Here is a 110,000-nt window from a genome sequence, read left to right as displayed (position 1 = left end):
TCGCATATTATCTATTTGGGAAAAGAGTATATGTTATACTGGACTGGTTTGGTACTATCTGTAGTTTCAGGAATGCACTGGGATTTTAGGACACATCTATTGTAAACAGGACAGCCGTTGTATTCCCGAACTCAGTTTAAAGGTCAGGAAAACCCACAATAAACTGTGTGTCACGCAAAGGCCAAGACAGCCTCGGCTTCAGTCTGGACGGCTGATAGGAGCGGTCGTCTGAGGTTGCCTTCTTGTGCAGCATTTCCCCCTCCATTGTGTTTGCTCAATGGCGCATCCAGCCAAGTGCGCACATAGTAACACGGAGCTGGATGTGGGGCGGCACAGCAATGACTGAGAAGCAGGCTTCTCACCAGAAGAGCTTGGTAGGGAGCCAATGGCTGATTCCAGCTTGGGCTTTAGCATTACCTCCTCTAGGAAGTCTTCCTGGTACCGCACGCCATCTCAGCCTGGCCTAGATACCGTCTATGCACGCAGCCACCTCGTCACGCATTCTGTAGCAGTGTCCGAGAACACCCATGGTCGCAGACATCCAAGAAGGTGGGGACTACATCCTCGTCTTCATCCCGTCACATAGTGGCCCCTTAAACAAATTTTCATGTTAAAAATAGATGATTTTATCAGACAAATTTCTGCCTAATGTTCACGAACGCCACAGCAGTGTATGCGATAGACAGACAAAGATGGGAGTAAACAACACTGGGGAACCAATAAACACAGCTTCCGGGGGGGAAGAGATGAGGCAGAGGAGTTTCCACAGAAAGAGTGTCGTAAGTACATAGGCAGGCACGTCCTACAATGAGCAGAATTTGCTTGAGTGGCAGGAAACAGCTCGTTGTGGTTAGGACAGGGTTTGAGTTAGGGAAGTAGGATGTGTGTGTGTGTGTGTGTGTGTGTGTGTGTGTGTGTGTGTGTGTGTGTGTGTGTGTGAAAGCGGTGGATGGAGCCATATGAGAAACATCTGGCTCGTGTGCTATGTGCAGAAGAGAGAGTCTCTAGCCAAGCATAATGGCGTGTGCCCGTGAGTCCCAGTACTAGAAAGGTAGGGGCAGGATTAAAACTTCAAAGTCATCTTTGGCTGTGCACTGAACTTGGGACCAGCTTGGGTTAAGTGCTGTCTTAAAAGGCTAAAGGGGAGGTTGGGGATTTAGCTCAGTGGTAGAGCACTTGCCTAGCAAGCGGAAGGCCCTGGGTTCGGTCCCCAGCTCCGGAAAAAAAAAAGAAAAGAAAAGAAAAAAAAAAGGCTAAAGGGGAGGAGTGAGGGGAGGGAGAAGAATAGTGTGAAGTCTCTCTCTCTTTTTTTAATTATTTATTCTTTTACGTTATGAGTGCACTGTTGCTGTCTTCAGACACACCAGAAGAGGGCATCAGATCCCATTACAGATGGTTGTGAGCCACCATGTGGTTGCTGGGAATTGAACTCAGGACCTCTGGAAGAGCAGTCAGTGCTCTTAATCAGTGAGCTATTTCTCCAGCCCAAGTGTGAAGTCTCTTCAAAGTTCTTGACTCACCGTGCTCAACCAGACACAAGAAGATCCTCGTGAGGGATATGGGTTTATAGAATCAAGGTCTTGCTATGTAGCCCAGGCTGGCCAGGCAGTTTTTAATTTTTATTTTCTGTGTATGGATATTCTGCTTGTATATGTGTCTCTACACAATGTGCATAGCTGGTGCCTCGTGGAAGCCAGAAGAGGGCATCAGATGCCCTGGAACTAGGTTACAAATCACTGGGAGCCACCACGCGGGTGCTGGGAATCAAACCTGTGCCCTCTGGAAGAGCAGTGGGTGGTTTTAACATCTTGGCCCTCTCTTCAGTTCTACTGGGCAGGTAGTTTTACTGATACACGAGGGGCTGAGCGAACATCCACACTGTCAACGGAAGCATTCATAGTGTTCATAGCTTATTAAGTAGAGTTTTTTAAAAAAAAAAAAAAAAAAGCTCTAACCTTGTATCATAGTTTAGGTTTTGTTGCTCTGAAAAGGCACTGTGACCATGACAGCTCTTTTTTTAATATTTTATTTATTTATTATACCTGAGTACACTGTAGCTGTCTTCAGACACAACAGAAGAGGGCATCAGATCTCATTACAGATGGTTGTGAGCCACCATGTGGTTGCTGGGATTTGAACTCAGGACCTCAGGAAGAGCAGAGCCATCTCTCCAGCCCCATGCCAGCTCTTATGCATAAAACACTTAACTGGGGCTGGCTTATAGTTCCAAAGCCTCAGTCCATTATCATCATGATAGAGAACAAGGCAGTGTGATGCTGGAGGAGCCAAGAGTTCTATATGTTAATCCAGAGGCAGCAGAAGGAGACTATCTTCAGTAGGCAGCCAGGAGGACGGTCTGTTCCACACTGGGCAGAGCTTGAACACTAGGAGACCTCGAAGCCCTCCCCCACAGTGACACACCTATTCCTCCCAATAGTACCACTTCCCATGGGCCAAGCATGCTGATGTGTACATCTATGAGGGCCAAACCTAGTCACCCACAACTTGTTTTTATTTTTGTTGTTGTGAGACAAGGTTTCTCTCTGCAGCCCTGGCTGTCTTGGAACCTGCTCTCTAGACCAAGCTGGCTTTGAACTCAGAGATTTGCCTGCCTCTGCCTCTCAAGTGCTTGGGATCAAAGGCATGTGCCACCACCACCGGCAGGCTCAATTCCTAATTTCTACCCATATCAGGGTGCACAGCCGGTGAGAATTCTCACATAGCAAGAACAGCATCTTATGCTTCCCATTCTGGAGCCCACCAGGTTCTCAGGGAGCAGCGGTGACTGGTGGAGGCTACTGCACTGTGGTCAGACTTTTTTTTTTTTTTTTTTCCGGAGCTGGGGACCGAACCCAGGGCCTTGCGCTTCCTAGGCAAGTGCTCCACCACTGAGCTAAATCCCCAACCCCGTGGTCAGACTTTTAAAAAGTCCTGTACCCTTAAAAAAAAAAAAAAACTACCTTCTAAATTTTTAGTATTAGCTCTGTAGAAAAGGTATAAGATTTTATATCTGCTGGATGCTTGGGCTGACCTGGAATTCTCTATCCTCCTGCTTCTACCTCCCAAGAACTAAGATTTTGGGCATGTGCCTTGTGCCTGGCTCGTGGAGCCTCTAACCCATTCAGGATTTTACCCTCATGACTCTTCATGGCTGAGTCACCTAAAGGCCCATCTCCAGTGTACTGGCCTAGGTTTCAACAGATCTTCCCGAGCCATTCACACTAGTCAGATGTCACTGCAATCAAATACCAAGAAATCTGTAGCTTGTAGTTTATGGGCTTACCCTTTCCAGAGTCCAGCTGCCTCCATGAACAGGAAGTTGACACTGACCAGCCCAGAGGTCACACAGGGTTCAGCCCATAGGAAGTGAGAACTGACTTAATTAAAGACTGAAATATGTGGGGGTTGTAAATTTGCTAAAGTCTATAGAGATGAAGTTGAGCTGAGCAACACTCCGTACACACACACACACACACACACACACACACACACGGGCACACAGACACACACACACACACACACACAGACACAGAGAGAGAGACAGACAGACAGACAGACACACACACAGAGAGACACACAGACACACACACACACAGAGACACACAGACACACAGACACACACAGAGACACACACACACACACACACATGGGCACACAGACACAGAGAAAGAGAGAGAGAGAGAGACAGACAGACAGACAGACAGACAGACACACACACACACACACACACACACACACACCACACACACACACACACACACACACACACAGAGGCATCTGCACAAGGCCAAGTTCCAGCAAGAGCAGAACTGAGGTCAACCAGTATTGTTCCAGGTCATATCAAGCTCCCTCTAAATACACAGAGCGATCTGGTAACAGTATTGGGTATCTGAAAGTCACAGCTCCACACAGCCTTCTGTCAACAGAGACCAGACTGCCAGGTTACTGTAATCAACCCTCACCCTGAAAAACAAGGGCTTTCCCCACAGTGGTTGAAGGCGGGGGTGGGGGGGTGAGGGGTTGGGGGGGGGGTAACCGGAGGCTCTGCAGAGAGGGCAAAGGGCCAAAAGGCCTGGAGTATATGGAAAACGAGACATCATGCACCCAGCAGTACCCAAGCCCTTTCTCCACTTCCCCAGGTAACTCTGTCCCATTTGAAACTCAGGTGAGCCCAGACCCCACAGTCAAAAGAAGCTATATCAGTTTGAAATTTCCTCCTCCACAAGAATCACTCTGTCCTCTAAACTCCCTCACCGACTGTCTGGCACTTCTCTGCAGTGGAGGAAGGTCAGCCTTTCCCTCCCCATCCCCATGAAATGCACCCATGGGGCCCAGGCCTACAAGTCACAGCGAAGGCCAGCTAGCTCATGTGTAAGACCGCATCCTACCTTCTCTCCACAGTCCCCCTTCTTCCTAGCTCCTGCGTCAGTGCCCTTCCTCCTTCTCAGTGATTGGAAGTAAGTGTATGTTACATGAGGAATGTAGCTCAGATCTACAGAAGACCTCAGTCACCAACGGGAGAGGGTAACGTGTCCCCGTTATTCAGAGCTTGTGTTGAAAATCTACTCTGTGACTGAGTCTCCTAAGGGTTCATTCTTCGTAAACCCCGCTAGGAAGGGAGGTCTCCAGAGAGATGATAATTTTTGGCTGTAGGGGTCAGGTTCTGAGCTGATGGCCAAGCACAGCAATAACTGAATGACCAATGGTTCTTTTTTCTCTCACACACTACCCTTAACACACTTGCACTCAAAGCCTCTAGACCAGGTTTCAGTTCTGTGTCAGTGTGGGAAAAATGAGGTTGATAGAATACATGTGTAAGTGAAAGTTATCAGGCTGGAGAGATGGCTCAGCGGTTAAGAGCACTGACTGCTCTCCCAGAGGTCCTGAGTTCAAATCCCAGCAACCACATGGTGGCTCACAACCATCTGTAATGGGATCCGATGCCCTCTTCTGGTGTGGCAGAAGACAGTGACAGTGTGCTCATATATAATAAAATAAATCTTTAAAAAAAAAAGAAAAGAAAGTTATCATCTGAACGTGTATCAGAAGTTATGCTACATTTATGTTTAATGAAAGGTTCTTAAGGGGTACAGATATACCTCCAGGATATACTTCCCTAGCATATGAAAGACACTGGGTTTAATCCCCAATGCTACAAAAAACTTTAAAAAAAAAAATGGGGCTTGAGAGAGAAAGAGCTCAACAGTTAGGAGTACTGGCTGCTCTTCCAGAGGACCCGAGTTTGATTCCCAGCACCCTCAGAACAGATCACAATTAGCTGAAACTCCACTTCCAAGAGCTCTGACACCATCTCCTGGCCTCTGCTGACACAGCAGGCGGATAGTGAACGGACATCCATGCATATGAGTCTTTTGTTTGTTTGTTTGTCTTGAGGCAGGGTTTCTCTGTGCAGCCCTCGCTGTCCTGAAACTCACTCTGTAGTCCAGGCTGGCCTTGAACACAGTGATTTGCTTGTCTCTGCCTTCCGAGTGCCGGGGTCAAAGGCGTGTGCCAGCATACCTGCCTGACAAATAGTTCTTAAAAATAAAATTAAATATATATATTTTAGCCAATCATGGTGGCTCCCACTTATAGTCACAGAATTTTGGAGGTGGAGGCAAGAGGGTCAAAAGTTCAAGGGCAGGGCTCAATAAAATATATTGAGTCTCATATCTTATATATTTCCTTCTATATATCCAAATATTCTAAAATATAAAAAAAGGAAAAAGAAGAGAAATCAGAAATACTTTTGGTCCCAAGCATACCAGATAAAGGACACACAAACAACAATAATTTAAAGCTAATTTAATAATTTAAATAGTGTAAAGATGTCTGATTATTAACATCCAACCAGAGAGACAGCCAGGCTGTAGCGCAGACACTACATGTTTCCCTTATGGGGTTGCAGGAATCAATCCGGCCTTCTCACAAAAACGAACCACATCTCTCTAGTCTGACGCAAACACCAGTTTTCAGATAGCACAAGGACAATAAGAACACATAAGGACTAGAGACGAGGCTGCGTCGTTAGTGCGTTTGCCTAGTCCGCACAAAGCTCCAGTACTGGGTGAGCAGCTCTGCGGCAAACATCTGCAATCCTAGCACTCAAAAGGTGGAAGCAAAAGGATCAAGGGGATCAGCAGTTCATGGCCAGGCTGGCGAAATGGCTTAGTCAGTGAGAGTGTCTGCTGCAAAGTCTGAAGACCTGAGTTCAACTCCTAGGACCCATATGATAGAAGTACTGAGGCAATCCCCCCGACTCTCCTAGAATATAACCTCCCCCATTTACACAAAATTAATAAATGTAAAAAATAATTCCAAGTCTGAGACTGTCTCAAAAATAAATGAAAATGTGAATCGCTATGGGAACACAAGACATCTCTAGCATAACCCTCCCAGTTTATTAACAGATTTCAAAGAAAAACAAAACAGAACAGAACAGCCACTAACTACAGATTATGAGACTTAGGAGACAGAACCCAGTGCAAAAGATGAGATTCACTTATGCCCTAACATGAAAGAAAAATATAAAAAATTTTCCCCAGGGCTAAGGAGATGGCTCAGTAGCTAAGAGCCCTTGTTCTGCAAGCATGAGGTTCTGAGTTCAAATCCCTGGCACCCACATAAAATGTCAGGCGTGGCTGTGTGTTTGTGTCTGGGAGTCCAGCACTGAGAAGTGAAGACAGGCAGATACTAGGAGGAAACAGCCAGCCCAATATGGAGTGTAGGCAACACTGCAGGAAAAGCCCATGGCTCTTAAATGGCAGGCTAAAAAGAGTAAAAAGGGGGTTGGGGGCACCCGGGAATGTAGAAAACAATGTGGCAAAGCAACTAAAGGTAATGTTTATAAACTAGCACCTGCTTTAAACCAACTGTCATGGTCAGTTGTGAAGAGACACCATGACCACACTTTTATAAAGGACAACATTTAATTGGGGCTTCCTTACAGGTTCAGAGGTTCAGTCCGTTATCATCATGAAGGAAGCATGGCGGCGTGCAGGGAGATGTGGTGCTGAAGGAGGAGCTGAGAGTTTTACATATGGGTCTGCAGGCGGCAGGAAGGAAACAACACTGGACCTGACTTGAGCTTTGGAAACCTCAAAGTCCTCCTCACCCCCACCCCCAGTGACACACTTGCTCCAACAAGGCTGAAAGAATCTCCTACTCCCTCTCAAGTAGTGCCATGGTGACGACTAGGCATTCAAATATATGAGCCTAGAGGGGCCACTCTTATTCGAACCACTGCACCAGCCAACAGTAAGACCCACTCTCCTTTGGCATCTGTACCCGACCTGAATAATTAGTAACTATTCTATGCTTCGTTAGATAACACGGCTTATGGTCAAGTAATTTAAAGTCTGTTTTTTTTTTTTTTTAAGATTTATTTTTTATTTTATTATATATAAGTACACTGTAGCTATCCTCAGATACACCAGAAGAGGGCATCAGATCTCTTTACAGATGGTTGTGAGCCACCATGTGGTTGCTGGGAATTGAACTCATGACCTCTGGAAGAGCAGTCGGGTGCTCTTAACTGCTGAGCCATCTCTCCAGCCCTAAACAGTCTGTTTTTAAGTCGTGTGTGTGCATGTGTGCATGTGGGTGCCGGCAGAGGCAGAAAGAGGGTGATCAACTCCCCAAGCGCTGGAGTTACTGGAGCTTGTGGATGCTAGGCACAGAACTCTGATTCTCTAGAAGAGCAGTAAATGCTCCTAGCCACTGAGCAAAGTCCTTTTCTTGGAGCCACATACCAAACTTTTACAAGTGAAGTAAAATGGCCTGGTATATAACTTTAAAAATAGACCCTGTAAAGGAACTGAAACCACAGGGTTTGAGCTGTGAAGCTGGGGTCTGGTTATACCACCCGTGTTACTCTTTGACAATTTTCACAATAAAGTTAGATAACACAGAGAACTTCCTTGTAATATTTTATTGGCATTTGCATGTACTGGCTGGTGTTGTGTGACACAAGCTAGACTTACCATAGAGAAAGGAGCTTCCCCTGAGGAAACGCCTCCATGAGGTCCAGCTGTAAGGCATTTTCTCAATAGCGATCAAGGGTGGGAGGGCCTATTGTGGGTGGTACCGTCCCTGGGTTGGTGGTCTTGGGTTCTATAAGAAAGCAAGCTGAGCAAGCCAGGGGAAGCAAGCCAGTAAGTAACATCCCTCCATGGCCTCTGCATCAGCTCCTGCCTCCAATTCCTGCCCTGTGTGAGTTCCAGTCCTGACTTCCTTTGGTGATGGACAGCAGTGTGGAGGTGTAAGCTGAATAAACCCTTTCCTCCCCAACTTGCTTCTTGGTCATGATGTTTTGTGCAGGAATAGAAACCCTGGCAAAGACAATGTATGTGTCTGTATGAGGAAGTCTGACGGGCATCAGATCACCTGGACTGGAGTTAGTTTTGAGCTGCCTGATACAGGCCCTGGGAACCAGGCTTGGGTCCTCTGCGAGAAGAGTATGTGCTCCTAACCACTGAGCCATCTTCTCCAGCCCCACAGAAAACAGTTTAAAAAGTAAATGAGTCCTTTTGTGGGTATTAACTGTGCTGACCACTCTAGAATGTCAAGGGAAGGAGAGCCAGTCAGGGCGGACAGCCCAGAGAGATGGCAAGGCAGGAAGGACTGGGCTTGACTAGAGGCTGCAGTGAAGAGTATGATGTGTAAGAACATTGTCACGAAACCATAATGCTGAAATCCCACCTCCAAATGCCAGGCGCACTCCTAGCGGCCTTGCTGTGAATGCTCCATCTTCTGTGACCCCCATTTGAAAAAGAAAACTGCGTGGCACTGCCCTTGACTCTTCCTGTCCGCTACCCTCAATCCCCTAGGCCTGCATGGTCCATGGCTCCATCTGCTGGCCACGCATGGGAACTGATGCTGCCAAAGCTAAGAGTCCCCTAGGAATGGCGTGAGGCTGGTTTTAGAATGGCTTCCTCCACTCACAGAAAAGGCAGACACATATCAAGTAAACATATACGAAGCTTTTAATTTCATTACCATAAACATTATACTCTGATTTATCACATACGGTATAAAATATTTACTCTGCTAAATAAATAAGACATAGATAACATTATTGCAATCAGCACTGAACTCCCCCCCAGACACGATGAGCTCACTGGCTCTGGCGGGGAGTACTCCTGAGTTTGTGTGAGATTTCCCCAGGCTGTGACAGATTTGCCCCAGAGGCTGAGATGGGCAGAGGCCTAAGGAAACACATTTGTGCTTAGGGTTCAACAAGCCCCACAGAGAGGTCCTGAAGCCAGTGGCTAGACTTGGAAGGGCAATCTCTTCATGGTCCATTCCCATAGGGAGCAGCGAGCAATCAGGGAACCAATTAGGTCAAGAGAAAATTGGGTTTTAGAAGGCTGAGGAGACCTTGGGTCCCATTCCACTTTCCCTCAATGGCCAGTCTTGAGTCGGGGCATCTTATGGCTCTCAATCGGGAAGAATAGATTGCCCAAGGTACTGGGCGGTTTGGGGGACCACATCTATCACCCCGGAAGAGGAGTCTGGCAATATCTAGCACAGTGACCAACTATTTCGGGGGAACCAGTTTTGGGGGATCCCACCCTACTCAACTCCTAGGCACAACGTTAAAAAGGCTGGGTATGAATTTCCTTCTTATTCGTTAATAAATAAGTTAAATATTTAAAGGCCCGTGTCAATGCAAGGGCCGACAAGCCGAGCCATTTCCTGAAATGAGTGGGGGTGGGGGGCTCAGCAGAAAGGCAGCGCTGTGGATCGCGAGGCTTCATCTTGCCCACTAGGGTCCTTCCAACTTCCGCCCCGTGAAGCCCCGTGGAGGCCCGTGGAGGGCGTAGAGCCCCATGGAGGAAACGCTCATGCAAGAGCCACAGCGGCAGGAACTGGACAAGGGACTTGAAGGGGAAGTTCATTCGGGCCCCCCATGCCCTTCCTCTGGTGACTCAAGCAGGAGGTTAGCCGTTCACTTGGAGCCTTGATAAAGCACCTATACAGACTGCATTTGCATCCCTGCAGAACTTCAGACCCAAGTGGGAAGCCGCCAGGAGGCCAGGCAGACTCTGAAGCCAGAGCCAAAAGCTCCAACCTGTGCAGCCATACACCTCACTGCCTTCGGATGGCAGTGGAGAGCCACTCAGGGCAACAGAGACCGGAAAGAGACCAGCTCTGCAGCCCTCTGGGGCTGAGAACCGGGGAGGCAGATCCTCTTCTTTGATGCCTTACAGAATTCTACAGTGAGTATTTGGCCAAGTCATTCTTGTCAAACACTACCTGTGTAGCAAAGTAAATGGCGACCAGACCCAAGCCTGCAGCTGATACCATATAGGCAGTGACAGAGTGGCTCAGCTGGACAATGGAGCCCATGAACAGGGACGGAGCCACCTGGGACAGCAGAAAGGCACTGTCCAGGATGGCAAGGTCCAGGCAAATGCCCCGTCCAGTAACAACCTTGGCTTCAGGTGGCTCACCCACTACCACTCGCATGGAGACATCACAGGCAGAGGCCCCACAGAGTGCAGGTGGGGGCACCAGGATGCTGCTGCCGCCAGGGCCCACGTGTCCATTGGGGAAGGGAGCTCCTGGCTTAGGGCCTAGCAAGAAGCTGGTTGTTTGGCTGTCTTCACTGCTACCACCTCCAGCGTCCCCTCGGTATTTGGGCAGGAACACCTGAGGGTGGGGACAAAAAAGGAAACAAAGGTGTGTGTATTCAGATGCAGGGGTTCCCGGATCTGACAACAGGCCCTTCACTGCCCCTAACCAAGGGCTATATGAAACCAGGCAACTGGCTTTCAGGGAAAGAGAAAATCCAAAACCTAAGAGGAAAGGCTACTTGATGTGGATCTAAACAGAACCCCTCCTCCCTCAGCCCCCCCCCAGCTCCCCCCTCAACATGGTTGGAGGAAAGGAGCAAATTTGAAGCCTGAAGTCTATTCTAGCTTTTCTTAGAATATATAAGAAGTCAGTCAACATAAATCCACAGGTTGAGAAAAGTGCGGAACCCTCTCTAGAAAAGATAGGAAGAGTGAAACAGACAGAAGCGAGACACAGAAAGGGGGGGGGGTGCCAAAAGGAGGCATTTGCAAGGTCTCCAGTTCCACACAGACTACCTCAACCCCCTGCACACACTTTCTTCACTGGGCCATAGGGAAGAAGACCTCCATAGAATTCTTCACTGTCTGCCCCTATAGGGTCCAGACCTGACTGAAGAAAACCATCTGACATGAGGTCACTGCCTTGGCCTCTGGCCAGGGAGAGCCCAGTAATTGGGCCTGCAAAAGGGAGAGGCAGCAGGAAGATCTTTTTTGGTGACCTCTGCAGCCCAGCTGCCTGACCCTGAAATTTTTCAGTTTCTTCCTGTAGGCTGCCTGAGACTAGAGAACCACCCCAACCCCAACCCCAACCCCAAGCCCCAGCGGCCTGGGGTGTCTAACTGAAGGACAAGACAAGGCCTCAGCCCATACTGGTCCCTGTGCCAGGCAGTGTCTAGCACAGAAGGCTGACGGGGCTGGCTGCACCAGAGAGCTGGAAGCTCCCAGGCAATGCCAGAGAAACACACAACTTGTCAACTCATCCCGTAACTCAGGAAGTGGTAAAGGACAGTTGGACAGTATTCAGGTCCAAGCCTGTTCCCAGCTGATGCTATAGACCCCTTTTTCCTATCTGTCATCCAAGGAAAGACCAGTAAGGCTGCCTACCAACCAGAGATGTCCCTGAGGGCAGACCTGCTCCTCAGTACAGAGAGGAAGGTTAGTCCTGGCCTAACTGCAGGTGCTCAAGCCTCATCTTTGGACGGCAGTTTTTAAAGCCCCAGCCCAGAGCTTCATGAAAGCCAACAGGAGGGACCAGGTTCCCATTACCAGCCCAGTCCCCACCACCCTGCAAATTACTGCCCAACAAACCAGCCTACTAGCTGCAGCCTGGGCCAGGTCGTTCCTAACTCTGAAAACTCTAGTAGGGAAGGGCTGTGGCCTCTCCCCTAATCTTCTGGTGGAGTTCTGAATCCAGGTCCTTAAGCTCAGTGAGGACAGAGCCGGAGACAGGGTGAGCATGCTGTTTAAGTCAGGACGCCTCCCAAGGAAGAGGGCCTTCTGCAGGGACTGGTTAGCATGGAGTGAACAAGATGCCAGCGCCCCAACACCCCCCCCAATACCCCCAAGCACCCCCCGAACACCCCCCAACCCACAGTTTATTGCTCAGGTAAAGAAAGTCAGTATGTCAGGCTCAGACGTGCACTGAGTGGGATTGAGGAAAAGGGTGGATGCAAAAGAGGAAAGCAGGGAGAGAAGAGGGACAGAGAGGGACACGGGATTAGAAGGTAAACTAGAAAGAGGGGCAGGAAGAAGCCTCCTCCATCTTGCAGCAAGGGGGACACAGATTGATCACATTGCCTCTCTGCAAGAATAGCTAAGGCCAGGCTATTCCCACTGCCACCTGCTGCAGCCACACGCCAGGGACCCACACTCCACCTCTGGATATAATAATGCAGCCCTGAATAAAGGACTTCCGTGGTATGCTTACTCTCCAGGATGCCAAGCGAGGGCTGCCCTTCCTGCAATCATCCACTCAAGTGCTTTCTAGTTCTAAAGCCAGGAAGTCATTCCTAGAATCTAATCCACACTTCTTCAGTGGCCATATCCTCTGGCCCCAGCTGTCCTCTCTGGTCGGAGAAAGCCAAGTCTTTTCCAACGTCTCTTATCAGACACCACATTCTCAGCCCCCCACCCTACCCCACCCCCCGAATCTAGCCAATGGGAGTACCTGCTTCTCTCGATGGTAGAGGGAGGCGAGCGTGTAAGGCAGGATCTGCAAGGCTGAGAAGGTGAACCCGGTGAGGGCAGCTGAGGCTGTCACTACAACCACGCTGTGGGACAGGCACGTGGCAGCGGCAGCCACGGGAAAGGTCATCACACTGGCCAGGTAGACTGACCGTGTGCCGAACTTCTGTACCAGCCTGTCCATGACCAGGGAGAAGAACAGGGAGATGGCACACTGCAGGAAGAGCCCCAGGCTGCCCATTCGAATGCCTGGGGGGGGGGGGAGGGAGGGAAGAAGTGGGGTAAGGACCCTACACAATCTAGGGGAGCTAGACACTAGTATCCAGGGGCATCCACTCCCCAGTCCCTCCCCACCTGCCTGCAAGACCGCATCTAGATTGCAATTAGCGAATGTGGCCCGGGGCTGTTGAAGGACGAGGTGCCAGGTGTGTAAGGGAGGAGGGGGTGAGGATCACAAAATGGCCCCCACACTGGCTCTAAGACAGTTCTGTGGAATGCCGAACTAGAAGGCATGGTGAGGAAAGCACGCAGAAGAGCAAAGGCCCCATGGAATTGGAGTCACACAGACCTAGTAGCCCTAATGAGACAACAAAGAGGGCAGCTGTGCTCATGAACCACCGCACATAGATCCTTTTCCCTTTACTGACAGGGGGCTGGGGCCCAGAGAGTAGTCATCAGCCATGGTCCAGGCTGTGAGCATCTCCCAACCCTGGCCTGTCCTCTACAGGACAGTGGCCAACAGCGGTTCCCACTGGTGCCAAAGACTCACCTTCATCATAGTGTCTCCGGGCCTCGGTACCTGGCTCTGCTCTGGGGACACCCTGGTACAGCCCCTCTCCCACGAAGTCCGTGTAGAACAGTGTGAAAGTCATAAGTGCCATCCAGCTGCACAGCTCGGCCACAAAGAGCCGGCGCAGGGTGCGAGGCATTCGGCAGCACAGCTGGTGCAGCCGGGGAAACAGGGTACCCAGATTCCGGAAAGCCAGGCCAGCATGGCATGAGCAGCACCGGCGTGACACGGAGGAGACCAACAACCCTTCTGCTGGCTCGGGTGGGCCAAGGACTGCCTCCTCAGCCACAAGCAGAGTGGCTGCCACACAGATGAGAAAAATGAGGGTGAGGAGGCCGAAGAGGCATTCTTCCTGAGTGCCTAGGTAGGGGGCCAGGGCGCTGGTGTCCCAGTCAATGGCAGGTAAGAGGTAGCCCAGGCAGCCCCCGAGGCTGATCATGAAGGCATAGACAGAGAAGGCTTGGCGGCAGTGGTCTGGGTCCCGGAAGAGGTCGGAGAGTAAGGCCTCCAGTGGAGTAAAGCACACCTGGCCGCAAAAGTCCAGCAGCCCCACTCCCAAGATGAGCAGGGCCAACTCCAGGGGCCTAGTATCTGAACACAGTAGCCCTGCCAGCCAGCCGGCCCTCGGGATGAGGAAGAGGCTTAGCAGGACACCCAGGGACAGAGCCCAGATAAAGGGTCTCCGGCGGCCATAGCGCCCACGCCACTGGTCACTGGCTGAGCCTAGGAGTGGAACAGAAACCAGGCCCAGCACTGGGCCAATGCCTGCAAGGACAAACAGCACAAATCAATAGCCGGACAAAGGAACAAGAGGGACACAGCAGGTCACATGGAGGCAAGCCCCCATCCAGCATTCACAGGGGCTCTGCTCCTCTCAGTGTGGGTATTATAAACAGCTTGTTTTCAGAGGAGGGAATGGCAGCCATGCCGCACCTGAGAGGCGATATTTACGCAAAGACTTGGGTCTGCCGCGGGTTAGAAGCAGGGTTTCTATAAACAGCCAGACCCCAGATCCCGCATCCTCATGAGCCTCCTTTTCCTGAGAGAGGAAAGCCACAGAGTAGCCACTGACCTCCTGTGGCTCTTGACAAGTCTGGTCACAGTATCAGAAGCCTGTCCCATGCCCAGGAAAGAGAACCCTGTTTGGGAGACCGTGGTGAAGTCCCAGTTCTACTGCTCAGCAGATACAGCAGCTGGGTTAAATAAGACAAGCCTAGTCTTTCCGAAGCATCCTTTCCCATGTGTGCAGAGCGGATTGTCCTTAAGGGCTGTGGGGTGTAAATGAGAACTAGTAATGCCTTCCCCCAAGCCCTGCCTTCTGAGCCACTCCCTGGGCAAGAGAAATGCTGCCTACAGCCCAGCCCTGGGCACTAGAGCAAGGAGAAAGGAAGATGGAGTGACTCACCCAACACCATGGTCATGAACTTTTCCTCTACCCCGACTTCCAGCAGAAGGGGTGGCACATAGGTAATGCCAGCAGCCAGGCACACCTCCAGGCCGAAGGTTAGCAGGTTGACCAGCAGGAGCTGGGCTTTCCGATGCCTTAGCAGACGGCTGGCCCACAGCCTCTGGATCATGATGGACAGGGCGGTTAGGGGTCCGGGGGCCATTCACACACTCCACAGCTGTTTTGAGTCAGCCCTGCCGCGGCTTCTCCTCCTTGCTAGCACCAACCTCCGAGGGTGCAGCCAGGCTCCCATTTCGGCCAGCCCTTGAGTACCACTTCGGCATCTCATCCCACACTGAACACGTCACCATCTAGTGCCTTGCTTGATGGGGACACATCTCGTCAGTCGGACCCTAGAAGGGCAGGATAGTCAGTCACATGACTCCAGGATTTGGTTCACATACTCTGAATCCTGCTCGTCTGCAGGCCTGTGATGTAGCCCTGTGCCCCGGTGCCCCTGACCCGGAAGCTCTGTCAAGAGACTCGTGTTAATATTTCGGTCTAGTATGGATGTAATTAATAAGAAAAATTACATTTGAACCTCAGCACAGCCCAAGGCCAAGCAGAGGTCATTCACTCTCTTCCGAAGCATCTCTGCGACTGCCCCTTTTGGAGGAACTCAGGACTGGCTCTCAACGTGGCCGGGGATACCCTCTGCCACGCCCAATTCATTTGCTCTGCTCTCCGACTTTCCAAGCAGAGCCACTCAGACTCTTTGTTAAATGTGACAGTTCTGGGGCTGAGGGGTGGCTCCGTGGGTGTTTACTATGCAAACATGACGCTATGAGTTTGGGTTCCCAGCGGCTTTTTGGCTGGGCATGGTAGTAATTCATTTAATCCCCATAATCCCAGGCCTGGAAGGTGGAAACAAGGATCCCAGGAACGGCCAGCGGAATCGGGGAAGCCCAGGTTCAGCGAAGATGGATTCTCAGAAAATGAGTTGGAGAGATGGCTACTGAAGGGGCCGTCTGATTACTAATCTCCGGCCTCTGCGCACATATATACATAGACGTATGAGTTGAACATATGGAAACATTAGATACACAGAGACATCAGACAGACACACACCCACACACAAATATTTTCAGGCAGGGGCAGGGGCGGCTCAGTTGGCAAAGTGCCTGATACAAAACAAAACAAAACAAACAAACAAACAAGAGGATCTGACCCCAGCACCACGAAAAAGCCACTGTGGCTGCACTTGTCTAACCCAGTGCCGGGGTGGAGGGGTGGAGTCTGGCAGATGGCTGTAACTCATTGGCCAGCCAGTCTAGCCAATGGGTGAGTTCCAAGCTCAGCCATAGGCCTGGTCTCAAAAACCAAAATCCAGTGTCAGAGAAGACATCCGGGAGTTGACTGCTGGCCTCTCCTCACGTAAACAAACGCACAGAGCAGGTACACCAATGTGTGCACAGAACATTCTACAAAGGAAAACAAAGGGGTACTTCCTAGTCTCTCCTTCCTGGGCCCGAGCCATGACACACGGTAACCCCACACTCCAGGACAGAGACGAGAGGGAAGAAGGAAGGATACAGTTCCTTAAATGGGGGTTCAACCTGTCACCGACACAGAGTTCCTCTTGGGGAGCCTACGCCCAAGAATCTCTCCCTTGAGTTTTCCCTCAAGTTCACAGGAGGCAGGAAGATAGTCCAACTCACACACATATCACTTCCCAGTTGTCACAACCAGCTGGGACCATTCCTCAACCCCCGCCTTACACGGGACATGATCCAAGATCTCAACAGTTCTATATTAATTGGTGGCATCTGAGAGGATGCCAAGGAGCCCTGAGCTGGTGGGAGGCCGGCACTTCCTAGTTGACCTCTGGCCCCTACTCACACAAACAAGAACGTACAGCACAGCCTAGCCAGTTACTGGGTCTGCTGGGTAAGCAACCTCCAGGGCTTGCCTCCTGGAGATAGCACCGTTGCTGCCTGCTATGCAAACTGTGAGAGTAGGGACAAGGTGGGGTAGCCCTACAATTCCAGCACTTGTAATGCTGAAGCAGGAAATGATTCAAGGTCAGCCTGAACTACACAGTGAGCCTCTATGTTAAAGACAGGGCTCTGTGTAAAGTAGTGCCTAACATATATAAAGCCTTGGGTTCAATCCTGCACCACTACACACACACACACACACACACACACACACACACACACACACACACACACATTTCAAATCAGCATCAAAGTGTTCTAAGAAACTGGGGGACGGAGGACAGGCCCTGTAAAGAAAAGCTTAGAGACTGCTAACCTCCATTTATCCCAAATGAAAAAGCAGGAGACCAAACTTGCCACTATACCCCCTGGGACACCTTCCCACTCCTCACTAATCAACCCTATGACTGGTGAAGAGGAGGAGGCCTGAGGAGGCTGCAGCTCCCTCTGGACATCTTCTTTCCTAGCTTCACTAGCTCAGGATAAAAGGCCCTTTTACCTTCCCTGCTAACACCAGGCCCCATGGGGTTCCTGTGCCTCTGGAGCTAGAGAGATGGCTCAGCAGTTAAGAGCACTGGCTGCTCTTCCAGAGGTCCTGAGTTCAACTCCCAGCAACCACAGGCTGGCTCACTGAAGCCCTCTGAGGCTCGGCTGATGAAAAGACTAGGAAAAGTAGGACTAGAGATAAATCTAGGTACCAGAGAGCTCCCTCCCCAAAGTTCATAAAAAGGAAGATAAAATACTGACCCACACAGTCCTGGAGTGGAGTCAGACAGACCTCAGTGTTAACTGGGCTACTCTGGGGTTCAGTTTGGCTCCTCTCCCTTTCCCAGTGATCCAGAGAGAAAGCTTCCCAAGCTTTACCAGAGCAGGCTCTGGGGCAAAAGACTTCTAACCATTCTACTTTCCACCCTCAGTCTGGGAGGGACTGGGGCTCTCACCTGTGCTGGGTTTAAGGGATCAGGTCCTCCTTGAGCAAATAGAGACTTTGCCAGACCCAACCTCACCCATAAACCTGCCCTCACTCTCTAAATCCTGCGCTCACCTCACCTGCCTTCCCTCCAGGCAGCTCTCCCTCAGTCTTCCAGCACTTTTGTGAGTAGGAATGGGAGCTCATAGGATACAGGATAATAGGAGCATGCGCGTTTCCCTCACCCTCCTACAACTCAGGCAGATTCTGAGCTACAGTGCTTCTCTCTACCCCATAGAGATACTCTATCTGGTATTGGGGTCTGGACCAGGGGCACACACAACCCATAGATATGAGTGGGATAGAAGGCAGGTAGGTTCCAGATCCCTGTACTTCAAGTCCCGAGCCCGCCTTCCCTCTTTTCATATCTACTCTGCCCTTGGAGATGCAGACACTCCTGAGAACCCAACTTTTCTGAGCCCAGAATTACACAAGGAATTTCAACCCCCCCCAAAAGAACATTGTCTCCCTTCCTTCTTATCTTCAATGTCCCACTCTCAATGTCCTCCCTGCTCCCACTATGCCAACCCTATGGCAGACTCCCTGCACTGACTCCAGCTGACAGAATTACCCACAGGGCCCTTTGCCCTGGATACCAAGACAGAAGCTCGGGGCCACTCTAGCAACAGCAGCAGCAGCAGCAGTACACCGTGCTCTCATCAAAGTTGAAGAGAGACAGATCACAGTCGCCCCTTCCAGTCTGGACTTCCCCCATCTTCTTGGAGTTAATGAACTCAGGCAAGGGGACAGGGGACTAACTCAGCCTCCTCAGAGACTTTCCCGATTCTCTTCCCCCACTACTTCTGGAGCACTTGGTCTGGCAAACAGAAGCTCAACCAGTGAGCCAGCCTCAGACTGCTTACCTGGAGAGAAGGGGGGCAGGAAGAGGAGGGCAGAGGAGGGCTGACCAGGGTCATGGGAGGAAGGACAAGCATGGGTAGCCTTGCGCATACGGAAATCCTTCTCAAGCTTCAAACTTCTCCCCTCCTCTGTCGGCCTCCATGGCTCAGCCAGAAGGCCAGAAAAACTACGTGGATGTTCTGGGGATCGGAACTAAAGCCTAGAAAGACAGGGTGGGGAGTGTCTGTGAACCTGGACTCTATACAGTTCTGTGAACTTTAAGACGTAACACACAAACCTCAAGGCAGGCAACTCTTTGACACCCACCCAGCAAGCCTAGGGACCTGGGAAATGTGAGTGCAAAGAATGGATGGATGCATAGCTGCGGCAGAGGGGGCTGTTTAAGGGACAGAAAACGTGTCTTCCTCCCAAACACACCTAGGAGATGCCTAGCCAGAAGCCCAGTAAGGGGCACCAGATCAACGCGACTGGCCCAGAATGTTTCCATGTCACGTCGGTCGCCCCCAGCAGGCAGCCTAGGGAAGTGAAACAGTCACAGGAACAAACTCGAACTGAACTTTGTCCAAAAACTCAAAAGACAGAGTGGAGGCCAGCACAGGAAAGTGACCCCAGTGAGCAGAGCCCTTCGCAGCTCAGTAAGGGAAGGGAGGATCAGAGGACACATAAAGAGGCCTTTGAGGGCTTTCAAAGGGGCTCCTGCCACCCCACAAGGCTGAGGTGGAGCAGGGGGAGCAGATACCCTCTGCTGACAAGAGGCCACAGGCAGCAGAGTCTGGGGACAGGCCCCGCCCAGCCACTGTCAGACAGCAATTCTATGGCCTCTTTATGCATGCCAGAGTCCCCCACACCCCGCCCAGGCACATCAAACGGCCTCAGCCCCCACCCTGACCCCGCAGGCTCTGCGACCCTGTGTCCTCCCTTCGCACTCACAAAGAGGGCTGCTTTCTCACAGGCTGGGTTCCTCTGGAAGCTAAAAAACATACTTGCCTATCCTTCAGGACACTTCTTTCCTTCACTGTCCTTCCCAGAGAGAGAAACCTGGTAAGGGGTGTCTCGAATCAAGGCACGGCCCGAGAAAGGGGTCCCTGGCCCACTCGAGACAAAGCTAGAAAGAAAAGGCATGGGAACCCCTACTCCTCCAGAGATGACTGGATCGAGTGCTTCGTTGCGAGCTGAGCAGACCCTCTAGGCTGGCGGCAGTAAGGATGACCCTCTGGGGGCACCCCTACTACCTATACCTTTCTTCAGACCCAGGAGACCAACGCCATGAGCCTTGCCTTATAAAACCTGGCACACTGCACTACCAAAGTACAGCTAGATCCTCACGGTAGCATCTTAAGGAAACGTGGGGATACCTGAGAAAACAAATGGGAAACAAAACAGTCCTTCACAACCGTTTCCTGCAGACCTTGCATAGGTATCATGGAAATTCCTATCTGGGCTGCTGGGAGAGGGGGACACGGCTGGAGTATGGGGGCCACTGAGCTTCGATACCTTTCAATCTACGACTCAGCCCTTGGGTTTCTGAGGCCAATTATTTCCAAACACGGAGGGTCTCCGTTTATCCCGTCCCCGCCCAAGAAAAACTCAACAGTAACTACACAAACAGCACTACCTCACAGGCATCTTGGGCGCCCCCCTCCCACCTCACAACGCAACCTCTCCACTTTGAGGGAATCCTAACAAAGAACAGGGTTGGGTGGGCAGAGGGAAGGGGGACCCAGCCCCACCTCAGGCAGGTTCCCTAGCTCCTGCCTCCCCCGTGGCTGGGAGGCCAGGGATTTAGAGTTCACCCTGCTGAGCTGCCTTTTCTTCCCTCAGACTGGAAGCCTTCTGCTTAGCAGCTTGTCAGAGAGAGTGAGGGGCTGCAGGCCGGGACACAAAGGGGGATTAGGGAGAAACCTCTGGGCCTGCAGAGTAATCCATCAAACTCTCCCCTGCTGCCAGCTCTGGCCCCTTCCCACTCAGTTCCCCTTCCAGCTGCTGCCGGGCCCCCCACCTCCTCCTGCTCTGGAGCCCTGTCACAACCGGGCAGCAAAGAGAATCCCAGGCCCTGGGGGGGGGGGGGTTGCAGGGAGGGGGAACACCAGAGACACTGGGAAAAGGGCAACGGCTCCCTCCCCCAACTCACTCGAAATGTGTGAAAACCCAACAGGTGGCAGTGGCTTGGAGGAAAGTTGCTTTTGTTGCGGTGTCTAAGAGCCCAGTGCAGCTTCGGGACAGAAACAAATGCTGGAGGTTGGGGGAAGGGGAGGGAAAGGGACAACAGGCAGTCCCTGGAGCCAGCAGTGATCTTCCCTCCCCTCTTCTCTCCAGTCTAATGACAGGGATTCTGGGGCTGGCCTGAACCTCACCTTGGCCGGCCTAAGCTGAGGCTGATGTGCCCTGGAGGTCTCCTGGTCTCCCGCCAGTGACACAGGCAACACACATGTGCATTTTGTTTCCAGGCACCTGGGCCTCCCAACCAGACCTCATTGCTGACAACAGCTGCCACCCAAGGTCATGGTGTGTGTGCTCTCCATACCAGGACAGGCTTCTACCAGGAACCCTCTTCTACCCCTGGGGCTAGAAAACTGAATATGACCACTTTGAACCCTGGCAGGTTCCACAGTGATCCAGCTCTTAGGGGTCAGCTGGACGGACCTGGGTCTGATGCCAGTTTGAGTCTGTTTGTAACTTGACCTACTGACCCTTAGTTTCCACACAGTTCCACTTAGTTTATAACTGCAGCTTGCCTGGGTGACTGCTCCATGCAGACCAGGCCCCCTTCCAAACAGTTTACTCTGACAGCCACTGGGTGATAGGGGTACAAGTTATCTGCCCGTTTGTTTCACAGACGGACCTTAGTACAACCAACTTTAAGCTGCAGGTATGGCTCAGTGGTAAAGTGCTTGTCTCCCATGCAGAATGTTCTGGAATCCCATCTTTAACGCCATAAAAATCCAAAAACCCGACAAACCACAACTTAGAAACTACCCAGTATGTGAGGAAAAGGATATGAAGAGCCTTTGGCAGGGGTGGGTGTGGCTTTCTCCTGTCCCAACACAGTGATTGGAAAGATCAGCCCTGCCTTTCTTAACTCAGCTTCATCAGCAGGAAGGCCTCTTACCAGATCCCAGCAGCCCCCAGTGGCAAGAGGAATGCCAAGAATGTAAACTCGTTCCCAGGTGCTGGCCCCAACAGGTGAGCGGGTCAGTGCCACAGATCTGCTGCAAGGGAAGGCTATCCCACTCTTAGCAGATTCTTCCATCCACAGGGACAACTAGGCCAATAGCTGACCCTACCAACCGCCCAGGGGGTATTTAGCACATGCCAGGAGTTCTATTTTGTTTGTTTGTTTGCTTTTTCCTCACAAGAAGCTGCCCTGGAACTCAATGCTGTAGATCAGGCTGGCCTCAAGAGATAGAAATGCCTCTGCCTGGGAGTCCTGGGATTAAAGGCATGAACCGCCACCACCCAGTGCTTGGTAGACCTCTTAATAAAGGTCTATCATACAGAGTTGGTATTTCACATTCCTAGTTTACAAGAGGGAAATGTTAGTTCTGGAGACCCTAACACTTCCAAGGTTGAAAATCTAAAACCAGGAAATTTGCAACCTTTCAAAAATTCTGGAAAACACTTTGAACTGGAAATCAGAAAGATGTAGTCCAATTTCGGCCATGTTGACAGCTGTGTAGCGTAGGAAAGTTACCACCCTGGGACTCAGTGTCCACACCTGTAAACTGAGAGCTAATCTCACTGATGTCTAAGGTGCACGGTTAGGTGATCTGGCACCTGTCCTGAGCCTCGGGTAGGGTGATCTCATGAACAAGTGCCCACTCCCAAGGCCACAGGGCGTTAGGGAGGTGCTTGCCACAGCCTGTCTTCACCAGTGAGTCAGGGAGATCCAGTGGGGAAGAGTTCCCCAGCCGCACTTACCCCATCAGACCTGTCCACACACTGTTCAGACACCAGCTCTGTGCCAAGGTCAGAGGTCACCTGAAACTTGGCCGAGTAAGCAGGGCACTGGGGACAGAACTGCCATCTCTCCTCCTCTCTCCTGGAGCTGGACTCTGTTCCTGGCAGAAATTAGTAACTAAATTCTTTCTTGTCTTAGTCCGAAATAAAAGCAGAGTGGGAAAAAAAAAAAAAAAAAAAAACAGAAGTCCTCCACAAAGAAAGAAGGGATGCCTGGGAAGCAATGGGGGTCTTGCCTCAGTCTCTAGGTCACCGGGGAAGTCCCTCCCACCTTTCCAGAGCTTCTGCAAAGTGAAACTTCAACAGCCTTTCTCTCTGTGAACTTGACACCTGCCACTCAGCCAGGCCAGCCTGGGCAGCTCTTCCCATGGTGCGCACAGCCAATCGGAGTCCTCTCCTTTAGCCTGGCCCCTCTCTGGAGGTGAGGTAGAGAGGAAAGAGCCCGGGGGGGCTGAGCATTTAGGTCAAACGGCTGAGCAGGGCCCTGGGCAGTGTTCCAACAAGGTGCTGTCCCAGCTCTGGGTGGCTGGCCTGCCTCCAGGGTTGCAAAGCTGATGGTCTCTTGGGTTCTATCTGTCCAGACACTCAGGTCTGTGACCAGCCTATCTGTAATGAGAAGGCTCTGGATCAGCCAGTTCTGCAAAAGTGTACTCTCAAAGATGAGGGACATACCTCTAAACCCTAGCATTAGGGAGGCTGAGGCAGGAGGACTATGGGTTTATGATCAGACTGGACCACATGACAAGACCCTGCTTCAAAAAAGAGAACAAAAAAAAGCCAGGTATCAGTGGGACATTTCTAGTCCCAGCAGAGGGATGTGGGTCTCCATGAATTTGAGGCCAGTCTAGTCTTCATGATGAATTCTAAGCCAGCCAGGGCTACCCAGTGAGACCCTGTCTCAGAAACAAAGCAGATTGAGGACCCAGTTCAGTGGAGAGACTTCACAGAGCTTACATAAGGCCCTTGGTTTGTGTCCTAAGCCCAGAAATAACAACCACCCGGGTGAACAAGGTGAGAAGAGACATTAACAAGCCAGTCTACCCACCCTTGGAGGAAGTCTACCTCAGCATGCAACCAAAGCACCCCTAAGGAAATGTCAAAGAGCCCCAAACCACGCCCTTCAGTACTCATCGAGCCACAACTGTTTACCATCCCCCCCCCCCACAGCAGTGAAAGTGCTGGTTACACGGTTCTGCTCAGCAGGAGAGAGTAACAGGGATACAGTACAGTATGGGTTCATGGGTAGAAAGGTGGTACCAGCACTAAGACGTGGCCAAGCAAGTAGGAGGCATGTCGGCGGTGGCGCGGTCAAGGCTTCCTGGGGGAAGTGGACGTACAACTAAGTCATGAAAAGGTAAGCAGGTGCTACGCAGAAAGGACACACAGGCCCTAGAGCGTGGGATTTCCAAACATATTCGCCCCTCCTACTGGCCCTTCTCCAGTGAGGGATACAGGAAAGAACATGAGAACCAAAGCCACACAACTGGGTTCTGATCTCAGATCCGGGTCACAGATCTGTGTGTCCTAGATGGTCACACCTCCTTGGGCCCAGGACAGAGGAATTTACTGGCACTTGCTGGTTTTTGCTTCCAGCTACTTCCCCTTCCTGAACAGCCTCTGCCCTTCACCTGAACCCGCTGCAGCTCAAGTCCCATACCTAATCCTACAGGACTCCCTGATCCCCAAGATGTCCGTCTTCTCTTCTCTTCTCTTCTCTTCTCTTCTCTTCTCTTCTCTTCTCTTCTCTTCTCTTCTCTTCTCTTCTCTTCTCTTCTCTTCTCTTCTCTTCTCTTCTCTCTCTCTCTCTCTCTCTCTCTCTCTCTCTCTCTCTCTCTCTCTTTCTCTCTCTCTCTCCAAACTCTCTGCTAGGTTAAGGTGCAAAGCTAAAATCTGCATTTGGTCCTCAGTCTCTGGTTTGCCCCTTTCCCATGACACCTTTTCTGTGTGGTCCAGACAAGACAGAAGCAAAGCACAGCCTAGGCCTTGAAGTCTAGAAGGCAGGCCAATGCAGGAATCTTTTGATTGGACCAGGGAGTCTGGGAGTCAGTGAGGGACACTCCAGTTTCCGGGTGCATGGATCTCCATTAACAGGAGCTGGGACTCTACAATGGCTACATCCCTACAGTGACTACGTTCTCCCAGCTCAGACACTATTTGCTGGCTCAATGTGCTCTTGTCATTAGACACTTGAGGGCTGCTGACAGCACTCTGGGGAGAGGAACTCCTGCTAGGGGCTGGCTGGTCCATCTGGCTGGATATTTAGCCTGGCGTGGGTTTGATAACCAGTGGAAGTTGAGATAGGAGTTATTTCCTACCTTTTTCGTGCTGGCTTACCCCAGCATCCCAAAGAAAGGAATTTCCAGAGTTCAAGGAACGAAAAATATCTTTTGAATATCTATCTGGTTTATGCAAGTTTTGCTGACATACACATCACATCTAATTCCCACAAACAGGACCGCTACTTTACGGACATCGAAATAAAGCCAACAGTAGAGACAAGGAGGACACCTCCAACCTTAGAATTGAAAAGGCTCCTGACGGGCTGGAGAGAGGGCTCAGCAGTTAAGAGCACTGACTGCTCTTCCAGAGGTCCTGAGTTCAATTCCCAGCAACCACATGGTGGCTCACAACCATCCATAATGGGATCCGATGTCCCTTTCAGGTGTGTCTGAAGACAGCGACAGTGTACTTACATACATGGAATAAAATAAATCTTAAAAAAAAAAAAGAAAGAAAAGAAAAGGCTCCTGACACCAGCCACTCCAGAAAAGGAGGGAGAAAACACAGACCACACAGCAGAAAACGAGATTAAACAGGTAATTCTGGCCAAAGAACAGGACACTGACAGAGCTCTGTCCCTAGCCCCTGCCCCCAGGCAGCAACATTCAACACTAGACAAAGCTCAGCACTCCAGCTCTGTTGTTGCCAGTCAGGTGGCATCAGCATTGGAGATGCTGGGCCTGGTACCAACTGGTCCAGCCTGCGCACACACACTGTCCAGCAAACAGGGCCGCTGGCTTGTCAAAGAAGTTAGGCTGGGAGGGCGAGGGAATCCAACTCAGTGACAGAAGGCATGCCTAGAAAGCTAGGCTAGGTTTTCCTTGTGGATATCAAAGAATAACATGAAAGACCCCACCCGCCCCCACCCCCACCTCCCACCCCCACCTCCAAGGCTGGAGAGAGAAGACAGAGTGGAGTCCTCAGTGCAGGGCACCCTCCCCATACTGTCTTCCTGAAATAACATGTAACTTTTCTACATGGAAGGCTCTTAACCTTTCAGGGTATATATTCACCCCCTTCTCCTCGCAGTACCCTCCCCCAGCCTGTGAGTATACTCTTGGGAGGGAGGCAAGCAACGGTTTTTGCACTAATCATAAAGCATATCAGGAAGTACAGAGAGGGGAAGAGATCAAGATGTCCACCCTGTCTTGGTCTGTTCTTTGCACTGGACCCAGAATTCCATTGCAAATGTGTTGCTCGTGGCTATTATATACATACATACATATACACACACTGACATTTTATATATATATGGTGGTGTTTCCTGCCTGGCTAGGAAACCAGTTTCTAAGTTAATCTACAGTGATCACTTCCCCTGTCACCAACTAGCAGCAGCTGACATTTATCAAGCTCTCCACAGCAGCTGCTCTGCACAGAGGTTTACCTGCAGCGGTCTCCTTAATCCCCAAATCCTGGAAGGCCGGTCCTAGTATGCTTGTTTACAGAGGAGAAAACAGAATCAGGAGACTGATAGCTTAATTTGGAGGAAGTGGGATTCAAGCCACTGGCTAGAACTAAGTCTTTTAGCCACTTAAACTTCCCAAAGCCCAGGAGACCTTGCCCTCAAAGAAGTAAGCCTAGAACAGTCTCTTTAAAACAGAAAGAAAAGAGCAGGACCCAGAGCTAGGGAGATCAAGACAGAGTTGCAAGTTCAAGAGCAGCCTAAGCTACATAGACACTGTCTTAAAAAAAAAAAAAAAAAAAAAAAAAAAAAAACCAGAAAGCAGGGGTCCCAGGGTCTTGGACCATCTGCAGGTCATCCATCCAGACACAGGAGATAAATATAATGGTTAAAACTAACATTCATTAAACATTTTCTACATTTCACGAGTACGAAAATGGGTTTTGGGGGCTGGGGATTTAGCTCAGTGGTAGAGCGCTTACCTAGGAAGCGCAAGGCCCTGGGTTCGGTCCCCAGCTCCGAAAAAAAAAGAACCAAAAAAAAAAAAAAAAAAAAAAAGAAAATGGGTTTTGTTTTTTGTTTGTTTATTTGTTTTAGACAAGAGTCTCACAGAACTCAGGCTGGTCTGGAACTCATTAGGTAGTCAAAACTAGCCTTGAACTCCTAATCCTCTTGCTTCTGCCTCCCAAGTGTGCGGAGATTACAGGTGTAAACCACCACACTGGGCTAAAGACACAGTTGAGTTCTACATGTGTTATTTAATGAAGTTATATTTTTAGACTGTGTGTATCTTTGTTAACGCTCAGTTGAATTTGTCATAATTAACTTAAATAACAAAGCTGTGCAGAGGGTATGATCATTGTCTTCACCACCGTGGTCCCCATTTTGCAACAAGGTTGCAAAGTTAAAGCGATTTGCAGACTAGTGGAGCATGGCCGGCAGAGTGGAACAGGAAGCAGAAAAGCCACCTTTTGGGCAGTCTGTAGCCTCATCCCTAATGTGCTCCAAGGTTTCCGTCCGGAAGTTACCATCAGAAATCAGTCTTACTTCCAGTGACCTTGGACCATTCTTCTCTACCTTCCTGCCTTTCTCTCTCCAGGGCTCCGCTTAGGTCCAGTTCTAGCTTGGGATCAGTACTCATCTTTTCCCAAACCAGGAGCCTGCAGGGCATAATGTACTACCCCAGGACCTTGTCCAGTTCCTCTTATTCCTTCAGGGTTACTTAGTGAACCAGGAGGGGATAAAGGGGATTTCACCTCCACTCCAAAAATCCATAGGAAATCTTCTCTGGCCAGACACCCTAAGTGGGGTCTGTATGTCCACAGCTGTAATATTATCTTTAGACTTATTCAGTGAGTCAAACTCCATTTTCTGGGCACTTTTAGTATAGTCTTGCTTCCAGGACAGCCCTGGAGCTGGGGCAGGCGGGAGATAAGGGAGGAATGAGGGGATGAAATGGATCCAACCGAAAGGCCAGAGGGTTCAAATCCTGTCCCACTTACTCCCTAGGACACAGTGTTCTGTGTGGTTCCTCGGCTTTCTGTCCAGCATCTAGCTTCTGGGCCGTTCCTTTTCTTCCCAGCTCCATAGTCAACATGTTCTCCACGCCTTAGGCACGTGGGCCCACACCGAAGCTCTGGGAATGGGATCTTGCTTCATACATTGGAGACAGAGGCTAGAAACCTCAACAGCCTCACCCTCACTCCTGAGTAAAACTTTCAGGAACCCAACAAGTCACTCTGAGCCACGTCTACCATGCCTATCTGCAAGACCACAACTGGGTTCTTCAAAATTCAGCTTAGCTAGCTAGAATAGGGTCTGTCACAGCTGAACATCGAGTTCTCACCAGGTACCCACCGGGTCAAACTCTTCCTATCTCCAATTCACCGAGGAAGCACCGAATACTCCGCGGCCTTGGACGAGTCAAGTGTGTGTCACGAATGAGGGGGCTGAGTCGGAGGTCAAGGAACAGAGCAGTCACAGGGTTCCTCGTCGGGGAGCGGAGACTAGGGAAGAGCTGAGCCCGCAGGCTCCGGGAGTTTTCTCCACCAGGCGTGCTGCCGCCCGCCTAGCGCTTTCTCTCTCGCACTGTAGAGTACTCCCCATCCCCACCTGAGCCTCGGGACACAAGAGCCACAGCCCGAGCTGCTTTACTCTCCGCAGGTGGGTAACGGAGGCAGAGAAGGGGGGCGCAGGATCGCACATGTACACATATACTCATTATCCCAGCCACAAGTCCACCAAATTCTCGGGTCAAGAGAACTGGGTCCCCTTCTGTCTCCGACAAGACGCCCGGTTGAAGGCCCTTCCAGGGCTCCCCCAAGTGTGGACCATGAGCGTCTCTGTGACTCATCTGCCCCTTTTGGGCACAGCCCAGACAAGGGAAGAAATAAACGCAACTTTCCAAAGAAAACTCTGCGGCGGGAGGCTGCAGCAGGGGCGGCCGGCCCTCCGCCGGCCTGGCCCGGGACTCCGCGGCTCCGATCCCGCCCTCCGCGCGCGGCCCGGGACAGCGGGCGCTACAGCACAGCGCTCCCGAAGGAAGCGCACTCAGCGCGGACGCGAGCGGGCGCCGTCCCTGGGCACTGGGCCGCCAGGGGCCGCGCCCTCCCCGCGAGCCTCCGCTCGCGCAGGGCTGGGACGCCACGGAGCGGCCCCATCCCGCGGAGTACAGAACGCCACGGCCGAGCACGGCCATCCGCGCGCTGCTCTCCCGCCGGGACCAACCCCTCCCCTACCTGGCCCGGCGCGCGGCTGTCACCTGGGGCTGGCGCGTGCGAGCCCGGACCCCTGCTTCCCCAACGCGCGCCAGCGGGCAGCTTTTAAATCTCCAGGTTACTCAGTGGGGGGAAGAGAGCATGCGCGCTGGGGCTGCCAGGAGGGGGCGGGGCGAGGCGGGTCGGAGGTAGGGGGTGCTGGGAGGGGATGGAGGGGTGGGGCTGGTCCCCAAGGGAAGAAAGCGGGAGGTGGAGAAGCAGTCTCCTTTCTGGTCGCGACCGGATGGGCAGCCCCCGCGAGGCTCCTAGACTGCCCTGTCATTACCTAGGGCTGTGCACCGCCCCCTCTGCCGCTCGCCACCAAAACGTTTAGGTAAAAGCTACCCGACTCCACGGGGTACCTCCCCTCCGCTCCCCAAGCCAGTCTGCGACCATTGCCGGCGCGTGCCCTTCTGGACATCCCGCTGTCCAGGCACAGCCGCAACCCACCCGCCCTGGACCATGCCTTGAAAGAATCTGTCACATTCTGCGAGCTATTTTCCTTGCTATCAGAAAGCTACCTCAGTGCCTCTTTCCGCAACTCGAAGACAAACTCCCAATTCTTTTTTTTTTTTCCTTCTTCTTTTACTTGTGGGTGTGTATACGGAAGGAGAGGTGATAAATTGCCACCGAAACGTTCCAGTCAGAATTTCCAAAATGCCTCGACTAGCAGGAAACCGGTGCTGGTTGGGAGGCAGAGCATTGCAATCCGAGGCTGACCCCACGGTGGGGATTGGAGACTTTATTGTGTCTCTTTCACCTATGGAATCTTATAAGGTGGAGAGAAATTGACTTCAGTCAATTTCTTGTTGACTTCAGTACCACAGGCAAGACATTTCTGCAGACTTCTGTGGTGACCGAGACTCAAATAATAATAAAAATGTTAGTGGGGAATGTTGTGTTGTTGATATGTATTATGTGATGGGCTGAGGATTATTTTCATCGTCTTGGTATGAATATAAACAGACCCTTTTTTCTTCGTCCTTATTCTCTGAGCAAGATAGATATAGCAAGAGCTTACTTATATGAGCATTTACATCGTATTAAATGCGTGTGATGTCTCAGTGAGATGAAGTCCATAGGAAGATGTGTGCAGGTTTATGTACAAATACTACAGCATGCTATCTTGAGACCTTGAGATGGATCGGGTATCCATAGGATCCTGGGACCATCTGCACTATAGAATCCCAGGAGAGGCCTTTGACAGGGAGGACCTAGCTGGCCTTAGATGGGAACTGGCCACTGTGGTGCTGGGTTGCAGTGTTTAGCCCAGTGTTAACCAGCTGTGCACCTTGGAGCAAGTCCTTCCCACTTTCTGGGTCCTGTTAGAAGCAGCTAGTCTGCTGTTCCTTAAAGGCACCCCAGGTGGGAGGATAAGAAATAGAAAAAGAGATGTCATCAAAGGGAAAGCAAGAAATGGGGTAATGGGGAAAGAGAGCATGTGCACAGGGGCAAACAGAGGACAAAAATGTTGAGTCTGCATTCCGAGTCATTATATTAAATTTGAAAACCATCGGGCATAGCCTCCTTGGGAGCACATGAATGTCCATCCCTAACTGGAAACCTGGCTTTCCGACATTTTTTACATACTTATCTGTGGTCAGTGGAGAGCCCAGGGTGGAGTTCTGGTGACTCCAAGGGAGCCCGTGTCCCCTTTGTCCCAGGAAAAAGGGCAGGAGTCATGGGGAATGCCAGGTCAGGTGGAAAATTACAGAGCCCGGAAAGAGTGGACAGTGGTATTTTCCAGGCTTGCAGGAGAGCAGTGGGAGCAAGAGTGTTGTCCCACCTCAGAGGACTGCGAGTCTTCTTGGTTGTCCCTGCCTCATTCCTTGCTAGAGGACTATATGTATTCTGTTGGGTGACATGACGCAGTGAAGTGGGGGAAGGGCTTCAGAGAGGTATGAGATCCAAGAAGCCTGCCACTTGAACAATTGCCTCAAAGGCTGTTTCCAACAAAGGTACTTTCTACCCAAGCATTTAGAACCGGGGTCTGCTCTAAAATCCCTTCCTCTTCTGTAGGCTCCTGTCAAATTGATACTAGTTAACCAATGTGCCAGGGACTGTTTCTAAATGCTTAGGCCAACCCAGGTCTCACAGAAACAGGGAGGCAATTTCTACCAACTCCGCAGTCACAGTCTCCTGCAGAAACAAGGAGGCTCTCATCCAGCTCTGATTGTAACTTCAGAGTTCAGAGGAATTCCTCACACCTGTGTTCCTCCCCGCCACACTGTGGCATGTGCAAATAACTTCTCAATTCTCCACTAAGTCAGCTATAGGAAAGCCATCATGACCCCTTTCCTTCCTGTCTTCTCCCTCCCCCCCACTGCTCACATGTGCACACACATGCTAAAACCCTACTCCCTAGCCACTTCTCATTTATAGGAAATGGGGGATGATGTGAGGAGGAAGGCCATCCTTGGGGAACTGCTAATAGTCTGGCTGGATATTGGAGAAACCAAAGATGCTGGCAAAATGCATTAGCAGCTTCTGCCCCACCCCCTCCCCATCTTCTCCCCATTATCCTTGGGCTCAGAGCAAGCAGCCTTCTTTCTAGGAAGATGAGAGTGATGGGCGAGAGAGGTGGGCTTGGCTGAGAAAGCTGAGAAGCCATGAAGGACCTACAGTTCCTTAGATGTCTTCTTCTCTCTGCTACCCAACTGGATAATCCAAAGACTATGGACATTTCACTGTCTTTTCTTCTTCTCCTGCCTGCCTCACGGGGAGAGTGAGCAGTCTCTTGCAACAGAGTCAAACCCATGCAGGGAAACTGGAAGAAAAGATGGGCCCCTTGGGTTCTTGGGAGTTTTCTTACCCAGAGATATGGGTTTCAGAAGCATGCAAGATGGTCCGGAGAGATGGTTAAGAGCACTGACTGTTCTTCCAGAGGTCCTGAGTTCAAATCCCAGCAACCACATGGTGGCTCACAACCATCTGTAATGAGATCTGATGTCCTCGTCTGGTGTGTCTGAAGACAGCAACAGTGTATTCATACATAAAATAAATAAAGCCTTAGAAGCCTGCAAGATAAGTTTATCTCATTACTCTTCATAGCAGCGAAAAGGGTAGAAACAAAGTGTAGAATAACAAGTCCCTGGTTTGACAAAGTACGGCGGGGCCACACAATGAAAAGTCCTGCTCCCAATAACAATGATAGGCCGGTAGTGGACGCCTGTAATCACAGCACTCCAGAGGCAAAAGCTAGGAATCCTGCATTCGAAACAGCCTGGGCTAGAATAGTAAGATCTTATCTCAAAACACTAAGGAGCAGAGGTATAGGTCAGTGACAGAAGATGTGTCTAGCATAGTCCTGGGTTCCATCCCAGCCAAGGGGGGAAAAAACTGGATAATTGTGATTGGGGAAATGTTTGTGATGTGTTGTCAAGTGAGAAGAGGTGGTTACAAAATAGCATGCCCGCACAACAAGATAGAGATTTGTAAAAGAAACAAAAAAACAAAAAAACCACAGACACACACACACACACACACACAAAACAAAAACAACCCCCCCAAAACAACAGCAATAAAAAACAAACGAACAACTATGCATCTACTCTTATAATAATAGCATAGGACCTTGCAATGAAAAGGAATGTCAGGGCAAAGAGTAGCCTCTGAATAAGATCTTTGTCAAGTAAATAGCACCCCACCAGTATTAATCTCTCAGTTTTGGTCATTTTGCTGTGGGAAACTGGTCCATCCTTGGACAGGAATTCAGTGTTATCTTTGTGATCTAGAATAAGTTAAATGTTTTAAAAGATGGTTTTAAAATTATATTTTCATAAGAAGTAATCTTTTAAAAGATGTATCTAAAAAGATGAATACTGGATTTTGTTTTATGTTTGTTCAAGATACTTGTTCGTTGTTGTTTGTTTGTTTGTTTGTTTGTTTTCCGGAGTTGAGAACTGAACCCGGGGCCTTGTGCTTGCTAGGCAAGCGCTCTACCACTAAGCTAAATCCCCAAACACTGTTTGGTTTTTTATTGTTTGGGGAGTGTGTGTGTGTGTGTGTGTGTGGTGTGTGTGTGTATGTGTGTGTATGTGGTGTGTATATATGTGTGTCTGTATGTGTGTGTATAGTGTCTGTGTGTGTGTATGTGTGTGTCTGTGCTGTGTATATATGTGTGTCTGTATGTGTGTGTATATAGTGTCTGTGTGTGTGTGTCTGTCTGTTGGTGGTGGTGGTGGTGTGTGTGTGTGTGTGTGTGTGTGTGTGTGTGTGTTTGATAGGGACAACAGGGACTTTTCAGTTTCTCTAAGTTGTTTTGTTTTTTTGTTTGTTTGTTTTTTTTTTTTTTTGGTTCTTTTTTTTTCGGAGCTGGGGACCGAACCCAGGGCCTTGCGCTTCCTAGGCAAGCGCTCTACCACTGAGCTAAATCCCCAACCCCTAGTTGTTTTGTTTTTAAGTAGCTGGACCTGCTCATGCATGGTTTTAATCCTAATGGGATACAAAGGCAGGCAGATCCCTGTGAGTTCAAGGCCAGGTTGGTTTACATCGAATATTCTAGGACACTTAGGGCTACATAGAGAAATCCTGTCAAAAGAAAGAAGGAAAGAAAGAAAGAAAGAAAGAAAGGAAGAAAGAAAGAAAGAAAGAGAGAAAGACAGGCTTATGAGTGTGTTGTGGGTGCTCTTGGATTCGTGTGTGTGTGTGTGTGTGTGTGTGTGTGTGTGTGTGTGTGTGTCTGTGGCAGAGTACATTACACTTATTCATCAGGAGACCAGAGGTTGACCGACTTTCTTACCTTATTCTTTTGAGACAGAGTCTCACTGAATCTGGAGTTCATCAATTCACTGACTGGACTCTCTGATCAGGGAGAGCCCCAGACTCCTGTCTCTCTGCCTACTAGCTCTGAGATTACAGCCATACACTGCCATTCCCAGATTCTTTGTTTTGTTTTGATGTTTATTTATTGTGTGAGAGTGTGTTGAGTTTTGTTTTGGTTTGGGTTTTTTTATTGTTTTTGTTTGTTTGCCTCCATAATGTGTTTCACCAAGCCCATCTTAATAAACATGTATTCATTTATTTGCTTGTTTGATTATGGTGCATAGGTCAGAGGACAACTTGCAAGAATTGGTTCTCTCCTTCCATCACGGGGTTCTGGGGCTCAAACGCAGCATTAAGCGTGGCAGCAAATACCTTTACCCTGTAGCCATCTTGCTGGCCCAGAAAATATTATTTTTAAATAGCAAAAAATAATAAATAAATAAATAAATAAATAAATAAATAAATAAATAAATAAAATGAAGGAATGAGAGAAAAAAGAGAGAATTGAGTAGCCAGTACCATGGCTGCCTCTGCCACCTGTGTTCAAAGGGCTAGAGGTACGGAGGCCAGAAGCAGGCCAGGGCTGAGCAACAGTCCTGACAAGGGCTCCATGGTGAGCGAAGAATCCAGAAGCACTTTGGAATGAAGAACCACCAGGAAGGTTGCATGGCAGCAGCAGGACCAGGCCTCCCAGCACTGAGTTTCCCAGCATGCCAAGCTTCAGGACCTTATGAGAGTAAGAGAAGAAGAAATCGAAAGCACTGACAGAACCAGATGGCTCCTCTTCCCTCTCCAGCCCAGCTCAGGGATGCTCGTGGCCTCCGAGTCTTGGGGTCACTATGCTCCACCCTGATGGCTGTCACAGGCCAGAGAGCCTTACAGCTGTTGACAAATGAGGTCTTCACCACATAGCTCGGGTCACCACAGCAGGCCTGAGAAAAGCTCCCCTTAGAGAATGTTCTGGAACCCTTCTATGAAGAACCTGTCTTTTGCATTCAGACCTCCTTGTTGAGGCTGTTGGACCCTCCTTCCCGGACCTGACCAGGGGAATCTTTGAGAATCGGGTGCCTCCCCAGCTGTAGCAGGGGCAGAGTGTAGGGGGAGAGCTAACAGAGCAAACTAACAAGATGGAGCTCAGATACTGAGTCTGTTCCTGCTGCAGAAAGCTCATGGCTTTTTCATGGACACAGTTTGAGCCTAGAAAGGGCTTCAGAGGGCAAACTAAAGCCAGAGTCATGGGGAGTCAACCAGAACAAGCTTTTGAAGAGGTCTAGAGGGAGGGAGAGGACATTTACCTGGAGGCAAGGTTCAAATGATCTCAAATAGACCTGAAGCAAGGTAGGGACACTGAGACATTGAAACATCAAGGTGTGGGGAGGGTGGATGAACTACTGTTTCTCTCTCACTTCCTCTCCCCATCCCCCACCCCAGCTCTGCAGGCACCACGTGGACAGCCCAAGGTGCCTCTTCCTGTGGGAGCTAAATAGGAGGCTACACTGGGATTGGTTAGACACATGGTCAAGGTGTCTAAGTCATGCCTGTGAGGTCAAAGCATAAAAATAAAGCTGTCTCTTTCCTCATGGAGGTAAGGGAATCCCACACCCGCCATCAGTCCCCAGTGTCAGCCGCTCGCCCAGCTGTGTGAGTGCCGCAGCAAGCCTCACTGCTGGGGAGGTACTGAGTGTCTTTGTGAGTACTTGGACGCTGAGGTTCCCTGAGGTGGCTCAAACTGCCTGCGGGGCTAACTACCCCCTTTCCGAGATCGCAGAGCTCCAGCAGCTCCACTGCCCTGTAGAAATGGAAACCCTTCACCCGTGAGCCTCTGTCACCAGGAGACTGCTACAGTGAAGCAAACTGTGGGCTGCGGTATTACAGCTATCTCAATGGACATCGCAGCTGACATTTCTTGCCCCACTAACATTTGTTTAAATAACAACAGAAAGTTGTTATTTAACACCATGGGGGGGTGCAGGGCTGGGGGTGGGTTAGGTCACTCTGCCTGCAAGGGTCCGACGAAGGATGCTTTTAACACGTGGAACATACTTGGGCTCAAAGCAGGCATATCCATATTGTCTTTGGTATGTACCATAATGCGGTGGAAAACGGCTAGAATAGTTTCTGCCCCACAGAGACAACAGTCAGCCTCAGGAGGCTAAAAATGGTGTCCAGAGGCAGCTCAACCTTGTGTCCCCAATTACAAACTCTGCAGACTCTGCACCAAACCTAGATGTAAAGATACTCCTGGCTCAGCGGGCCAATCAGGGAAGTGGGAAGAGTAGAGAGGCGCTGGGTTCTTACGATGCTGGTGAGGGGGGACAGTGACCACTTGGTCCTGTGCTGGGCTTCGCCTGGAGTTGGTTCTCACACAGCTATATCTAAAGTGGGCAGGAGCCACTTTGTCGGTTGGGGAGACGGAGTACAGGCAACTTGCCTAGGATAGCAGAGCTAAGGAGAGCGAGAGCCTTGAGTGCCCTGACCTATAGTATGGGGACTGGCTCAGAGGACCCAGTGTTCACTCTGTACCCAGCCATGTGACAGCAGCGGCAGGCCCAGACATAGCTCACACCAGCTGAGGATCACAGAGGGATTTGGTTTGGTTGTTTTCTATGACGCAGTAGGAAGAGCAGTGGGGTCAAGCTAGGGACAGGAGGGTACGAGAAGCCCTGGGCTTACATCGCACAGCAGGAACAGAAGGGTGAGAAGTCTACCACTAATCAGTGCTCCCGTGGCAACTGTTCAATCAGTGTACTATGTGGAAGCTGAAAACCAGAGAAACGTTAGAACCACAGCAAGAAAGGTGAGGTCGGGCTGGCAGAGGGACTTCCTATGGTGTCTCAGCAAACTCTAAAATCTAACCTTGTTCTTGTGTCTACTGATCCTGGATCTAGGGTTAGGTAACCCAAGAGTAGCAGGCAGGCGAGATGAACTGGCTCCTTTGTAAGGGTCTGAGGATGCTGAGAATTGGGATGGTTAGCAAGGGCCAGGGACTGTGTGAGCTAGGCCAGTGCTGGAATGGCTCTGGTAGTACTCACTGCTGCAGCTGGTCCCTTGTGCGTCTGTGTCCGAGGAAGCCAGCGGGGCTGATACCAAGTTAAGTGGCTATAAAGCGATTCTCACGGTGTTGAGGCAATGTTCAAGATAACGAGTGAGCAAGTCATTAATAACCAGGTTCTGAAGTAGCCTCCAGCCACAGGGTGCACACAGCTTATCTGGCATCTGGGAAGGAGCGGCAGGTATCTGGGCAGGGACGTGGGCTCCAGAAGTGCTGGTATAGAAGCCTAAGGGCTCTGGAGCAAAAAAAGGGAGCAGGGATAGCTGAGTGAGACACCTTCGCTGAGTGAGACATGGGAAGACAGATGCCAGAGCAGCACATGAGAGAGACCACATCAACCGTCTTGGGCATGAGGGCTACGGCGGTGCTGAGACCAGGGGACACACGACAGACACTGAGTCAGATAAGGGACAGCTGTTCCTCCACCTCTCTCTTCAGCTGGCTTCCCTCCTCCTACCCCAGCTTAATCCAATGCCCATATCCTATCCAGGTACTCTATAGACCTGGTGGGGCTTGAAGACCAGGGCAAAAAGTCCAGATGGCTTGTCTACAGCCCATACTATAATGCTAGGAACCTGACTTTGCTGAAATAGATAGATTCTTCATTAAGATTCAGATTTGTCCCACAGGCTAAAGGGCCAGAGCACATTGGAGTACTGGATGGAGCACTCTGCAGAAATCCCACCTTCCTGTCCCTGCCCCCTCACCTGCCGCTCTTTGCTTTGGCCCACCTACGTCATCATTGTCTGCAATGCTTGCTTCTGTGCACGGCACCAACTTCAGATCATCTCCATCAGCACATGTCATGGGTCCCTCACAGCCGAGAAAGGTGAGCAGAGGGTGTCCGTTCTGCTTCATAGGATGAGAACCCCGGCACCGGAGAGCAAGTGACTTGCTAAGGGACACGTAGACAGAATGCCAGCTCTGGCTGGAACTCCTGGTATTCCCCCCTTGCACGGGGCTCCCCTGAATCACATGGGCATTTCAAAAACCTTCACAACCTTCTTAAGCATCAAAGGTGAGAGCCCATGCCTTCACTCCCTCTCCTCCTGCCCAACCCCGGGAGGCAGAGAAGAAAGCTGGTGGAAGCCAAAACCTTCCCCATCTTATTCTTAACAGCCTCTGGGCTTAAACAGGAAGCCAGGCCCCTAACAGAGATATAGGCATACCACCCTGGGGGGCAGGGGGCTGATGAGAGATGGGGAGCCCCACGTGTGAGCCTGCACAGCCATGACATGTGCCAGTACAACCCGAGGTGGGCTGTCCCCAACCTTGGGGACAGAAGCCCTTCCTACTAAGGCTTGTACTCTTTCTACAAGCTGATGGAACCCAGGTCATGCGAGTGTGTCTTGAGGAGCAATGGTCTCCTTTGTCTACCCAGACGGTGTGAGCAGAAAGATTGTAGCTCATTTAGTGAGTGTTCCTGTCTGGGCTTCCTGGTTTTCAAAGTGGTTTTTGTGTGCAACCTGTCATTTGGTTCTTACAATGACCTTGAGAGACAGGTGTTATTATGCGGCGGAAATGTAAACTCAGAGGAGCAATGAGTGACTTGCCTGGGCCACAGAGCCTCTGAGCCCAGCCTTGCCCTCTTTTCTTCAAACTAGGTCCTTCTCTAAGGAAGACACCCCGAAGTTAGGCAGGGCCATACTATCTATCTATCTATCTATCTATCTATCTATCTATCTATCTATCTATCTATCTATCTATATTCCCCCAGGGCCTTTAGGAAAGGATCAGTTTTCTTCCCTGGAGGAAGCAACACTGTGGACATTCTGGCCTGTGCTCTAGACTTCCCAGGCATAGTGGAAGATCAGAGAGGAGGAAGGAGGCGTCCAGACGGTATGTGGCTGCCACACTGCTGCCCTGTGTCCTTCCCTGTGGGCAGCTAGCCTCTTCCTGCTCTCACACTGTGTTCTCCCGCTTAGGTCAGGTCGCAACTGTTGAATACATTTTGCATTTTGATTCATGTCCCTTCCCACTGTGGCTGTGAGTATGTGCCACCCTCTGCCCAGACAAGGCCACACAGCAGCTTCCCTCCATGTCTGTCACACGGGAGGATTATTATATATTCCCCCGGAGAGAGAGAGATAGAGGCCTGTTATTAGGAGCGGACTTCCCACCTCCGTGAAGCCACCATTTCTCCTGTCCTCTCTAAGAATAATTCAACTTGCTCTCGCAGGCTGTCTCCCACACCAGCTGCAGAGCGGATGTGGGAGGGATAGTCTCTAGCAGGACAGAGGGACACAGGGTAACTCCCTGGGGTAGGTCATCTTTGTCTTTTTTTTTTTTTTTTTTTGGTTCTTTTTTTTTCGGAGCTGGGGACCGAACCCAGGGCCTTGCGCTTCCTAGGTAAGCGCTTTGATGTCTCAAAGAAGTGGAGCCACTTTGACTGCTGCATCTACCTGCCAGGGAGGGAGAAGGAGGAAGGCAGCAACAGACAGGTCTCTCTCAGGTATCACTGTGGAGCTCCTCCCCCTCCTCCCTCCCCTCCTCCTCCCTCCTCCTTATTCTTCCATCTCCTCTACCTTATTTTTTTTTTTTTTTTTTTTTTGGAGCTGGGGACTGAACTCAGGGCCTTGCACTTGTTAGGCAAGCGCTCTACCACTGAGCTAAGTCCCCAACCCTCCTCTACCTTCTTTTACTTTTTGGTTTTTCCAGACAAGTTTTCTCTGGGTAGCCCTGACCATCCTGGAATTCAATCTAATCGATCAAGCTAGCCTTGAACTCCTGAGACTTGCTAGCCTCTGCCTCCTGAGTGCTGGAATTAAAGGTGTGTGCCTTTCAAAGCCTGCAAAAGAGACTGGTCCCCTGGGGCCATCCTGCCCATCATTACCACCACACAAACCCTTAGACAGGCCCTTGACTCTTTACAGAAAACAGATATCTTAGGGTTCATAGTCTCCATAGTTTCTTGCCTCTGCTTATAACACAAAAGAAGCCACAGATGCCAGTGAAGGTGATATTGAGTCTAATGAGATGTTCTAAAGGGACATTGAAGTTTAAGTTTCATGTGTCCCCCAAAGTAATTTCTTCCCCTAAATGCTGCAGCTGGAACCAGGGCCTTGTCCTAGCCAGGAAAGACTTGGACCAGTGAGCTACATACCCAGCCCCATCCTCCTTCAATTTTCTTTTTATCCACTTAGAAATTTAAAAACCAGGGCTGGGGGTTGGGGATTTAGCTCAGTGGTAGAGTGCTTGCCTAGCAAGTGCAAGGCCCTGGGTTTGGTCCCCAGCTCCAAAAAAAAAAAAAAAAAAAAAAAAAAAAAAAAAAAGAGAGAAACCAGGGCTGGAGAGATGACTTAACAGTTAAGAGCAGTGGCTGTTCTTGCAGAAGACCTCAGCTCAGTTTGCAGAATCAACATGGTAGCTAGTAACTCCTAGCCTCTTCTTCTGGCCTCCATGAGCATGAGGCATACACATGGCAAACGGATATGCATTCAGGCAAACTGCTCATACACACGAAATAAATAAATCTGAAAAAGAGAAAGAAAAACAAAACAAAACTCTCCTTTCCCTGTGGACCACAGAACCCCATTAGTAGCCTGGCCTCAGCCTGTGGTTTCTGTGTTCCCCACCCTGTCACCACCTTATCAGAATCCCTGCCCATGGTCAGCTTCCGTTCATGAGTGGAAAGTGTGATTAAAGGCGCTGATTAAAAATATGAAGAGTTTCACAGCATGCAGCCCGAAGCTGTCCCACTCTCTTTGGATAAACACAGGGGCTTATGTTGAAGCCAGATTGTATTGCACACCTATTTTGTTCTTCCATATAATCCTCTTGCTCTTTCCACACTCTCATGAAAGCCCATAGTAGCAATGTCTACTGTATCAATGAGAAAAGCTAAAGTCAAAGACGCTCTACCTCTAACTAGGCTTGCAGGGCACAGGTACACATAGACACCTAATCTTTTGGTCTTCAAGACCCATATTCTTCCCATAACATGGGTCTTCCTCAGTCCCAATGAAATCTCAGGCGCTCCCCTTGGCAACCCCACAAACTATTTCTTAGGCTCTTTTATTATCTGGAGGGCACACTGGTGAAGTCCTACTGACATGGAGAATATATTCCCCCCAAAATCCACAGACTCACTCCAACTTCAGACAGTGATGGAGAAAGTCAGATAGGAGGGGTCTTTTGGAGTAGGGCCAGAGAGAGAAAGCCCTTGGGGGTGATGTTTGTGCTGATCCTGAGAAGGTGTCCACCCCAGGGAAATCTAGGAGGAAAACAGTAGGAAAATGGATTTTTGAGTTTCAGGAAGAAAGCCAGTCAGGGCAAGAGGAAACAGACAGAGTCAGGTAAGCTGGCAGAAGCCAGATTGGAGGGGGTCTCATTCTTCTGTAACAGGAAGTCCTTCAAAAGGACACACAGAGGTTTGACAGGGTTTAATTTATAGTTTTAAAGGTCACTTTGGGAGTTATGTATTTGGCACGGAAAAGTGTCAATCCATTCAGTGAAAGAAAGTGCTGATGGTAATGGTGGTGGTGGTGGTGGTGGTGGTGGTGGTGGTGGTGATGGTGGTGGTGGTGGTGGTGGTGGTGATGGTGGTGGTGATGGTGGTGGAGGTGGTGGTGATGGTGGTGGTGGTGATGGTTGTAGTGAGCCATATTGGATTTGGGCCTGGATAGCTCAAAGTGGCTATGTGACTCTTGGCCACACATACTCCACGAGAGCCTCTCCCATGTATTTAAGGGACAGGAAGGAAAGACCAAGTAGTAAACACCCATGTCTCCACTCCATGACCCCTGCTGAGCCCGGCTGATGCATGTGGAACTGACACACCTGGACCAAACCTGGGTGGTGGTCAATTTACTTTTGCCTTTTGCTTCCTCAGCCTTTATCCTTGAGATTTAGGCTGGTCTTCTCGGATTTTTCCCTAAATAATTCAGGTCTCATAATCGGTCTTTTGTTACCGAAGTCACGAGCCAGGGTTTCCCACTGTGCTTCCCAGATATTTTCTACCTGGGGAACTTGGGTGAATAAAGCTACAGGAAGCTCTCTCTTCCTCTCCTGGCTAGACACGAATAACCTGTGTGTGTGTGCTTCTTTCATCCCGCAGGCTTTCGCCTGATTCTCGGTACCAGGTCGGTGCTGGCACCGACAGATGGTGGTGGTGGTGGTGGTGGTGGTGGTGGTGGTGGTGGTGGTGGTGGTGGTGGTGGTGATGGTGGTGGTGGTGATGTACTTTGAATGAAATGGTCCCCATAGGCTCAGAAATTTTAACACTTGGTCATCAGGGAAGGGTACTATTCAAAAGGATTAGGAGGCGTGGCCTTGTTGGTTGTTGGAGGAAGTGTTGTCACTGGGGATGGGCTTTGAGGTTTCCAAAGCCCACATCAAGCCTAGTCTTTCTCTTGGCCAGCGGATCAGGATGTAGCTCTCAGCTACTTCTCCATTCCCTTTTTGACTGTATACCGCCATGCTTCCCACCATAATGATCACAGGCTAAACCTCAGAAACTGTAAGCAAGTAACTACTTCCTTTCATAAGGGTTGTCTTGGTCATGGTGTCTCTTCACAGCAATAGAACACTGCCTGAGACTGATGGCAACAGTAATGGCGTGCCCAACCAAATGGTAGATGGCCCCTTTGAGTTTTATCGCTATGTGTGGATTTCTATTCTGCTTCCAAGCATCACCAGGACCAAAGGAAGTACCTACACCTGTATCTGCCCAGCAGCTCACTACTAAAGCCAGCCTATGCCCCTTGTCTGTGTTCTAGACCCAGGCCTTTCCCAGTCTGTGCCAACTAGCCTGCCTCCATTTCTATGACTGGGAGCGAGGCAGGTAGAAAATTAGCAGCTACCTTGGGGCTTTTGGGAGTCCAAAGCTGTATGCTACCTCATTTATTCCTTCTGACCCTTGGTACTGAGATCTCATCTCCACATTATAGATTAGGAAACAGCATCTCAGAGAGATCGGTTGCCTCTCTAGAACACACAACTAAGAATGTGAGAGTGAGTGGGGGAGTCGAGTGTGTCCCCAAAGCCCTGTTCTCACCTCCATCAGTGCTTCAGCCTGCTATGGGCCACCTGCACCTTGCTATGCGTATCAAACGACATTTTGTTCTCTCGTAATTCTAACAACCACTTTGTGCTAAGGATAGCCTGGTCTTTAGGGCAGTCCTTTTTTTTCAAATGGGACCATTTTGGTAATTGATTTTTGTTTTTGCTTTTGTTTTAAGATTTATTTATTTTATATATGTGAGGGGTGTGAGTGTGTGTGTGTGTGTGTGTGTGTGTGTGTGTGTTTTCAGACACCCCAGAAGAGGGCATCAGATCCTACTACAGGAGGTTGTGAGCCACTATGTGGTTGCTGAGAATTAAACTCAGGACCTCTGGAAGAGCAGTCAGTGCTCTTAACCGCTGAGCCATCTCTCCAGCCCGAAGCATTGTGTTTAAACCTTATTTATTTATTTATTTATTTGTGTGTGTGTGTGTGTGTGTGTGGAGAGAGAGAGAGAGAGAGAGAGAGAGAGAGAGAGAGAGAGGAATGAAGTTGGGAGGAAAGTGGTGAGGGATATGGGAAAGGGAATTGGGTGTATAAATATTAAATAAAACATTTTTTAAAGATTTATTCATTTATTATATATAAGTACACTGTAGCTGTCTTCAGAGACACCAGAAGAGGGCATCGGATCTCTTTACAGATGGTTGTGAGCCACCATGTGGTTGCTGGGAATTGAACTCAGGACCTCAGGAAGAGCAGTCGGTGCTCTTAACCGCTGAGCCATCTCTCCAGCCCGAAGCATTGTGTTTAAACCTTATTTATTTATTTATTTATTTATTTGTGTGTGTGTGTGTGTGTGTGTGTGTGTGTGTGTGTGTGTGCGAGTGCCCATGGAGGCCTGAAGAGGGCATCAGATCCTAAGAAGTTATAGACGATTGTGTGCCACCCACAACACCCACAATCTGGGTGTTGGGATCTGAACCCAGGTCCTCTGGGCAAACAATCCCTCCGGATCCTTTGAAATACTTTAAAACAAAACTTTAGCACTGGAAGCGATGGAAGGTGGTGTGTTGGTAAAAAGTGGGAGTGTGTAACTTCCAGAACTGGATTCTAGGGATGGCTGTTCACATATGCATTGTATAAACACACACACACACACACACCCCACTGGCCCTGGAATATCTGAGTAAGAATGAGGGATGCATTTGTGCTGATATCCTGGGCTCTGGTATCATATTGGTCCCACACACTGTTATCATTGGGAAAGACAGGAGTTTCCTGTTCTTCTGTATACCTTGGTATTGGGGAGTCAAAACCTGTGTCCTACGCATGCTGGGTAAGTGCTCTACTGCCACGACACAGTCCAGCTTTCTATTTATTGGTTCTCTGAGACTGGGTCTCACTATGTACCTCTGACTGGCCTGGAACTCGGATGTATTTACATGCCTCTGCTCCTTGAGTGCTGGGATTAAAAGCGTGTACAACTTTTTTATTTTTATTTATTAATTCATTATATATTAATGCACTGTAGCTGTCTTCAGACACACCAGAAGAGGGCATCAGATGTCATTACAGAGGGTTGTGAGACACCATGTGGTTGCTGGGATTTGAACTCAGGACCTCTGGAAGAGCAGTCAGTGCTCATAACCACTGAGCCATCTCTCCAGCCCAATTTTTTTTTTATTTTTAAGTATGAGAATGTACAACTATCTAATTTTTTAAAATGTTTTTTGAGGCAAGGTCTGGTGTAACCCAGTCCCTGACTTCTGATCTTCCTGCCTTTATCTCCCAGGTGCTGCATTTATAGGTGTGTGCCACCATGGCTAATTTTGTCAGTGCAAGGGATTGAACCGGTGGCTCTGTGTGTGTTAGGCAAATACTCTATCGGCTGAGCTGTACGCCCAGCCCCACAGTAATATTTTTAAATGGAAAAACAAAAAGAGGAAGCTTGGCTGGGGTTTGGTTCAGTGGTTTGTGAAAGGCCCTAAGTTCTGTCCCTAATGCTGCTTAAAAGAATTTTTAAAAATTTTTAATTTAATTTAATTTATTTATTTATTTTGCAAGATTGAGAGATCTGTCCTTATGGGTTTATAATCTCTAATGTATCCTGGCTTCTTCTTCCTGGTTCTGAAGAATCTGGCTTGCTGTCCTGTTTTTCCCCAGGGAAGAAACTGCTGACTAGCCAGCAAAGGGCCAGCAAATTCATTTCCTCATTTTCCCATCCCTGTCACCTCAGCGGTTGTTATTTTATTTTTCTGCAGAACTAGAAGGGATGTCTGAAAGAGGGAAGAGTATCCTGGCTTCCTGACCCTACCTCCCAGTTCATTCTCTCCACTCCTCCCTCTCCACAGTGGTCCCTAAGGGTCACATCCTGCACTGTGCTGTAGGAGTAACCACGCTAGCAAAGCAGCAGCCCAGATGTTTCCTGTCCCCACACCTGTCCCCTCTGTCTCCTCGACTATGGCCCCACAGAGACTGTTTTCTGAAACCACCTGCCAGGGAAGGCACTGACTAAGGAAAGCCTAGTAGCAGAGGATACCCTGCAGGCCTCTCCTGACACTCCAGCCAGTGTCACCCTGCTCCCCACTGAGTTTGTGTTGACCAGCCAAACGTAAAGTAGTCAGCTCAGCGACCAGGAGCTGTCCACAGTAGTGGCAGGGGACAGCCACACTCCCAGGCAGTGAGTGACTAAAGGGCTGAGAGTAAAAACCTTGACCTTTTCAGGGTCCCCCTCTAGCATATAATCTCATCTTTCGCTTGGCTTCTCTGGAATTGCCCATCTCGGTTCTGCCCTGTGGCAGGTTTGGAAGCTTCTGTTGGCTGAAGGAAGCAGATGCTGCCCCAGGCTGGGCCGGGCTCCCTAGCAAGGGTAGGGAGGGTACGGGCAAGGGAAACAGCTTCTCTTCTTCCCCTCCCAGAATACTCATGAGGAGGGGGCATCGGGGACTTGGGTTTCTCAGCTCAGCCCTGAAACTATTTCCTTTCATTACAGAATTTGCTTGGGGAAATGGGAGAGAATCGTTTACCTTTCTTTGTAGGGTTCAGAACACAGTCTCTCAAGAGGAAGGTCCCTGAGGCCTCGTTTGAGGGATTCTCTCGTCTCCCCTCTCTCACCCTTTCTGCTGAGACAAGCTTCACACACCAGACTTTCTCCCCTCCCTCAAGGTGGGTCATAGACGCTGAGGCCCTTTCCCCGAAGCCAGCCCTCTGAACTCTAAATTCCTCTTTCTGTATAAGAGTTGGCCATGAGGGGTTGGGGGTTTAGCTCAGTGGTAGAGCGCTTGCCTAGCAAGCACAAGGACCTGGGTTCGGTCCCCAGCTCCGAAAAAAAAAAAAAAAAGAAAAAGAAAAAAAAAAAGAGTTGGCCATGAAGGGAATTTTGTCAAGATCACACACACACACACACACACACACACACACACACACACACACACACACACACACACACCACACGTTCTCTCTCCAGCAGAGTTCCACCCTACAATTCACAGCCTTGCCCGGTCCTCCTCAGTGTCACTCCGTCATGCCATTAGTATGACTGTGGTACTGTTCCTTCTTCAACTCCACACAAACATGGAGAGTTTCCCCTGGGTCTTTGGGTCTTCAATCTGAAGGTTCGAATGTCACCTAAAGCTTTGATTATATAAATCTGTTTTCCTTCACTGAGGTGCCTTTTGTTTTAACGAAGGGTGAGGACAGGAGACTGAGAATGCACTGTCTCAGGACGCTGACATGAGTGGGTCTCAGTAGGATAAATGGCCTGGGTAGCTGGGTGGGCTGCAATGGCCAATATGGAAAGGGGAGGTCAAATGTTGGGGTTCTTCACATCAGCCCGCTCTACCCTTGACCCTTAGAAGAGGCCTCGGAAACAAAGGCATCAAATAAAGTCACTAGGAGGAAATCCCTGGAAACAATTAGGTTGATAGTTTTCAACTCAAGGTAGTTTGTCTCTTGGGGCACATTTGTATGTCTGGAGACTTTTTTTTTATTATACCATGGGGAAGGGGTGTTGTTAGCATGTATTGAGTGAAGGTCAAACATGCTGCTAAAACATCCTTCAGCACACAGAATTGACCCCCAGCAGATAGTCAAGTTTGGGAAGCTCTGATCTAGATAAACCAATACTTCTGAGGTTTCAGTTCTGAATGTCTCTCTCTCTTTCCAAGAAGAGGAATGAGTCAGGCTAGATTTCTCGAGCATTTGGGAAGCTGAGGCAGGAAGGAGAATTAAGACTTTGGTATTTGGGGTTGGGGATTTAGCTCAGTGGTAGAGTGCTTGCCTAGCAAGCACAAGGCCCTGGGTTCGGTCCCCAGCTCCGAAAAAAAAGAAAAGAAAAGGGTTCGGTCCCCAGCTCCGAAAAAAAAGAGCCAAAAAAAAAAAAAAAAAAAGAAAAAAAGAAAAAAAGAAAAGAAAAGAAAAAAGAGTTTGGTATTCTGCAAGCTCTACAGGAAGCCAGAGAGGTATGTAAGATTGTACCGGTGGGCTATCTCATGTGTAGCCTGCTCCACAAGACTCAGGCAGACTCAGCCAGGGTCCAGCAGAAGAGAAGAGCTTCTGGGATTCTCACAGGAGCCATCTGCTCCTCCAATCCCCACCTCCAGCACCTGAGAGTGAGGACCAGGTGCTCATAACAACGTGTTCCTTATCAAACTAACTAGGGGATACTAGTTATCTGCCACGCCCACCTGCTTACCACCCATGGTCCCCAAACAGGAAGATCTGACCTGCCAAGAGAAGACTGGCAGGCCTGGCTTGTACCCTTTCCTTGATTCTAGGACCTTTCAACAAAGGCCCCTCTCTGGATCACTCCACATGCATAAAGACACACAGAAGCACCTTGTTTACCAGGCGGTTCTCAGGATGAGAACAAACAGACAAACAGTACGGAAGGCAAGGCTTGCAGGGGGCCCACAGAGGGAAGGCACACTGAGCAGAAGGCTGTATGAGTCCCAGCTGGCACTCCCTTTGCTTATTCACCTCGATGACGCCATCCTTCCACCCTTAGAGAAAACAGTCAGAGATAATTTCCCTGTGCAACAGGAATGGATGGCACGGTGGTTCAGCTGCTGCGCCTTCTGCTCAGGGTCATTATCCCCTCATGCTCCAGAGAAAAACCTTCTGCAGACCTTCGCAAGGTGTTTCATGCGTGTTCCTCACAGCAACAAAAACTGGGGCCCACGAAAGCTAAGGATCTCACTGAGGCCCTAGCTGGTTAGTGGAGAAGCAAAATTCAAACCCAAGCCCTTAATTTTTCTTCTAGATGCTACTACAGCAACATTCTTTTCCTTTAGCTCTCGATCACCTGGCGCTTCTGCCAGAAGCTATTCTGGGACACACGTGAAGGGAACCAAATTGCAATTGATCCCAGTTGACTTTAGTCAATAAATATTTTCCCAGTGTTGGGGTATCAGGCTGGATGTGATGTGGGTGGGGAGCACATTGTTTAACCTTTCCTAGATTCCAGTTTCTTCCTCTGTTAAGGACAGTCGTGTTACCTTGTTCAATGAAACTGTATGTGTGCTGTATGCCACTCCTGAATATGATCACCTAATGGTATCTGTCCAGTTGTCTTTCTAGACTGGGGAAAATAATCTAAGCAAGGCCTGACTCTGTAGGAAGTCTAACAGCAGGCGGGATTCTTGGTGAGTCAGTGCATATGTGCATGCACACAGAGGTACAGGTGGGTGGGCCTGTGCACACACATATGGAACCCACAGTAAGATATCTTATTTTTTTTTCTTTCTTTCTTTTTTTTTTTTTTTTTTTTTTTTTCGAAAAACAAGTTGTGTAGCCCTGGCTCTCCTGGAACTTGCTCTGTAGACCAGGCTGGCCTTGAACTCAGAGATCTGCCTGCCTCTGCCTTCTGAGCGCTGGTGGTGCACCAGGTGACATCGCGTTTCTCCTGTTGCTCTCAGCTTTATTGCCATGAGATGGGGTTGCAGTGAACCAGAAGTTTACTCTTTGGTGAGGTTGGCCATCAGCAGTCGAGCTCACCAGATCCATCTGCCTCTGAGATCCAGTGCTGGGGCTAGAGGTATGTTCAGTTTATTTTGTTTTTTTTCATTTTGTTTTATGTATGGGCCCAAACTTAGGTCTTTGTGCTTGCAAAGCAAATGCTCCTACCTATGCAGCAATCTTCTCGGCCCCCTCTTTTTCTATTTTTCTATTTTTTCTATTTTTTCTATTTTTTGGAGCTGGGGACCGAACCCAGGGCCTTGCGGTTGCTAGGCAAGCGCTCTACCACTGAGCTAAATCCCCAACCCAGTTCTCTCCTTTTTTAAAAAAGATTTATTTATTTATTATATGCAAGTACCCTGTAGCTGTCTTCAGTCATACCAGAAGAGGACATCAGATCTCATTACAGATGGTTGTGAGCCACCATGTGGTTGCTGGGATTTGAACTCAGGACCTCTGGAAAAGCAGTTGGTGCTCCTAACCCCTGAGCCATCTCTCCAGCCCCAGTCCTCTCCTGTTGCCTTATGAATTTCATGTGGAATTGAACTAGGTGGTCAGACCTGACAGCAAGCAGCTTTATCCACTGAGATAGCTTGCCAGCTGTTTTGGGTGTTTTGTTTTTTTCTTGTTTTTTTGTTTTTGTTTTTGTTTTTGTTTTTTGCTTGCTGAGGACAAACTCAACAACAACCTTGCTGCTATTAGACTTCCCACAGATTCAGGCCTTGTTTGGATTATTCAGGAGTGGCCCACAGCGCACATACAGTTTCATGGAACAAGGTAACATGGCTGTCCTTAAAGACTCTCATTCTGTAGTCCAGGCTAACCTAGAAATCACTGTACAACACATACTGCCCTCAAACGTATAGCTTCTGCCTCAGCCTCTGGGGTAGTGGGGTTACAATTACAAGCCAGCCACCGTGCCCACTTAGCAGACAGAATTCTTGAGTCACAGGATAAAAGGTGTGTAGTGGGGCCACGGAGGAAAAATAGTTCACTTCTGTCCCTGGTGATGCCAACAGGGGAATGAAATATCCAGGAAAGAAGAAACTAATTCCTTCCAGGCCAGAGAGATGTCTCCATGGGTAAAGGCACTTGATGTGTAAGCCTGAAGACCTGAGGTCAATCCTCAGAACTCATGGAAAGTGGGAGGAGAGAGCCAACTCATAAAGTTGTCCTCTGGCCTCTACGTGTGTGGTGCACATGCACGTGCACGAAGACACACACAGACACACACAGACACACACACATACACACACATACACACACACACAGACACACACACATACACACAGACACACACATACACACACATACACACACAGACACACACACAGACACACACACAGACACACACACACATACACACACACACACACACACACACACGCACGCACTATTTACCAGGAATGGTAAGCGAGGATGCAGTGGTAAGAGATTTCACTGGTGCTGTTAACCAAGCCATCGGCCTCGTGACACCATAACTGCCTGTGACTGTAATCTCACTCTAAAGGCAGTGGGGGTGGGGAAGAGAAACCGGAGGAAGATGGGGGAGGAAGCAATGAAACTTAGTTCAGCTGATCCTTGGGTATATTGGAAATGGCCATCAGAATCAACAGGAGGGCTTGTTTAACTTGAACTTCTAGGTCCTATGCCCAGTTTGGGATTTAGCAGGTCAAGGCGGTACCGAGGACTTTACAGTTCAGACAAGTTCCCAGCAAAGACTGAGGCTACTAGCCAGGGCCGTGTTTGGAGAAGCCCTGATATAAAGTACTTTTATGGGCAGCCAGAGTATCAATTTGCAGAGTCCTTCCTTAAACCTGTACTCTCCAACTGCTGTGCTCTGCCTCTGGGGTTAGAAAAGGGAGATGAATATTCTTAAATTCCAAACTTCATCCCGAACTGGGCGTGGTGGCACATACCCCAAATTCTAGCACTGGGGAGGCTGAGGCAACTTGGGCTACTGTCTCAAAAACAAACAAGACATTAAAACCCGAGAATCAGTTCTACAAGAACTGGGCAGAGCTAAGCCTGGAGGAAGAACACTATTCCTAGTTTTCAGGGGTTTCCCCCCCCCCCCCAGTACTTCTCTTAATGGGAACAAAAATACAGTTCTCACGACCTTAAACGCTGACACTTGTCCAAAATGTCTAGTGAGGGGAAGCATGTGTCATGCACATTAACGGAACTCAGTGATAGCAACTGAGCAGAGAAAACTGAAAATTTGACCAAAGCCAAAATGAACAGCCAGATAACACAAGAGGAACTTAGGACTCCTGGGAGTTTTCTATGTAAAAAACTGAAGCGATGCTCCCATGATAACAGGTTCCTGACCAACTGAGTATTTATACAGGCTGACCACTGCCCAACAGACATAAATTACACTCTTTACTATCTGTTGAAACTGGGTCTTTGTTCCCTGCAGATTGAAGAACTCGTGGGGGAGGAAGGCGTCCATCTTGTAGCTTGTTCCTGGGTTCAGCAGCCAAAATATCATTAGTTATAAAGGGGCTCATGACTAGGCCCTGGAAAGAACATTTCCAGCGTGGCTTTAACATTTGAGAGCATGGGACATCACATTTTATCAGCCAAGTGGTTCTGCTGGGGATGGTGAGTCTGCTTTTGTGCCTTCCTTTCTGCTTAAATTCCAAATGCAAAGCACGCCAAAATAGGTTTGTTTCACAAACCAAAATATGTGGCATTTTTCTCCATTGCTGGAGATGGAAGCCATGACCCCATTCAACACAATGACCGATAAGCTCTAGGCCCTAACCTTGAGCGAGTATTTCTCATCTGTTTTGCAGGCCCATATTAAGATTTCTCTAATTTGAATAGGTCATATAACTAGGAATACAGTTTGGAATCACTGGGAAAAAAAATTCCCTTTTCCTACAGGAAACTGAAAAGATGGACATCAATAATTCTGTGTACTGGGCTGGAGAGATGGCTCAGCGGTTAAGAGCACTGACTGCTCTTCCAGAGGTCCTGAGCTCAATTCCCAGCAACCACATGGTGGCTCTCAACCATCTGTAATGGGATCTCTTCTGGTGTGTCTGAAGACAGCTACAGTGTACTCATATACATAAAATAAATAATCTTAAAAACAAAACACAAAAACAAAAATAAAATAAAATAAAATAAAAAGTCCTGACTAGAATACCTGGTCTCAAAAAGCAAGGTGAGGGGTTGGAGAGATGGCTCAGCGGTTAAGAGCACCGACTGCTCTTCCAAAGGTCCTGAGCTCAATTCCCAGCAACCACATGGTGGCTCACAACCATCTGTAAAGAGATCCAATGCCCTCTTCTGGTGTGTCTGAAGACAGCTACAGTGTACTCATATAGAATAAATGAATAAATCTTAAAAAAAATAATTCTGTGTACTGACACTAAGAAAAAGGACCCTGAACTCCACCTTGGTAGTACAGGTGACTTGGATGCCACTGTCACTGTCTTTCCCTGTAAAAAATCACTTATTGTTGTGGGCCCTTTAAAGGTTACCTGTCTGTAAGTATACGTTCTTACTTATAAATGACTCATTTATACTTGACAATGCTAAAAGGCTTCGGTGTGGCAGGAATGGGGCTCTAGACTCCGGGGTACCTTGCCTGGAGATAACATTGCTGCTTTTCTGTGAAGCGGGTGAGTCTGCTGTGCCAGCAACAACACTGTGCAGACACAGCCTGCTTTCCAGCCTCCCTCGGACTGCGAGGTCCTTTGAAGTGGAAAAACGGTCCCAGGCCCGACGGTCCCATTTTTTTTTTTTTTTAGGTTATTTGAAATACAACTTTATTCTGGTTCTAAACGAAAAGAACGGGAATGACGGTAACAAACAAGATTTCACCACTGAATATTGTGATGCGACTGCAGCAGTCTTATCTTTGAAATTCAGGAAGGAAACGACTCTGTTCCAAACAGCTAAATATGCAAGTCCAAAAAGATTAAAAAAAAAAAAATGAAGGTATGTTTAACTGCCACATTCACTCCGAGGCCCATTCGTCTCCTTCAGCCTCCCAATGAAGTACGCGGTCTGCTCAGCTAAATAAGGTGGCGCACGCGCTGCACCGCTGACGTCGCAGGGCAGCTGCCTATAAAACCAGACTTCTGACACAGCGCTCCAGCTTCACTTTCTTACAGGCCATCATCCTCATCCGGGAGAGCAGTCGTCTGAGACACCTCTAAATCATACTCGTACTGTGCTGCCAAAGCTGGGTCCACGACCACCTCAGGTAGGGCAAGAGCAGGCATGGCAACGCACTCCAAGTTAGGATCTCCAATGAGCTTTCTGGCAAGCCAGAGAGGAAAAAGGCTTTTCAAAGTTGTAGTTACTTTTGCCAGAAATGTCATAGCACTGAAGATTCTAATTTAGGTGGAAGACAATAGATTTTGCCTTCATTTTCCTGTCTTTAATATCCACTTTGTTGCCACACAATACAATGGGGGATGTTTTCACACATGCGTACCAGATCTCTATGCCAGTTAGATACGTTCTTGTAAGTAACTCTTGATGTTATGTCAGACATTATAATGGCACACTGGGCTTGGATGTAGCAGCCATTGCGCAGGTCCCCCGAACTTCTTCTGGCCTGCTGTGTCCCACATGTTGAACTTGATGGGCCTCTATTGGTATGGAGGATGAGGTTTGCACCTCCATGCCCAGGGTGGCTACATTCTTCTTCTCAAACTTGCCCATCAAGTGGCACTTCATGAATGTCATCTTCCCCATGCTGCTGTTGCCCACCAGGATGAGGTTGAACTGGACCTGCGGCTCTCCATGGGCGGCCATCGTGACGATCCTGCGCGAGAGAGCGGCTTCCGAAAGCGTCTCCGCGCCTGTCCAACTGAAGCTGCGGTCCCTTATAGCCTCATCGTAGAAGAGGGCAGGGGAGTTGAGGGGTGGAGAGGCTCGTGACTTGCTCAAGATCTTCCTGTAAATTGATCTTCTAACTTATCAAGACCAGCCCCAAGGCTTCTCTGAAGTCACTGGGTCAGGGTGGGACCATGTGTTGGGGTGTGGGAAATCAAACCTCTTGTGCTACACTGAGTACTCTGGGAGACTCCACTGCCCCCATACCTTCTCGTTTTCTGAGCTGCTCAGGTCAGTTTTCTGAGATAATATAATTGTCTCTATCAAGTTTTAGTTCTAAGCCATAAAATACTGGACACGTCAACGTTCAGAGACCTAAACGGCTTAGACTCATTCCTGTCAAGAACTCTGACACACTGTTGTTGTTGTGTGTGTATGCAGTTGGTGTGTTAGAATATAGTTGCCGTAATTTCTGTCAATAAAAAGTGCCTGCCAATTTTGAGGAATGGGCTTTCTAGGAACTGTTGTTTCCACTGCATTGCTAGTGTGTCCCCACTCAGGCTGAATTTTCCCAGAGCAAGTACCTACTTCAGACTGCTTAACAGTGTTGACTTCTAAAGCAGGCTGAGTAGCCCGGAGGGCAAGTACATTTTATTGCTCCATGGGAGTGGGTGGGAAGGGAATCAAGGAATACTGGGTGCCAGAGATGACAACCTGCTTTGCCGATGGCCCAACACTGACCCATTGTGCAAGGTCTAGGACAATAACCCACATTCTTGAACTAGATACTGTCTATATCCTGCATACCTAAAGCCAGACCAGCATTCACAATAGAGCTTTGGAATCTAAGTTCTGCATTGTTCCAGGTTTACAAGGAAATGCTGTTTGTCTTGCATTCGGGCCAATTGTGTGGCTCTCTTCAGGACAGCTGGCTCCCTATCCACCTCCAGGGGACTGGCTCATATCTAAATAATGTATTTGTCTCAGAAAAAATCTAAGCCTATGGAAAAGAACTGTTTGTTCACAACAAGGGAAGGAAAAAGAAATAGTGGCAAATTAGGACAGATGTAGGAGGCAGAGATAAAACACGGAGCTTGTAACTGGGATGAACCATGTAGTAGATATGACGTTAGAGTACCAATTCCCAGGTACCTAAACAGAATGTCAGGGCTGGGCCTGATGGTGCACACTTCTAATCTCAGCACCCAGGAGGCAGATCTGAGTTTAAGGCCAGCCCAGTCTACAGAGTCCAAGGCCAACTAAGGCTACACAGTGAGATGTCTCAAAAAACAAAACAAACAGAATGTCAGCTGAATCCTTGAAAATATTAAGTGTCTTACAAAAGAGCTTTGTTATGTCACCATTTTTAATTACTTTGGAGTAAAACCACAGATTTGTGTGTGTGTGTGTGTGTGTGTGTGTGTGTGTGTTTCAGTTAAATTAGTGAGCTGCAGAGTTAGGAGGCACTGTCTGCATTTAGTAAAGACCAGTGTTTCAAAATCTACTTTTGGTTAGTTGTTACGCTAAACATATTAGGCTCTTTGTGGGTAAGAATCACCTCTCACTATGTATCTAGTCCTCTAGGAATTATTTTCTCCTAAAACTTAAACCATCCTTTTTCTTGGACCAATGACTTTACTTACCCGCCCTAGTATTATGTAGAAAGGAACACATATAAACTACCTATTCCTGTCCAAGAAGAAAAAATACAACTAGACATACACAGAACACTCTACCTCAACCAACAAAACCCTTCAGTGTGTGTGTGTGTGTGTATGAGAGAGTGTGAGAGTGTAAGAGAGAGTGTGTGAGAGTGTGTGTGAGCGTGTGTGTGAAAGAGTGTGTGTGTGTGAGTGTATGTGAGAAAGTGTGAGTGTGAGAATGTGTGTGTGAGAGTGTGTGTGTGAGCGTGTGTGTGAAAGAGTGTGTGTGTGAGTGTATGTGAGAAAGTGTGAGTGTGAGAATGTGTGTGTGAGCGTGTGTGTGTGAAAGAGACGGGAGGGGGGTGGAATATGAACACAGATGTTTCCAAAGCCCAAAGGCATTGGATCCCTTGGAGCAAGAGTTACCAACAGGCAGTTATGAGAGAACTTGGGTCCTCTATAAGAGCAACGTGTTTTTAATCATTGAGCCATTTCTCCAGCTCCTTTTTTTTTTTTCTTTTTTGGAGCTGGGGACTGAACCCAGGGCCTTGCACTTGCTAGGCAAGTGCTCTACCACTGAGCTAAATCCCCAACCCCAAAGTGTGTAGCCCAGGCTGGCCGAGAACTCATGATCCTCCTGCCTCTGCTTCCTTCAGCAAATCCTACCAGCGTGCGCCACCACAACTGGCTTCTCCAGCTCTTAAAGAGCTGTCTTTCTTATGTTTGGACAGAAAAGGCATATATATGTGTACACACACACACACACACACACACACACACACACACAGCTAAAACATTATCAAACACACATGTACACACACTTCCTTGCTCTGTTCCTTAGTAAATCATCACTGCAACCTGCTCAGAGCACTAAGTCAAGGCAAACAATCATTTCCAACATTTCGTTACCATGCTTAAAGTAACTATTTGCTTTACTAGGCTGGAAACTCTGGCTACACCCTCTGGCTCCCTGTCCCCAGAATTAGCACAGCTTGCATTCCACAATATTTGTCCAGGACTTCACTATCGAAACAGGGAGCACACCCCAGAGTACAGATTTCTCTTGGCAGTGGCCCAGACAGAGCATGTCAAAATGGGTAGCTGTCCACTGGGCTGAGAGAATGGAGGGAAAGAGAAACACGCCCTATCAAGAGTAAGGAGTGGCCAGATCCACAGTCTAAAGAACAAGGCTCTGTATTTGCTGGGTGAATACTTGTCCGGACTAAAACCTTCAAAGTGAAGGGCAACTGCAAAAGTCAACACCTGTCTCCAAACAAGAGTTACCACTGAGTTTTGAAACCACAATGCCCACATTCATTTTAGGACGTTGTCTGCAACACTTCAGAATCCTAAGAGGGGGAACAGTACGAGAGAGCACGTTTAAGAATCAGGAGATCTGACTTCCCATTTAAAACCCAGATGACTACTGCTGCATGCTCCAGTGGACACACCAATCATAGTCGGTAATGCAGAAGAGACAGGCTGTGCTGAGGATCAGACACAGTATCTGAAAATGAGCAGAAGTCTGGCTGGTGAACACTGCCCTCTATTGGCAGAGGGCGACGGCTTAAAGTCAAGCTGATTGTTTTTAATACATATCCTATTTGAGACATATAGTTCTGGATGTTTAGGGACTTATGTGTAAACTGGATTGGTCTCAAACCTAGAGGTCCACTTGCCTCTCCTTCCCATGTCCTGGTGTTAAAGGCAAGTGCCATTATGCCCGGCCCTTAATAACTATCTATAGACATAATCCTGTCCTCTCATTAAATCTTTAATATATATTTTTTGGACTGATTCAAATGTCTGAGGTATATGGAAATGGCAGAGAACAGCAACAGAAGGGCTGAGGATGCAGTTTAAAGGTGGAGCTTTTACTTATGTGTAGGGCCCTAGGTTTAATTCGTAGCACTGTAGGCAGAGTGGTGGTAGGGATTGAGGGGGGAAGGCAGGGAAGTTTTAGAGTTTCTAATGATGGTAGGACACACCCATATGCCCCCTGTACACAAAGCCTTACACCGTCTTCTGATTATAGCTACAGATGGTTATTGATGAGCCAGGTGTAATGGCACAGCATCTGAAAAATGATCCAGAAAGCAGGCATGCCCTCTGTTGGCAGAGGAGGAGATGACTGCTGTGAAGTCAAGCTGACTGTTTCTTTCTTTCTTTTTTTTTTTATTATTATTTTTTTTTTTTAGATTTTTTTTATTAACTTGAGTATTTCTTATTTACATTTGGAGTGTTATTCCCTTCCCGGTTTCCGGGCAAACATCCCCCTAATCCCTCCCCCTCCCCTTCTTTATGGGTGTTCCCCTTCCCATCCTCCCCCCATTGCCACCCTCCCCCCAACAATCACGTTCACTGGGGGTTCAGTCTTAGCAGGACCAAGGGCTTCCCCTTCCACTGGTGATCTTACTAGAATATTCATTGCTACCTATGAGGTCAGAGTCCAGGGTCAGTCCATGTATAGTCCTTAGGTAGTGGCTTAGTCCCTGGAAGCTCTGGTTGCTTGGCATTGTTGTTCATAAGGGGTCTCGAGCTCCTTCAACCTCTTCGAGTTCTTTCTCTGATTCCTTCAACAGGGGTCCCGTTCTCAGTTCAGTGGTTTGCTGCTGGCATTCGCCTATGTATTTGCTGTATTCTGGCTGTGTCTCTCAGGAGCGATCTACATCCGGCTCCTGTCGGCCTGCACTTCTTTGCTTCATCCATCTTCTCTAATTGGGTGGCTGTATATGTATGGGCCACATGTGGGGCAGGCTCTGAATGGGTGTTCCTTCTGTCTCTGTTTTAATCTTTGCTTCTCTATTCCCTGCCAAGGGTATTCTTGTTCCCCTTTTAAAGAAGGAGTGAAGCATTCACATTTTGATCATCCGTCTTGAGTTTCATTTGTTCTAGGCATCTAGGGCAATACAAGCATTTGGGCTAATAGCCACTTATCAATGAGTGCATACTATGTGTGTTTTTCTGTGATTGGGTTACCTCACTCAGGATGATATTTTCCAGTTCCAACCATTTGCCTACGAATTTCATAAAGTCGTTGTTTTTGATAGCTGAGTAATATTCCATTGTATAGATGTACCACATTTTCTGTATCCACTCCTCTGTTGAAGGGCATCTGGGTTCTTTCCAGCTTCTGGCTATTATAAATAAGGCTGCTATGAACATAGTGGAGCACGTGTCTTTTTTATATGTTAGGGCATCTTTTGGGTATATGCCCAAGAGAGGTATAGCTGGATCCTCAGGCAGTTCAATGTCCAATTTTCTGAGGAACCTCCAGACTGATTTCCAGAATGGTTGTACCAGTCTGCAACCCCACCAACAATGGAGGAGTTTTCCTCTTTCTCCACATCCTCGCCAGCATTTGCTGTCACCTGAGTTTTTGATCTTAGCCATTTTCACTGGTGTGAGGTGAAATCTCAGGGTTGTTTTGATTTGCATTTCCCTTATGACTAAAGATGTTGAACATTTCTTTAGGTGTTTCTCAGCCATTCGGCATTCCTCAGCTGTGAATTCTTTGTTTAGCTCTGAACCCCATTTTTTAATAGGGTTATTTGTCTCCCTGCGGTCTAACTTCTTGAATTCTTTGTATATTTTGGATATAAGGCCTCTATCTGTTGTAGGATTGGTAAAGATCTTTTCCCAATCTGTTGGTTGCCGTTTTGTCCTAACCACAGTGTCCTTTGCCTTACAGAAGCTTTGCAGTTTTATGAGATCCCATTTGTCGATTCTTGATCTTAGAGCATAAGCCATTGGTGTTTTGTTCAGGAAATTTTTTCCAGTGCCCATGTGTTCCAGATGCTTCCCTAGTTTTTCTTCTATTAGTTTGAGTGTATCTGATTTGATGTGGAGGTCCTTTATCCACTTGGACTTAAGCTTTGTACAGGGTGACAAGAATAGATCAATCTGCATTCTTCTACATGCTGACCTCCAGTTGAACCAGCACCATTTGCTGAAAATGCTATCTTTTTTCCATTGAATGGTTTTGGCTCCTTTGTCAAAAATCAAGTGCCCATAGGTGTGTGGGTTCATTTCTGGGTCTTCAATTCTGTTCCATTGGTCTATCTGTCTGTCTCTGTACCAATACCATGCAGTTTTTATCACTATTGCTCTGTAATACTGCTTGAGTTCAGGGATAGTGATTCCCCCTGAAGTCCTTTTATTGTTGAGGATAGTTTTAGCTATCCTGAGTTTTTTGTTATTCCAGATGAATTTGCAAATTGTTCTGTCTAACTCTTTGAAGAATTGGATTGGTATTTTGATGGGGATTGCATTGAGTCTGTAGATCGCTTTTGGTAGAATGGCCATTTTTACTATATTAATCCTGCCAATCCATGAGCATGGGAGATCTTTCCATCTTCTGAGGTCTTCTTCAATTTCTTTCTTCAGAGTCTTGAAGTTCTTATTGTACAGATCTTTTACTTGCTTGGTTAAAGTCACACCGAGGTACTTTATATTATTTGGATCTATAATGAAGGGTGTCGTTTCCCTAATTTCTTTCTCGGCTTGTTTCTCTTTTGTGTAGAGGAAGGCTACTGATTTATTTGAGTTAATTTTATACCCAGCCACTTTGCTGAAGTTGTTTATCAGCTTTAATAGTTCTCTGGTGGAACTTTTGGGATCACTTAAATATACTATCATATCATCTGCAAATAGTGATATTTTGACTTCTTCTTTTCCGATCTGTATCCCCTTGACCTCCTTTTGTTGTCTGATTGCTCTGGCTAGAACTTCAAGAACTATATTGAATAAGTAGGGAGAGAGTGGGCAGCCTTGTCTAGTCCCTGATTTTAGTGGGATTGCTTCAAGTTTCTCTCCATTTAGTTTAATGTTAGCAACTGGTTTGCTGTATATGGCTTTTACTATGTTTAGGTATGGGCCTTGAATTCCTATTCTTTCCAGGGCTTTTATCATGAAGGGGTGTTGAATTTTGTCAAATGCTTTCTCAGCATCTAATGAAATGAACATGTGGTTTTGTTCTTTCAGTTTGTTTATATAATGGATCACGTTGATGGTTTTCCGTATATTAAACCATCCCTGCATGCCTGGGATGAAGCCTACTTGATCATGGTGGATGATTGTTTTGATGTGCTCTTGGATTCGGTTTGCCAGAATTTTATTGAGTATTTTTGCATGAATATTCATAAGGGAAATTGGTCTGAAGTTCTCTTTCTTTGTTGGGTCTTTGTGTGGTTTAGGTATGAGTAATTGTGGCTTCATAGAAGGTATTCGGTAGTGATCCATCTGTTTCAATTTTGTGGAATAGTTTGGATAATATTGGTATGGGGTCTTCTATGAAGGTCTGATAGAATTCTGCACTAAACCCGTCTGGACCTGGGCTCTTTTTGGTTGGGAGACCTTTAATGACTGCTTCTATTTCCTTAGGAGTTATGGGGTTGTTTAACTGGTTTATCTGTTCCTGATTTAACTTTGGTACCTGGTATCTGTCTAGGAAATTGTCCATTTCCTGCAAGCTGACTGTTTCTTAAGAAACAGTCTTATTGTGTAGCTCTGGATGTCTAGGAACCTGACCTCAGCAGGCACCAGGCATGAATATGGTGCACAGACATACATGCAAGCAAGCATGCACACTCATAAGGCACAATAGATAAATCTTGAAAAAATTTCTACCGAAACCAACTTTAAACTGGTGCATATGGGCTGGGGAGATGGCTCACCGGTTAAGAACACTGACTGCTCTTCCAGAGGTCCTGAGTTCAAATCCCAGCAACCACATGGTGGTTCACAACCATCTGTAATGAGATCTAATACCCTCTTCTGGTGTGTCTGAAGACAGCTACAGTGTACTTACATATAATAAATAAGTAAATTGTTAAAAAGATAAAAATAAACTGGTGCATACAACTCCATTAAGAATACAAAGTTTGGGGGTTGGGGATTTAGCTCAGTGGTAGAGCGCTTGCCTAGCAAGTGCAAGGCCCTGGGTTCGGTCCTCAGCTCCGGGGGAAAAAAAAAAATACAAAGTTTGCTGGGTGTGATGGTGCCCACCTTTCATCCCAGACTTATGAGGCAACTTTGATTGAGGCCAGCCTGCAAGTTTGAGAGTTCCAGCCAGGGCTACCCAGAGAAACCCGGTCTTAAAAACAAAACAAAAATCCGGGGCTGGGGATTTGGCTCAGTGGTAGAGCGCTTGCCTAGGAAGCGCAAGGCCCTGGGTTCGGTCCCCAGCTCTGAAAAAAAGAACCAAAAAAAAAAAAAAAAAAAAAAAAATCCAACAGCAGAATACAAAGTTTGAGAGACATGGTGGTATATACCTTTTAATCCAAGTACTCAGAAGTAGAGGCAGTGGATCTTTGTAAGTTCAAGGCCAGCCTGGCTTAAATAGTGACTTTCAGGACAACAGGTGCTATGTAGAGATCCTGTCTTAAAACAAACCAAGCAAACAAAAAACCTTAATGGCCACAGATGATTAACAGTGTTACAGCAAATATTTGGCTATTTTGGCAATCAAGGAAGAGAAAACGTTGGGGGGGGGGGGTGTTCCCAAATAGCTAGTCTCAGTTAAGTCCCAAAGAGGGATCATCCACCACATTCCCAATCTAAGAATAACATACCACAGAAAGGACTGGTTCTTTACCCTTGGGAAGGGTATTTTTCCTTCAGCAAGTACTTGACACTATGTGTCCTGTAAGCATAAAAAGCACTTTCCAGATACAGCTGGCTGTTCAACTTCAACTGCCCTTCTCACTTTCCAGCTCTGCAGATGAGAAAAACTGCAGAGAGCTCACACACCCAATCCCACGTCATCCATCAAAAACTTTAGTCAACCTATTGTCCCCTGATTCAGTGTTCCTTTTCCAACTGGTGGAGTCAGACAGTGATGGGCTGAGGTAGCCGCTGCACACTGGTCAGTGGATTTGCTCTGAACACCCCAAGAAGCACACAAAGCACACATCTGGGTTACAAAAGCCCTTTTATAAAGCCATTTTTAAACAAAACAAACCAAAAGGTTTACAAAAGAAAAGGATACAGAAAAGAGTAACTTGCTTCATATGTCCCCAAGAGGAAAAAAAAAGGGGGGGGGGGGGACAATACCAACATGCTCAACAAAAAGGGGTTCTTTTCCTTATTTCTTAGTACAAAATACAAGCAAAGGACACGCATACTTAAAACAGAGTTCAGGAGCCGACAGCAGTCCTGGAAATCCTTCAGTTGGAGCAAGGCAGGAGTTTGTTGTTGTTTAAGCAAATGTGTACAGACCGGGATAGGTAAATGTACGAAACGAAGTATCACGTCAGACCATCACATGAGTCCACCAATGCATGTTGCATCTATAAATCATGAACATGGTCAACAAAACCATGTCCAACTCGGTTTCATTTAAATTAAAGAAAAAAAAAAAAACCTTAAAGTGGTTACATTCCAACTTTAGCTTCCTTAGTACCAGGCTGCAGATTTCAGCACTGCTAAGGTATTGCAAGAACGCCCAGCACTCTGATGTTTAATCATGTATCAAGCCACACTGCAGTATGAAGAAAACGATGCCAGGTTCTCAGCCCATGGCCTCAGACAGGCTAGCTTTCTCACTTTCTGCTCAGAACACGAAAGATTAAAGACTAAAACCGAGGAAGACTAGGAGTCTTTAGAACTGGCGAATTAAATCTAAAAGATGAATCAAGGCAAACTGATCGTGGCGGCTGAGCAACCTGGTGACGTCTTAAGCCTTGCAGGAATGAAGCATCTAAGGTTTGCTGCAATATGTTCATGGTACACCGACTATGTAGAGCTTTTGTTTACAAATCTTGTAACAAATACTTCCAGAGAACGGGGGAAAATCACTAACTTCCAGAAGACAAAGGTTGAATTGCCAGACATTTACAAATACACACTCACACATACCCACGTCACACTTCAGGGTTTTATACATGTTATTTTTAGGGCATAACTGAGTACTATACTTCCCCAACCCTCCACAAAAAGCAAAACCAGAAACAACCCAAAAAAAAAAAAAAAAAACAAAAACAAAAAACCCCAAAACAAACCAAAACAAAAAGCCCCAAAACTGGGGGAAAAAATGACCCCCCCAAATCAATTCATCCTCCCCCATAAACTAGAAAACCCCCCTCACCCAATATACAAAGTGTCTGCACAACTGTGATGCCCTACAGTCACAGAGCATGCTCAGATGTCGCCAGTTCATTCTTCATTGGCATGGCGACAGGCAGGCATATGGGACCCTCCTAGTGTTTAGTACAATCACACTACTGTGAATTAGGCTTTGAACAAAAGTATAACCTATGGATTTGATATTCAGAATCATGTATTTTCTAAGACAAAAGGGAAAGGAGGTTCAAATAGCAACATGGCTATTGACAGCTTGGCATCACAATGCTCAAAAAAACAAAAACCCCACAATCCCCATCTTCAAGTAACTCAGCAGCTTCCTCCAGAGAGAAAATAACAATATTCTACCCTCAAGAGCAACCAGTGGCTTTAACTTTCCCTCCCCTTTGGCAAGAAGCGTGTACTGTGTTTCTGACCTCCATCCCCACACCATGAAGTGCCTAGCCTGCATTTCTTCTTACCCAGTCACAGGTGGCAATGTTCTGGTGTGGCTTCTGGTGCTAGCAGTAGAGAACTGTCCAAACAGGCACTGATTCCACAGCAGCAAGCTTTCTGCTGCTTCTATTCTCGTCTGCTCTGGCAGGGGCCCCTAAACCTGAGTTTTGTTTACACTACTTCCCTTTCCAACCTGCCACCTACACATTTGTGGACATAAAAATAAACAAAGCCCATTTTGAAAAGTGTCACCGGTCATGGTGGCATTAATCCTAGCAGTGTGAGGGGGAGGGGGAGGAGGACTCCCAGCTGGACTACAAACTAAAACCAGGCCTCAAGATCAATTGACCATTAATCAAAAGTCCTTCTAGATTATAACCTCAAATTCCACTGATTTTTATATGGAAGAAAATGCTATCTGAACTAGTACCATATATAAACATTGAAGACAGAAGAAAAATCAGTTATTTTGAAAAAAACAAAACAATGAGTTTACGATCAGCCATGTAGCAAGTTTGAGGCCAGCCTGGGGTACACAAAATACTGGGGTTTTGGTAAGATGTTTGTGGGGGATTTTCTCACTACTCTAGAAAAAACAAAAACAAAAACGTTCATCCTACCATTAGTTTTCCTTTCTAAGGTTACTATGGAGAGGGAGGTACTGAAAGCAGGTAAGTGATTCAGCAGATATTTAAAATACACCCTTTGGGTCCTCTCTCCCAAATCCCATCAGTGGTGGATGGCTAAAAGCAGCAGTAAATTGCCACTGGGTAACACAGAGGCTACCATTTCTCGAAGGAGGAGACAAAGGCTTTAACCAGAGTCTGGAGAACTAGAATGTAGTGTTAGCTGAGCCACTGCATCTATTAAAGAGGTAAACCTAGCTGAGCTTCCGTAACAGACAAGACCTTCAAACGAACATTCCGTTCCTGAGCACTGCAAACTAAGACAGTGAATACATTGCCACTTCACTATAGGCACAGTAGAGAAAAAAAGACGAAAGAAAGAGGACGGAGAGTAAGCCATGGAGGTGTCAAGGGCCAGTCATTATGAACACACGGACATATCCTCGTGTGTTACTACACCTAACTGCTGAGCACCTGTTTCCAGTTGAGCACGTTAAGTCTTCCTTATTTGCATGCATGATTTGAAGGGAAGACCAGAGTGTTATAAACCACTAAAAAAAAGTGAAAACAAAGGTCACTTAGAGCCTGTGTGCTCACTTGAGACACCATTAACCCAACCGACCTGTAATTAGAAAATATATCTTCAATCTAATGAATTGGTTTTAAAAGGGATTCTAAACAAGAAGTCCAATCGACACATCTTTTACACAAGTAACCTAGAAGATAGCATTATTTCTCAATTATAGGTAGATAAAATCAGAGATGTTAATGCAGATTATTAAAGAGACTTAAAAAAATTTGAGGCTTAAGTTGAAAGGGACCCTACCCACAATTTTTCATAAAACATAACCTAAGAAAAGCCCAAATGTCACTAGGAATGTAGACTGAATTATAAACCTCTAAAAGGGAGATGCCTGGTGGAGATGGTGAGTCTCTTCTTTAAGGACGGGTTCCTGAGCAAGCCCACCACAGCAAACAGAATAATCTGTAATACCCACTACACAGCTCACAACTATATATATAACCCATTACAGAATACAATAATCCAACTGTTTGTGTTCAAGTTTCTATTTTTGGCCATGTTAATACTCATTTATTAGCAGTGCAGGGTTAAAATAACTGCCACTAGGTGTTTTATTTATTTATTCATTTATTTATTTTAAAGCAGATCTAAGAATGTTCTTTAAAGTGTCTTAAAAACCAGAGTAAAAATATTTCTTAAATAACCCTTTGTCCTACGAACACCTATTAAGAAAATGACATTGTCTGAGACAAACATGTCACTTAAAAAACACAAAAGCAGAATACTGAGGAAGCAAATTTAGCTCAAGTGCAGAAAAATATACAGAAATTACTCCACCAAATCTTTAATTTAGTAGCATTAGGACCCCTAATCTCTGCGTCTATTGGCGAACGGGGCCTGAATGCGGAGGAGCAAAGCTCTGATCTGTCCTTGCCGCTCTGCTAAGGTTCTAGAGGGTTATCAATGGCACATAGGCACCCTACAACAGCTCACTCATCCCGCTGAGGCTCAGGCTCTTGTTTTAAAAACAAACATGAATGGAAAGGAGGGGTCAGATGGACTAAGAAGCAAACGACTCCAGAGAATGGAAGCAGCAGCAGAAGTTGTGAGATTATTATCCTGTTACTCTGAAGGAAAGATTTAAACATCAAAAGGAAAAAGCTGTTTCTATCTCCAATAAAAACAGCATGGTTCATTTCAAATATTTGTATTCATAAAGGATAAACCTCAACCCTTTATATCCAAGCTTCACACTAACTCAACCTTTATTCGCTTAAAATTTTGATATCGTCAGCTTATGAAGAAATAAATGCACTGGGAGGTGTAGACTCATCTTGTCATTGAAATTCAAAGAAATCTTTTTAATTTTTGACCATTGGTAAAACTTTACCAGAAAACAGGATGTACTTTAAAAACTTGAATCAATGAAAACATGAATGAAATATGAAATTAAGACTCATTCTGGTGGCCCAGTAAGAAAAGACAGAAGCCCATTATCAAGACGAAAGAACCGGTGGACCCGAGTCTCTGAGAACAGCGAGTACACTGAGTTCCAGGACGGCCTCCCTCCACACCCGGGAGTAACTGCGTACTGAGTTAGCAACCCAGAATTCATGTTCGCCTCCCAACTGCCTCACCGGACAAATTTAGAGTCATGATTCTTTTTGACATTTACAGTTTAGACATATAAGCTCATGTTAAATGACAACTGGTCTGTCAAAAGTACAGGAGAAGAAAAAGCAACTGTTTAATTAAAACCTTTCTAGATTTTTGTTTTTGATTATTGTTCAAGTTGCTAGCAAAAAGCAGCTTCCATAGCGCCCACCTCAAATCTTACTGCTGTGCGGCCGTGGCATTCCTTCCTGCTATTAACACATGAAATGGTCAATCCAGTGATTGATTGACATGGCTTTCGTGGGGGTGGGGGGGCTGGCAGAGAAAAGACTGAGACAAAATGGCAACTTAAACACATCAGCATACAATGGTTTTGAGAAAGATAGATGGTAGAGAGAAAAACATTATTCTAGACAAATGAAATAGCACTGAAAGCCCATGAGTCAAGCCACAGCCCAAACCGTGTCCTACATAGGTTTCCTTTTTTGTTTTGTTTTTTTAATAAAACCTCTCCCCAGTATCACTTTTAATCTTCCCCAGATGCCGCTTCATCTTCAGACCCTTCATCTCCAGACTTCTCGAGTGGGGGGCTTGCAGATGTCTTCTTTTCTGGAGGGCTTTCTGCTTCCTCGTCCTCTTCTTTGGGAGAAGGAGTTTTTTCCTTTGATGTCTTTGAAGCCGTGGGGCGACCCACTTTCCCCTTGCCTTTCACTGGACTTGGTGTCACTGAAATATGGAAAGTAACAATTTGGGGAACAGAAAAAATGCCTTAAAAAAAAAATCAGCTACAAAATTAAAAGTCTTTACTCCTAATGAGGATAATGTAACAGTCTGAGCAGAAACTAGGGCTATCAAACTGGTTTTGGAACTCCATTACCCTCTAAAGTATGGAGGGATGAGTAAGATCTCAAAACAAGAAACATATTAATTATATTTGCTAGAATAAAACGCTAGGCAAATCCAGACTTCTGACTTAACAAACTAGCTCCAACCAGGAAAATACCTGGCAAAAGCTTTGAAGACCTGGAAGATAAATCTTTACTCCCAAGGTTGGTTCTGTCCACATCAGTATCCTTTTATCCTGACAGAACAGAGGATGAGAACAGAGAGCAGAGCCTTCCCTAGCTGCTAGGACTACTGATCCCAGAGCAGCCAATGCTTCCTGCACAGAATAAGAACCACTGCTCTGAAATGAAAGGCTCATTCCTACATATAGTCCAAGCCACACATTCTTTGCATTTAAAAAAAGAAAAAGTAACATTTTTATTTTATTTACAATGGTGTTTGCCTGCATTCCTGTTTTGTGTGAGGGTGTCAGAACTGGAATTACAGACAATTATGAGCGTCCGCGTAGATGCTAGGAATTGAACCCAAGTCACTTGGAAGAGCTCTTAACCACTGAGCTATCCTATCCCTTCAGCCTATTTGTTTTTTTTTTTTTCAAGATTGTATTATTTTAATTATATGCATGTGTGTGCCTGTGCATGCAGTATGTGCCTAAGTCAGCTGGAGTCACAGCTGACTGTGGATCTCATCTTGGGTCCTCTGGGAGCAGTATGAGCTCTCAATCACTGAGCCCTCCAGTCCTCACTCCAGCCCTCCCCAATCTTGAAGGGACCAAAAGCACATGTATAGGACGGAACCCCTTTGGATTTCTTGTATTTCTACCAAATACAAGGCCGATGCTGAGGCAACAGTTTAGTTCTTGAAAAATATGATTTTCCTCTCACAGGCCTCACCTGTAGCCTTTAGTCTGGGTTTGGGCATTTTCTTTTCTTTCCTCTCAGGTTTGGACTTCTTAACCATCTTTTTGTTTTTCTTTTTTGAACTGCCATAATCACTATCATCGTCGTCCTCCATTAGGAAATCTTCGTCGCTGCCAGAATCTTCTGAGAGGAAAGAAGAATTTCAACGTCCAACTTAAATGTACAAATCCTTCCAAGTGAACAAAGGGAAAGAGAGCTGAGAATGCTGGAGGAACTAAGCACTACTGTGTCAGTAAGGAGCAGCGCTCCACGGCTGGCGCTGCCCCTGCCCACTGCAGGATGGGCACAGTATGGACCTTACATATGCTACATGATTGACTTATTCTAACTACTCTGTTTTTAAACTCATGAACAACTCTTTTGAAGAACTTGTGGAAAATGGAATGTATAAGACACAAGGTCTGGTCCCAGCATCCAAGAGGCTGAAGTCAGGGGACAGCAAATTTGAACTCAGCTCTAGCCACTCAGTGAGAACCAACAAGGTTGGGGGATGAACAGTTAAGAGGTACAGCACTTGCCTATACTCACTGTGCAGGGCCCTATATTTTGAACCCTAGAACTAAAATATACAAGCCTGGAGCCCTTAAATACCAAGTAACTCATGTATACTGTCCAAGCTAAGCTGAACTGATCTGGTGGTTTTTTAACTGTGAACGACGAAACAAGAACACTCTATATGAAGCAGGACTCCTCATAATCTGAACAACCTGTGTGTGGGGTGGTGGGGGGAACCTAAACTATGTAACTTTTTGGCAAGTTGAAGTGGTCTATAATTCTCTGCCACACCAAGATGCAAACTGTAAACACAGAACCCATTATTAATTCATTCAGTGTTTAAACACAAATGTCTTAGAATAGAAACTATGGTAAAAAATGGAAAACCTAGGTGGATAAACGTTTAAGGCATCAGATGAAGTTTTGAATAATGATAATGAAGAACTCAGCCATAGTCCAAGGAATAACCCAAACTGAATAGCAACATGACCCTAACTCAGATTACCTACTACTCTCAATTCACCTCTCTGTAAAGGGAAGACTTCAGTGGCCCTACAGGGTTGAGTATATAATCTGTATGCATAAAGCCCAATGTTAAACTAGAGCATTTTCAAGGGTTTCTTTAAGCTTAAAAAGGAGAACTGTTATTCTGAATTTCTCTGAAAGGAGTACTGGCTCTTAGCCTGCTTAACCATCATGGAAAGTAAAACTTATCACAGAGTGTGTCCAGTTACTAGCCTTCAATGACTTCATTCCTCTTGTGTGGTAGAGAGAGAGCTACAGATTTAAAGAAAGATAGTTTGGATGTTAATATAGTATTAAAGAGGAGAAAGTCAACCTTTGTGAGTTTTTTTCCTAGAAAGTGTTGATATAGACGGTGATGTTAGGACAGTGGTTTTTCAATAATGCTGTAAACCTTTAATACAATTCCTCATATTGTGGTGATGCCCATCATAAAATTATTTGGTTGCACTCTGTAAATCAGTCTGGAAGTTCCTCAGAAAATTGGATATTCCACTACCTGAGAACCCAGCTATACCTCTCCTGTGCATATTCTGAAAAGATGCTCCAACATACAACAAAGACACGTGCTCCACTATGTTCATAGCAGTCTTGTATATAATAGCCAGAAGCCAGAAAGAACCCAGATGTCCTTCAACAGAGGAATGGATACAGAAAATGTGGTACATCTACACAATGGAATATTACTCAGCTATCAAAAATGACTTCGGGGTTGGGGATTTAGCTCAGTGGTAGAGCACTTGCCTAGCAAGCGCAAGGCCCTGGGTTCGGTCCCCAGCTCCGGGGGAAAAAAAAAACTTATAAAAATGACTTCATGAAATTCATTGGCAAATGGATTGAACTAGAAAATATCATCCTGAGTGAGGTAACCCAATCACAGAAAAACACACATGGTATGCACTCACTGGTAAGTGGCTATTAGCCCAAAAGCTTGAATTACCCAAGATGCAATCCACAGACCACATGAAGCTGAAGAAGAAGGATGATTAAAGCGGGGATGTTTCACTCCTTCTTAAAAGGGGGAACAAAAAAAAATTCATAGGAGGGGATATAGAGGCAAAGTTTGGAGCAGAGCCTGAAGGAATGGCCATTCAAAGCCTGCCCCAAATAGGTATGCAGTCCATATATATACAGCTACCAAAACTAGACAATACTGATGAAGCTAAGAAGTGCATGCTGACAGGAACCACATAGAGCTGTCTCCTGAGAGGCACAGCCAGGGCCTGTCAAATACAGAGGCAAATGCTAGCACCAAATCACTGAACTAAGAACGGGACCCCCGTTGGAGGAATTAGAGAAAGGATTGAAAGAACTGAAGGGGCTTGGAACACCATAAGAACAATACCAACCAACCAGAGCTCCCAAGGACAAAACCACTACCCAAAGAGTTCACATGGACAGACCCATGGCTCCAGCTGCATATGTAGCAGAGGACGGCCTTGTTGGGCACCAAATGGAAGGAGAAGCCCTTGTTCCTGCAAAGGCTAGACTGCCCCCCCACCAATGGAGGGGAATGTCTGGGTGGGGTAGGGGGAGTGGGCGGGAAGGGGGCTTATGTTCGGGAAAGGGAATAACATTTGAAATGTAAATAAAAAATATCCAGTAAAAGAAAATATAAAAAAAAAAGAAAAAAATGGAAAACCATAAAATTCTGATTATGTAAAAAAATAAATATCAATGTATAGTCATCTCCTCTTATAAATTCAGGATTTACTAGATCTATCTATTGCCAAATTCTACTAATTTAAAAAAAAAAAAAAAAAAGCTTTTCTTTTTCACTTATATAAGTATACATGCATCCCCTGGAGGAGCAGCTGAGTCATCTCCCTATCCCCATAGTTTTAGCTTTTTCATTTCGTTTTGTTTCAAGACAGGCATGTGCCACTACACCTAGATGCACAGTTTTATTTTTTAACAAGTAGCATCTACTTAATGTAAGGAACTGGATACAAACATTTACCTAAAAAAATACCAAACTAAAACCAGGGCAGTGCTGCAGGCTCATCGGTAGGTACAGTTCCAGGCCGTCCTAGCTACACAGTAAGTTGAGAGCAGTATGGGCTACAGGAGAGCCCGTCTAAACCAACCAATAGCGGACAGTAGGCAACTTCACGTACTCTCCTGGAATGGCGCCTCATCATCTTCTTCCGGCTCCTCCTCGCTGCCCACATCTTCCAAGAGCATCTCTCTCTGCTTAGAAGCTGCTTTTGATGCTGCCTGCCGCTGCTGGCGTACACTTTTATGGTCATCTTTTTCATCCTCACTGTCTTCTGCAATATAAAAGGTACTGTGACACAACAATCCAAGAATTTTGCTCTGCAGATACAGGATATAACAGAGTATTCATTCAAAAAGGAATGAAATCTACCATTAAAAAAATCCACTTATTGGGGGTTGGGGATTTAGCTCAGTGGTAGAGTGCTTGCCTAGCAAGCGCATGGCCCTGGGTTCGGTCCCCAGCTCTGAAAAAAAGAAAAAAAAAATCCACTTAGAGGATGAAGAATTTAAGACCTATTTGTACTTCAGAGACTGATTTAAAAAAAAGAATATTGAAACTATAGAGCTAATGTTAAAAATCAACTTAAAAATAAATGTTAATGATAATATATAAAGACCTGAGTGTGCCTGTGCCATCATGCCTGGGCGAGGCATGTACTTAAAAAATCATCAACACAGTTCCTCTAACACTTTAAATTTATAACTGTTTAATCCTAAAATTATCAATTACATGGAATCTGTGTTTACAGATTTTAGAAGCTAAAGTCAAAAAGCTACTTTAAAAGAGAAGGCTGGGCTGGAGAGATGGCTCAATGCTTAAGAGCGCTGACTGCTCTCCCAGAGGTCCTGAGTTCATTTCCCAGCAACCACATGATGGCTCACAACCATCTGTAATGGGATCTGATGCCCTCTTCTGGTGTGTCTGAAGACAGCGACAGTGTACTCATATACATTAAATAAATAAATCTTCTTTAAAAAAAAAAAAAAGCTCTATCCAAGATATAAAACACAAAAACAACGCTAAACTACTAATCCTTACAACTGGGTGATCTCTTTAATTTAGAAACAGGCAGAGGGAAATCTTTAACACATTAGATGGGACAGCTAAAGCTGTGTGGACAAGTGTGTAAAAATTACTCATATACTGCAATGAGTTAACTCATGCTTCATCAATAATATTTAGTAAGGCAGGCTGCTAACCTACTAGTTCTGGACTAAACTTCATTCACTCACTCATTTATTTATTTGGGGTTTTTTCAAGACAGGGTTTCTCTCTGTAGTTCTCTGGCTGTCCTCAAACTCACAGAGATCAACCTGCCGCTGTTTCTGGAGCTCTGGGAATCAAAGGTGCATGCCGCCATGGACAGGCAGCTAAGCTTATCTTACTAGTCTCTACTTAACAGCTCTGTCCGAAACTTTTAGACTTTCCTACTCTATTAAGGTTTAGCTGTCAGTTTTTCTCCTTAAAAAAAACCAGGGTGTTGAAGAGCTGGCTGTTCAAGTTAAGGTATGTTGCTCTTAAAGAGGACGGAGGTTCAGTTCCCACTACCCACTTGATGGCTCATAACCACCTCTCCAGCGGATCAAACACCCTTTTCTGGTCTCTGTGAACCCAAGGCATGTACAGATTACATAAACATGCATGCAGGAAGAACACTCACACATATTAAAAATAAAGACATAGTACCTTTTATTTATTCATTCTATAAAAACACATATACAATGCATCTGATCATACCTATCTTCCACACTCCAACTCCATAAAGTCGAGAGTAACTCCCAACATGCACCCATTCTAATTGTGTGTGTGTGTGTGTGTTTAAATAAGCCCGTTAAGTCCAATTAGTATTGTCAATATGTGAATGGATATGAGGCCTTCCACCAGTGGGCACTTTCCAGCAGCTGCTGACTGTCAGAGAGTGCCTAAGCGGTGGTTGAGCTTTGTGAGGCTCTCCCCTGCATGGTCAATGTTTAACCATTTCTAGTACCAAGAATCTCATCTAGAGACAATTACAGAATAAAGCTGACTAATGCAAACCCTAAACGGAATCAACTTGGAAGGAATTGTGCTTAATACAAGTACAGAGCACTCAAAAACTCAATAAATCTAAGAAATTCAAACTAGTGTTCACAAGGCAAATGAATGTCAAAAGCACAATACATTATCTTTGGGTACAACTTAAGTAGTAAGGAAGGCAAAACACCTCAGCAGAGAAAACTGAGCTGGCAGAATGTTGTTTATCTTTTGTATTTTTGTTGAAGAACAGTCAAGAAAAAGGACATCCAGGAAGACAAAGGAGAAGCATACTGGTCAAAATTAAAGTACCAACTCTCAATCCTCAGAGTTAAACACCAACAGTAGGACTGACCAGGCTTTCCTCAAACTCAAAGAGCTACCTGATGAGTTATTTTTATTTCAATTATGTACACATGTGATTTATGTGCATGTGAACACAACTGGTTGAGGAGGCCTAAGACATCTCATTTCCTCAGAGGTGGAGTTACAGAAAATTGTAAGCCACCAGATGTGGGAGAACCTTGGTCGGTTTGTACTTTGCAGCAATCTAGAATGCTCATTTTAGGCATATTCCACCATATCTGATTCACATTAATTCTTTTAACTTTTTATACATTTTTCCATATGGCTACTGTTTTTAGTTTGCTGTAATTTCTTTATTCATATACAAGTTGAGCATCAGCTGGGCATGGTGGCATACACCTTTAATCCCAGTACTCAAAAGCAGATTCGGGTTGAGTTGAGGGCTAGCCTGGTCTATACAATGAATTCCAGGGCAGCCAGGGTCATATATATATATATATATAGCGAGATGCTGAGATGCTGTCTCAAACAACAAAGAAAATATTTTTTTGCCTTTATTTAAAGAAAAAAAAAAGTACATTGGTGTTTTGTCTCCATGTATGTTCACGTGAGGGTGTAGAGTCCTCTGGAATTGGAGTTATGGACAATAGTGAGCCAACGTGTAGGAACTGGAAAATGAATTTGGGTTCCCTAGAAAAGCAGCTAGTGCTCTTAACCACTAAGCCATTTCCCTGCCCCCCCCATAAAAAGGTTTTTAATCTCAATTTTGCATGAAAATAACCTATAGATACCAAAAAAAAAAAAAAAAAAAAAAAAAAAAAAAAAAAAAAAAAAAAAAAAAAAAAACCAAACCAAAATCATCAATCAGGATGGAGAATAAATTTTTACCTTTGTGAAAATAGAAATGTTTTTATAAATCCAGTATTTGGAAGAATCTGACATATAAAACTGCTTGTTAATAAGTGATTAACTGGGGTTGGGGATTTAGCTCAGTGGTAGAGCACTTGCCTAGCAAGCCTAAGGCCCTGGGTTCGGTCCCCAGCTCTGGGAAAAAAAAAAAAATGATTAACTATTTCTTGTAGAGAAAAACTCTTGTGTACTGTCCGGATGCAACACCTGTCAATTAGAGCTGATTGGCTTGTCGTGAGGCAGTAAATAGAAGGTGGAACAACCGACAGGAGAAGGATTGTAGGACAGAGCCAGGTGGGAGAACTGGCCTCTGGAAAACCCTAGGGAGCAGAAGCTGGGAGCCTGAGGAAAGGTAGCCCACCACATGGCAGAACTTAGAATAGATGGGTTATGAGATAGTCAAAAACACAAGCCAAAGCTTACGGCCGAAATGTTTGTAAATACGTTTTAAACCTCAGAGTTGTTATTCTGGGAGCCTGGGGCCAAGAGGAAAACAGTCCATTGCAATTCCTACTGCAATAACTATGGTTTACCTGCTGAGTGAGAATCATCCTTCTTGGTCTTCACATCTTTTTCTTCTGAGTCTTCACTATAAAGCAAAAGGAAAAAAAAATACTTAAAAGTCTTAGATCAAAGTTTGAATGATCACTGTGCATGGTGGCTACACTTGTAATCCCAACCATACGGATGCTCAGACAGGAGGACTGACACCAGCTCAGACCCACGCTAGACTACATAGTGTGTTTTAGCCTGTACTAAAAACAGGACCCTGGGTAGTGGTGCATGCCTTTAATCTCAGCACCTGGGAGGGAGAGACAGATTTCTGTGCATTCAATGATAGACTAGTGTAGAAATAAGACTTTTGCTTTAAAAAAGTTAAGGCCTTGTCTTGAGGGGAAAAATGCAATCACACTTCTGATACCAGAATTAAAAAGTACACTGAAAAGTACCCCTTTCACATAAAAAGTGTTCATCCATGAACCTGCTTCAGAATCATTGTTCCTTACAGGGATGCTAGTGAATGGGTGTAATTTTACCACGGAAAAACAAAGTCCCAACAATGAAAGAAAGCTTACAAATCTAACTTAAGATCAAGTGTATGATTTTCTCTTGTGATTTCAATGAGCAAAGTCAAGACAATCCTTTATTTTTAAAAAGAAATGAATAGGAAACAAAGCATTGGTTTGAAGGTTTAAGATCAATCCAAAGGCTAGCCTGAGCTACTGCCTGGCCCTCACCAAAAAAACAACCAACCAAACAACAAAACAAAGAAAATTTCAGGCTAGATATCATGACAAACTGTAAATGTTTCACATTTAGAAGAAAAATAAATGAATACAGTAATCATTTCTAAGCTGGGTTATTGAAAACTGTGTAAAAGTAGAGGGGTGGTATCAGCACTCAGGAGGCAGAGGCAGGCAGATTTCCTCCGAGAGTTCAAGGCCAGCCTGATCTATACAATGAGTTCCAGAATAGCCAAGGCTACACAGAGAAACCTTGTCTCAAAAACCAAAAACAAAACAAACAACTAAGTAAGAGCAATTTACTCTAAACAAGATCTGTCTCCCTGTGGCATATTATTTTCTTAAAACCACATTTCTGAAATTCTCTACTAAAAACATTAGAAGTTAGGTATATAAAAAACAAAACCTGGGGGCTGGGGATTTAGCTCAGTGGTAGAGCGCTTGCCTAGGAAGTGCAAGGCCCTGGGTTCGGTCCCCAGCTCCGGAAAAAAGAACAACAACAACAACAACAACAAAAAACCTGGACTGGAGAGATGGCTCAGTGGTTAGAGCACCGACTGCTCTTCCAGAGGTCCTGAGTTTAAATCCCAGCAACCACATGGTGGCTCACAACCATCTGGAATGGGATCTGATGCCCTCTTCTGGTGTGTCTGAGGACAGCTACAGTGTACTCAGATATAATAAATGAATAAACCTTAAAAAAAAAAGAATACAATCTCTCAATAGGACACAAAGCCTACAATTGCACAATATTTAGTTATAATTCTGCTATTGATCTAACTGAAGAGGACTACAAGGAAATGTGAACACCAACCTTGATAACAAATCAGAACTTCAAACTTCCTTTTGACTCACACTCTTAGTTCCAGTGAAAGGTACTCTTGGAGCTTACTTCTGATCCAATTGTTTCTGGAGAGAAGGCTGACCTCCGTGCCTGAAGCACAGCTCCATAACATGGAACAGACTGCACATGGAAGCCTCACCCACTTGAAGCTCACAGACTGTCTTTACCTCAGACTTCTGACAAAGTAAGTAGGAAGATGCTAACACTGATGCCTCCTACCTGTCTTCTTGTGAATTTTTGCCAGATCGCCTCTTATTTTTAGCCTCTCGGGGAGATGACCGAATCTTCTTAGCAGGAGGGCCTGAATCTCTTCCATAATCTTCGTCTGAACAAGAAAAAAATTTCATATTCAGTTAATTGTGTTTACGTGCTGAAATCACACATTACTCCTCATGCTTTTTAAATAAATGGGAACAGATTTCTCCCATAGTTCCTTTAATTTAAGGGGGAGGGAAACGTGGGGAGATAGTTCAGTGGTTAACAGCACATATGCTCTACCACAAGACCTGGGTTGGATTCTCAGCACCCACATAGTGGCTCACAACACTAGTTCCAGAGGATCTGATGTCCTCTCTTCTGACCTTTGCAGCCATCAGACATACATGCAGGCGAAACACACAAACAAAAAGTATTTTAAAAAATTGGGGCTAGAAGCATTTATTACCTAACATGCAGAAGGCTGAATTCTATTTCTATTACCATAAAAGTAAATAATTTAAAAAGGGAAAGCAAGCAAGACAGATCAGCAGGCAATAGCACTTGATTGTTCTAGATTCCCAGAAGCCACGGTAGAAGAACTCATTCCCAAAAGTTTTCCTGATTTCAACATGTGGCTACATACATATACTTCACAAGCAAGCAACACACAACTAAAAATAAACAGAATCCACAGCCAGTCTCACCTATTTTAATTCCACTTTACATAGTGTCTAGTCCTTACATTAACCCCTCATACATCCACACCATAGCTGTCATTTTATAACACTCCCATTTAGGTCAGGATTTCCCCGTGTTTTAACAACTTCCTATTTATTTGAAAACTATAGCAATATGGTTTTATCATAAACATCTTAAAAAAAAAAAAAACCTAAAATTCCACAATCTTTTTTTTCAGGATTGCTCTGTATAGCAGTGGTCATCCTCGAATTCAGAGATCCACCTGCCTCTGCCGGGATTGCTGGGATTAAAGGTGTGCGCCACAATGCCTGGCTTCAAATTCTACAATCTTAACACAATATTCACAATATTGTAATCAAGTACATTACTCTAACTGAAGTAGTAAATATATCACGTACTCTGGATGCACCTAACTTTAGGAAAACAGCTACAATTTCAAAAGCCTCATAAGAAGCCCTCACCATAGCTGCCGATTACTGCTGAAGCTGTTGCTCCACTGCCAGTTAACATGTGATGGTGAGAACCGAGAAGACTGGCACGTCAGAAATCCTTAAATTCCCTAATAGAATGTAACCATTTTTAGAGTTTAATCCTCCCCATTAATAGCAATACTTATTTTAATTGTGTGTGTGTGTAGGGTGTACGTGGTTTATGTATACATGAGCACAGGATATTGACATGAACTCAGGTCCTCCGCTTCTTAAAAATAACAAAAAAAGGGGGCTGGGGATTTAGCTCAGTGGTAGAGTGCTTACCTAGGAAGCGCAAGGCCCTGGGTTCGGTCCCCAGCTCCGAAAAAAAGAACAAAAAAAAAAAAAAAAAAAGGAAGAGGAGGAGAAAGACAGTCCTAAATGAGATGAGGGCAGTGCCCCAAATTCTACAGCAAGACACTTAGCCATATTAAAAAAATATAAACAAAGCAAAAAAACACAAACCACCATCTATTTTTATGTGTATGGGTATGCCTGACAGGTCATATGGGTAGAAGACAGAGGACAACTTGTAGGAGTCGTTCTCTCCTTCCACTGTTGAGTATTCTGGGGAGTAACTTCAGCTGTCAGGCTGGGCACCAAGCACGTCTGCCTGCTGAACCATACTGCAGGTTCAACTACATTATTGTATTGAACTACATTATTATATTGACTGAGGGGTTGGGGATTTAGCTCAGTGGTAGAGCGCTTGCCTAGCAAGTGAAAGGCCCTGGGTTCGGTCCCCAGCTCCGAAAAAAAGAAAAGAAAAAAAAAAAAAAAAAGACGATGAAATCGAGAAGAGTTCAAAACAGCAACAGCTACATGCCAACTAAGGGACATTGAATATCAACTCTACTTCAGTTCCCTTAAGTGTAAACTGCAACAAGAGGTGCCACAACCACGATGCTCTTAAAAGAATAACTTAAGGGGCTGGGGATTTAGCTCAGTGGTAGAGCGCTTACCTAGGAAGCGCAAGGCCCTGGGTTCGGTCCCCAGCTCCGGGAAAAAAAAAAAAAAAAAAAAAAAGAATAACTTATTAGGACCAGGCGTGGTGGTCCATGCCTTTAACCCCAGCACTTGGTAAGAGGCAAGTGGACCTCTGTGAGACCGAGGCCAGCCTGGTCTACAGAATAAGTTCCAGGATAGCCAGGGCATAGAGAAACATTGTCAACCCACCCCCAACCAAAACCTTATGAAACATGAACATTTAGAACAATTTCTGATATGTTTCAGAGACAAAATTATGTGTCAAGTTTAATTTTTCTGTATGTCTTCCAAGCCTTCTCAAGGGGTACATTATCTTTATAAAGTAAAATTAAGATCACCGATCTTCCAGTGACCAGAGTTCAATTCCCAGTTTACCCAGCAGTGGGTATTTCACACAAACAAAAACTCTATCAGTTAATGAACATTTAACCTTTGGATCCTAAACCAGATAAGGGAAAAAAAAAAAAAAAAACACCAAAAACCCAGGTGTTTATTTCAATGATTTACAAGAAAAAGCTACAGGCCAGGGACAGTGGCACACACCTGCAATCTAGCAATTGTGAGGCTTGAGTTCAAGGACAGCCTAGGTCACATAGCAGACCTTATCTTAAAGAGAAATGGGTAATTTTAAATAACAGGGACTACTAATATCAGGACATGAAAGCACATAAGCTGACGGTCTGTCTGCATAACACATGTCTTGTAGAAACATACTTACAGAAAAAAACATACCTGCATCATCTGACTCCTGAAACTGTGAGTAATCAACGACCTTCCTATTTCTGCAAAGAGACAAATTCAGATTACTAAAAACAAAAAGAAAGAAAGAAAAAGAAAAAAGAAAGGGGGCTGGAGAGATGGCTCAGCAGTTAAGAGCACTGACTGCTCTTCTAGAGGACCTGAGTTCAATTCCCAGCAACCACATGGTAGCTCACAACATCTGTAATGGGATCTGATGCCTTGTGTGTCGGAAGACAGCAATAGTGTATTCATAACATAAAATAAATAAATTTTGGGGTTGGTGATTTAGCTCAGTGGTAGAGCGCTTGCCTAGGAAGCGCAAGGCCCTGGGTTCGGTCCCCAGCTCCGAAAAAAACAGAACCAATAAATAAATAAATAAATAAATAAATTTTTAAAAAAAGAAAGAAAAGAAAAAAAGTACAGCTTCTAAGAAACCAGAAAACACAGTTTAGTTTCATAAACAGAATAGTTTTAGGCCAGATGTAATCATGCATGTCTTTAATTCCATTCTTGGGAGAGAGAGGTGGGTAGAGACCCTGCCGCAAACAAACAAAACCTGCCCCCCAAATTCCCAGACTTACACTACTCACCCAAGGGATAACTTAAACACTGTTCTTCTCAAGCTTTGCTCACCCTGTGCACTCATCAGACATAGACTATTGCATCCACAGGCTGCATTTCTAAGTAGTATTTTACCAACCCATTCCCATATATTATGTAGACACAGTTGTCCTGGAACTTGCTTATATAGACCAGGCTGTCCTCCAACTCAGAGATTCTCTTCCTTCTGCCTCTCCAGTGCTAGGATTAATGGTATGAGCCACATGCATGGCTGTTACTTTATTCTTACTGTTAAAGGAGGCTTCAAACAAAAGTATTTTATACATATGTGTATGTTAATCTATGTATGTGCATGTGTACCATGTGTTTTGGTACCCATGGAGTGAATGAAGAAGGTCTCAGATCTGGAGCTAGAGCTGCAAGTGGTTATAAGATTGCCTAATGGTGCTTGCTTCTTGTTTTGAGAGGATCTTACTATGCAGCAAAAACTGACTTAAACTCAGGACCTCCTGCTATATTTCAGATGTGTACTACCTACCACACACAACCAATGGAATGGCCTTCAGTTTTGTTCTGTGAACTCAGGAGATGATTTTGAAGTAGAGGAAATGTGCACAGGTCACATACAGCATTTCATATAAGGAATGTGAAAGAAAGGTGTTTGGACACTTGCTGTATTAGGGCTAAAAAGAACCTTTTTAATGAACTTGGTCTTGTGAAACTAGAAACTGAGAAAATCTACTATGATCAAAATTTAACACTTAGGAGGATTACTTAAGTACAAGAGCATGAGACGTTCTGTTCTATCTATTCCTAGCCAAAACAAATAGAAGTCTAATCAAAATCCTACTAGGGAGCCAGAAATGGAGGCCTACACCTGTCTCCCAGCCCCAGGAAGGTCAGGAGTCTGAGGTGGCCTGGGCTGGGTACAGAAAGCCCTAGTCTCAAACTTCTTTTTAAATGCCAAGTGGAACTAACTCTCTAGTTAAACATTCTAGTAACTACCAGAAACGTGAGCAAATACAGAATTTGAACACAGCACAGATGACCAAACTAGACTGAGTCAGAGCTCTGCCATAACTAGTTCTATGTCCTTGAGTAAGGGGTTTCCCTCACTGATCAGTTTTTCAATTGTAAAGTCAGGAATACAAACTACTCCAGTGTGTCGCTGAAGACAAAGCTGGATGATCGGTGTGGCTCCTGGTCAGTTCCATTCCTAGCAGGCGGCCATCAAGTCTTGTAAATCTATCTCAGAGACTTTTACCAACTCCTCTCGACTCCACATGTACATTCTTACACATAATTAACAATACATATATATGCACTGAGTTTTGAGACAGAGTCTCACTATATAGTTCAAGCCTTGGCCTACCTCTGGATTAAAGACATGTGCTCCCACACCCAGTAAAAATAGATCTTAAAACAAAGTGATTCAAGATTGTCCTGGGATACAATGGTAAACAATGACTAGTAAAAATCAGCTGTTATCACTTCTATCTCCTTTCTTTTATGTGAATTTGTTTCCAGCTTTTTGGCATTTTCAAGGTTCCTCATAGGTTGAGAAGAGTCGTCATTTTATTTCTTAATCAGAGTACAGAAGAGGGCGACAGATCCCCTTAAACTGGAGTTATGAATAGGTGTGAGCCGCACTGCCACATAGATCCTGGGAACTGAGCTCGAGTCATCCATCGGAAGAGCTCTTAACTGCGTTGGCCCCAGACAGTACTTTAGAGCCATCAAATGGATTATAGCAATTTCCATCATTTAAGTCAACAGGAGTTCATCCAAGTAAGTCTAAAAACTCTGTACTAGAAAGAAAATCTCCAACATAAGGAAACATGAATGCCCCAGTTTTGGGGTGGTAGAAACAGGAGGATTACGTTATTGTGTATGAAGTCAGCTTTAGCTATCCAGAGAGATTTTGCTCTAAATACAAAGGAAAGAATATACTTTTGGGGCAGAGTATATATAATTCAGCAGCGGAAAGTTTTATTAGTGCCCAAATACACTAGGCGCAGGGAATGCTTGTTTACTATGCAAACTATTTGGTCCCAAACATGGGTAAGGGGAAGTAATTTAAAGGTGACGGGATTTTAAAAGTGAGGCACGATAGTACAAACTTATAATCTCAGCACTTGGGAGGTAAAGGCAGGAGGATCAGGTCAACATCTTCAGCTACACAGGCGAGTTCAAAGCCAGCCTGCACTACACAAGATGTTGTCTAACAGCCCCACCCAAAGCAACAGAACTTTCTGATGACCTGAACTCAATCTCTAGGACCAGCCTGGTGTAAAACGAGAATGCCTCCCACAGTTGTCCTCCAGCATCCACGTGCACTATGTGCATGGTACAGACCCACACACGGTAATTTTAAAAAGCAAAACAAAACCCAAAAATGCTAGGCTTAAATACCAGGAATTTCATTTTTGTCTGCTGTAAGAAAAAAATATTCTCGCTGAAGAATGGAGTACAGTGTCTTACAATTAGAAATTACCATGTTTTAAAATTATTTCACTTGAGGCTTCAGAGCTAGCTCGGTGGTTGAGAGCACTGGCTTCTCTTTCAGAGGTCATGAGTTTAATTCTGAGCAACCATGGCTCTCAACCATCTGTAATGAGATCTGATGCCCTCTTCTGATGTGTCTGAAGACAGCTACAATGTACTTATATACATTAAATAAATAAATCTTAAAAGAGAAACTGAGGCCATGGAACTTAGCTTGTTTTGTTTTGAGACTAGCTCTCACTATGTAGTTCTGACTAGCCTGGCACTCTGTGGAGCAGACTGGCACTAAGGCTGTGTATCACCATGCCAATCCCAGAGTTTAGCGTAACAAGTCTGCACATCTGTCTTAAACCTAAGTAGGATACCTGAAGTAACACTGGAAATTCACTATCAAACGAAAGCCCTAACTATCAGTGCTTACACTGTACACCACAGAGCACAGCCATTAAGAAAAATTAAATCCAAGAAAAATTTTAAGCATCTAAGTTGCTCACAAACACTTGTAACTCCAGTTCCAGGACTCAACACTTTTTGCACAAGACACTCAAATGGCACTCCCCTACACACACCCATTAGTTAATTTCATTCACTGGTTGATAGTCAACATCTCCTTTCTCAGATGAATGAAATTCTGTAGAGCAAGGCTTTTCAATTATAGGCCACAGACCTCTGTTACTGGGCCTTGGAATTGACTTTTTGGTACAACACATATAGCATTTTAAAAAAGCAAACTGACTAACAGAGAAAAACTGCCCCCTAACATCTAAGTTCACAAAAAGCTGATTATCATTACATATATTTCTGACTGGAATTCTACCAAAGTTATAAGAGCCAATTAGAGATAAAAGTAGACTGACTGCAGAGACACTTTGGAATTTTGGGGTTTATTTTTAGAAGAAAAATTGTTGATAACCTACGGCCACAAAGTGTTATTTGTTTGTGTGAGTAAATGCCACAAGCGTGCAGGAACTTGGGGAAGAGACCAGAAGAAAGTCTAGGGCAGCAGGGTCCTCTGGGAAAGCAAGTGCTCTCTCACTGAGCCATCTCTTCAACTCTTCCTCTTCTATTTTGGCCTAAGTTTGTTTTTGAGCCCAGGTTGGTCTGAAGTCAGTGAGCTTTCCACTTTAAGCCTCCTATGTGCTGGGATTATAGGAGCAGACCATCAATTGTGGTTCAAACTATTTTTTTTGTTTGAGAGAGCAAGCATCTTAACTTTGTAGCCAAGCTGGTTTCCATAAAAACTGCTTAAAGTTTAAACACTGTTAGGAAGGTGTGGTTGTGTACCCTTTAAATCCCAGCATGTGGGGGGCAGAGGTAGGTGTGAGTTCTGAGGCCAGCCTGGTCTACATAGCAAATTCCAGGACAACCAGGGCTGCCTAAAACAACAAAACCCCAAACAAACTACTACTAGATTTTGACAGTGATAGAGACATGGTAATTTTCAGCAGATTCACTGCATTCTAAATAATCTTATCCAACCTTAGAATCTTGTCAACAAAATCCCAAAAGAAAATTAAGAACCATTTTATGATCTCCAGGGTAGCTTACAATAAGAATTTTACTCATTAAATGGTTCTTTCATAGAGAGCCCAAACCTGCCTCCACTTTCTACTGACTAGTTCATATGTTCTACCTACTGCAATTACCATGTTTAACTATCCCTTAACATTTTGTTAACCTCATTTTTTCCTTCAAAGTAAATATTATGCTTTTGTTTTGTTGGTTGGTTTTGTTTTTCTGAGACAGTCTCTGTATTGTAACTTGTTATGTATGTAGACAAGGCTGAACTCAAAACTATCTGACCACCTGTCTCCCCCAGCTAGGACCTAAGTGTGTGCCACCATGCCCAATCCCTAAAGCTATGGTTTAAAAACTTGCCCACCACAGATTCCAAGTGCCCTCTTCACACTCTAGTTGATCTCTTCCAAATACAAGATGAAGCAAAGTCTGCCCAGTAAAAGGAGTAAATGAGGGCCATGCCCTCACTCTACTAATTCTACTCTACGCTGTTAAATGCAAACCACAATCTCAGTTCCTTGTTCCTTCCCACTGAGGATCCCACATTGCAATTCTACCGAATCCCCTCACACTATCACTTCTTTGTATTCTGTTTCTTCACACTTGCTAGCTTGTGCAAATGTCATTGGCCTGCCACCGGGCCTCACCTATGTCATCAAGAATAAAATAGATCCCCTTCTCTAAAACATGATGACAGGCCAAGAACAGGAAGATTACAACACTGTCCATCTGAGACGTCATTCTCTCTAGATTTCTCTACCTTCCAAGATCCTAGTATGAAACTGAAAACCCTTGTTAAACTACAGCACTTTCACAGATTTTTTTTTGCTCTAATTAATTTCCTTTCTGTGATGCTTAAATAGAATTTAGGGCTTCGTGCATGCTAGTCAAGTACTCTACCAGAAAGCTATGTCTGTCTCATTAAAAAAAAACCAAGAGGGGTTGGGGATTTAGCTCAGTGGTAGAGCGCTTGCTAAGGCCCTGGGTTTGGTCCCCAGCTCCGAAAAAAAGGAAAAAAAAAAAAAAAAAAAAAAAAAAAAAAACCAAACCAAGAAAGCAAAGAGTTTATTTAAATCAGCAAACTTTTTAATGCATAAAATTAATTATCTATTTCAAAGTAAAATCAGGGCTTGCCCGCCATGCACAAAGCTCTGGGTTCAAACCTAAGCACTATATACAAATCAGGCCTGGCGTCAAGGGTGTGTAATCCCAGGAGGAAGTAGAAGAGTCAGTCAGAAACCCAAGGCCACCCTCGGCTACACACTGTTATAAACCAGCTGGCTTTAAACGAGCCTGTCACAAACAGTTAAATTCACATTTTAAGAGCATACATTTGTGTGCAAAGGTATATATAACTCAGTAGCAGAAAACTTGACATTATGTCTTATAATTTACATCTAAAAAATTTGTCTCATGGACTGGAGAGATGGCTTAGCATTTAAAAGCACCTACTATTCTAGAGGTCTTAAGTTCAATTCCCTGCAACCACTTGGTGGCTCATAAACATCTGTAATTGGATCTGATGCCCTCTTCTGGTAAGTCTAAAGAGTGACAGTGGGGCTGGGGATTTAGCTCAGTGGTAGAGCACTTACCTAGGAAGCGCAAGGCCCTGGGTTCGGTCCCCAGCTCCGAAAAAAAGAACCAAAAAAAAAAAAAAAAAAAAAGAGTGACAGTGTACTCGCATAAAATAAATAAATCTTGTATGAAGCTAGGAGGGGTGGTACATGTCTCTAATCTCAGCACTTGGAAGGCAGAGGCAGGAGGATCTCTGTGACTTCAAGGCAAGGTGTAGGGTCAGCCAGGGCTACAAAGTGAGTTCCAGGATAGCCAAGGCTACAGAGAAACCCACCCTCCCACCCTCCCTCTCTCCCTCCCTCTCTCTCTCTCAAAAAAAAAAAAAAAAAAAAAAAAAAAGAGATGACTAGGTCATAGTGTTGCCTGCCTTTATCCTAACAGGTGAAAGTGGCTCACTAGGCCGACCAGTCTCTGGAGGAGGGGTTCAATAACGTAGGCTTTTATAAAGTGAAGTCCACCCCTTATTCAGTTTTTGTAAATTTTTGAATTCTGTATAAGGGTCTTCCTTATTTTGGGCTTTTTTAAAACAATCTCATTATACAGGCAAGACAGGCCTTGTATTCCATATTTCTGCTTCAGGCTCCTAAGTGCTAGGACGATAAGCTATATTGTCACATCTAGATTTATAAAATACCCGAGGCTTTAAAAATTAAAGTCTACAGGTGAGAATTTCTTTTAAAGTCATACAGGCTCATAGGCACATATACATCTGGAAGTAAAGAAAAAAATACAAGGAAAACAGGCTCATCTCTACACACAATGAGATACTAAATATAAGCATGTTCCTGTATTTATTTCTGAAATTCTAAGATATCTCCAATTTTTAAATTTCCCCTTAAGCTGGGGATTTCTTTTTTGTTTTGTTTTGTGAGTCAGGGTTTCTCCATGTAGACCTATAGAGATCTACCTACCTCTGCCTCCAGAGTACTGGGATTAAAGGCATTCTCCGCCACTGCCCAGTGAACTAAGGACTTCTTAAAATTACATTTTTTGCTAAGAATATTAAATATCAGAATTTAGGCTCAATTTTCCTCGACCACAATCCCAAAAAAAAACAAAAACAAAAAAAAAACCGTAATTTTAATCACAACTGCAAACAAAAGTAAATTCCTATCGATTGATAGGAGCCGATGCCTTCATATTTAAATATCGGCAAGGAGTGAGTGAGTGAGTGAGTGCGTGCGTGCGTGCGTGCGTGCGTGCGTGGGTGGGTGGTGGTGATGGTGGAGGGAGAGGTGCCAGCATTTGGAGGTAAGAGCAGGAAGATCAGGGTTTCAGGTTATCTTCATCTACACAGCAAATCTAAGATTGGCTTGGCGCTGTATAAGACCCCAGCTCAAAAAGCAAGCAAATAAAAAACCCACAAAACTCAGAAAACAAACAATACACTCATAGAATGTCATGCCTTAGGCGTTAAGAGTGTTTGCTTCACGATCATGAAGACAAGAAGTTTGGATGCCAGCACTCACTTAATAAATTGTGTCCCAGGGCATGTCCTACCTCGAACAATGATAAGAGCACACGAGATGTCTTTTTTTTTTTTCTCCCTCCCTCCCTCTCCCTCTCTGAGATGTCTTCTTTTGGCCTCTTTACACACACGTAATCTCAGAGGCTAAAGGGGCTTGTGCAAGACTATGGTCAGTCCCCAGGACCAACAAGAACAGAAGACTTCCACAAATTGTCCTGACCTTAAAGACAGTTGGCAGGCAGTGCACAGGCACATACATACAGAAAAGAAAATGTAATTTCATTAAAAAAAAAAAACTAACCAGTTTTAAAAAGTAAACTAAGTACAATAAATCAGTTCCAGAGAGGCTTGACTAAGTGCTGATCTGAATGGCTTCCCACTGAGCAGAGTGTACTTACTGCTCGGATCAAGAAACCTAGGAGACTGAACCTTCGCATCTTTTCCTTCCTCTAAGTAAGGCACGATCTCAGTGAATAGCCAAGAACTCAGCCACCTGCTGAGGTGCTGAGGTTAAGGGTGTGTGTCACAGTGCTGCCCAGTTCTCATCTTTTACAAACAACAACTTCTTTCCTTCTTTTCAAGGCTTGAGAGTCACAAAAGCACTCTGAAGCTTTCTAAAAGGTGACATATGCTATGTGCTTTAATCAACACTGGCAACATACTATTCATCAAGCAAAAATGAAGTGGTCCCCGCGGAGGTGGAAAAACGAGCAGGACTCTGTTAACTATAAAATCTAGGTTCTGGGGCTGGAGAGATGGCTCAGCAGCTAAGAGCAATGACTGCTCTTCCAGAAGTTCTGAGTTCAATTCCCAGCAACCACATGGTGGATCACAACCATCTGTAATGAGATCTGATGTCCCCTCTTCTGGTGTGTCTGAAGACAGCTACAGTGTACTCTAAAATAAGTCTTTTTTTTTCTTTTTTCTTTCTTTTTTCTTTTTTTCGGAGCTGGGGACCGAACCCAGGGCCTTGTGTTTGCTAGGCAAGCGATCTACCACTGAGCTAAATCCCCAACCCCAAAATAAGTAAGTCTTAAAAAGAATTCTAGGAGGGCTGGAGAGATGGCGCAGTGGTTAAGAGCACCGACTGCTCTTCCTGAGGTCCTGAGTTCAAATCCCAGCAACCACATGGTGGCTCACAACCATCTGTAATGAAATCTGATGCCCTCTTCTGTTCTGTAAGTCACTTGTATAGATGATATCTACTACCATAAATCTTGCCACATAATTTTTTTTATTCTCTTTGAAAAAGAAAAGCAGTAAAAAAAATCCGACAAAAAAAAAATCCTTTTGGGCCAGGTGTCTTTAGGAATGCCCTTAATTCCAGCACTCAGGAGGAAGAGGCAGGCAGATAGATTTGTTTGATGCCAGCCTGGTCTAAAGAGGGAGCTCCAGGTAGCCAGGGCTCTTACACAGAGAAAACTTGCCTCAAAAAGGGAACAAAAAACTCTTTTAGAAAACAATACTATTATTTTGTGGATAAGGTGACTTTTGAGGAGCTCCCAAGTCACCTGGAGTTGTTTAGCATTAGAAGCACTGCGCAGGTCCACACCCTATCTGCAAGTACAGTGTGAATGGGAAAGACAAGTTTTCATTCCAGTAATCTTTACTTAATTTAACTTTCAATAGCCACCCAGTGGGAGAGTTGGTTACAAAGTTAAATGAGCTGGGAGTAGTTGTGTCTCACCTTTTTTGTAAGGCTGAGGCAGGCTGATCTGCTTTTCAAACCAGCCTGGTTTACCAGAGTTCCATGCTAGCCTCAGCTATATAGTGAAGCACCCTCCCCCAAAATTAAATTAAAAAATATTTTTAGCAAAAGGAAAACACAAAACAAAACAAAAAACAAGCAAACAAACAAAAAACAACCTAGGTTCTATTCCCAACAAGTGTAAAGAGACCTCGCTTTTTTTTTCTCCAGGTCTCCGTTAAGTTGCCAGCCCCACCCCACTCCAGCCCTGAGTTTAAAAGTTTACCTCACTTTTTTCCTAACCCCTGGACCACGTCATGCAATTAACTTGAATCTAAGACCTAAAATAATTGAGCTGCAGATACAAATTCAGACAAATTAAGTCAATTTTCTAAAATCTCACCAAACAGGAATTACTTCCAAGCCCAACGAAAATATTTTTTTTTTAAATGCAAAGATTGATCTTTATTTTTCTAAGATCGGGTCTTGGAGTTGGTGAGATGAGGGTGAATCTGGCAGGAGTTAGGGAGTGAATACGATCAAAGTACAGTGTAGAAAATTCTCAATGAATTAAATCTGTATTAAAAACACAAGGTCTTAAGTATTCCGGGTTGGCCCGTTCGGTCAGTTTCTGACCTCCCCGAGTTTTACCTCAGTGCTGGGATTCCTGGAAGGTGACAGCACACACTTGGTTTCACACAGTGCTGTCTACTGAGCCCATCCCAACGAAAATCTTAATAGCGTCTGTTTCCTAACCTAAGTATTCTGAGTCAGCAGGACAGTTTAGGTTAGTTTTATGTCCCCAAGGAACTCACTATGGCTTGCAACTGTCATACTGACTACTTCCCAAACAGCAGCAAAGCTTTCACATAAGACATGGTAATTTGGAGGGGCAGTTGAAACAGAATGGAAAAAGCAAGCTGGTAGGTAAAGGTAACTCATCCTCCGCAGTTCCACCTCATTAGTGGGAGGAGTATGCAGTCCCAAACTACCACCAATAGGAGATTATCTTGTCAAGGAGAGTGAGGCACAAAACCGTTGCCAGATCCAAAGCTCTCCTTGGTATTAAGATATCGAAACTTGAAACGAAGGAGAATTGATAACTGTAGAAACACTTAACAACTAAAGGCAATGGGGCCAGGTAAAAGCTCCTTTACAAGTAACAAGTATTGACTTTGGTCTCGGTCTCTGTCCCTCTCTCTAGTCTCTCAGGCCTCAACAGATTGGACTAAACCACACCCTCCACCCAAGGCACATTCCAAACAACAGCTCTGCAGGACCTAAAGGGAAGCCCACCAGAGAGAGAGGAAACTGAAAACTTCGTGAAGCCATGTGAATAAAGTTCGATCGCTAGCGGATCGTAGTCCATTCACGATAAATGTCACACAGGGAAAGAGAGGGTTACAGAAGTAGAAAGAGACGTGTACTGTGGGGTGAGGGGGAACGAGAACCACACGGGATTTGGGTCGCGCGGTTAACGCGCACGTCCCCGGAGGAAGAGCATTTATTTGCAAGCGGTGGAAAGAGACAACCTGGGGTTAATGCATTCAGAACTCCCAGGTGGGGAGAAACTGTGGCCTTTATTTTTCGGGGCTCAGTGTCAAAACTCACTTTTGCCCCAAGGGAAAAAGAAAGCGTGGGTCCCGCCCAGGCCGGGCTAGGAGGCGGGACCTACCGCGACCCCGAGGATGGAGGCGGGGCCGGGCGGAGGGGCACAGGCAACTTGCTCGCCGAGACGCTAAGCTGCTCGCAAACCTGGAGAGGACCGGATTCGGCGTGTTCCTCCCCGGGTCGGGCGCAGGCTCCCGCAGGGCCTAGGAGTGTGGCCTACGGTGTGCCTGGTGCGCGCAGCGCCCACACCAGGACCATGGAGAAGGTCGGGGCGGCCGTGGAGCCGACCCGGACCCTGTTGGGTGGAGGCGGCGCGTGCGCGCCGCCGCCACCCCGCGCGCCACCGAGCACCCACGCGCAAGGGCGCGCGGACCCCGAGAGAAGGCCGCGCGTGCTAGTCAGGAGCACGACTCCAGGCCCGTTGCCCAGGTCCTTCGCCACTCACCCCAGCCCGTCCAGCCCGCCCCGGGCCTTGGACTCCGCACTGACCTGACAGGCCGAGACATGTTCGTTGTCGAGGCGCGACCAAGTCGAGGAGACGAGGACCAGGACCCCCCTCCCCGCGCACTCGGCGCCCCACCCCCCCGCTCCGGCCGGCGGGGCCGCTGCTGCCAAGCCCGGAGCTGCTGGCTTCTCAGAGTCCGCGGCTGCTTGTTTCGGGTCCCTGGATCTGACGAGCCCCCCGCTCCCCCGTCTCTTCAAAATGGATGAATCAAACCAGCCGAAAATGCGCCAAAGCCGCGGTGCAACCAAACCCCGTAGGGTTTGTGCGCTCCGCCCCAGCACGCCCGCTTATTGGCGATTTCTGTCAGATGCGCCCTAGTCATTAGTCCATTTGAATCATCACGCCTCTCAGCTCCGCCCCTCTCCCTGATAGGCCCCGCCTCCTCCATGGGGTCCTGTTAGTCAAGATGCGCTGAGAGCGCACGGCCGCAAAACAAAAATGGTCGCCGATTGCCCGCCCCCTGGCTTCCACGCCAGAGCTGCAGATTCGTCTTGGGTTATATCTTGGACCCCCTGCCAAATAACCGGATTAATATAGAGTTCACCGCGGACTAGGTATTTCTGTAATGGATTTAATTTCTCCTGGCTTGGTTATTTTGCAAATCAGCCAAGTGCAAGACTCGTGGGATAGGCTGCAGATTCGTCACTCAAGAGACTACTTCAGAATTGGAGGGAAATTTCTTAGGTTCAAAATTTTGACCTTAATCTAAAAATCCTGTACTCTGGCTTCAGCGTTAACCTCCCAGGGTTCAGTCACGCTGAAGTTCTGGGTCGCAAGGAATGTCTTCTATCCAATCTGATCTTTGAGAGCTACTTCACTCTCATTAAAATCCCAATTTCCGACATTAGCATTTCAAAGAGAAAGGGGCGAATGATGATTAAGAGGGAGAGTGGTAACAAAACATTGTTTCAAATTTCTAAGTCCGCCACTTAGTACTTGAATAGATTTCCCTCTCTGCCCCTCAGTTTTACGTTAAGTAGAGTAGGATACAACACTACCTTATTATTAGTACTAAACAAGGTGCTACGTTGAAAGGCCTTTAGTCTGGGCTTAAGTGCTAGGTTCAGTTTTTAATAGAAGATAAAAGTGGTTCTGGCTGCCTCAAGACTAAATACCTAAATCAGAAGTAGAGCTCTGTATCCTTATATTAGTACCTAGGATTTACTTCATGTTATAGTTTGAATTATATGTTCCCTAGGGACCCATATGCCAAAGATTTAGTAGTCAGCCTGTGATAGTGTTTATGAGGCAGGACCTAGTAGAAGTTAGGACATTAGGAGTGAGTACTTTAACATGATGTTGGGACCTTGATCCCCGCTCTGTTTCTCTTTGCTTGCAGCCTGTAGCTACAATATGATCAGCTTTACTTGGCTGACATGTTTTTCACCATGATGTTCTTCCTCTCTACAGACCGAGAGCCACAGGACCAAGCAGCCTTCGTTGGAAATATATGAAACTGTAGAAAAATAAGTCTACTCTTATAAGTCGATATTTCGAGTCTTAGGGATGGAAAACTAACACACTTTATTATATTGTAAATTGGTTCCAATACTTGCCTGAGCCAGTGTTCTACTTGAAGGGTGGGGATGTTGCTGAGCCGAGAGTAATTGTCCAGCACACAGTGAGTTCAGTCTTCATCACCTCCTGAAACCGAACAAGATGGCACAGACCTACCTGTAAAGCCCTCGGTCAGATAGACATTCAAGGTCATCCCTGACTACATAGGGAGTTTGAGGACAGTTTGGACTGAGTCAGCAGCAAAACCAAGTGAAGACATAGTCCTCAAGCAACCAACCACATCACTATCTGCTTCCTGGAAGTCTCCCAATGTAAAATTCTACTTATCTAAGGGAAGAGAACAGCATAACACAGAAGAGAAGGATTTCAAAAGTCATTCTTGAGTCTTTCCATTCAACATCGTTTCCTCATCACTTAAAATGCTTTATATATAAAAAACAGCTGGGCAGTGGTGGCAAATGACTTTAGCTCTGACAGTCAGGAGGCAGAGATGGGTGAATCTCTTGAGTTCAAGGCCAGCATGGTCTACAGCGCAAGTTCCAGAACAGTGAGGGCTACAAAAAGAATCCCTGTCTTGGGGCTGGGGATTTAGCTCAGTGGTAGAGCGCTTACCTAGGAAGCGCAAGGCCCTGGGTTCGGTCCCCAGCTCCGAAAAAAAGAACCAAAAAAAAAAAAAAAAAAAAAAAAAAGAATCCCTGTCTTGACACCCCTGCCCCTCCCCCAAAAAGAAAAAAATCTACATAAAATGTACCATCTTAGCCATTTACACTTCCGTGGCATTAAGTACATGTTGTTGGATGACTACCAAATCCATCTCTAGAATTTTTTTTTACACTTCTCTGGTGCGTGTGCACAGGTGCATGTGTGTGTACCATAGCAAGAATGTAGAGACCAGAGGAAAACTCAAGAGAAGTGGGTTCTCTCACTACATGGGTTTAAGAGATCAAAGCAGGGGCTGGGGATTTAGCTCAGCGGTAGAGCACTTGCCTAGCAACCGCAAGGCCCTGGGTTCGGTCCCCAGCTCCAAAAAAAAAAAAAAAAAAAAAAGAGAGAGAGATCAAAGCAAATGCTTGTTCCTGCTGAGGTGGGAGGACCATCTGAGCAAGGAGTTCAAAACTAACCTGAGGAACATAAGTGTGATGGCTCAGGAAGTGAAGACTCTTACTGCCAAGTCTGCTAACCCACATCCCATCTCCAGCTGGAGCAACTAGCTTCACAGGACTGAGCAACTACGAGATCCTTGGACTTCCCATCCACAGCTGCCCATTGTTGGGTTAGTTTGACAGACTAACCCTCGATCTAGACATTCCGTAAGTTTTGTGACTGAGATGGCAGGACTGGTGGATCTCCCCTAACCCTAATGAGAACACAACCCATTTCCTTCAAAGGCTGTGCTGTAATACCTAGGGCCTTTTTTCTTTTCTTCTTCTTTTTTAAACTAGACAAAGAATTTTATTAATCTTTTTTCAAACTTGATTCCCAGACTGCTTCAGCTGAGAAGAATGAACTGTGTATAACCATCGACCAAAAGGAGCTACAGTGTCCAAGGGGCTTGAACATAAAATTATTAAAGATGTAGGTCTTATCAGATTCCTATAACTTTTTTAAAAAGCAGTCGTGACATGAAATAGCAGCCCCAGTAACTTCTCCAAGTTTCATCTTTCTCAAAAAATTACCTCAACCCTGGGTTCAGTCCCCAGCTCCAAAAAAAAAAAAAAAAAAAAAAAAAAAAAAAAAGAAAAAAATGCCTCAAATCAGTTTGCTCCATTTTTTTAAAAGAAATTTTATTTTTTATAATATTATTTATTTAATGTACATGTGTACACTGTAGCTGTTTTCAGACAGACCAGAAGAGGGCATCAGGTCCCATGACAGATGGTTGTGAGCCACCATGTGGTTGCTGGGAATTGAACTCAGGACCTCTGGAAGAGCATTCAGCGCTCTTAATTACTGAGCCATCCCTCCATCCCAGTTTGCTCCATTTTTGAGAGCCTCATCAAAATTCTACACAGGACCTGCAGCTTCATCCTTCGCCTCCCCGGTGGCCATTCCTGAGATGTCTGAGCAAAGCTACTGCCACTCTTCAGCCAGTCAGACTGTCTGCACCAAGCTGGCGTAGGATGCTGGGAAGTATTTCTGCAAGCTTCTCTGCTGTACCCTGGCCTGTAATGTGAAGGTGATTGCTGCCAGAGACGCCTGAACTTTAGAGTTGTCAAAGCGGATCACTGTTCCTCTTCAATACCGGAGATATTGTTTATGCCCAGCTTCTTTAAAGAGAATCAAAGTTCTAGTTCTTTATCATCTGCTGTGGCTGTCCCAGGAACCACCTTCTGGCTGTAAATGGCTTCTTTCTGGCTGTAAATGGCTTCTTTCTGGCTGTAATGGCTTCTTTCCCGCCAACTTGTGCCTGCAGTTCGATGAGTTTTTCCTGGGTCATGATTATTTCTTTTTTTTTTTTTTTTTTAAAGATTTATTCATTTATTATATATAAGTACACTGCAGCTGTCTTCAGATACACCAGAAGAGGGCATCGGATCTCTTTACAGATGGTTGTGAGCCACCATGTGGTTGCTGGGAATTGAACTCAGGACCTCTGGAAGAGTAGTCGGGTGCTCTTAACCGCTGAGCCATCTCTCCAGCCCATGATTATTTCTTTTCATTTTGCTGGAGCAGAAAAGGGGCTTTGAGGGGGACTAGGGTTTGTATTCAGGTGTCTCTGGCAGACCAGCTGAGATTAAGTGTACACACATGAGAATCCAAGAAGGCAGCTAGTGGGAGGTGGGGAGTCCTGAAAGCTTTTAAACAAGTTTTTTGAGTGCTCTGTGCAAGGCCTATGTAGTTCTGTTTTCCTTCTAGCTCTAGTTCTCTAGTTCAGTTTCTTCTTCTTCCTCCTCCCCTCCTGCTTTATACAGTTTCCTTTAACGAGTCTCTGCCTCATTAAAACCATCTAAATAACTATGTATTTTTATGTATAGGCACTTTGTCTGAATATGTGTGTGTGTACGTGGTGCCTGAGGAGGCCAAGAAAGGGCATACAACGCTAGAAACTAGTTATAGACAATTATAAGCTGCCTTGTAAGTACTGGCAATCAAACCTAGAACCTTTGGAAGAGCAGCCAGTATTTTATTATTATTATTATTATTATTATTATTATCATTTTATTTTATTTTACATATATGAGTACACTGTAGCTGTCTTCAGACACACCAGAAGAGGGAATTGAACTCAGGACCTCTGGAAGAGGGGTCAGTGCTCTTAATTGTTGAGCCATCTCTCCAGCCCAGCAGCCAGTATTTTTTTTTAAGATTTATTTATGCATATGAGTACACTGTAGCTGTTTTCAGACACAGCAGAAGAGGGCATCAGATCCCATTACAGATGTGGTTGCTGGGAATTGAACTCAGGACTTCTGGAAGAGCAGTCAGTGCTCTTAACCACTAGCCATCTCTCCAGCCCCAAGCAGCCAGTATTTTTAATCACCAATCAATTTCTCCACAAGAAACTAAATGAAGGAAGAGCCGGTGATGGGTTGGAGTGTGAGTAACGGTGTGGAGATGTGGTTCGAGATTCTCCCTGGCCTCGCCATTATGGCGGTGTGCCTGGTCATCCCCAGGGTGTCCACTGCGTACATTCACAAGTTCACCAATGGGGGCAAGGAAAAGAGAGTTGCTGGAGTTCATTACCAATGGTATTTGATGGAACCGATAGACACATCTCTGGTGTCAATCGCTACTATGTGTCCAAGGGCCTGGAGAACATTGACTAAGGAAGCATTTTCCTGGCTGATGAAAAAAATTACTCAGCTATGGTCATCTGTTCCTGTTAGAAGGCTATGCAGCATATTATATACTATGCGCATGTTATGAAATGCATAATAAAAAGTAAAATCTAAAAAAAAACTATGAATAAATAAAATCTTACTTCCAACCTGCTGACTTTCTGCAACTCTGGATGACTCCATGGTACAGCAGAGATCTGTCTCTTCGGTTAACCCCTGTACAGCCTGAGGCTGAGATACAATAAGGCTATGTGTCTCCGTCCTTTCAAGTTGTTTTTTTGGTTTTTTTTTTTGTTTTTTTTTTTTGTTTTTGTTTTTTTTTGGCTTCCCTTTTTCCTCCTCCTCCTCCTCCTGGGGCTTGGGCATCCCAGGTCAGCCTTGAACTTGCTGTGTAGCTGAGGATTATTTGAACATGCCATCTTCCTGCCTCTGATTTCCGAATGCTGGCATGGTAAGATGGTACGTATGTGCCACCACGCCTGGTTTATGCAGTGCTGGGAATTAAAGGCAGGACTTTGTCCACGATAGGCAAGTACTCTGCCAACTGAGCCAGGTATCCAGCCCTCAAGCATTCTGGTTTTATCTTTGTTGTTGCTGATTTCCCACTCTAGACCTCTCGTCATCTTTGCTTTGACGAATGTGAAGAGCTAAGCTTAGGTGACCATCTGTTGCTAAGACGGTAAAGATGTACAACTTGACATTTATTTTAAGCCGAATTAAAAAAAAAAGGGCCAAAGACGAGTGCTTATGGTTTTACTAGAACCAGTAAAACCTATAGAAGACTCACCTGTGAGGTACTGAAGGTTTGCAACTTTATGTATCTAAACCACTAACAAATTCTGTGCTGTGAACATTGCGGAGCGAGAGAGGCCCTGAGGTATAACAAAAGCACACCGAGCTTGTAAACAAGAATACTTGTCTTGGGGCTGGAGAAATGGCTTGGCAGGTAAGAACATTTGCTGCTCTTCCAGAGGGATTCAAACACCCTCTTCTGGCATCCCTGGGTACCTACACACACATATATTCCACCTCCCCCATATATGTAAAACACTAATTCAGTAAATCTAAAAAAAAATTTTTTTTTTCTTGGAATAAACCTAACCAAGAAAGTGAAAGTTCTTGTCTTAGTTAGGGTCACTATTACTCTGGTGAAACATCAAAAGTAACTTGGAGAGGGAAGAGTTTATTTGGCTTACGCTCACATTGTTTATTCTAGAAGGAAGTCAGGGCAGGAACTCAAACAGGGCAAGATCCTAGAGGCAGGAGCTAATGCAAGGCTATGGAGACTCGCTGCTTACTGCTCAGCCTGCTTTCTTATAGAACCCAGGACTACCAGCCTAGGAGTGGCACCACCCACAATGGACTGTGCCCTCCCACATTTTATCACTCATTAAGAAAATGTCCTACAACCTTTCCTGAAGCTTTGTCTTAAGGAGGCATTTTCTCAATTAGGATTCCTTCCTCTTATAATCACAGAATATAGCCTGTGCCAAGCTGACATAAAATTACCTAACAGATCTATGAAAACTTTTTGTATGTTTTGTTTTTCAAGACATTTTTGTTGTTGTTTTGTTTTGTTTCTGTGTAGTCTCACTTTGTAGACCAGGCTCACAGAGATCCACCTGTATGCTGGGATTAAAGGCATGTGCCACCGCTGTCTTACCAAAGGTATCAACAGATTCAATGTAATCCTCATCAAAATTCTAACACAATTCTTCCCAAGAAATTAGTAGTAGTAGTAGTAGTAGTAGTAGTAGTAGTAGTAACAGCAGCAGTAGTAAAATTCACGTGAAAAGCTCCACAAAGCCAAAAATATCTTATACAATGAAAGCATTGCTTGAGGCACCATTATTCCTAATTTCAAGTTAAATTACAGAGCCACAGTGGCAATGACAGCATTATACTGGCACACAACCAGGAACAGGGACCAAGGAAAAGGAACTGAAGACCCAGATGTAGGTAAACCCAAGCACCTACCTGACTGATTTTTGTTTTCTTTTTTTTCTTTTTTGGTTCTTTTTTTCGGAGCTGGGGACCGAACCCAGGGCCTTGCACTTCCTAGGTAAGCGCTCTACCACTGAGCTAAATCCCCAGCCCCGTGATTTTTGTTTTCAATGCCAAAAACATTGGAGAAAAGATAGCACCTTTAGCAAATGGTATTGGAAAAACTGGCTATCTACATGTAGAAAAACGGAATAACCTCTTTCTCTCACCTCACACACTAATTCCAAAGAGATCAGAGATCTCAGTGTTAGACCTAAAACTTCTAGAAGAAAGGAGACCACTTCAGGCTCAATCAGGAACTTTCTGAGTAGGATTCCAGTTGTTAAGGAACAGGATCAACATTCAACACGTGGGGCTGTAGGCAAGGAAGGAGCTACTTACTTACAGGAAACTGCTAGTCACCCAAAGAGACAGCCCTGCAGAATAAGAACTAATCATCTCCAGCTGTACAGAGTGAGAAGTAGTGTCTAGAATAGCCAAAAAACAACCAACCAAACAAACAAACAAAACACCTAGAAAAGTAAACACCAGGAAAACAACCCACTTAAAAAGTGGGTGGCGGAGCCTTTAATCCCAGAGGCAGGTGGATCTCTTGAGTTTGAGGCCAGCCTGGTCTATAGAGCAAGTTCCAGGACAGCCAGGGCTACACAGAGAAACCCTATCTCAACACCGCCCACCCCCACCACACACTCACACACACACACACACACACACACACACACACACACACACACACACACATATTCAGATACACACATGGGCTGTGGAATTGAAGAGTTCTCGGGCTGGAGAGATGGCTCAGCGGTTAAGAGCGCCCGACTGCTCTTCCAGAGGTCATGAGTTCGATTCCCAGCAACCACATGGTGGCTCACAACCATCTGTAAAGAGATCTGATGCCCTCTTCTGGTGTATCTGAAGACAGCTACAGTGTACTTATGTATAATAAATAAATAAATCTTTAAAAAAAAAAAAAAAAAAAAAAAAAAAAAAAAGAAGAGTTCTCAGAACATAAATAGCCAAGAAATGATTTTAAAAGTTAGCTGTCAGGAAAAATGGCTCGTTAAAACTACTTTAAGATCCCCCTTTACCTTCCTCAGAACGACTAAGATTAAGTGGCTAAGACAGTGGCTAGAGAGATGCCTTAGAGGTTAGGAGGCCTTGCTACTTTCACACAGGGCCCAAGTTCCATTCCCAGCACTCAGAGTGGCTCATAACCACCTATAACTCTAGATCCAGAGATCTGATGCCTTCTTCTGGCCTACTTGGGCAGGTACCCATATAAGACAAATGCGCGCGCGCGCACACACACACACACACACACACACACACACACACACACACACACTGGAATGTTTTTCTTTTTTTTCTTTTTTCTTTTTTCTTTTTTTTGGAGCTGGGGACCGAACCCAGGGCCTTGCGCTTGCTAAACAAGCGCTCTACCACTGAGCTAAATCCCCAACCCCTGTTTTTCTTTTTAATAAGAAAAAATCCCACAACCTGCTGGGAAGGCTGTAGGGGGGAAATAGAGAGCCCTTTGGTAAGAATGCAAATTGGTGCAGCCATTACGGAAATCAATGAGGTGCTTTCTGAGAAAACTCGAAATAGATTATCAAATGATTCAGCTGTACATCCTCTGGGCGTATACCCAAAGGACTCTGTTTCCTACTGCAGAAACACACGTTCATCCATGTCCATAGCTATCCACGATAGCCACGTGAAAACAACCTCGATATCCCACACACAGTGGAATTTTTCCAAGGAAGGTCATAGCGAGGGTTGCCTTACACTTAAGATGTGTGAAAAGCTCATATGGAAACCTACAACTTTATACTGTTCATATTTTTTCATTAAAGAGTTGAGTTGGAGTTACCCTACACAGAGGATTATGTTGCCCCCAGAAGCTATGGGTTCTCAAAAAAAAAAAAAAAAAAAACCTGTGTGGGTTACTTCCCCTCAAGTTGTTGGTCAGAAGTATCCCAGAGACCTCCAAAACAAGACAACCAGAACTTGATGGCAAGACCCAAGACACCACACTCATTGGTTACAGACAGAAAAATCAAGTTGGTACTGACCAGCAAGTGCCCTCCCTGATGGGCAGCTTTCACAGCATTAGAAGGCACTATGTCGGCTGCTGTAGGAGAAATGCCAGCTTCCAGAAAGTCCTGTGAACTTAAATAATGACCATCTTGACAAGATATAGCTGTGGGCACAATAGTGGCATGGACATTACGGGAGGAAGTAAGCACGTTCTGATTGGATTTAAGGCCTGCTCCAGAGGAGAAAATCCAGCCAAGAACTCATGATTAGGGTGCCTGCCAGCCCCGAGTGTGAAACTACTCCTATTATTCTGTTAAATGGACATAGTATCAAAATGCACTTGTGTCTCTATTCACGGATTCATGCAGCTCTCAGATCTGACCAGAGAAGTTCCTTTGTGTAGTTGACATGGTTATCACAGAGGCTACAGTTAGTCGGAGTTCAGGTAATTAGTGAATGCTCAGCTACAAATGGGGTGTCTGTATCACCCTCCCCACAAGGCTCGGGTCTGTCGCAGAAGAGAGGATGAAAGGGTTTTAAGAACCAGAAGCCAGGGAGTACTGGAATGAACCATGTCTTCTGGGCATGAAAATCCACTGCACTCGCAAACTCAGATAAGGTCACCTGCTTAAGGCCTGCAAACTTCAAGCCAGTCAACACACTCTTGTATTGAGGTTTCATGAGTCCTCCCCATTCCTAACAGAACTCACTGTGCATGGTTGATGATTTCTCTGGGAGGGAAAGTCAACTTTCTTTTAAGGGTGTGGCTTCTGGCAGGTCTATCATTCTTCAGAGCGCGGTCCTATATCCAGGAGCACATGAGCAACACAAACTGGATTAATGGGTCATTTTAAAAAATGACATGAGAGATGGCTCAGCAGTTAAGAGCACCGAATGCTCTTCCAGAGGACCCAAGTTCAATTCCCAGCACCCACATGGCAGCTTACAGCTGTCTAAGATCTGACATTCTCACACAGAGAGGAAGGCAAACCACCAATGCACATAAAATAAAAATAAATTGTTTTTTTACAATATTTTAAAATATGTATTTACTGATTTTATGTGTACGAGTATGCTGTCTTCATGCACATCAGAAGAGGGCATCAGATTGAGAAGGCTAAGCTGATTCCATGACAGACTTCAAACTGGCAGTTAAGGAGATTAGGCCTAAAAACTGGATTAAGTCTAAGTCCAGGGAAGCCCAGACAAGTCAATTACTACTACTCAAAAAAAAAAAAAGCCAGGTTCCAGCCTTCACTCCCAGGTAATAGAATGTCCCAACTCCCTGGCCTGAAGGACAATGGTTAGCAGCAGTTTCCAGACTTCCCCTGCTACTTCCTCAGCAACAGTTTCCAGACCTCCTCACCAAGTTTCCAGCCTCCACACCCTGGTAATGGAATGTCTGTAGAAAAGGACTCAACCAATTAACATAGAGGTCACCTACCCCAGAATTCCCTAATGTGCTTTAAATCAGGTCTGCAAGCTCACTTGGGTGTCTCTCTATTCTGGTAATGGGAGACCCCAGCATGCTGGACTTCTGCAGAATAAAACACTCTTTGTGTTTTCATACTATTCGAGTCCAGGGTACTATTTGAGTTCAGTGAATCATGGACTCTTACAAGATCTCATTACAGAGGGTTGAGAGCCATTATGTAGTTGCTGGGAATTGAACTCTGGAAGATCAGCCAGTGTTCTTTTTTTTTTTTTTGGTTCTTTTTTTCGGAGCTGGGAACCGAACCCAGGGCCTTGCGCTTCCTAGGTAAGCGCTCTACCACTGAGCTAAATCCCCAACCCCCTCAGCCAGTGTTCTTAACCATTGAGCCATTTCTCCAGCCCCCTAAACATAAATTGTTTTTAAAAAAAAGTTTAGAGGTAGGGTAGGGAGGTGGGAGGGATCCCCAAGCAGTTATGAGTGGATACAATTAAAATACACTGTAAGACATTCTTTTTTTTTTTAAGATTTATTTATTCATTTATTATATATAAGTACACTGCAGCTGTCTTCAGATACACCAGAAGAGGGCATCGGATCTCTTTACAGATGGTTGTAAGCCACCGTGTGGTTGCTGGGAATTGAATTCAGGACCTCTGGAAGAGCAGTTGGGTGCTCTTAACCACTGAGCCATCTCTCCAACCCCCGTAAGACATTCTTTAAAAGTTATTGTTGTTTTGTTCTTTGGGTTTTTTGTTTGTTTTCATTTTTTTAAAAAAGATTTATTATATGCACACTGTAGCTGTCTTCAGATACACCAGAAGCAGGCATCAGATCTCTTTACAGATGGTTGTGAGCCACCATGTGGTTGCTAGGAATTGAACACAGGACCTCTGGAAGAGCAATCGGCACTCTTAACCGCTGAGCCATCTCTCCAACCCTTCATTTTTTGTTGTTTTTTGTTGTTGTTGTTGTTGTTTTTTGTTTTATTTCGGGGCTGGGGACCGAACCCAGGACCTTGCGCTTCCTAGGCAAGCGCTCTACCACTGAGCCAAATCCCCAACCCCTCATTTTTTGTTTTAAGAGACAGTTTCTCTGTGTAACCTTGGCTGGCCTGGAACTCCGAGATCTTCTGGCCTTTGCCTCCAGCCAAGTGTTGGGATTAAAGGCATTCACCACCACCACCACCTGGTGAAATTCTCCACAGTTAAAAAATTATTGTATTAAAAGAAAAAAATACCTGGGGCTGGAGAGATGGCTCAGAGGTTAAGAGTACCGACTGCTCTTCCAGAGGTCCTGAGTTCAATTCCCAGCAACCATATGGTGGCTTCTAGCCATCTGTAATGTGATCTGATGCCCTCTTCTGGCGTGTCTGAAGACAGCTACAGTGTACTTATATATAATAAATAAATAAATTAAAAAAAAAAATACCTGACTGAGCTTTGTGGTGCACTACCTAGATGATGATCGCAAATATCAAACACATTGGGCAGTGCCTTCATCAGCAAAGGAAAGATAACAATATTGGTTCTTCCCCACTTCACAAGGTTAGCAGAATAACAAAAGATAAAGACAGGGTCTCTAATGGATGTAGTTTATGTCTATGAAGCACTGTGTACATTGGACGGCATCCCATTGTTTTTACTAAAGAAAAGAAAAACCCCTCAAAGTCCAACAGCAGCTCTATTCCTCCGGCAGAAATCACCAAGGGAACAGTTAACAACACCTGTCCATAGGTCGGATAAAGGTGAGTGGGAGGCGCTAACACGCGCATGCGCATAGCTGGCTTGCAGCGCTCTCAATGTTGGAGATGCTGTTCCTCTCTCCCTGTGACCTCTTAATAATCCCTAAGGCATTTGCTCCAGCTGTGAGCCTTAGGGGTGTGTTTCTAGTAATCTGTGCTGACTCCCTGGAACCTGTGCTCCTGTCCAGGATCATACTGTCTAAAACACACACACTTCCACTTGGGTATCCAGAAACTCCAGAAGCTCAGCTTGCCTATGCCAAACAAATTGTCTTCCTTACCCACATTCTTCTCTTGGTGCCCCCAATTCTGTCGTTTATACCACCGGACTTATTGAGATATAATCGACCAGTAAAAATTGTAAATACTTAAGTAGTCCATAATATTCAGGAGACGTCATGAAATGATCACAAGTCAAATTGATATGCCTGTCGCCTTGTGTGTGGTGTGGTGAGAATATTTAAGACTTGCTCTCCTATAACATTTCATGAAGACAATCCACTGCTATTAACTGCAGTCATTATGTTGTACCCTACTAGGTCTATAAAATGTCTCTATCCATTTTATAACTGAAAAGTGCTACCTTCTATCATCTTCCCATGTCCCCTACCACGGGAACTTTTCTACTGTTTCCTATGACTTCAAAATTTTCAAGATTTCACACAGAAGTGAACTATTTGTTTTTGTGTACCTGATTTATTTCACATTGTATAGTGTCCTCCATGTCGTTGTAAATGGCAAAATCTCTTTTAAAGGATGGATAATGTTCCATTACTATGGACGTCGCATCTTCTTTACCCACTAACTATCAATAGACATCTAACCCGATTCTACATCTTGGTTACTGTGAAAAGCGCCGTAATGAATATAGATCACAATCATCTCTCTGTTTCCTTGTTTCATTTGCATATGTGTCAAATAACAAAGTTTACATTTTAAAACTATATATTTTTTTCTTTTTTTTGGAGCTGGGGACTGAACCCAGGGCCTTGCGCTTGCTAGGCAAGCGCTCTACCACTAAATCCCCAGCCCCCAAGTTTACATTTTAAAACTATATTATTTACTTATTTATTGCTTCATATGTGTGCGCAAACATCCTGCATGTGCCAGGGTATCTGTGTGGAGGTTAGAGGATCACGTGGGTCCTGGGGAACAGAACTCAGGCAATCATCCCCAGGCTTGGAGGCAAGTGCCTTCCTTTACTTGCTGAACCATCTCTCTGGCCCTAATTTTTAAAAGAATTTTTAAAGGACTGTTGATACTGTTACCTTAATGGCTGTATCCGTTTATATTTCCACTAACACAATGTAAGAAACCCCAGGTTTCCCAAGTCTTCTTCACCACTTACTATCTTTTGACATTTTGATGCTAGCCATTGTAAGGTAGAGGTGATATTCCACTGTGATTGGATTTGCATTTTCTCTAATTTTTTTTTTTTAACCGGCCATGGTAGCACACAACTTTAATCCCAGCATGCAGAAAGGGCAGGCAGTTTTCTGTGAGTTTGAAGCCAGCCTGGTCTACAAAGTGAGTTCTGGGACAGCCAAGGTTGAGAAACTTTGTCTCGAAAAATCAAAAGAATTTTTTTAGATTTATTTTATGTGAGTGCATAAATTTATTTTATATGTGTATGAGTGCATGTGTATATGTGCATCATGTATGTGTCTGGTGCCCAGAAAAGTCAGAAGAAGGTGTTGGATCCCCTGGAACTGCAGTTACAGATAGCTGTGAGCCCACATGTGGGTGCTAGGAACTGAACTCAGGTCATCTGCAAACGCAGCAAGTGCTCCTAACTGCCGAACTATCTCCCTACCCCAGACTAACATTTTCTTGATGATTAGTGAGGTTGGGACTGTGGAAGAGTGTGTCTGTGAGGGAGAGGATGAGGGGGAGGCTGACCCACTCTAGCAACCCCACTCTCTTGGTGGTAATTAACCCAGTCCCAGGAGATATAACCCAGCCTCCAGAGAAAGATATTTGTCTATTTATGGGGAGGGGGCATCTTTATGAATTAATGGTCTCCACTAGGCCTCACCTCTTAACAGTCCTTTCACATCTGGGATCAAGGTTCTAGAATTTGGGGGGGGGTATTTCCAAGTCAGTGTCTGACTTTTCCATTTCCCCAATCCATGCTTACACCACTGTAACAGAACAGAACCAGCCCCCCCCCCCCCGCCCCCATGCTTCTGTGATCTGTGGTAGGTACAACAGGCAGCATTACCGTTTAAAGACACAGTCCACGTATCACTCCGCGGTAAATCCAGACAGGTTCAGTAAGACCCAGTAAGTCTAAACTCTCTGGATTTTTGTTTTTTGTTTTTTGTTTTTCCACATGGGTTTAATGAAAGAAGAAGAGGAGGGAAGAGGGGGTTGGGGATTTAGCTCAGTGGTAGAGCGCTTGCCTAGCAAGCGCAAGGCCCTGGGTTCAGTCCTCAGCTCCAAAAAAAAAAAAAAAAAAAAAAGAAGAGGGGAGAGGAAAGGCTGAATAGAGAGAAGGGACAGGGAAAGGGGCAAGAGCGGAGAAGAGCAAGAGCAAGTAGTCTAAACTCTTCTAACCCAGAATTTTAGCGACGGCAAGCAGATTCATCATGAACAAACCCGAGATCGCTCTGTGTACAATTCATGGACTGTGGAAGGAACACTTTTGCGGCACACACACGAGGATTGATTGGTATACTAAACATGCCAGGAACTTTAAGGATCACTAAGAGCCAGGGACACTGGCTTGCTCCTGTAAGCTCAGCTCTTGGGATGCCGGGACAGGAGGAGTGTAACGTATTTGAGGTCGGTTGGGCTACAGAGTGAGCTCCAGCCAAACTGTGCTACAAAAACCTGCCCCAAATATCTCTAAGGAGGGGTTGAGGGTGCAGGCCAGTTGTAGACTGCTTAACCTGTAGGAAGCCCTAATTCAATCCTCTAGGTGTTCTCTCAGCTCTCTCAGGGGGGAAGGAGGGGGAGGAGAGAGAGAGAGAGAGAGAGAGAGAGAGAGAGAGAGAGAGAGAGAGAGAGAGAGAGGGAGGGAGGGAGGGAGGGAGGGAGAGAGAGAGAGAGAGAGAGAGAGAGAGAGAGAGAGAGAGAGAGAGAATGAATTCACCAAGAAAAGAAAACAAGCAAACAATGAAAACCAAACAGTATAGAGATAGATGTCTCCGTGCTCCGTGATTACTACATTAATGCGTATTGGCTGATCCTGAGATGGGGGGGCACAGGACTGACTTTGCTTATTCAAGTGGTTCCTCGGCAACCACAAGGGTCCTTGAATGTAGAAAAGGAGGCAGAAAGGTTAGAGTGATGAGCTGTGAGAAAAAAATTATCCTCTCTTTCTGGATTTGAAGAAGAATAGAGGAATGAGCAGTCCCTAGAAGCTAGAAAATGCAAAAACCTGAAAACAAAGCCCTCCGTATATTTGCATATATGTATGTATATGTATATGCATGTATAAGTATGTATACGTACACATGTATATGTATATAATGTTTTGTTTCCTATAAAAGCCACCAGAAGAATGCAGCCTGGCCCATACCTTGATGTAAGCCTGATAGCCTTCAGCCAACCAAAACCGTGGGATAATACATTTGTCACTTTGACATTTTAGACATTTTAAGGAAGTGATGATTGTGGCTTCTTTATTTCAGTAAGAAGAAAAAAATAAACCTGTAGTCTAAATGCTTCTGTGTGTGTTCCCCAAGTCTGTGTGTGTGTGTGTGTGTGTGTGTGTGTGTGTGTGTGTGTGTGTTACAGAGAATTAAACCTAGGACCTTGCATAAACACTCTTCCACTCTCATTTTTTTTAAGTTCTTAGACTTCTTTTCAAAGATCCTCAAACCCAACTCCCATCTTTTTAAGGTTTATTATTTGTTTCTGTGTTATTGAGACAAGATCTCTACAGTAAGTCCCTGCAATCCTGAAACTCACTTTGTACCCCAGGTTGGTCTTGGACTTGAGGCCATCTTCCTGCCACAGCCTCTCAAGTCTGGGACAAGTCCTGAGACAGCTTTGCTAACTTGTGAAGGATAATCATGAATTCACTCTGCAGACCAGGAAGGAAGGTCTAGACCAGGGATCTTCCTGCCTCAGTTTGCCAAATCGCTGGGATTATGGGCTGTTTGGTTTCACCTCTGGCGACAAAGGGCTGAGGTGCATATTTTACATATCAAAGCAGTCCTGGCCTGCAGGTTCTCTCAGCATCCCTCAGTCCTTTCCTGCTTACCCTGCCCCCAATCCTTACTTTTCCAGCCCAGGGCCTTCCTCCCAAGGTCTTCCTTTTATAATCCAGACATTTTGGGCTCCCTACTCTAATCCGTGTCTTCTCTTTCTATCTTTTTCTTCCCTCCCACTCCTCCTGTCTCCATGGTGACTTCCCTGGCCTAGGTCCTTGGGACCAGTGAACAACCTGAGAGCAGCTTCCTCAGAAACCCGTCTGTCTATATATTCTAATCTGACTTGAATTAGCTCCTTTCACCGGTGGAGAAATAACTTATCACTGGCTTGTATCATCAGCCCTAGCTTTGACATGTCATACACAAGTCCTTTATTTGATCCTGCTGCTAACTTCACCTTCCTGTCTCTACTCCTGCTACGGTCTGTGTCCCTCTGAAGGTCACATCCTGAAATTTCCAGTGTGGTGGTATTAAGAGGTGGAGCCTTTGAGAGGTGACTAGGTCACGAGGGTGGGGCCCTGTGAAAGAGACTAGTGCCCTTTAAAAGTGGCTGAAGGAATTAGGGAGATGGCCCATCGGGAAAGCATTTGGTGCTTTGGAATGTCCAGAACCAACCTAGAAGTTGAGCACAGTAGTACTTATCTGTAATCCCAGTGCTCCCCGGGAGAGATGGGAAATAGAAACCAGAGAATCCTTGAAAGCTGGTTAAGTTCCGTCCCAGTGACAGACCATAAAGAGACCCTATTTCAACAAGGCAGAAGGCAAGGACTAACACCCAAGTTTGTCCTTTGTTTGTTTGCCACACATAGGCCATGATACACAGTCCCCCCCATACACACACACACACACACACACACACACACACACACACACACACACGCGTGCGCACAGTTACTATGTCACAAGTAATTGATTGACCTAAACAATGTGGTAATCATCTTTCTAACCTAATTAGTACTGCCCTACACAGAAACCTTTTGGACTATGGTATAAGACTTCTAAACTCCCTTTTCTCCCAACCCGAAATCCTAACCTAGCTCTTTCTGAATTTTTATTCATCTCAACTCCTGCCTTGAAAACTGTCTTGCTGGATGGGAGAGGTTCACCTGCAATCTCAGCTCCTGGGAGGTGGAAGCAGAAACACTGTGGTCAGTTCGATGTGAACGGAGGCTTTAGAACTTTTAAGCAGTATGGTTTGTTTTACTTTTCCTCCCTTCCCCTACAGCTCAGTGTTACATGGTAAGTGCTCTACCACTGAGGTGCACCTCCAGGCCCATCTCCACTTTTCTGTAGTGAGTAGCTTTACATTTTTTCACTATAAAAATATAGGAGTAATTAGGTTATATACTCGGTTGGTAGAGTGCTTGCCTCGTATGCATGAAGTCCTGGGGTTAATCACAGCACTGCATAAACTGGCCTCAGTCATGTGTGCCTGTGATCCCAGCACTCGGGAGGCAGACACAGGACAACCAGAAGTTCAAGGCCATCCTTACTCTATAGGGAGTTTGAGGTAAGCCTGAGCCACTTGACACCTCCCCCCAGTTTTATACACTCAGGAGATGACTCTGTCATCTCTTTAAAAAAATTTTTTTTAAAGATTTATTTATTTATTATGTATAAGTACAGAGTAGCTGTCTTCAGACACACCAGAAGAGGGCATTGGATCCCCATTACAGATGGTTGTGAGCCACCATGTGGTTGCTGGGAATTGAACTCAGGACCTCTGGAAGAGCAGTCGGTACTCTTAACCGCTGAGCCATCTCTCCAGCCCTCTTTTAAATTTTTATTTAGGTCTTTTATCCCATTCATTTGTTCACATAACCAAGGTCTGACACATGCTCTGTAGTTGTAAGTTGCAAAGTCATTAAGATATGTGCCCTGGGCTGGAGAGATGGCTCAGCGGTTAAGAGCACTGACTGCTCTTCCAGAGGTCCTGAGTTCAAATCCCAGCAACCACATGGTGGCTCACAACCATCCGTAATGAGATCTGGTGCCCTCTTCTGGTGTGTCTGAAGACAGCTACAGTGTACTCATACATAATAAATAAATCTTTAGAAACAAAACAAAACAAAACAAAAAAACATGTGCCCTTCTTCCTGGGTGT

At 45.7% G+C, this 110,000-nt stretch overlaps 2 protein-coding genes, 1 long non-coding RNA gene and 2 pseudogenes across 8 annotated transcripts in view; 1 reads left to right on the top strand and 4 right to left on the bottom strand.

Moving 5' to 3' along the window:
- The window catches only part of LOC134481494 (uncharacterized), a 15,684-nt gene extending 14,740 nt beyond the window's left edge, over positions 1–944 (bottom strand). Inside the window, exon 1 of the long non-coding RNA XR_010057002.1 lies at positions 418–944. This is a non-coding gene — a long non-coding RNA (uncharacterized LOC134481494). The remainder of the gene's footprint in view (positions 1–417) is intronic.
- An 8,017-nt stretch (positions 945–8,961) lies between these two features.
- Slc45a3 (solute carrier family 45, member 3) lies at positions 8,962–29,258 on the bottom strand. 4 transcript variants are annotated; one of them, NM_001135868.1, is made up of 5 exons: positions 29,144–29,258; positions 14,957–15,351; positions 13,531–14,316; positions 12,745–13,010; positions 8,962–10,653 (listed from the first exon to the last, which is right to left on the bottom strand). In NM_001135868.1, exons 2-5 carry the CDS (start codon positions 15,126–15,128, stop codon positions 10,216–10,218), a joined length of 1,662 nt encoding a protein of 553 aa, NP_001129340.1. In that variant the 5' UTR covers positions 15,129–15,351; positions 29,144–29,258; the 3' UTR covers positions 8,962–10,215. The 4 variants fall into 4 exon arrangements, with proteins under 4 accessions (NP_001129340.1, XP_006249827.1, XP_006249829.1 ...); XM_006249765.5 differs by having other exon boundaries at positions 29,167–29,253; XM_006249767.4 differs by lacking the exon at positions 29,144–29,258 and adding an exon at positions 28,263–28,394.
- Positions 29,259–51,329: 22,071 nt separating this feature from the next.
- On the bottom strand, positions 51,330–57,569 carry Ran-ps4 (RAN, member RAS oncogene family, pseudogene 4; annotated as a pseudogene).
- A 4,664-nt stretch (positions 57,570–62,233) lies between these two features.
- Nucks1 (nuclear casein kinase and cyclin-dependent kinase substrate 1) lies at positions 62,234–91,450 on the bottom strand. 3 transcript variants are annotated; one of them, XM_006249797.5, is made up of 7 exons: positions 91,207–91,450; positions 79,784–79,833; positions 76,917–77,022; positions 75,143–75,198; positions 71,500–71,652; positions 68,339–68,485; positions 62,234–67,325 (listed from the first exon to the last, which is right to left on the bottom strand). In XM_006249797.5, the coding sequence occupies exons 1-7, from the start codon at positions 91,221–91,223 to the stop codon at positions 67,126–67,128; spliced, it is 729 nt and encodes a 242-aa protein (XP_006249859.1). In that variant the 5' UTR covers positions 91,224–91,450; the 3' UTR covers positions 62,234–67,125. The 3 variants fall into 3 exon arrangements, with proteins under 3 accessions (XP_006249859.1, NP_073636.1, XP_063128651.1); NM_022799.2 differs by having other exon boundaries at positions 66,320–67,325; positions 68,339–68,488; positions 91,207–91,398; XM_063272581.1 differs by lacking the exon at positions 62,234–67,325 and having other exon boundaries at positions 68,407–68,534; positions 91,207–91,339.
- A 68-nt stretch (positions 91,451–91,518) lies between these two features.
- On the top strand, positions 91,519–96,640 carry LOC102556005 (uncharacterized; annotated as a pseudogene).
- Positions 96,641–110,000: the final 13,360 nt, after the last annotated feature.

The sequence above is a fragment of the Rattus norvegicus genome, chromosome 13 (assembly GCF_036323735.1).
Source record: "Rattus norvegicus strain BN/NHsdMcwi chromosome 13, GRCr8, whole genome shotgun sequence".
Taxonomy (NCBI): domain Eukaryota; kingdom Metazoa; phylum Chordata; class Mammalia; order Rodentia; family Muridae; genus Rattus; species Rattus norvegicus.
Note: the sequence above shows the minus strand (reverse complement) of the source record. Positions and strands in the feature narration are given on the sequence as shown.

Excerpts from the sequence above, each read along its gene's own strand:
- Slc45a3 (XM_006249765.5), bottom strand. The coding sequence starts at position 15,161 with ATGGCCCCCGGACCCCTAACCGCCCTGTCCATCATGATCCAGAGGCTG. Across the intron at positions 14,317-14,956 it reads GTTCATGACCATGGTGTTGG|GCATTGGCCCAGTGCTGGGC; the intron begins GTGAGTCACTCC and ends TTGTCCTTGCAG. Across the intron at positions 10,654-12,744 it reads TCTACCATCGAGAGAAGCAG|GTGTTCCTGCCCAAATACCG; the intron begins GTACTCCCATTG and ends CCCCACCCTCAG.
- Nucks1 (NM_022799.2), bottom strand. Across the intron at positions 77,023-79,783 it reads TCAGGAGTCAGATGATGCAG|ACGAAGATTATGGAAGAGAT; the intron begins GTATGTTTTTTT and ends TTTCTTGTTCAG. Across the intron at positions 71,653-75,142 it reads GGATGATTCTCACTCAGCAG|AAGACAGTGAGGATGAAAAA; the intron begins GTAAACCATAGT and ends TTTATATTGCAG.